At 38.8% G+C, this 121,641-nt stretch overlaps 6 protein-coding genes and 1 long non-coding RNA gene across 9 annotated transcripts; 3 read left to right on the forward strand and 4 right to left on the reverse strand.

Moving 5' to 3' along the window:
- Nucleotides 1–4,305: 4,305 nt before the first annotated feature.
- On the reverse strand, nt 4,306–11,000 carry LOC311305710. Its single transcript, XR_014630052.1, has 3 exons — nt 10,706–11,000; nt 4,465–4,558; nt 4,306–4,369 (listed from the first exon to the last, which is right to left on the reverse strand). It is a non-coding gene; the product is annotated as an uncharacterized lncRNA (long non-coding RNA).
- Nucleotides 11,001–17,499: 6,499 nt separating this feature from the next.
- LOC311299124 (von Willebrand factor A domain-containing protein 7-like) lies at nt 17,500–21,638 on the forward strand. Its single transcript, XM_084422524.1, has 6 exons — nt 17,500–17,729; nt 18,153–18,425; nt 18,558–18,651; nt 18,826–18,948; nt 19,181–19,370; nt 21,410–21,638. Exons 1-6 carry the CDS (start codon nt 17,574–17,576, stop codon nt 21,507–21,509), a joined length of 936 nt encoding a protein of 311 aa, XP_084278650.1. The 5' UTR covers nt 17,500–17,573; the 3' UTR covers nt 21,510–21,638.
- Nucleotides 21,639–31,587: 9,949 nt separating this feature from the next.
- LOC311288755 (CCN family member 1) lies at nt 31,588–45,564 on the forward strand. Its single transcript, XM_084406337.1, has 5 exons — nt 31,588–31,807; nt 34,826–35,039; nt 39,701–40,105; nt 41,006–41,184; nt 43,405–45,564. The coding sequence occupies exons 1-5, from the start codon at nt 31,757–31,759 to the stop codon at nt 43,708–43,710; spliced, it is 1,155 nt and encodes a 384-aa protein (XP_084262463.1). The 5' UTR covers nt 31,588–31,756; the 3' UTR covers nt 43,711–45,564.
- Nucleotides 45,565–46,739: 1,175 nt separating this feature from the next.
- Nucleotides 46,740–54,132, reverse strand: ddx39ab (DEAD (Asp-Glu-Ala-Asp) box polypeptide 39Ab). Its single transcript, XM_084420952.1, has 10 exons — nt 53,908–54,132; nt 52,629–52,837; nt 52,205–52,332; nt 49,916–50,192; nt 49,716–49,834; nt 48,854–48,985; nt 48,489–48,598; nt 47,537–47,681; nt 47,312–47,459; nt 46,740–46,938 (listed from the first exon to the last, which is right to left on the reverse strand). Exons 2-10 carry the CDS (start codon nt 52,834–52,836, stop codon nt 46,922–46,924), a joined length of 1,284 nt encoding a protein of 427 aa, XP_084277078.1. The 5' UTR covers nt 52,837; nt 53,908–54,132; the 3' UTR covers nt 46,740–46,921.
- Nucleotides 54,133–54,980: 848 nt separating this feature from the next.
- LOC311290454 (volume-regulated anion channel subunit LRRC8D) lies at nt 54,981–65,620 on the reverse strand. The gene is made up of 5 exons (XM_084408930.1): nt 65,571–65,620; nt 62,629–63,495; nt 60,940–61,190; nt 59,728–60,105; nt 54,981–58,595 (listed from the first exon to the last, which is right to left on the reverse strand). The coding sequence occupies exons 2-5, from the start codon at nt 63,493–63,495 to the stop codon at nt 57,488–57,490; spliced, it is 2,604 nt and encodes an 867-aa protein (XP_084265056.1). The 5' UTR covers nt 65,571–65,620; the 3' UTR covers nt 54,981–57,487.
- Nucleotides 65,621–70,358: 4,738 nt separating this feature from the next.
- On the forward strand, nt 70,359–84,626 carry LOC311298221 (uncharacterized protein). Of its 3 annotated transcripts, XM_084420964.1 has the most exons (10): nt 70,359–70,508; nt 74,203–74,389; nt 74,499–74,584; nt 75,694–75,771; nt 76,686–76,840; nt 79,295–79,527; nt 80,926–81,083; nt 82,000–82,131; nt 82,628–82,793; nt 83,960–84,626. In XM_084420964.1, exons 6-10 carry the CDS (start codon nt 79,341–79,343, stop codon nt 84,157–84,159), a joined length of 843 nt encoding a protein of 280 aa, XP_084277090.1. In that variant the 5' UTR covers nt 70,359–70,508; nt 74,203–74,389; nt 74,499–74,584; nt 75,694–75,771; nt 76,686–76,840; nt 79,295–79,340; the 3' UTR covers nt 84,160–84,626. The 3 variants fall into 3 exon arrangements, with proteins under 3 accessions (XP_084277090.1, XP_084277089.1, XP_084277091.1); XM_084420963.1 differs by lacking the exons at nt 70,359–70,508; nt 74,203–74,389; nt 74,499–74,584 and having other exon boundaries at nt 75,568–75,771; XM_084420965.1 differs by lacking the exons at nt 70,359–70,508; nt 74,203–74,389; nt 74,499–74,584 and having other exon boundaries at nt 75,713–75,771; nt 76,587–76,840.
- A 362-nt stretch (nt 84,627–84,988) lies between these two features.
- On the reverse strand, nt 84,989–109,877 carry engl (endoglin, like; the record flags this gene model as incomplete). The annotated part of the gene is made up of 16 exons (XM_084431467.1): nt 84,989–85,178; nt 85,271–85,366; nt 87,000–87,041; nt 87,132–87,201; nt 87,754–88,293; nt 91,318–91,524; nt 94,408–94,497; nt 94,963–95,112; nt 95,851–95,972; nt 97,110–97,305; nt 97,384–97,528; nt 98,084–98,252; nt 98,448–98,622; nt 107,651–107,788; nt 107,863–108,023; nt 109,817–109,877. 16 exons carry the CDS (start codon nt 109,875–109,877, stop codon nt 85,099–85,101), a joined length of 2,442 nt encoding a protein of 813 aa, XP_084287593.1. The 3' UTR covers nt 84,989–85,098.
- Nucleotides 109,878–121,641: the final 11,764 nt, after the last annotated feature.

Raw genomic sequence — 121,641 nt, forward strand, 5'->3', positions numbered from 1 at the left:
ACATTCTGTTTATAGTAACAGCCATCTGTATATATATTCATAGTACATATCTATCTGTAAAATTCTGTTTATAGTAACAGCCATCTGTATATTATATTCAGTACATATCTATCTGTAAACATTCTGTTTATAGTAATAGCCATCTGTATATTATTATATTCAGTACATATCTAGCTGTAAACTCTGTTCACAGTAATAGTTATCTGTATATTATATTCATAGGACAATCTATCTGTAAATTTTTGTTTATAATAGTATTCAACTCTATATTTATTCAGTACATATCCATGTTCTGCACTTATGGAACCACTGTATATCCTGCACTTGCTGCTATTGCACTTCTGGTTAGACCTAAACTGCATTTCGTTACCTTGTACCTGTACTTGTGTAATGACAATAAAGTTGAATCTAATCTAATCTAATCTAAAACAAAATATCATTTTCTAATATAATTATTAATAAAATAGAATATCATGACATGCTGATATGTAAAAAAGGAAGGTTGGTGACATGACAAAAATATAAAATAAATGTTTAAAAGGCTTCAGCATATTGATATGAAACTTTGTAGCATATTTATATGATAATAGCGCCACCTAGTGGTTTGATTGTCACCAACTATGATTTCAAACATTTGTTTGCTTATTGCTTTTAAACCACTTTTTAAACCAGATTTTTTTTTTTTTTTTTTTTTTTTTTGCTTTGGTCGCTCGGTAATCAAAGTTGCTCCTATTATGCTATTTTAAAGGTTCCTAATTTTGCTTAATGTGCCCCTATTAGAACTATGCTATTCTATACTTGATTATAATAATTCTATTGAGAAATCATGAGAAAAGGGTCAATGTTCAGAAACGATTAATTATTATGTTTTGAACTATGTTGTATAGCTGTGTTTTCCAGTGTGTTTGTTGCAAGCGGCAACATTCTAATCTGAAAAATGAAGCCTACCGGGAAGTGCGAAAAACTGCAATACATCGAAAATCCGCTAGGGGCAGGTCCCAAAAGGGAGCAAATGTCCATAGACCCCCATGTTAAAATGTCCGTTTTCACAGCATAAATTCATGTTTTTACAGGTTGGTCCCATGGACTTTTATTGTATTTTTCGATAGGTTCCGAGTGCCTGACAACTGTGAGGGGGGTTAATTTTTTTCTAACTCGTTAGTTTAGATCGTATTTAGATATAAAATGTATGACAAATAAGGGCGCGATTCACAGCTTGATTGACAGCTGACAACGAGCATAGGCTGCGCCGAGTGGAATTCCTGAAATTTGACGTCTCGGCCATGATCTGACACAACACATCATACCTGTAAGTTATCCTTTCTGAACATTTGTATTGCAATATGGCGCCGCCCATACCCCCCATAAACGGCCTCAAAACCGTTCTTCAGAAGTCTATGGGTGACGTCACAGACGCTTTGTCCATATTTTTTACAGTCTATGGTTTGTTGTCAAACTCAAAAATGTTTTAATTTTCTATATTAAAAAGTTAATAATTGTATTTTATTGAGAACATATTTTAGTTTGTCTTGTATATATATATATATATATATATATTTATTAGATCAGATAACATTTTAAGCTGTAATATGGTCATGTTACAATGTTCCCCACCTATGGGGCATGTTGTCACACTTCACTTCCATTCTTTCAAGAAAAAAGTATACACTGTATTAATGAAACAAAACCACATAGAGTAGAGTAGGTTTACACAAACTGAGAAAGTAAAAAAACGTTATGTTGTGCCCCGCTCTCCCCTATGTATGAGTAGTCGTGTGTTTGACAGCTCATTTCAGGTGTGTTGGTGTACAGAGAGGCAGACAACAGGAATGCAGGTAATCTATGTTTATTAAACAGATTAAGTAGATGGTAGACAGAATGACAGATTTAACTTAGAGAGTCTTGGTCTTTGCAGGTATAGGCTAAAGGCTTGAGGAGAATGAAGGCCGGTTACACAGATGAAGGGAGTCAGAGAGTGAATGATGAGACGTGACGTTTACATGTGCACCAATAATGAGATTATTTCTCATAATCAGAGTAAGCTCTTTACATGACACGAGCAGAACTCTTCACTCCAGTTTACATGCAATTTTCATTATTCCGATTATTCGCTGATAAGTATGGTAGTTCCACACTCAGATATGATTTTTTATCTACTCATATTAAATTCAAAATACATTTTTATGGATGTGTTCTTTGCGCCGTCTGCATGAAGATACAGAGCAGAGACTGCGCAGTGAGTCGTGTTGATAGAGTTTAGCGATTTGGAGAAGAGAAAACTTCTGAATAATGTCACAGAGTTCATGAAGTTGTGTGAAAAATACACGGCATCCATGTAGAAACGAGCACATGCACACCGTCAGAGTGGTAATGATGCGAATAAAGTGTTTATATGCCTGTTAATTGCGATTAAAATCAGCGTACACCACATAGTTTAATGTGATTATGGTAACTATGATTATGAGCTTAATCGCATTAATGTGATCGAAGTATTGTGTCTACATGAGTTAAAGTTGAATCCCAATATTGCTAAAAAAATTCCCTTCTATCGCATTATGAGGTTGTAATGTAAACCTATGAGGGTCGGTGAGGTGTGTGCATATGAGTGTCTTGATGAGGTGATGATCAGTGGCAGGTGCAGGTGAGCTGACTGGGTGCAGGTGAAAACCAAGAGGCATGCTGGGAAATGGTGTCCAGGGTGTGTGTGAGGGAAAGAGGACCATGCACTCGTGACAGTTTGAGCATACATAGCAGAACATTTCAGCTGGGCCCGGATTTTTAAAAAAAGATTCATAAAAGGAAGCGATAGATATTTGAAAACATTATTTTTAAATTTCTACGTTTGAATCAACCTTTGCATCAGGATATCTTGTATTGAAGCTAATGAAAGGAATATAAGTTTTCCATTCCCCTTTTGGCGTTTCTGTTTGAAGCCCCATCAGTCTGCAAAAAAAAAGAAAAGAAAAAGAGGAACAAACAGTAACTAATAGATCAGTCCTGATTGGCCATGGTCAGCAGAAAAAAAAAAAAAAAAAACATATTAAATGCGTCTCAATGGCTGTGTACATAGATAGGATAAATAGGCTCATCAGATTTTGAAAACATTGGTGATTTATTGGCTGCAGATAACTTGAAACCACTGAAAGTCAAGCGACCTTTAGGATCCAAAATGGTAGTTTCATATGTTAATACTTTTGTATATTATTTGGCAAGTTCATCATATTGTTGATACATTTGACTTTTAAGGCCGTTTTTGTTTAGTTTTGTACAAGAAACAACTATAGTGCTGTATTAGGTCACCACTTGAAGTTTTAAGTAAAAATTTCAAGCAAAACTGCTTGACAACCCAGTCAACAATTTACTAACAAACAGACATCACCTGGATGCAGATTCTTTTGGCTTTTCCTGCCACTACAAATGTGTCCTACAAACACAGATACAGCAACCAATAAAAATATAATGTCTAAAAGTCAAGGGTCACGAGCCCAACTAAAGCAAACATTGATCACCATCACGGTAATGTCAAACAAAATAAAACATCAACATCTAAACCTCTGTTAATTCTCAATAAAACTTGTGTAGACGTCTGACAGAAATAAAGTCAGTCTGGTTAGTAATAAGTGAAGCTGGTAATGCTGTTTGTGGAGTTGTTTAATCCTCCTCTGCTGAGATCTTCACAGATTTAATGTCTTTATCTTCAGTTGATTTCATCTAAGGCTGTGACTGAAGTCAGTTGTATGTTTTGGAGAACGTTCTTATAAGAAACATCTGTTATCTGGGTGTGCACACATACTGAGACCATTGTGATATCACTGTGATAGTGTTGAGTGATAACTGGACCCTAAACTAAAGTGTTTCACAAAATTTCCTATCAAGATTTGGGCAAAAATCCTCTAGGACGTCTTTAGATCAAGTTATGTCGCCTCTCTGTACCTGAGAAAGTTGTTTCCACCTTCTTTGCCTATACTCGTCCAGATGTTCTCCAGCAGCTGCACACTGGCATCAATGGCAAGGTTTGCAGCATCATTATGTTGCCCACCGTGGCTGGATTTACTGTAGTCTTTGTTGATACCATCCCAGCCTTTCCCAATGCCAGTTGTTGAATCGAAAAAACCTCCATGGCTACATTTACCTATCAAGAAAAAATAATAAAAATAAACATGATGATTTGAAGTGCATGTTGTTTACAAATATTTTTTTCTCTGTTTGTATGTGAATGAGTTTCTATCTGTGGATGAAAAAATAATACCTTTTGGTTTAGTTCCTCCGAAGTATCCTGATGTCAGTATCTTTTTGTCAATAATGTCCTTCAGAATTTTTGCCCCACATTTTTCTTCTGAACATTCACCACATGTTTTAGTATCCTTACCTGGACAATTGAAAACAATTAAATTATATATACATAGACACACACACACACACACACACACACACACACACACACACACACACACACACACTTACCTGCAGGGTTGGGTATGGGCTCATTTGGATCTATCAGGGCAGTGCAGGGTTTAGTGTTTTTCAGCTCAACCCAGTTACTGTGACTGTAGAAATCCTTTCATTTACCAGATAAAACAGGTTTGAGTTAGTAGATGCAATTTTTTTTTAATTTGCCTTTTTGTATCACATATTTAAATAATCATCATAAATTAGGTATCAATCGAAATCTTTTGAACTCAAAATTCATCCTGTGAATTATTTTAGCATGGCTCTTCCCTTAGGGGACGTCAGGTTTAATATTACTAAATATATTGTAATTACTTTATAATCAAAACCTCTTCTAATCTTGACAAAATACATATAGTCAGAAAGGTCTGAGTGTCAGTGTTCCACATTTGTGACACACTACTTTGTAATATAAGTGATATTTCAACAATAATTTATCACCATTGCTGAGATTCATACGCTGATTCTTGATGTCTGTGTGTGCCTAAATTAAAGATTTTTTTTTTTTTTTTTATCAGAATAACTTAAGAAATCCTTTGGCTAACATTTAAAATGCTAAAACTGCACAGCAGTTACAGCAACCAAACTAAATCTAAAGTTAAAAATATAAGGGTCAAGAGTCCAACTAAAGTAAACACCAATCTCCATAATGGTGACTTAACCTTTGTGATTTTCTCCTTCAGTGATTCTGCTTGTTAAAGGGATAGTTCACTTTGAAATTAAATTTTGGTATGTTTTAGCTTACCTCAAGGGCATCCAAGATGTAGGTGTCTTTGTTTCCGCAGTAGATTCAATTTTTATATTTTTAGGTCAAACCGTTCTTGTCTGTCAGTCAAATAATGCAGGTCGATGGTCACTGTCTCAAAACACAAGCACAGAGTCCAAATTAAAACAATTCCCCATCGTCCAAATTAAACAATTCCCCATCGTAAGTACACATTGATGGCCTAAGATACGAAACGAGCGGTTTGTGTGAGAAAATGAACAGTATTTATATAGTTTTTACCTCTTATACACAGCCACGTCCAAGTGATCTGATCTGACGTGTACGCAGACTGGTGCATAGATATATACACTAGATGTCGCCTTAAACACATTTGTTCCAATGAACTGCCGTAGACAAGGCGACATCTAGTGTATATATATATGCACCAGTCTGCGTACACATCAGATCAGATCGCAAACCACTCGTTTCGTGTCTTAGGCCATCAATGTGTACTTACGATGGGGAATTGTTTAATTTGGACGATGGGGAATTGTTTAATTTGTACTCTGTGCATGCTCTTTGAGACAGTGACCATAGACCTGCATTATATGACTGACAGACAAGAACGGTTTGACCTAAAAATATCAAAATTGAAACTACTGCGGAAAAAAAGACACCTACATCTTGGATGCCCTTGAGGTAAGCTAAAACATACCAAAATTTAATTTCAAAGTGAACTATCCCTTTAACATCAGATGTTTTCAATAATGTTCAATCATCACTAAATTAATCACTTAATTATCTCATTAACTTGAACATTGCTTCAGTGTTACTTATAACACTCTGAGGCCCCGTTTACACGTACATGGTTATTTTGAAAAACGGAGACATTTCCCTTCGTTTGTGCCCTTCGTTTACACGCAAACGGAGGATTCGCCAATGAAACCGATTCTTTCTAAAAACTCCGGCCAGAGTGGAGATTTTGAAAATCTTCGTTTGCACGTTTGCATGTAAACAGAGAAAAACTGAGTTTTAGCAGAGAATGTCTGGTTTTAGACAGCGACATCAAAGAATGTGACTATTTTCAGGATTCTCATTGGCTAAGGTGGGCTTGATCTTCTCGTTACACTGCCACCTACAGGTTTGGCATGCTCTTGACATCATATACACAGGTTTGTCCGCACGATGTTATTTTTGAAAACGAAGAGGGGTGAAATGTCCGTTTATGAAAATAGCCATCCACGTGTAAACGTAGCCTGAGTGTGGATTATATAAACACTGAGTAGTGTTAATTTAACACTGGGGGTTTTACTGTGAATAGAGGTGTATAGTCCAGGGGTCAGAAAGTAGAAGTCCTGCCTTATGTTTATTCCACCCATGAACTCAGTCAGCTGATTTCTATCTCCTGGCTGAAAAAAACGCTACTTATCAAATCCAGGTGATTGGAACAAAATACTGAGGAGGACTTTTACTTTCTGAACCTGCACTTTACACTTCTGCTGAAAAGACATGAAATCTCTCTTATTATAAACCAGTTTGACCTTATTTCTGTCATTCATCTACAGAAGTTCTTTTTGAGAATGAACAGAGTTTTAGATGTTGATGTTTAAATAATAATAATAAACAACTTTATTTTATATAGTGCCTTAAAGCTAGGGTAGGTAATCCTATTCAGAAGCACTTTTTTATACTGGGTGAAATGGTCCTTCCATCCTGAGAGTAGTCAAAGTCCTTTTAGGCAAGTCGTGCCACTCGGCCGCCATCTTGGCAACGCCTTCGGGCAGCTATTTCGGACTAACAAGACCAGGCTCCTATCTAAATGAATGGGCAGAGAGTCAGAACTGCACTTTCACTGGTCACTGGGACATAAAAACTGCATGTATAGAAACAGCAGTAAAATATGATAAAAATCGCTGAAAAAGTTTGATGACTTTGCCCCAAAATAAGGTTTAAAATGCCTTTTCCCCCACAGGTTATACTTTGACTACGCATGCGCAAGGGTTCACGCTCACGACACCAACTTCATTGACGTCTCTATCCAGATGCCGGTGTTGTGCCAAGCACTTAAACAATTATATGCATTTAAATGTCTGAAACCTAAAATAAACATTATGTGGTTAAAAACACTGAACAGTTGTGATATAGCCTATGACAAGCGCTGAGCGCGTCCGTCTTTGGCTCAGCGCCAGCCACAGCGCGAAAGCACAGGTTGAATATGGCAGTTATGTCACGTCACTGTACATTCGCTCCTTAGTGGTCAGCTGCTGCTGACTGTTAAAAGCAGATGATTGGCTTTCCAGCGGGAGGGGCGGGACATATGCATACAACCGCCATCTTTGCCGTTACGGGTTTTCCTTATATAGTTGTATTGAGGATTGAGGAAGTGGCATGTCTCTTATATAAATTGTCTCTGGAGTAGTCAATACATTATGTGTTCAGAAAAAGGAATGAAAACAATCAGACCTCTGTAGCAGCTGCAGGACAGTAAAAACTCTGACCAATCACTGCCACTCGGTCCGAGTGTAAATAACCAATCAGATGACTTCAGAGCCAGGAGGAGTGTCTTAGCAGTGTCAATCAAGTTCGCGTACGCGCTTATCGCCCCTCTCTTGCACAGCGCGTACCATCATTCAAAATCAAGATTGCCGGTGTGCCGAGCAGCTGTGCTAATGGCGGACAAACAACCAAAACTACCAATTTCTTGAGTGGAACCTGCTCATACAACAAAGACAGGTAAACGGAAAAAGACCGATGACGATAAACAAGCCCGTCGGAGCCCATTGACTCAGTGTTAAAACTCTAGCCGCATAACATACAGATAAAATGTCACGCACTGTGCAAAGCAACAATTGAAACCTGCTAATTCACTGGCTTGTCATGTTGCTAAAATAATGTACTAGCAAACCTTATTTAGCATTACATATCGCTAGAATAATTATTTACATAGCCTACTGCAACGTTAGTTACCGGTATATTATCTTACTAGCTATTTATAACTCATAGAAAGTGCGCGTTATAAAGTTACATTACATGTATTGCATAATACGTAATGATTTGAGGACCAAGTTTGTAGTCAAAGTATGGGCAGGCCAGTCAATGTAAAGCATTTCGTCCCTACCAGTGAATGTGCCATAACTGTTTATCGTCGTCATCGGTGACCCTGCATGTTTACTAGACTGCGCGCTCACGGCAGGCTCCGCTGTGGGGGGAACTTTACATAACAAAATACATGTTTAAAGGGTAACTAAACCCTAAACCAACTTTTTTTAGTTAATGATCTGTAAGAATGGGGCTTTATTAGTGCTGTTCATTGATTCGAGTAACTTTTTTGACATTTGGGTATAAAGTGTTTTAATTCTACAATATGGTGTAAAAACGTCTGAGTGCTGCCCTCTTAAGGTTAAACGGTGGCTACTGCAGTTGAATTTTCCTATTGGATGTTGCGGTACTGCGTGACGTAAACGGTACTGCGTGATGTAAGCAGGTTCCAGCTCACCACGCCCTCCCTGGTACGAGCTCACCACGCCCTTGGATGAGGTAGCGTAGATTTATCTGTATTTAGTACAGTGGTAGGTGTAGTGTTGCTAGTGGCAACAGCACTGCTGGACTGCATAGCTTTCCAGCAGACTTGGAAATTAGGCGCCAGTGTTTGCATGTACTTGGCCTGGAAGACCGTGAGTGTGAAACCTGCATTTTACGCGGAATTGCTTTTCCAACGCAATAGAGGTGGAAATGGGCTTCTCCACACAGCTCGCGCTGAAAAGCGCCGCAGTGCCAAACACTGCTCCTCCTGCATGGACTCCACCACTGCAGCGGCGTCTTGATGTGAGTGATCATATATATTTTAATCACAATTTATGGTTAGGCTAAAGTTAATCCTCTGGGGTCGACAAACGCGGCAGCGCATTTTGCTGGATTTTTTCACATAGCGGCAAAATATGAAAATGCCTATAGAGAGCGCGCGCTATTGACATCAACTCGATAAAACCAGAGAATGACGGGCTCTGATAAAACTCATCAGATGCATGTACTTTATGTCGTCTTGCGACCCTGTGAGTCACTCTCCATTTTAGAGAGTCTGACAGTGGGTCTCAGGTGCACGCCCCCTCCCGCTCACGGTTCGTCCCCTCTATCTCCGCTGGGGTCTGCCCACTTTTCTAGCATTTTTCAAATATTGCCAGTGGGTGGAGTCAGGCTCTCACCAGGGGTTTAGTTACCCTTTAACAGCTAACAGTTAGTAGGCCTAACATTATATGTTATGAATCTTACACGAAATTCATCTTCATCACAGTGCAACTAATGGAAATGGAAAAACGTGTATCAATGCAACCTGTTTTTAGCTTTGCCTTATAGTAATAACTAGCTCGTTAGCGAATCAAAAAATATATATTTTAAACTTTACCAATATCGATATGATAGCTTGATAGTGAGTACTAAAATACATCTTATTTGTTTATATTCATAATGATAAAGTTAGATTTTTTTATTACATGTGATTCTGACATGATGCTACATGCACTGCGCTCCTTCCTCTCCGCTCGTCTCAGGTAAATAATGTGTCTTCCAGCTCAGCTGTAGGAGTCGCGCGTTCATGTGTTTTGGGGGCGTGGCTTTGAAAGGACCCCAGAAGGGAGAGGGTGGACTGAATGGAAATAATGAGCTGTCTTTAAAACAGTCGTTAGAGGTCTACATACACTCGATTTTTATACTTTCTTTTTCAGAATACTTACATTTTAATTATGTATTGATATATACATAAAGTTTAAACAAATTTGAAAAATACGTTTTTTAGACAATTCTTACCTACCCCAGCTTTAAAAGCAGCTTCTCACTTTACAATAAAAATACAAACAGAAAAAAAAAAATTAAAACACAAATAATTAAAACCATTAGGAAAGATTTGATTCTGCTTGTTATCATCAGGTGTCTTCAATAATTGAACAATCATCACTCAATTAATCACTTAATTATCTCATTAACTCTAACACTGCTTCAGTGTTACTTATAACACCCTGCTGGTGGTTCCCATATAAACACTAAATATAAACACTGGTGGTTCCCATAAATTGAACACCCGGTAATTTACTGTGGAACAATGTAATGTCAAAGTTCAAGTTAAAAGAAGTTAAATTTTAAAAAAAACGTGTTTCTAGACCTTGCACTTTTTTTCTTTTCTTTTTTTCAGTGATCTGCAGCTCAAGTTTTTAACAACAAAAATGTGTTCTGTGTGAACCAGCCCCTTAAACCAAGGGCCATATTTTAATGATCTAAGCGCATGGTCTAAAGCCCAGGTTGTGTCTGAATCCACTTTTGCTAGTTTAACAACGGGAAAAATGGTCGGCACTCCAAAATAAGCTAATAATGTTGTGAACCCGCCTATAGGTTATCTAGTGGAGAAAAAATCTTGAGACTCTAGAGACTCTCCTCTGGCATTAAATCAAACTTAATCTCTGTGGTTGAACTGGAATCTCCATGTCCTGCATAATGTTTCAATCACATTTGCATCACACTTACATTAACTGCAATAATGTAGGTTTACTCGTAACTCACCTGTAAAGTGTGCAGGATTTCCCCAAGTGTCTCTCTTGCATCATCAAATTTATTTGATTTAATGGAATTTATGACATTCTGCTTTCCATTGATTATGAGTGCTTTCCCATCTAGAAATGTCTCACTGTCAAAATGGTGTTTTTCACTGCCTGGATGTGTAAGGTCTGTCATCACATTGTAGTAGGAGATAATTTTTATGCCAGTTTCAAAGTTATTTGTAAATGCCTCTTTTTTGCAGGCCTTTGCCAGTGTCTTTACATCCAAAGAATCTGGCTGTAAAAAAAAAAAAAAAAAAAAAAAAAAAAACATTTGTAATATACATATATATTTTGTGATCAAATAATTTTAACTCCAGCCCATTCTAAAAAATTAGTACAAACATAGAAATATTCAGCGTATTATGAATGTTTAAAATAAGATTAAAATTAAAAGTAAATCTCAAATCTCACAATTTGTTTTAATGATTTTTGATTATTGCTGCTGAACACAGTGTCTAATATATTAATTCTTAATTATATATATTCATACCATTTTGAAGCCTTCAACAACACTCTTGCAGACGTTTGCAGTAGCGCGTAAAATGGCCGTTCTTGTGATCTCTTGATGATTTTTTGATTTTTCTTCTTTCAGAATGTGAAAGGTGTGAACACCAATCAGAAGAGCCAGCAGGAGAAATGCGATCCTCATTCTCAGATGATTATGAATATGAAGAACGACTCAAAGAGTTCTTGAAAGATCAGTTGCTCTCGATCAATCTCCTATAAGCTTAAGCTAGTGTGCTGTAAAATATATATACATCATCATTTAAATTGATATGAAGAAAATTTGCATCATTACCTAAAGATATGAACATTTGTATAGATATCACATCATGACTTGCTAAGAAGCCTATCTAGTATAGGCTACGTTATGAAATGCAACCTTCATCATTTGATAAAGTTTTAATCATCAAAGATGTATATTGCACTTACAAACACCATGTGCTGTTACAAATTCTTTATTGAGTTGTGCAGAAGTTCACAAATCATCTTTCAATGAACAAATGCTTCTCCATCTTAAATACTCATTGATCACCAACACTTCTGGCTGTACAATCAGTCATTTAATTATTTTAATATTTCTCAACACTAAAATATTATAGAGATGTGCAGGTGCACTCTGTTGGCAGTGTATTGAGGGTCCCTGAGACCCCTGCGAGTCGCCATATATCCACCAACTATATAGAGACACGGGCCTAGGCCAAATACTTTAGATATACAAACAGTGCTGTCACGAGAACAGACACGATGAATGAATGAACACTGGACTTTATTGACCATCACAGAATCGTGTGAGATTCAACAGAGAAACCTAGCTTGGTCTAATAGTCTTATGGCTTCTTTGCAGGATGCCGAGCTGAAGATGACAAGTAGTCATGTGAGGAGACTGAGACTGAGGAGGATGAAGAGGGTCAGAGGATGATGACAACAGGCAAACACACACACACACAAAGAGAGAGAGAGAGAGAGAGAGAGAGAGAGAGAGAGAGGACTTTCAGTATTATCAAATTTCAGTCTTTTGATTTTAATTAAAAAGTATTTTGTTGTTCAAATGTGGTAATAATTAACCTAAACGTTGTTACTTGAAATTGTTTATTGTGTTTCATTTAAAATGTGTTACCCTGTGTTTCAATTACCCTGTCTCTGCACAAACAAAATTGCGAAAAAATATGTTAAAGAATTATTTTATTACATTTAAATGTTTAATACATTTTACAACTGTCCCTGTGGACTTTAGCAACCGTCCCCTGTTGTGGGTTCAGTTGCAAAATTTGACTTTGTCTATTCATGTAGAAATTGTTTGTACACATGTTACAGCAGTTACCAGGGTGGGTAGCTGACAGATGTGGGTTTATCGTATTAAATTATTGGCTTTCCAATACAAACAGTCACATAACCTGCTTTCTGGAATACACCCCAGGTACTGAACACACAAAAAAAAAAAAAAAAAAAAAAAAAAGCATAACTGTGACAATGTGTAAAAAAATTAAATAAAATAAAAACTTTATTTAGAAAAATAAAATTTTTCATAATTAGTAATACGTTGGTGATAATAAATGTGTAATGATGAAGGCTTAAACGTTAAACCGCATAGCGGTTTTACCCTCTGATATGAGGTTTTGCATAGTTATCCTATCAGGTTTTGTTCATATTGAAATAAGAACAGGAGATACAACAGGTCATGGCTTCTTATTCAAACTGCTCTTATGCAAACTGCTCTTTAATAACCTGGAGCTTAAAGTTCATTCTGAAAACTTAATTTACTACGTAATACAATAGGTAGCTATTCACACCTTTGGAGAAAGTACTCTAATAAACACAGCAGCAGCACTGTAAACCCTAACGCTCAAAATAATTAATTGTTTTGAGTAGGGCCAAATTAAATTATACAAATGAGTTCAATCAGATACATTTTTATTTTTTTAGAGTATTTAGAACTTTCTTTTTTCTTTTGAGTTGACAAAACTGATACATTTTAAGTTGAAATGAATTGTTTTGAGTTCTATGAACTTGTTTCTTTTCATTTAGACAAACCTAAATGTAACTAAAACTGGGCTGGGATGTCTATTTCCCAGCATGATTTGCCATGACACGTAAAAGGGAGAGTAAATGCTAAAATTAACCCTCAGAAGGTCTTCGTTTCTGAGTCACACCCTGGGCCTTCCCGGTCAGAAGTGACCGGAGGCCTAAAAATGAAACTTCCTCCATCCCAGTAAAACCAATGCAATTTACTTTTGTTCTATAATATTTATTCTTTTTAATTTTGTATTTTGAGATAATTTTATTGAATTTATTAATATTTATGCAATATTTATGGTCTATTTTTGCCATTGAAAATAATTAAAAAATGTATAAAAATATAAGTATTTTAAAAAAAAAAATTATACAGTATTTTAGTTTAATACAGAGTCTAGGCCAGGGATAGGCAACTCCGGTCCTGGAGGGCCACTGTCCTGCAGAGTTTAGCTTCAGCCCTGATAAAAACTCACCTGCCTGTATCTATCTAGTAATCCTGAAAACATTGATTGCCTTGTTCAGGTGTGTTTAATTAGGGTTGGAGCTAAACTCTGCAGGACAGTGGCCCTCCAGGACCGGAGTTGCCTATCCCTGGTCTAGGCCTTCAAAAAAAAATGTTTTAAAGGGGTCATATAATGGTACATGCACTTTTACAAGTTGATTGTACTGAAATGTGTGTTGGCAGTGCCTGTACACAACCATCATAAAATGATAAAAATCCATCCAGTGGTTTTTTTAAAATCTCCTTATATGTTTGACCCTCTCTGAAATCAAGCCGTTCGATTTTGTGATGTCACAAAATCGACGCCCCTCCCACGATTGGTGATTGACAGCAGCGTTTCAACACAGACCCGCCCTCGCTCGTGAGCGAGCTGTCTGACTCTGTCATCATAGTCCGCACGTCATTGTTGATACCCTCACTGGAGCACTGTCTATGAGCAGAATGGCATCTGCGATTGTGGTGTTCTGTTCTTCGGTGTAATAAGGAACACAGCAGTCATTTGGATGTTCCTAAATCCGAACTGTTGAAGACGCAGTGGCTGAGTTGTTTTTGAAGGGATATGCCCAAATGATTGACGCGGGGATTCCCTCACGGGGATTCCCCACGATCAACACGCATTCATGTTTGCGCGAATCATTTCACACCAGACAGCTTTACAAACGAATAAAAACGGATCGGTATCAACGTGTTCCTGCTGAACCTCTAGAAGAAGTGAGTGTAATGTTTTATTAACCTTTATATTAATATTTATATTAATCTCTGCAAATTTGCAAACCTTGCTGCATGCTTCACAATGGATGCATCTAAGGTTTACACTCAGGGTACATTACAGCATGTTTTCTATGTATGACATTCTCAATATACTTCATAATTATCATTTAAAGACACATGCACTAAAACGGCGTGCTGAAAACAGAGCTGTTTTTGACCAGGTAAAATTAGTGTTTTCTTACAATACTAATGAGAATTTTTAATTAAAGTATATTACAAACTTTTAATTTAGACCCTAAAGAATCATATTAGCTTGTACAAAAATGGCTTTATATGACCCCTTTAAGCAGATTAGCACCATCTGGTGAGAGTATGGAGAGAAAGCGTAGAACCATTGTGTAACCACTAGATGGCATCTACAGCTCTCTATATGGAGAGGCATGTGAATTCCCCATAGACAGTAAAAGAAATGGACACAGCGACCCCATTGGATTTAACGGAGACAAAGTGAAGCCCATTAGAAACTCTTACTTCCTGGGGGTCCAGCGTACTGCGCAGACTCAAACTGAGCTTGACGACGTAGATGTGACGTGAGCAAACCGTCTGTCTTCTAGTAGCTGTGCCAAGAGAAATCTGAATCATTCCCTTCCGAAACTTGCAGAGACGGAGAGCGTGAGTAGGAGCTGTACATGAGCGAGGAGCAGGAAAAACTTTTGCTATGTATTCTGATTAATTACTTTGTCATTTTGCCTCCAGGTCCTCCCGATTGCGCGCGAGCTTCTCCTCCTGTCCATACGGTAATCTCTCTACTGTGCGACAAAGAGTCGATTGGCTGTGACGCAATCGTTAGCCTATTTTTACAAAAATTGCTTCTACGGGGCCATAACGTAAGCTACAAGGTAATGAAGCCTTTTATACCTTTTCGTGTTTCTTTAGAAATAAATAATGGACAAATGGAGTCTTTAAACGCCTCAGATGTGAAGTTATTCGCTGTCAAAGTGACGCCAAAATGAATGGGAGTCAATGGGATGCTAACTGCAGGTGGGGTTCCGTTAGCCAATGGCGGCGTCCGGGGGTACCTTCAAAATAATACAAATCCCTGCCCCCTTGGAATTCCCTAGCTGTTTATGGACACGTTTACTTTTTTTTTTTTTTTTTTTTTGGTGTATTTTAATATATATTTAAACAATCTCAAAAACTATTTCTTATCAAGTTTTAGATATTTATTTTTTAGAAATAGTGATTTAAAGTGTTAGTTTTTGCATTATGATTAGTCAAACCTAATCATTGTGTTAGAAAGAAAAGCTTGTGTTGCTAAACAAATTTTATACCCATTTTTTAAATTTAATTTAATCAGAATTAAGAACATCTGTGTACATAAAAAAAAAAAAAAATTGTGAAAAAAAATTAAGTGAATTTTTGTGTTTTTGTCAATTTCCCATTCATTTCCTATATGGGGGTCATTTTTGACCGAAGACCACAAGTGTGTCTATTTTTTTTACGACCACTTAGCATGCTCATCATAAACTTAATTTTTTTTGTGTGCGCACATACCTAATGCCATAAAGTCACCAAGTTTCGTAACATTCCGATGAAGCTGTGATTTTTAAAAATTCAAAACAGATTTTTTGTAATCAAAATGTATTGGTGTGTATGTGTATAAAAGTGTGTTTGTATATGTGTGTGTGGGTGGGTGTGTCTGTTTTGCACTCTTGATGTTGTAGAGTGTCACCCCTTTACAGCGGTGTACTTTTTTTTTAGCATTGTGGCCGATTTGTAGATTGTACAAATTGTTTTTGTCAATTTCCCATTCATTTCCTATGGGGGTCATTTTTGACCGAAGACCACAAGTGTGACTATTTTTTTTACGACCACTTAGCATGCTCAAATCATGACCTACATTTTTTTGTGTGTGCACATACCTAATGCCATAAAAGTCACCAAGTTTCGTAACATTCCGATGAAGCTGTGATTTTTAAAAATTCAAAACAGAAAAATTTTCGGTCAGAAATGACCGAGGACCTTCTGAGGGTTAAGTGTTATGTAATGTTTTTTTTCTTAGATTAATGTTAAGTGGGAGATTTAGTAGTGTTTATTGTTTGTTATGCTAGTTTAGAAGAATTTCTGTTAATGTTGTTTTTAGGAGAGTTACAATTATGATCACATGTGGTGCATGCGGCTTGGTTGCCACAAGGCAATCAGTTGCCACAAAATATTTAAGTAACATTGCTACTACAAATTATAAAATATACAAATTATTATTGCTACTATAAATTTAAAGTGACTTAAAAAAAAGTTTAAAGTAAAACTTTGATATACATAAAAGGGATATTTTAAGTTACATAAGTGAAGTTTAAAGTTGTCAGTACTTAAAGTTTGATGAACTTTGAGGTGCATAAAATAAAGATGAACAAAACTTTTGTTAATTTTTTATTAAAATTTATATATATATATATATATATATATATATATATATATATATGTTGATTTAAATTCATGTTTATTTGTAATTTACAGTTATTCGGAAAAAAAAAACTAGCTGCTTACTGATGATATTTCATTTTGCAAACTTAAAAAAAATAGAGGCGATAATGTTTTTGAGTTAGTAGAACTTATCCGGGTTTACAGTGAGCACAGAATGCAGCCAAATCAATGTTCAATGCCAAGGCTGAAAAAAAAAAAAAAAAAAAAAAACGCTATTGGAACATTATTTCATGCTTCATTTTCTTGTGTATTAGACATTAAAATAAAGACAATGTTGTGAATTCTCTCCCTTTAAGTTTTAAGTTGGCTAAGTGTGGGATGTATTAAGTTGTGTTGCATGCAAATAACGTAGTGGTTTTTCTTTTTTTTTGGTCGCCTCAAGGGTTGTATTTCGTAACGTAGCCTATACTAGATAGGCTTCTTAGCAAGTCATGATGTGATATCTATACAAATGTTCATATCTTTAGGTAATGATGCAAATTTTCTTCATATCAATTTAAATGATGATGTATATATATTTTACAGCACACTAGCTTAAGCTTATAGGAGATCGATCGAGAGCAACTGATCTTTCAAGAACTCTTGAGTCGTTCTTCATATTCATAATCATCTGAGAATGTGGAGCACATTTCTCCTGCTGGCTCTTCTGATTGGTGTTCACACCTTTCACATTAAGGAAAAACAAAATTCAAAAAATCATCAAGATATCACATATATAGCCATTTTACGTGCTACTGCAAAGGTCTGCCAGAGCGTCGAAGGCTTCGAAAAGGTAAGAATATATGATCTGTGTGTGAGAGAGAAGAATTAATATATTATACACTGTTTTGAGCTGCAATTATTTACATTAATATATTATATTACATAATATACTGCATTAATAACACACTTTTAATATTAATGTATCTTATTGTCAGGCATTACTGATCCCAAGAGAGAAAATAAATAAAAAAATCAACCAAATGTTGAGTATAAAATACACAAGCATTCTGTGGTTGCAACAAACAACCCGTGATAATTAAGTAAATAAAAAAATCTACTAAAAAAAATCAATACCAGACACTGACCATGATGATGACCGATGTATTTTTAAAAAGGTGTGCAATTTGTCAAACAAAGTAGTGCACTTATTTAAAATGAATCTGATGTTCACATCAATCTGACACCTAACGAGACATTTTGTCTTTTTATCTAGCCAAAACCACTGAATACAGAGACACTGGCAAGGTCCTGCAAAAAAGATGCATTTGCTAGTAACTTTGAAACAGGCATAAAAATCATCTCCTATTACAATCAACAAACAGACACTGACCATCCTTTGAGTGCGAAACATCATTTTGACAGCGAGACATTTCGGGATGGCAAATTACTCATAATTAAGGGACAGGAGGCAATCGCAACTTATATGAAAAGTGGGAATTTTGAAGATGCACAAAAGACGCTTGGTCAAATCCTGCACACTTTACAGGTGAGTCATTAATATAAGATCATTATGACTGACAGATTTCAGTTACACCTCAAAAGTTTGATTTATACTAAATTGATCATATGAACTGAAAGTTTGAACATCTATTAACTCACACATGTGCTGTGATGAAAGGATTTCTACAGCCACAGTAACTGGATTGAAATGGGAGAAACAGAACCCTGCACTGCCCTGATCAATTTAGAAGAGAACATACCCAAACCTGCAGGTACGCGCGTGTGTGTGTGTGTGTGTGTGTGTGTGTGTGTGTGTGTTCTGTTAGATCAGGGTAAGGTGTAGTATTTATAACTATAAAACAATACAATTTATTTAGCCTAGCGTGTGCAGCTGTGCGCCTATGAAGCATGTAAAATACAATAAAATGAGTTTGTCTTCCATCCAGATGAGAAAACTGAAACCTGTGAAACTGACACTAAAGATACAAACACTGGGGCAACAATTAAGGATAACATTTTAAAAGATAAGATTCTGACATCAGGATACTTTGGATTAACCAAAAAAAAAGGTAATAATCTTTATTCTTTATTTATATTACTTTATAGGGTTAAAATCATCAGATAGGCTACAAACAGGAACAATTATAAGCTAGCATCAGCAATATACCCCAGACAGCAACATAGTGTCGGCCCAGATCCGGCCCACATCTGGTACGTGTGGAATCCTTGTGATCGTCGGATCTGGGCAGACACTATATTGCTGTCTAGGACATCATACTGAATATTATTATTTTCTGACAGGAAAGTGCAGCCATGGAGGTACTCTAGACTTCACAACAGGCTTTAGGAGAAGCTGGGATGGTATAAATAAGGATGGCATTGATTCCAGTCACGGTTCACTGCATAATAAAGCTGCAGATGTGGCCATCGCTGCCAGTGTGCAGCTGCTGGAGAAGATCTGGAAGAGTAATGATGATCCCACCTTCTACAGGTACACATGGGGCATTAACTAACTTGAGTTAAAGTCTGAGTTAGTAAACGCCGACTTTTTGGGACTTTAGCTAATTCACCATATTCCCCAGAGTTACATAAGTCCATACATACTGTTTTCATTCCGTTTTCATTTCAGCGCCAGGATTCCAGTTTTGGATGGGCCAGACCAATTGTGTTTAACCTAATAAAAATTACTGACTAATATACTGTTATATTATCCATGCTTAAATAATAGAGATTTTAATAGCTTGATGCTCTTTAAATATTTTGTTGCATTGTAAAAAGTTTCGGTGCATAGGACGGACCTATCCGCGATTGCTCTCCATGGTTCTGACCAAAGACGAGCGCTTTGGAATCTCCATTACGCATCAGCCCTGGCTGCGCTTTACCGCATCTCTCTATAGACCTAAGGCCTATAGACTGTAAAAGTGATTTTATTTCCCCAAAACATAGTTTAGCTCGTATAACATGAGGCCGAATATTTCACAATTCTGTTTAATTGTTTTAAGTTTTCAACAATACAGATCAACAACACTGCCCGACAGTTTCCATCAAATCCGGTCATAAGTGGCAATAGACCTGTTTGATGATTTCATACAACATTCATTTCTTTCGATTTCATTTACAACAGACTGAGCTTGGCTTATTATACAGTGAACATGCATTCAAATGTAGCCTATAGGTTACTACGAGATAATAATACAATAGGCTACCGCCAATTCACGGTCATCCATGAAGATTAACAGCTATATCCGAACCTCACTGTCTGCTGAACTTGCTCAGAAACATCAAAATAGACATAACCAGCTTTTTAAAATTGTTTTGAAAACTCGACTAGCGCTAGGTGGCGTCACCTCGCCCCATAGGATCCATAACGAGCCGTATTTAGAGCTTTTGTTAAATAAATGCTTCGTTTATAATAGGAAGGGCGTCTTAAGCTATGAAACTTTGAAAACTAAACATTTAGACTATTTTAGCACAAATTATGAGCTTATTTGCATAAATTAAAATATAATAAAAGTTTCTTTTTTTCTGGTTTTTTTTTTGAAGAAAAGTTTTGGGTGGGTCTGTTGAAAAATGGGTGGTCCTAGGCCCGTCAGGCCCACCCATAATGCCGTGTCTGGTCTGACGCACCCACCGCTAGCCTAACATAACACAAAACATAACATGTAGGCTACACAGGAAAATGTCGGTGTTATTTTGGCACTTATTGGGAGCAGTATGCTACCTGGAGCCATTTACCTCCAGTCTTTGTGCTAAGCTAGGCTAGCAGTGGGTGCGTCAGACAGAGTTACGGCACGCACGGAGATGAAAAAGGTATGTATGGACTTATATAACTCTGGGGGATACGGAGTGTTCCTTTAAGAATACAGTAATAATGCTGTGAAAACGACAAAATCTACAATAACATACTGTGAACAGCTTATACTGTAGGGAATTGTTGAGAATACAGTAATATTACTGTGAAAACAACAAAAATAATTTACAGTGTATGGTAGCAATCAAAATAGACTAAATCACATTTTGAAAGTAACTTGACGCTTCAAAGAACTGTATCAGGTTGGCGATAAGTGAATGTTAAAAATATATATTTTTCATTGAATTATTCAAGAGATTCATTCAAAAATTCGGATTCATTCAGTAATGCAACAATTACATTTATATTTAATAATTTAAATGTACCACAAAACCACCTGTTGTTGCTTGACTGCTTCTTCCTAAAGTCTTTATGAGTCATTGAATCATTTAAAAAAAAAAAAATTAAATATCTTTTTTAAATACTCTGCAGCAATTCACATTTTGTCAGAACCTCTGATAAATAATTTTTTATTTAGTTGTCTAGATTTCAGAGAATTTAATTAACTCTTAAAGTTCAGCTCTTAGGAACACTGCCAAAATGAGTCTGTTCTTAGACACAGATGTTGGCTACGCTAAAGGAAGCTCGCAGGGCGATTTCTCTGCTGCTAAAATCAAGAAGCATTGAAAGAGAATCAAATTACCATGAACTAACTAACCTTTTTTTTATCTCCTTCTCAGACTGATGGGGCTTCATCAGGACAAGCCAAAGGGAAATTTGAAAACTATCCTTTCTTTCTTTAAATCCACATCAAGAGTTCCAGATGCAAGTGAGGATTAAAATTGCATTATTGGAGTTTAATGCCATTGCATGGGCAAAACATTAAATTATATTTTCAAATCTCTATGTCACTTCTTGTATTTCCTCATATGAAAATTTGTCAAATAAAATCTGCTTAATTATCACAGCAAAATGAGTGGCAAATGTGTTTTGGTTACAATAGTACCACACAGAGGTCAGAGGTTATTTGAACGCAGAGGAATATACCAGTGGTTGCGGTAAATGGCCGAGATCCAAATAAATAAAATGGCATCAATAACTGTTATATCTCATGGTAAGCCTAAATATATATCATTTGAAAGCTATATTAGTGAATATAAAGATGAATAAGGGCTTTCAAAAAAGAATCAATGGTGATAGACAAAATTTTAGTGTCACACCATTGTTGAGATTCATAAGCTGAATCTTGATGTCTGTGTGAGTCTACATGATCTTGTCAAAACTTTTCTGTATAACAACTTCATAAAATCTTTTAGAGTATCACCGTACTGCAGAAAATTATGCTGTCGTCTTGGCATGAGAAATTAACAGCTTATATTAAATTATTTAATCAGAGACTATAATGTTGGTGAATCAGGCCACTGAATGGTGACTACATCATCACTTACAAGTGACCAACGTCACCTTATCAGAGTTTGTCTTGCATGTCTTGCCATAACAAACATGTATCAAAGACACAACTAAAACAGCCAAAGAAAAACGAATATTAAAAAGTCAAGGGTCAAGAGCCCAACTTAAAATATATAAATATAAAATATCGTCGATAAATCATCAACATCTAAACTTCTGTTAATTCTCATTTAGTATGAAAGAAATAAAGTCTGGATTGTAAAGGTGAAGATGCTGAGATCCTGAGAGATCTGCTAGTGTTTAATGTTCTGATGGGGTTTAAAGTGTTCCTGTATGGTGTGTTTTGTGGGTCACCATTGTGTTGAAGAGTAGAGCCTGAGCTTCAGTCCAGGATGAGCAGAGAAGCACTGACGAAATGCTGTGTGTTGCTTTATTTAAGAGGCAGTAACTGTGTATTTAAATGTATATGTATATGTACACACACACACACACACATATAGGCTATATATAAATTATAGTCAACACATTTTTTTGCAGTTTATTTAAATTAGGATAGTTTAATTGTACAGGTTTCGTTTGGTAGCTGCAGCTTTTTCTTTTCTTTTTTCTCAGGTGTGGCTCTGTTTTAAGTTTTCTGGTTTTCTTAAGGCTGAGAATCGGTACCAACACTAACCTATTTAGGCCCAGTGCAGACCCAGTTATGGGTCAGTTCACGAGTTCACATGTTAATGAAATCTGATGTAATATTATAATGCGTATTTGGCTTGCTGTCCGGGGGGAGGGCTCCGAGCTCGGAATTCGGCCCGACCCCAGAGTACTCCCCCCTATGAATGTATAGATCATAGGTATCTATGAGCAGGCCCATCTGAATGTGAGGTGATGGGGTGGTGGCGGGATGCTGAGAAATTTGTCATGAGACAGGAGGTAAGGGAAGGCTTTATTTATACTGGCTTCTTCTTGTGCTGATTGGATGATTACCTGAACATGCTCCTCCCGAACTTTGTTACATAAAACTTCATTTCACGAGTTCACATGTTAATGAAATCTGATGTAATATTATAATGCGTATTTGGCTTGCTGTCCGGGGGGAGGGCTCCGAGCTCGGAATTCGGCCCGACCCCAGAGTACTCCCCCCAAAAAGCCAGATGAACGCAGGACAGCGAGCGTAGAATTAATCCCCCCAAAATGTGAAGGGTATGTATTTACCAAGGAACGAGCTTGCCTATTCGACTGGGAAGGCTCTCGCGACGTCCGACGGGAACTTGGATGCTCACGGCATCGGACGGATGAGCCCGTTCTGCAGTTGAACTGACAGCTCGATGACGCAAGAATTATGCGAGCGTAAATTTGAGAACGAGTTTAACCGTTCACCCAGGAGGGCTCTCGCAGCATCCGACGGGAACTTATATGCTCACGGCATCGGACGGGTAAGCCTCGCTAGGTTGAACGGAGGGCGCCCGCTGGACTCGGTCGGGAGGGTTCGACCGGCGCTTCGACGGGGCTGGGGCACGGGAATAGACCCCTCGCGGCCCGACGAATGGGGAGCCCACCTAGCGACACGAGCGCGGCCGTCCGGCGACGACTAAGACAGGCAGGCTCTCACTGCAATTCGAACAGGAGGGCTCGACCGGCGCTTCGGAAGGGGGACTGAGCCCGGCCCACGAGCGGGGAGCCGTCACTGCGTGCGAACGGGGGAGCCTGCAATTGATTGTAAAAAGTTATAATTATTGAAGCGAGTGTAAATACGGCGAGCAAAATAGATTCGGAAAGTGGGTTTGAACTGATATCGGTGCGGAAGGTGACGAAGGATGTGATGTTGCAGGTGATGGAAATGAATGATCTAATTAGTTAGGGCTTGGTGGGCGTTTCTGATGTGGAAGCGGCTGGATCTAATGTAAGTTTTGAAAGCTTCAGATGACCAGCGACCGAGGGTCTGGATTTGTTGATGGGAGAGACCTTTTTGTGCGGCTGTGGTAGCTGCTCCGATGCGGAATGAGTGGCTAGAGAAATGATCTGCTGTGACGCCAGCTTTGATGAGGACTGCTTTAAGGTGTTTTTGGAACCAAAATCTCGTAGCTGGATGATTGGAGTCGTTAGTGAAGAGTGGGTCGAGTGGGGATTTGGACGTGGAACGTTTGTACTGCAGGTAGTTAAAAAGAGCATGGTACGGTTGGATGGGAGTTTGTAAATTAAAAATGTATACGAAGTGACCTTTTTTTGCTTTGTCAGTTTTACTTTGTTTGATGAAAAATGATATGGTTTCATGATCTACGATCTGTAGATCTGAAATTGTAGGATGAATGTTTGGGTCGAATAAGGAAGTGATGGTCAATTCGGAGCAGCGGAGGAAACCGAAGAATGCCAGGATGAACATAGCTTCTAATGTATAGGCGGTGTTGGTGGAGTGGTATCCTAGACGGAGTGATGAAATGCATCTGGTGAGTATATCAATTGTGATTGGTTGTCTGGTGTCTGGGCGAGTGGGGCGGGTTCTTTGGATTCCCTTAATTAGAAGGGACGTTTGGGAGTTATTAATTGCAGGTGCAGGTTTACCGTGGATTAATTTATGGAAGAATTGAATGCCGCTTAGATAGCTTTTGATGGATCCTGCTTGGAGACCTTTAACTGAATTAAGGTGCGATATGAACGAAGTAACTGTTAGAAGAGAGAATTCGGGAAACGGCAGGTTGTGAGAGAGGTGGAATGACTTGAACGATTTCCACGCGGTGTAATATGTTTGCAGGGTTCTGGGAGAAACTGCTTGGAGGATGGAATCGATGGACGTGTCCAGGAGGGATTTTAGCGGATGATTTATGGGAAGATCAGCTGAGAATAAGGAGGTACTGGGGTTGGAGTGGGGTCTGCTTCTGGTGCCAGCATCCTGAATTTCTGAAAAGAGAAACGGGAGAGAGAGTCAGCGATTTTGTTTTGAGCCCCTGGAACGTGTTTTGCAGTTATTAAGAACTGGTCACATGCGGAGATCCAGATAAGGCGTCTGAGGAGTGGCATTAACGCAGGAGAGCGAGAACGACCTTTGTTAATGCAATGAACGGTTGCTTCGTTGTCGCAATGGATTTGGATGCTTTTTGATGACCACTCTTTCCCCCATAGGGAAGCTGCGACAACGATCGGGTAGAGCTCGAAAAGGGCCGAGGAGGCTGAGGACTGGGGTGTGTCTAGGAGCTGAGGGGGCCAGGGAGACGCGAACCAGCGTCCTTGGTAATAGCCGCCGAAGCCGGTCGAGGGAGCTGCGTCTGTAAACAATTTGATGTCGAGGGGGAGAGAGATAAAGTCGTCGTAAAAAAAAGTTAAGCCGTTCCACTGGTTAAGGAAATTCATCCATAGTTTTAGCTCGTTTTGGGACTCGTCAGAAAGGAAGATCCGATCTTCCAGCGCGTGAACGGATGAAGTGAGGGCGAGAAGATGCGCGATAAAGGGGCGGCCCTGAGGAATAATGCGTATAGCATAATTTAGGTGGCCCAGCAGCGAGAGAAGTTCGCGTTTTGAACAATCTGAGCTGTCTGTAAAATTGGATGCGATTAAGATGATACGATCTATTTTTTCCTTAGGCAGTGAGGCCTGGAATTTTACTGAGTCCAGATTGATGCCTAGGAACTCGATGAACGTAGTTGGACCCGATGTTTTCTCCTGGGCTAACGGAATCCCTAGTTCGGCGAAAACTTTTTGCACTGTGAGGAGGTGAGCCTCGGGGATGGCGTTGTATGGTGAAATTATTAGGAAATCGTCGAGCAGATGGAGAAGATGAGGAATTGCGTAATTGTTGGAAAGGATCCAACATATAGCTTCAGAGAGAGTGTCAAAGATTTTCGGGCTGCTTTTGCAGCCGAAAGTTAAGCGCACGGCGAAATAATACTTGTTCCGCCAGTTTACACCGAACAAGTGCCACGAGTCAGGGTGAATTGGCATTACTTTGAAAGCAGAGGAGATATCTACTTTTGCAAGCCATGCGCCTCGTCCGGCTATTTTAATCATGGTTATGGCTTGCTCGATATCATGGTAGTTGAGAGAATATTCTTCGAGAGGGATGAGACTATTGATGCTCGGATATGGAGAATTATGGGGGGCTGAAAGGTCTATTATCAACCGCTTTTTTCCCGAGAATTTCCTGGTAGCCACGCCTATAGGGCTGATGCGAAATTTGTCGAACGGGGGAGCCTCGAAAGGGCCTATCATAAACCCGGATTCAATTTCTTTTTTAATTAGTTTATCTACTACTTCAGGCTCCGCTAAGGAGGACTGAAGATTAGCGCAGATAATGTTTTGTGTGGGATGACTTTCTACGCCGGGTTTAAAGCCTTGGTTGAGACCTGTCAGCAAATAATTTGTGAAGTTAACATCTGGGTGGTGTGATAATTCCTTCGCCAGGCGGAAAACATTCACAGGAGTCGAGAGATAGTTTTTTGCATTTTTATTTACAGATTTTTTGACTGGGCAAACCACGCGGGCGTGTGCGCCGCCACAGTAATCACATACGTGGAGAAAACGACAACGTTGTCTTGGGCATCTCCCTTCATTGAAGTTTCTGCAAACTTGTCTGTCGGGTGCCGTGTATGGTGCTCTGATCGAACAATCTTCTCTTGCGGGTCGCGGAACGTAACTTGTGGATTTTATGGCATTTTGCTCTGGGCAGGGAGGGATCGATGGATTGATTTGGGGGCATGCCGTGGTGACATGGCTTGTGGATCTGCAGATTGCGCAGGAAATGTTTCTGCACCCGAGGAAGACTCGGTTATGGAGATCAGTGTCCAACGCTCCCCAATAGGGACACTGATTCCACTGGGAAACGCGGACGGCGCATTTTGGGGAAAACAATTTATGGTAAGTATAAAAATGACTACCCCCATAAGACAACGCGAGCTCCGCTATGATGGCAAGATAATCATTTAGCTCGCGCCGTCTATGGGGGAAAGTCGAGCATATAATTTCTGTGTAGCGGCTGAAAGCGATACAGAATTCGGCCAGTGATAATGTGCGTGATGTAACCCGCGAATTATTTTTTAGAGTGACTGAGATATCGCCACAGTCCACTTGGCGATTGGACTCGACTGGGGGAAACAAGGACAGGAGAGAACCCAAATCTACGTCTGCACCTGCGAGGATTTGGGCTCTGATGTTGTTCGTCACGGGAGGAGGTTCTGCGGCAACTGCATTCGGAGGGGCTGGCTGAGGAGTGGCTGAGAAGAGAGAGAAAGGAGAGCGCACTTGGAGTGGGTTAAAGGGAGGAAAAGTCGGGGCTATGGCCGATTGCGGAGGCATCCTCGCGCAGAGATCGGCCCCCGGGATAGAAGGAGGAGGAATGGGAAGAGCATAGTGAGGAAGAGGAAGGGGAAGGAAATGCGCCGGCGATTGACCAGCTAACGGAGGCATCCTCACGTTAGGGTGAGCACCTGGCGCTTGGGAAGGAGGAAAACTGAAAGAAGTAGAAGGGACGAAAAACATTTGGGGATCTTGTGTCAAAGTAGAATTGCTGAGATCTGGAGCATGAGGTACCACGGTGGGAGGGGCAGAGGAGAGGAGTTGACCCGGAAAGGTTTGGCGCCCTTCCGCGACTGGATCCGGGGCGCGGCCCAGGCTAGCGGAAGGTCTGCGACGACGTGGCGCGGGGGCGGGGCCCGGCGCTGCGGGTGAGGAAGGTGTAGACGCTGCGGGACGAGCGATCGGGGCCCGGCGGGCCTTGCTCGTCCTAGCCGATGAGTTTGGAGCTGAAACAGAAGGGTGAGAAGATTGTAAGGTGACATATAAATCAAACAACTCTGCTTTTTTCATCCTGCGGGAAAAATTTGCATCTGAATTAATTAAGGCTTGTCTCAGCCCCTTAACTGTCCACTTCCCTATGGGAGGGATGTTTGGGGGCGCTGAAAGGTGGGAAGGCGCAGAGGAGGACGATGAGGAAGAAGATGAGTTCCTCGCTGGTGGTGGTGAGGGAAGTTTTCGGCGTCTCGGAGTGTGCGGAGAGGATCTAGAAGGCCGGCGACCCCTGTTAGAGGATGGAGGCTCGATGTTGTTAGCTGCTGGAGAGGAAAGGGCCGCTGGATCAGCGGTTTGCGACAGAGACATCTCCGTGCTGAACGAATCATCGTCGGAGGGGAAGAGCTCTAACTCGGACATGACGGCACGAAGGCGGAGTCCGATGCTGAGAAATTTGTCATGAGACAGGAGGTAAGGGAAGGCTTTATTTATACTGGCTTCTTCTTGTGCTGATTGGATGATTACCTGAACATGCTCCTCCCGAACTTTGTTACATAAAACTTCATTAATTGGCTGAGACTTACGGCTCATGTGTGGCCCATGTGTAGTTCTTCAAGTATTGAGTCAAGCATCTAAGCTGATTGGTCAAGGCATGTGCAAAGTTCATAACGTGAAAATCGTAATACTTGCCGAATTTCGACTCCCTTTGATTCCAAATTATTATTATTTTGGGCATGTCAGATTACTCTCTCAAACCTGTGTGCAGGATCTCTGAGCAGATGGTGCTGTGATGTTCTCCTCCATCTCTCGGTGAGTGTGTGTGTTAACAGAGCTGAGGTCTGTCCGCCGAACACACACACTGCTTCAGTTCTGAGGCGTTTCTTGTGTTTACGCGGCTCTCTGACGCGCGCACGCGCCTGCCAAACAAACACAGGTGCGGAAATAACAGGGATTTCTGGGATTTTTGCGGGCTACCGGTGGAAAGACGGGAACAAGGCGGCTCTCTGTGACACCATCAGCCGCAGTGTGTGTGTGTGTGTGACGGGATAAATAGATGCAGTGAGCGAGCGATCGGTCACTGCTGAGGGTGTGACTGTTTTAAGATGGAGGGTTTTACCTGTAAACCGTTAAAGACAGCGCTATCAACATGACCTTTGAACTGTAGCGATCTGGATATCAGCCATTAGTTACTCAATTATCCTGCCAGCACTAAATGCTATATATATATATATATATATATATATATATATATATATATATATATATATATATATATATATATATATATATATTGTTAATAAAGTTGTAAAAAAAATAATGTTGTAAATAAAGATTATTGTAGCCTATGTTTTACAAGAAAATAGTACCCTATTGAAGACTTTCTTAGCAATTTCTATGTGAACATTGTTTCTTATTTCTCTGCATATCTCTTAAAAAATATCAGATTATATTATTTGACATCCAGCCTGGCATGAAATGTATGATTAAAAAATCCCTAAAATACTTTTTAGATTAAAACAGTTTTATAAATAATGATTCAGATGTGTGCACTGATACATTCAAGAAAAAATATGTTTGTAGCATAATAAAAATATAATAGAAAGTGGTTAGTCTTAAAATAAAACTTTATGCAAATGTACTTAAATGTTTTAAACCATATAGAAGCACAGAGCATAAAGATTAAGTGTCTAATAACATAATTTTCAAAATGTTTTCCTCTTCATCTTCTTGGATCTTCGTATTTGGCATTGACCCCTGAAGGGAGTCGCAATAATAATCATCAGACCCTCGCAGGTCATGTGACTGTCTCTGCAGAAACTGTGTGTGTGTGTGTGTGTATTAGGGTGTTTCCGGCACTGTCAGGTGTGTGAGTGTGTGTGTTTAGGGAGTCAACACAGCAGTTCCTGTTCTGGGTTAAAAATAACCTCAGAGACTAAAATTCCTCTCTCTCTCTCTCTCTCTCTCTCTCTCTCTCTCTCTCTCTCTCTCTCTCTCTCTCTCTCTCTCTCTCTCTCTCTCTCTTCCTCCCTCCCTCCCTCTCTCTCTCTCTCTCTCTCTCCCTCCCTCCCTCTCTCTCTCTCTCTCGGTCCAGCAGTGTGTTACACAACCTCCATAATAAACCCTCTTCATTTTAATAATAGTATTTGGTTTCATAGCATTCTTGAGTTGTGATATGAAGTGGATATTTCATTTCATACTCTTCAGATCAGTGTTTTTATTAACTCTGCATTACCTGTGTCTCTCTTACAAAGTTAAATGCTCAAACCAACATATAATCCTCATAGGCAAACGTCAGCCGTTAAGCGACTGAACGCCAGTGGGCGGGGCCTTTGGTGTGATGATGTATAACTATTGGTCAATGTCTTGCTCTGGAGGCGGGCATATGCAAATGTCTTTGCCAGTGTGACATCACAGATCCCACAGAATCAAAACAAGCTGTTTTTGGAGTTTGAAAACCTCATTATGTCAAAAGATCAAGACAAATTAGATTTCTAATGTCATTTAAGAAAAAAATAGATTAATAAGATTAATAAATGCTGAAGGTTCTTTCTTAGTTCATGTCAACTAACGTAGTTAACTAATGAACCTTATTGTTAAGTGTTACCAAATATGTCTTTACACATTAAGTATCTATTGCATAAGTATCAATAATGACATCAGATAGTAAAATATTTGTTGGTTCTAATTAAGTGTATTTGAAGTGTTATGTGATGAATACCTGTATGGAAACATTTCACACACTTTCTTTCCCGTTAATGACCTTCGAAAAGTCTGAATGTACTTCTTTCTGTCGCTCTGTGTTTGTACCTTTGCTCAGTCTTTCCCTCAGGTCATCTGCCCTCCATCTCTCTCTCTCTCTCTCTCTCTCTCTCTCTCTCTCTCTCTCTCTCCGTCTGTTTGATCTGGTCCTCACATTCCTCCACCCACACCTTTTTCCACATCACTCCATCCATCTCTCTCTCCATGTGCAGCGTGTTGGACATGCTGAGCTTTTCCACTCCTGAGGAAACGACTCAAAACACCACCTGACCTGAAATATCTCAAATACAGCCTAGTATGGTTTATTTCTATGCAAATGTCTATTTAAAAATTCTAGTCCAAGTATCTGTTGAAAACATCAGCAAGGGATATTGTCCTTATGACAACACAAGAGAAAGAAATATATAGGCTATATATATTTTAAATGTACTATTTTAATGTTTATTGTTCTTTGTTGTTGTTATATTGTATATTTTATTCTTGCCAAGACTTGTTTTGTGCATATATAATGCTTTGGCAGTATTGAAACACAATCACAATCAATCAAGTACTTTTAAAGTCAAATTAAAAATTGATAAAACTCACAAAAACATTGAAAAAATGAAGTGAACATGAGGAGGCGAAGGAAATAATGTGATGAATCAGGCTTCGCTGTGACTTCTGTTTAATTCATCTGATCCATCTCTCCATCAGTCTTCTCATGCAGGAAATCTGCTCTATTAATGCTGCAAACATCACACAGCTGAGTATATTTATCTTGCCTTGCACAAAGCACACAGCGGACAGAGCTGTGCGTGTGAAAGAGACTTTAAAGCATCCATAATATTTTTATTAAAACTTAAGTCAATAAACAGCAGACAGCAGCTCTTCTCTGGAATGCAGTCGTTTTTATGAATGACTGCATTCATCGCTGGCCACGCCTACAATCTGCCAGGATGGCTAAGCCACGCCCATTTATAAACGTATCCGCTCAGCCGCGTTCTGATTGGCCGAGAGGGCGGGACTGCGATGATATCAAAGCACAGCCGTATAAAGACTCACTGCAGTGTGAAAACAAGTGTTAGAAACTTCTGTGCTCGACTCACTTTCTCGTGCTGGAATAAACGCGCCTGTCTGGATTATTAACGCTCGTCTGTGAGAGTTGACCTGTTTTATTTTATTACAGTTTCACTACACCGTCCGTGGACATTGAATGGTTTATTGTGAAGATGAGGGATTTAATGTGTCTGTTGGTGTTTGGACTGATCATCTGCACGTCGGTAAGTCGCAAGAGTTTAATGTAAACAATGTGTTCCGCAACAGTTCGTTTCATCAAAAAAATAAAATAAAATGAAGCATATATATATATGCGTGTGTGTGATAGTAATAAATTGTTTGTTTTTTATAAAACTTTATCAATTTGCATTATCATATATCGATTAATTGCATTTAACAAAAGTTTTTGTTTATATATTATGTGTTTGTGTGTGTACACGTACACACACCCACATATGTTTGCATATGTATACACACACACACACACACACACACATATATATATATATATATATATATATATGTATGTATAATTTACACACATATATTAGCCTATATAAACAAAAACTTTTATGTTTGATGCGATTCATCGTTTTGACAGCACAAATATATATATATATATATATATATATATATATACATACAATATTTATTCACACAATATTGTTCAAATGCCGGTATAATAATAATATATATATATATATATATATATATATATATATATACACACACACACACACACACACACACACACACACACACACACACACAAACTAACACAAACAAACACAAACAATTCACACAATACTGCATAATAAGATTAATCATATTTATAATGTCATTTACTATCAATATATAGATGGATATCTATTTTTAGTTCCCTTGTCATTTCTTTATTTCTTTAGCCCATTTTAGAGTGCAAAATCAACTCAGCTTAAAAGTCCCACTGAAGTCCCAGTCTGTGATCCATCATAATTAGAAAACATTTGGACTTGGATAAGTCTAGTCGTGTGCGTTTGAGGCTGGAGATGTTGCCTACGATCTGTCTGTAATCTGTACAGTTATTCTCTTTACGGAGTATGAAAGCAGCACGATGTTCAGTTTATTTATAAAGCACATATTAATAATTAATATTAACAGTTGACCACAGTGCTGTAAAACAAAGCAAAATAATCATAAAATCACATTAAAATTCTATATCATTACAACACACAGTCACAGATAAAACCAGAAAATCAGCACGATGACACCCAGGAGCCGCTCAGAGGTTCTGGCCCTGTTAATGAGACTCAGATCTGCACACCTGAGAGACTCAACCTATCCTCATGGCTCCTGTGGATCAGAAATAGACCAGCACAGGCTCAAAATAACCCAGGCACAACAACCCAGCCCCACATCCCGCTCCATTGACCCCTGCTCCAGAACCGGCCCCGACTTATGCTTTGATCTCAGATCCACATATGGGTCTCGAGTGACTCAAGAGCTCGTCTCCTCCGGTTTTAAGATGCCGGGCGTTCTCAGAGGACTCGGCTGGGTATTTCATAGAGCCATCAGGATGCCGGGGAAACAGGTGCAGCGCTTTAGGAAGTGATCCAATGGAAATTGGCTTCAATGGTAAAACCCTTCGGAATGACGTGGATCCCGGACAGGGAAACACTCCTTTGAACCCGATTCACCTTGACTTTATGAGAGCCGATCGAATTTCTAGCAGCCGGCCATATCACTGTGTATGCTAATGCAAATTAATTATTCATGTAAATTCACTTTCATTGGTATATTCAAATGTATAAAATCACTTTAAAAATGCTAATGAAATTTTTTTTTAAATTACATATTGGTGTTTTTATATCAATATTATGTTAATGCAAATTAATAAAAACATTTTTACTGAAATACTTTAATATCTAGAAATCATACATTTTAAATATGCTACTGAAAATTTAGCATATTAAAGTTAAATGTAAAAAATAAATCCTATATTTAAATAAATGTTTATATATAAAGAAAATGTATTTAATTTAATTTTAAAGGTATATTTTTATCAAAGTTAAGTCAATTTGCAATATCCTATATTGTGATATACATATGTAACACATATATACTAATGCATTCTTTTAAGAACTCAAACATTTTATAACTATATTTAAAATAACAGGCAGGGAAACACTCCTTTGACCCCGATTCATCTTCAGTTTATGAGAGGCGATATATGTACACAATATATGCTAATACAAATTAGGGTTGGGCAACGATTAATCGTGATTAATCGCATCCATAATAAAAGTTTGTGTTTACATAATATATGTGTGTCTACTGTGTATAATTATTTAGTCTATATAAATACACACATACTGTATGTATGTGTATATTTAAGAAAAATTTGGTATTTATATATAAAATATTCATATATAATATAAATTATGTATAAATATATCTACAGTATATACATGCAAATTTTTCTTAAATATACACATACATATGTGTGTATTTATATATACAAAATAATTATACGCAGTACACACACATATATTATGTAAACACAAACTTTTATTTCGGATGCGATTAATCGCAATTAATCGTTGCCCAACCCTAATACAAATAAATGATGCATTTAAATTAGTGCTGTCGAATCGATTAATTGTGACTAATCGCATCTAACATAAGGGTCTGATATATATATATATATATATACTATATATTTACAAACTTTTACGTTAGATGCGATTAATCGATTTGACAGCAATAATTTAAATACATTTTCATTTAGATTTTCAACAAATACATTTTACATACTTAAATTAATTTTATATTATAGTATTTGCTTATGCAAATTAATTTAAATGTATAAAAATTTGCATTATCATACGTTGTGACATACGCTAATCCAAATTTATAAGAAATCAAACGTTTTCTACATTTAAATGAACCGGCATCTTAACTTTACGAGAGGCGATTTCATGTCCAGCTGTCAGCCATCCTGATGCATTTAATTCAGATTAACCACAATTATATTCATGTATATATATTAAAAAAAGTAAAGTTATTAAAACCGACCATTAGACGTATGCAGAAGTTTTATGTCGCAATTCATTTTCGCCGAACCTGATTAACCACAATTATATTAATGTATTTTTTTTTTATTAAGTGAAGTTATAAGAACAACCATTAGATGTATGTTTAATGTGGTTGCAACATTCAGTTGCACCGAGCTCAATCTGAACCCCCTGTGTGTGTGTGTGCAGGTTTGCGCGAGGTGTCCTAAGGTGTGCCGGTGTCCGGGTGAGCGTGCCGTGTGCCCGCCGGGTGTGAGCGCGGTGCCCGACGCCTGCGGCTGCTGTACGGTCTGTGCCGCTCAGCTGAACGACGACTGTCACGACCACAGACCCTGCGACCATCACAAGGGCTTGCACTGTAACTATGGCAACGATGTGGCCAGTCTCCACGGAATCTGCCGGGGTGAGTCAACAAAACAACACACACACAAAACAATATTTGATTTCTGGGGATTTCTTTAAAAATCATACATTTAATACGTGTAAAAAATCACAATATATGCTAATATAAACTCACGATATATGCTAATACAAACTGTTTCTATTTTATACATTTAAATACATTTTCATTTTAATATAATATATATATATATATATATATATATATATATATTAGTAAAGCTTTCAATGTGTAAAATGTATGATTTTATATAGATTTTCATTAACGTATTTAGATGTATAAAATGTATACATTTTATAGATTGAAATAATGTAAAGAAAATCAATTTATATGCAATTTCATAGGCACATATATAACGTAGGCTATATAACACACTTATATTTATTTACTGAAAATTCATTTAAATTAAAACACTCTATTCTAATTTTATGTTAATCAAATGTATTATTCTTGAATATATTTATTGAAAATGTATACATTTATTCAAAGGTTTGAATGCATTCACGTAATGTCCAAACCTTTCAATAATTATCATGAATAATTAATTTAAAGACACATTTTTGAATAATTTCACAGAGGACTGGTATAGTCTGGCCGCCCTCTGCTTGGGGTTTTATCTTTATTAAGACATGCACATTCATTTCCTCACATACAGAGGATATTTTGTGCGCTGGGGTAGTTGCTATATTAAGGCAGGTATTTGGGTTGGACTAAAGGGGGGTTTAAGGGGGCGTCTCAACACACCCAAAGACCATCTGACGCTCGACAACATTGTAAACAAGTCAAAATTCCACTCGGCCCTAAACATAGAGCCTCTCTCATAAAAGCAGAGGATAGAGTGTCAACCTCTGTTTAACCCCTGACTGTCACTCTGTGCAGGTCATCTTCCTTCAGGATAATAACTCAAATCATTCAAGCTTGAACCCTCTGTAGGAGGTCAAAACAAATGCCAGTTGATCTAAAGGATGTTTAGATAAGCCCCGGGACACACCAAGCCGACGGTCGGCCGAAATTGGTCCTCGTCTGCGTTTTTTTCGGCCGATTCGACATGTTGAATCGGCGTCTGTGAAAGAGAGAACACTGATTGGCTGTTCAGCTTAGTTAACGAGTCACTGCTCAAGAATAATAGCAAAACAGCGAGCAAAGAAGTCAAAACGGTACAGATAGAAAGCTGCTCTAATGTTAAGTTATCTTATGTGTTCCTTGGCGAATATTTCAATATCAACACGAGCGGAATGGAATAAAGAAAGTGTTTAGAAGGATTGATATTCAAAACAGTGAGCATGCGCTGCTTTGTTTACGGTTTGTGTCTCAGGAGCCTGCAGCGTCGGTTTCCCTCTTTGAATGACGAATATAGATGAATATATCTGCAGAAATAGACAGTTGTCTCATTCACACGCAGGCGCAGAACGCGCATTCTAGCTGACAGTCGTCTGTGGTTCTCTCGGTGTGTTCAAGTGCAGCCTTTTCCCTGACGCAGACGACGCGAGGCGAGGCTTTCATCAGCGCTAGTTCTTTGGCGTTGGTTTGGTGTGTCCCAGGCTTAAGATATTTTTACTGGAAAACAACACACAAAACTCCAGCTAACCAGCTAACCTGGAATGCCCTAAGAATGTTTTGCTTATGTTCCCATTAAGTTAACAACAAAAAACCCAACGACAACAACGTTATTTCTGAATATTCTCTGAATGTTCAAAATGTCGAGTATTTTTAATGTTTTTTGTTCCTTGGTTATGCGAACTTTAGGCCAACATTCCATTTTATCATTCTTCCGTCTCCATTGGAAGATATTTTTTCTTGTTTAAAGCAAAACATTTTTTTTTCAGAAATCAAGACGTGGGGCCAGATTTACTAACAGCTTGCTCCAACGCAAACCCTCTTTAGCCGTTTAAAAACGAGCGCTGAAAAGATGTGGAGACAATTATTTTTTAGCTGACCTTATTGCATATTATGCATTTGTGGGAGTTTCCATTTCAGATGTTAAATTTATGGGAGGAGAGTATTTAAATGAATCATGCAAGCTGATTTACTAAGGTTTGTGCTAGTCAATTTACTAGTATTTGTGGCATTATTTACAGCCCCCAAAAAAGCATGTCTTAAACCAGACGCTAATTTTGGTAGATTGTGTTAGTTATTATGGAAATGATCCGGTTGCATCTGTGTTCTTCAATTTGAGTAGATCAGGCGCTGAACTTTCCACTCCCATCGGCGCTTTTATGGGGTCGCTCTCTCACGCTAATTGTCTCTGTTTAGTAAATCTGGCCCTTAACATTTTATGTAATTTTGCATCTCAAGTAAATGTATCTGTTTAAGAAAGTTTACATATTTGTACTCGAACAACAAACAAGATAAAAATGTAACACATTCCTTTTTTGCAGTGTACTAATAATGGTAGGACTTTATAATAAGGTGTAATTTGTTAAAGGGGTCATCGGATGCAAAATTCACTTTCATAGGGTGTTTGCATATACAGTGGGTACGGAAAGTATTCAGACCCCCTTAAATTTTTCACTCTTTGTTATATTGCAGCCATTTGCTAAAATCATTTAAGTTCATTTTTTTTCCTCATTATTGTACACACAGCACCCCATATTGACAGAAAAACACAGAATTGTTGACATTTTTGCACATTTATTAAAAAAGAAAAACTGAAATATCACATTGTCCTAAGTATTCAGACCCTTTGCTCAGTATTTAGTAGAAGCACCCTTTTGATCTAATACAGCCATGAGTCTTTTTGGGAAAGATGCAACAAGTTTTTCACACCGGGATTTGGGTATCCTCTGCCATTCCTCCTTGCAGATCCTCTCCAGTTCTGTCAGGTTGGATGGTAAATGTTGGTGGACAGCCATTTTCAGGTCTCTCTAGAGATGTTCAATTGGGTTTAAGTCAGGGCTCTGGCTGGGCCATTCAAGAACAGTCACGGAGTTGTTGTGAAGCCACTCCTTCGTTATTTTAGCTGTGTGCTTAGGGTCATTGTCTTGTTGGAAGGTGAACCTTCAGCCCAGTCTGAGGTCCAGAGCACTCTGGAGAAGGTTTTCGTCCAGGATATCCCTGTGCTTGGCCGCATTCATCTTTCCCTCGATTGCAACCAGTCGTCCTGTCCCTGCAGCTGAAAAACACCCCCACAGCATGATGCTGCCACCACCATGCTTCACTGTTGAGACTGTATTGGACAGGTGATGAGCAGTGCCTGGTTTTCTCCACACATACCGCTTAGAATTAAGCCCAAAAAGTTCTATCCTGGTCTCATCAGACCAGAGAATCTTATTTATCACCATCTTGGAGTCCATCAGGTGTGCTTTCATGTGTCTTGCACTGAGGAGAGGCTTCCGTCGGGTCACTCTGCCATAAAGCCCCGACTGGTGGATGGCTGCAGTGATGGTTGACTTACTACAACTTTCTCCCATCTCCCGACTGCATCTCTGGAGCTCAGCCACAGTGATCTTTGGGTTCTTCTTTACCTCTCTCACCAAGGCTCTTCTCCCCCGATAGCTCAGTTTGGCCGACAGCCAACTCTAGGAAGGGTTCTGGTCGTCCCAAACGTCTTCCATTTAAGGATTATGGAGGCCACTGTGCTCTTAGGAACCTTAAGTGCAGCAGAAATGTTTTTGTAACCTTGGCCAGATCTGTGCCTTGCCACAATTCTGTCTCTGAGCTCTTCAGGCAGTTCCTTTGACCTCATGATTCTCATTTGCTCTGACATGCACTGTTAGCTGTAAGGTCTTATATAGACAGGTGTGTGGCTTTCCTAATCAAGTCCAATCAGTATAATCAAACACAGCTGGACTCAACTGAAGGTGTAGAACCATCTCAAGGATGATCAGAAGAAATGGACAGCACCTGAGTTAAATATATGAGTGTCACAGCAAAGGGTCTGAATACTTAGGACCATGTGATATTTCAGTTTTTCTTTTTTAATAAATGTGCAAAAATGTCAACAATTCTGTGTTTTTCTGTCAATGTGGGGTGCTGTGTGTACAATAATGAGGAAAACAAATGAACTTAAATGATTTTAGCAAATGGCTGCAATATAACAAAGAGTGAAAAATTTAAGGGGGTCTGAATACTTTCCGTACCCACTGTAAATGTCTTTGCAGGGTGTGTACACAACCACTATACAATGAAAAAAATCCATTCACTCCTTTTTTTAACCCTCAAAAAGCCTAAACACTCTCAATAATCAGGCCGTTTGGATTTTCTGAGCATCAGAAAACAGAAAATATGATGTTATAATGCTCATGCTCCGCGACCACTGACGGACTGTCCCTATTAGCATATTTACGCACATTAGCATATTTCTGCCCTCAGCCATTTGTATACTGTCCACCAAGGCATCACTTTACGTGTCTTGTGTCGACACCCCAATGGAAGAGAGGGGTGGGGTGAGCAGTTGCTCATTATCATTTAAAGAGACATGCACCGAAACGGGTCGCTGTGAACAGAGCTGTTTTTGAGGAGGTAAAAAGGGTTATAGGAATTTTAACCAAAGTATGTTACAAACTTTACATGAAGACCCTAAAGAACCGTACCAACTTGTGGAAAATTGGCGTCCGATGACCCCTTTAACATTAGTTACATTAGAACTAACAATACTTCTTGTTTTGGAGAGATTGAATGTAATTGTAATTTTCAGTTCCCTACTTTCCTTTCCCGTCTTTCAGCTAAACTGGAAGGTCGCTCTTGTGAATATAACGGCCGGATGTATCAGAATGGAGAGAACTTCCACGCAGGCTGCAAACACCAGTGCACCTGTATCGATGGGGCGGTGGGCTGCGTGCCCCTTTGCCCCACAGACATTCCCCTGGCGTCGCCGTCCTGTCCCGCACCTCGACTGGTCAAAGTCCCGGGCCAGTGCTGCCTCAGTGTGGACTGTCACGGCGAGTCCTCGGTCCTGCCGCCCGTGTTCAGGCGCCCACGGCCGCCCCCATACCTGTTCCCTGACCTGCACACCTTCAAGAAGCCCCGGCCCAAGCCGTACCCCTACAAGCCCAAAGACCCCCTGAGCAACGAGCTCACAGAGGTGGAGCACAAGTGGGACAAACCACGCAGTCGAAAACACCTGCCAGGTGAGGGCGCTATTCTGGTCTGTGTCCCCAAGTTTTGTAGTTTCCTTGGTCAACAAATGTCAACCATGTCAAAGTCATGCTAGACTTGCACCAAACCAGCATAACACAGTGTGGACCAGCATGTAAATGCATGCATATTTAAGAGGCCAATCTGTTAAGACGAGACATTACAGGTAAAACCATTGTTTGTTTTTCATGCACTGGTCAGTTTTGAGATTTGGCTTCCATAACTTCTTTCAGACTAGTGAAAAGAAAACACATTCAAGTGTTTATTTTCATCACTTTATCTATTTGTGTCTGTAGATTTCAATTACAATACATATCTTTAAAGTTTGTGTAAAGTTTATCTTTAAAGTTTATTGTTTTTTTTTAACTGTTTATAGTTCTTCATATTTTTATTTCAGTTTTATTTTTATTTTATTATTTATTTTATTATTATTGGTGTTATTTTAATACATCAATTTAATCTAAATGAAAAATGAAATAAGTTTTTTTTTTTTTTTTTTTTTTACATATATATTTTATTTATTTTAATAGGCCTATAATAACCCTGGCTCAGGATGTGAGATGTATTGCTGCCGTCATAGACGTCTGATTAGCATATGTTTACATAAACCAACAATTAAGAGTATTGCAGCAGAGTGCAAGAATGTGTCCTGTGTGGGTTTCGGTTCAATTAACAATCAGTCCCAATGTGAGCTGTGGCGGTTTCTTCTGCATGCACTTCTGTGTGAGTGTTTGTGTTTAGCAGCCCGCCACTTCTTTCCCAGTAGATCCTTGTGAACCAGTCCCACACATGCTCCGTAATCACTTTCTCTGTGCGTCAGTGTTCCCTGTTGGGTGAATGGTGCCTGTGTACTAACTTACCCTCTCTCTCTCTCTCTCTCTCTCTCTCCCTAGCGTGGAAGCAAGCGGGACGGCAATGTGTCGCTCAGACGACAAGCTGGACACCTTGTTCCCGCAGCTGTGGGATGGGCGTCTCGTCTCGGGTCACCAATGAGAACGCTCAGTGCAAACTGCTGAAGGAAACCAGACTCTGCAACATTCGTCCCTGTAGTTCTGTGGCTGTGCCTATAAAGGTAAAGATCTCAGAAAGCATCTGCACATTTACCACACGATCCCGCTAAACAGACCACTATATCTCTGCATGAAGACCTTGAGAAATCTTCATTGCTTCACAAAAAGAGAAAATCAGCCTCTGAACAGGTTTGAAGTACTCTGTACTTCTCGGAAGTATTTTGTCTTGTTTTCCAGTACAAATATCTAAAAATTATTACATTAAGATACAAAATGACGCTGTTTTCTACATTTTTATCATTTTTTCAGAAAACAAGACTTAATATCTTAAGTAATTTTGCTTCTCAAGTAAATGTATCTTGGTGTAAGAATGTTCAGATATTTGTACTGGAACACAAGAGAACAATACTGAGAAAGAAAATATTTTTTTGCAGTGTATCTTGATCCACCACCTACAGCAGCACCAAACCTGTACCAACCAACTAAAAACATTAATTAAATTAAATCCATAAATTTAAACCATGCAATCATTATTTGGCCTTTGGCTCTTTCTTGCCAAAATCATAAACATCAGCTTAAAGTAGAAAAGGAAGCCCAATAGTTGTTTACTGTCTTGAGTACTTCTTTTTCTAGTTATAGTATTCGTAACTAGCACAGTCTCACAATGCAAATGTTGTTCTTGCAACGTTTCCCAGTGTGTAAGCAAAATGTAAAATGTAAGCAAAATGTTTCTCCACGATTGTTTTAAAAGCCTTACTTGTCTTTGGAAATGATTAGGAATCCGGTATTAGAAGCAAGCAAAATGCAACAATAGTCACATTAGCAGTACTTTAGCCCTAAAGTAAATAAACTGACTAGAGAAGCAACACTGCATAAGAAATTGGGACTTGTTTTAATCTACGAAAGTGTATTTTGTCTTTCTGCACTGGATGCTTTTTCACGTGCTCAGGACTGTCCCAGGTCTGAAAAATGACAAAGCGCTAATATCTCTATTAGCGCTATTCAGAGCACAACTTGAGGCTAAGGCCCTGTTTACACAAGTGTGTTTTTCTCAGCAAAGCTTGCAGATCTGTGTCCATGTTATTGTTTACACGGTCGTCGAGGCTGGTCTGTTATTGTTGTGTTCTGGTATAGCGTAATGTGGGCAGCCATGCCTTCGTTTTCAAAAGTATCCGTTTTGGTCCATTTACACTAAAACACAACCCTGGAGTTTTCAAACTAAAGCATTTCTTAAAGTCTCTGTTTTCGAGGTTCAAAAACCACGGAGTAGTGTAGACACTAAGTGTAACTGTCGCAAAAATTATGCGTTTTAAAACGAAAAGGAACCAGTGTAAACCCGTGTAAACTAAGTGTATCCCGTTATTCCCCAGACAGCAATATAGAGCAATATATATTTCACGTGGATTCCACACGGCCCAGATCTGGGCAGACACTGTGTTGCTTTCTGGGTCATTCTTTCGTTCAGGAACTTGCGTACACTGATTTTGCGTCATGACTCATGTCTAGGACAACTTTCCAGTGCAAGTTAAATTAATTAGATGTTACATATTGGTGCAGAGACTGCAGAGATTATATGAATTTTGTAAAATGTTTGCAAATGAATCACCACAGTCACACGCTGAAGTGAGGTGCTTAAAGGATTAGTTCACTTCAGAATTCAAATTTCCTGATAATTTACTCACCCCCACGTCATCCAAGATGTTCATGTCTTTCTGTCTTCAGTCGAAAATAAATTCCAGGAAATAAACATTCCAGGATTTTTCTCCATATAGTGACTTTAATGCAGTCCAACGGTTTGAAGGCCCTAATTGCAGTTTCAGTGCAGCTTCAAAGTCTCGACACGATCCCAGCCGAGGAATAAAAGTCTTATCTAGCCAAACCATCGACCATCCTGGAATGTTTTCCTCAAAAACCTTCATTTCTTTTCGACTGAAAAAAGAAAGACATGAACATCTTGGATGACGTGGGGGTGAGTAAATAATCAGGAAATGTTAATTCTGAAGTAAACTAATCCTTTAAGCTAGTCCCATTGAGTAAACAAAAGTCTTAAAACTCTTGCTGTCTTCACGGCCACGGTATTCTGCAAATACATAATTTAAGTAGAGAAGTGGTCAAGTGCAATGACCACAAGTGTGGGTATTGGGACAGGCCCTTAGTGTTTCAAAAAACAAGGTGCACGCTGCTAAACTGATGTTTCCTCATGAAGCCCATTGAAATCATCACTGCACACTTGCTTTCCAGTGCAGATGTGAGTGTAACAGTGCCTTGTGTTTGTCCAACAGAAGGGTAGGAAGTGTTCCCGTACCCAGAAGTCTCCCGAGCCTCTGCGTCTACGCTACGCCGGCTGTCGCAGCACGCGCCTCTATCGGCCCAACTACTGCGGGATGTGTCTGGACGGGCGATGCTGCTCCCCCCGCCGCACCCGAACGGCCCCCGTGCTCTTCGCCTGTCCCGACGGCGAGCGCTTCGAGAGGGCCGTCATGTTCGTGCAGTCCTGCAAGTGCAACGACGAATGCGGGCACCTGAACGACGCTGCGCTCCCGCCCCAGCGCTGGCTCTACGGGGACATGCACAAGTTCGTCGATTAACCACAAGTTCCTCTGAAGACCTGACCCTTTTGTCCTTCCCCGTCCAATAGAGTAGCGTTTCGAAGTGTAGACGCCAGGCCGAGGCCTCATTATAACGCAAATCCACGTGGAAAAGAAAGGGCCGTTTTGGTTTCCGATCCCTTGTACCAAGACCCTTAGAGTAGATGCGCTTTCCCTGAGGATCTGGGACGGGACGTGTCCCTTGTCGTGAATATATACAAATACAAATGGATTTTCTGGTCCTCACCGTGAACAGTGATGCATTACGGAGCACCTGCACAATCTAAATGAGACTTTAAGCAGGTTTGGAGAATAAAAGAAAACAAGATTAGACACTTAAAACATGGTGGGACAGACTCTCAGCTTCACAAGGGCTGGTCTTTACTTCTTTTTGTAGTGATTGCTTTGCCTTGACGTTCAAAGAACCACCGGCAAATACAAGGGGAAACTCAACGGGGAGTCGTTTTAAGCTTTGGCTCGGCTGCCTGTGGACTCGACGCTGAGCCATTTTGTGAGCGCATGACTCCATCAACTCTCCGAGGGATACATGCCAAGCGCCGCAGCTCCCTGGCGTCAAAACGTCGGCTCCTCTGCTCCCAGCTAATTACAATCCTCTTCTATTGGGGCAGAAAGAAACCCAGTAACCCTCTGGTTTGCAATAAAAATATGTTTAAAACACCAGCATCTGATGTAAACATGTAATTTGAAAGTAATGGGTGGGACGGTTCTCTCAAACGCTGCTCCAGTCTGGTCTTTAATCTACCACGTGATGGCAGAGCCTCGTGCAAATGGCACTGTTGTCGGTGTGTTTTATGATGCAGCGCTCTCTATTTTTGCCTGGCATTGGCGCATGAACTGACGGAGGTGATGTCGTGCCATCTGCCCTGAAGAACAAGGGTTTGAACAGGCTTTGAGACACAAATAACCAAACTTCTGAGGAAAAGAGAAGCCATGTTGTCATAGAATGATTGTGATCTTTTTTGCTAAGTTATGTTTCTCAATCATAAACATGTACCTCAATTAAGTAAAAAAAAAATAATAATTTACATTTTTACGTCTACCATGTTCGTTTCAGCAGCGTTTCGTTGAATGAAGTTGTGGAGAAATCTGCTGACTGAATGAACTGCATAACATTGGACTACAACAATATAGCCTACCACATGTAAAGTGATGAAATTGAACGGCTTTCTGTTGTTTCGTGTAAATTAACTATATGAATTGCCTCCTCGGATCAATTAATGTGCACAAGTTATTAAGGTGCGTAACATTTACCGTTCAGCGAATTTTCGCGGGCAAAATCCAGTCAGGAAACTACGCGTTCATGGATTTATTCACGGGCAAAATATTTCCACGCAGATTTCGCATAAGGTAAAGTTAATCACATGTTAACCCCTTGTTTTATACAGTCTATGGTTAACCCACAGAAATATTGAACATAGTTCAAATTACGGAGGTGCAACTAGTTAAGCATCGTACGGTTAAGCAGCGAGTTTTTAAAATGTGTTATTGTCTAGCAGGAGAAAGTTGTAAGACGATTACAAACCAAGCATCATTGCAATCGATCTGATTTAATTTTAGCTGATGTTTGTATGCTTTTATTAAAACGTATTTTTGTACAACAACAAAAAACAGTCTTTATGATTTATATAATCAAACATACTGACAGAGTAGCCAATATGTGATTAAATGCTTCCTAAGTACCACATCCATCATGCTACACACTTCGATACTATTGAAAACAAGACTTACCAAGGTTTGGTTCTGGTCTAGGAAGTTCCTCTCGTTTGTGTTTTACCTCTGAAGACTGAGGACAACCACTCACCATGTATCAAATAAACTGGCTTGTAAAAATTCACTGCAGGCATGTGATTATTTGTTCTAATTTGTTATATTGCAGATCAAGTATAATTTTAATAGTATAGTTTGTTAGATTGCATAATAGCCTGAATTAACATTTTTTTAATTTTAAAAATAGCAGTTTCTAAGTGAACAAGACATTAAATAAAACTATTTAATGTGAAAAAAGCAAAAAGTTGCATCTTATGGTCACCATAATAAATATGAATATATGTAAATATTATATAGAAATTACAAGTATTCTTCAGTAAAAAAAAAAAAAAAAAATCCTTTTAAGAGTAGTCCATTCAACTAATGATTGGATGGACATTGAAATCATCCTGTTGTAGTCCAGGCATTTTAAGCCAAAATGGGTCAACCTTGAACAAATTGCAACAGAAGCAAACTCAACTGATTTTGTATCCTCAATATGTCCTGAGTAAGGAAAAAAAAGCCCAGAAGAATCCCATTAGGGGAAAGTTTTGAAAAAGACCCAAATATAGCCTATTCATTCTTTTTCTCACGTGAATAGGGTTAACATTAACCTTTAGATATCACCATGAAAATTACTGAGTTGATTACTTATATCAAGACAAACAAATGTATTAAGTTTTTAAATTGTTAAAATGGACAAACAGGTGCATAATCTAATTCCAGATGTGCTAATTTGCATAAATACCACAACAGATCTAAACATTGGGTATAGACAGGTGAAAATGTCTTGTTGACAATGGTAAATACTTAATGTTAAGGTCTGAATGGAACCCATTTAGGCTACCCATGAGCATTAATACAGAGGCAGGAAGAAGTACTTTAGAAACTAAGGATATAGGATACACATCAGTCGAGTTTGCTTCTGTTGCAATTTGTTCAACCTTTTCATTAAATGACTGGACTATTAGGCCACTTTACAAAGATGACTGTTTGGAAATAAGAAAGGTTCATTTTCTTTGCAAAAATGTTGTTTTTATTTTGGGTTGACATGACCCAGATACAATTAACAGGAGTAAAACAATCAGTTAACCTCAAATAAAATGGAGGTTATGACACTGGCCTGCAAGTTTCACAACATCCAGATGAAATATTTTAAAGCAAGGCATTACTAGAAACATGTACTTAAAGAAATTTGGAAACCCAATAAAAACCACTTTCAAAAATGACACTCGAGAAGACAAACCCAGCCAGCCAAGGTGTGGTATATAAAAAGTTTTAATTTCATTAAAACCCAAAACAAAAACATGATTATGACAAAATCAAAACAGACATCTAGCCCGATCCTCCAACGAGAAGCGGTAAAAACAACTGGGTTTGAGGTAAAAAGGAGGCTTTAAAAACAGGTGTGTCAACAGCTGCGGTTCTGGAAACGCCAAGACCTTCATCTGGACTGTTCAACTGCACAGAGAAAGAGAAAACACTTTAAATTCACATTCTCTGGGTTTGACAAATTCAGAAGCACTTGCTAACGATGGGACGCATCAAACTGGGAAAGATAATCCAGTGACCCCAATATCTGGGATAACTTTTAATTAGTTTAACACTTAAATTTGACCAATCCACTGAAGAAGAAAATCATTATATTCTTGGAAACCAACAATGCCAATAACCTCAAAATATCCAATAACCTAGCCTCGCTTTAGCGACCGCATCAGCGTCCGCCAATATTACAGTTATCAATTCATCACACCGCTCGGGTTGCATTCAATTTGGAAGCAGATATTATCAGGGTTCATTCCTTCATGCTCAAAACACAAGACCGAAGACTCACTGTAAGTGGAAATGTCGATCTCCTCGGGTAACTCGGCCACGTTGACCTCAAATCGGTCCTGCACGTCGTTCAGGATTTTGGCATCGGTTTCATCTGACACGAATGTGACGGCCAAACCCTTGGTGCCAAAGCGCCCGGCACGAGCCACCTGAGAACGAGACGAGACAGTGTGAGACACGGGTCCTCAGAAATCTGGAGCATTCACGCACGCGGTTGCACTCATACCCTGTGGAGATACGTGTCTGAATCCTCTGGCATGTCGTAGTTGAAGACGATGTTGACCCTCTCGATATCCATTCCTCGACCGAACAGATTCGTGGCCACTAGGATCCTCCGCTGGAAGTCTTTGAACTGCTGATACCGGGACAACCTGCGAGCAGAGATTCAAACAGAAGCATTAAAACATCCCGTCCCGAAAGAGTCCCAGCAGACCCTCGTGTTTACAAGCTCTAAGCAAAGTGGTTAATCTCATTTTCTGAGCTCTTAAAGAACATTAAGAGTCATTTTCATTGCAACACTCATAATTAACCTCACTGAAGGAGGGTGGATCACAAACGTATGAGGAATTGTTGCTGAAAAAACCTTGTATAAATACAGATTTCAGTAATAATAGCAAGAATGCAATACTTATATAGAGACGTAACAAGCAATTAAACAATTAGAGGCATTAATTCCATGTTTTGTGTCTTTCAGGACTGACTTTAAAACAAGGATTTCATAAAACTGGGGTTCATGAGTTCATAAAGCTAAATTAAAAAACGAAATAAGTCTGCCATGAAGTAAAAGAGACTGACAATGAGGATCTGAGGACTCTAACCATGGACATTTGATAATTAGCCATTAAAGCAATTTATATAGAATATATAAATGTTACTGTAAATATTCTACAAATGTCACTACTTACCTTTTGTCTCAAGTTTAAAAAAAAAAGTAGAACTGTTATTCAATAAATACAATGTAAATGTAATTTGTCAATGTCATACCAATAATTGAATACAGTTTATTGTAACCCACAAAAATCAAACTACAAGTTTTAAAATTATACTATAAAAAATAAGTTACCTGTTACTGGTTAAACTGAAATATCAACTTTTAAAAATGTTTGGGCTGACAAACGCTTGGGAACTTCTTGTTTCATGTGTCAATAACCGCAGTGAATCAAAGCGCACACACACACCTCTCTTCCTGAGCCATTCCTCTGTGGATGGCGATGGCAGGGAAGTTCTGCTCCACCAGTAACTGTGAGAGAGCCACACAGCGCTGAACAGACTTCACGAAGATCACCACCTGCAGGACAAACACAGAATCACCCTCAAGAACACAGTCTCAAGCACTTCTGACAGAAACCATAATCTACATGAACATGGAAGAGTCTCGGAGGGAAAGGCAATGCATTTAGATGGACATCATAAAAAAAATAAAAATTCCTTTGGAACAAAGAATCACAACAAGACTGGAGTAAACTGGTTTTGCGTTTGAGCAGAAGCATCTGCTAAAAGAATAAATGTGAAGACTGGAATGAGCATCAAGTCAAGCGCTCACCTGGTTGAATTCCAGGACGTCGAGCAGGTCGAAGAGTTTGCGGTTCTTCTCGCTGTCCTTCAGTTTGCAGTAGTACTGCTGCAGACCGTGAAGAGTCAGCTTCGTCTCGTCGTCCACAAACACCTCCATCGGCTGAAAACACCACAACACTTCAGACTATGACGAGCATCCGGTCTCAACCAATAACAATCATCACGGCTAATGCAGCGACAAATACAGTCCGACAGCGCTACATTTAATAAACCTGCCACTGCACCCAAAAAGACTCAAAATACAAGAAACCAAATTGTAGTTAGTGGCATTTTAACTAGTGTTATTTTAGCATCAGTAATATACTAGTTTAATATTTTGAATTTAATTTAAATACACCAACACTACACTACACATGATGAATGTTTGTAAAATTTGCTTCCTTGATTCAGTTAAAGTGATTTGTTTTTGTTTTTTTATCATAAAATGGATCGTTCCAGTCCCTGATTCTGATTGGTTGAGCCGCATTCAAAGCTATTGTAAATTAAATTACTCTACAAACATACAACTGTGACCTCGTTACATAAAATATTAAAATATTTTTATGGACTAACCATTTTACAACAGCAAAAAACCCTGTGAAGCCATGGCTCACAGTGAATCCCATATTGCTTTATTAAAGCGTCTATATAGTTTTAAGTTTGTTATATTAGTACTTAAACGAAAAAAAGGTTGCCTTGGAAACGAGCTGAAATAAGTACTAATATAACATACTTAACTATATGGACACAAAAACAACACTTGAACCATTTCAAGGAAGAGAACTGAGCAAATGTTCACCATGCGATCACAAAAACAAGGTAATCTCACTAAACGGACAGACGTCACTCACGTCCTGCATGAACTTGCGGCAGACGGGGCGTATCTCTTTGCTGAGGGTGGCGCTGAACATCATGCACTGCTTCTCATGAGGCGTCAGTCTGAAGATGTCCTGAACGTCACGCCTCATATCTGACACAGAAACACACATGAATCGTCAAAGACTCGGTTCGACACAAACGCACATCAAGCGCACTTCCTCCAGACGCTCACCGAGCTGCTCCAGCATCTTGTCACACTCGTCCAGGACAAAGTGCTTGACGTTCTTCAGGTTGAGGGTTTTGTTGCGCACCAGCGCGAGGATTCGGCCCGGCGTCCCCACCACGATGTGAGGGCAGCTCTTCTTCAGGACGTCCTCGTCCTTCTTGATGGACATGCCGCCGAAGAACACGGCCACCTTGACCGTGGGCATGTACTTGGAGAAGCGCTCGTACTCCTTGCTGATCTGAAAGGCCAGCTCACGCGTGTGACACATGACCAGCACCGACACCTGCGCCACAGGAACACAACCGGCTCAGAGTTAAATTAAAGTTTGGCACGTTACACACCTGTAAAGCTGTAATTGGGGCCACTTGAACACCACCATTAATAACTTTCGCAACTGTTCAGCCACACAATAATTTAACACCTGCATGTTAACAGGTCTGTTTATCTGCATGTCACATGATCAATAACTAAAAAAAAAAAAAACAACCTAAGACTTACATTTTGATGGTTTTGTCTTCAATATTAAAGTTATTTATTTTTTTAATTTTACATTATGATTCAAGCAATTTAACACTAGAAAAAATATGGTCACATGACATGCAAAAAAAAAAAAACACTTCACATTTTTTCCTTAAAAAAAAAAACGATTTACACCAGTGAATATTTTAATTATTGAACACCACAAATAACACCACAAATAACATGGTCCGTTTGTTGATTGGTCACATGAAATTCATATGAACATAAAACCAAAATTTTATATTTAAAAGGACCTAAATCAAAGTAAAGTTAAAAAGACTGCTTCAGTTATTAAACATTTTCAAGGTTCTTTTTAATGCACTTTAATGAATAAATTACATTTTTTTTAATCTAAATTTAATTGACATTGACTGAATATTTCAATAATTAACTCGCACAAGATGCAGGCAGACAAAAACTTTTCATATGTAATATTTTAAAACTAATCTATCTAAAACTATTTAGCATTTATAGGCCTTTTCAGAATGTTTGTAAACAATAGGCACCGAGTAACTTCCGGGTGGCAGAACGCGAGCGGCTTCCACTGACTAACTGAAGAGATCCAGCCGGCGACTGCAACAGTTACATAGTTAAAAACATTGTTGTTGATCAAAGTTGAAACGATGATGAAAACGTGTTGTGTTTGGGGTTGCGCTGCCAGATATACAGCAAAAGGTGTAGGGGTTTCATCGATTTCCTGTGGGTGAGGAGGTTATAGCGAGTGGACGTCGTGTCGTCAAAAGTAGGGAATCTTAAACGATCCCCTAAATTATATGATTCATCCAACATTTCTGCTGCCATCCCTGCTTGCCCTTCAACTCTGCTTCGTGTATTCTCAAAACGGTCCATCTACAAAATCACAGCAGAGCATTTATCTTCCGCTGGGGAAATTCGAGACTAATATTAGTAAACTTGTCTCTTTTGATGAAGACACTCATTGCCAGTCACTGCCTGAAGTAAAAGAGGGTTGCCCACTCTCACGCATTCACCGTGAGACTCACGCAATTGTCACTTTTCACACTCTCTCACGCCACACATCCATTTTCTCACGCAACTTACCGAAATGTATATTCCTCATACATAATATCGACCAATCAGAGTTTTTCAACCGCGCAAAGTTCAATATAACAGCTGGAGAACAATTGTCACATAACATTTACCTCAAGAAAGCCATTTAATGACTATGATAGGCTATATAGCACGTTATTTTGGCTAGAAAAACGAGCTATATAGAGTATTTTGCTAATTATGTGTAGGCCTACTATATTACATATTTATTATATTTTTTACTTATATCATTAACCACAGTTGTTATGATAAAAAATGCATTATATTTAATTAAATGTTTTATTTTTATAACATTTTTACTGTCGACGGTGGGCCTCCCTTCCAAGCAATTTACTAGCGTTGCCATAGGAACGCTTCAGCTTTTGCCACCCAGAAGAACGTCTAATACTGATGTGACGTCATGGTGAATTGTCGTATACAATCACCACATTTAATTTTAAAATGATTAACTGATGTTGCATTATTTAAATATGAAAATCAAAGTTAGTCACATGTCCACAGCTATATGATGTCAATTAAAGTTCATGTTTATGTAGGAAAACATTGTGAGTCTTAAATGCTGAAAATTGCTTTTTTTTTATAATTATGAGTATTTTAATTTAAATGTTTTGTGATTTAATTATTAATCTGCTCCCTGAGTTAGTGATTTCAAACTCGTACCTCCGAGTCCTAATGTTTCATCCCTAAACAGAAGCGTCACACACTAACCTGTCCCTCCACCGGCTCGATCTGCTGTAGAGTTGCGAGCACAAACACGGCCGTCTTCCCCATACCGGACTTGGCCTGACACAAGATATCCATGCCGAGGATGGCCTGCGGGATGCACTCGTGCTGCACTACAAACACAAACACCATGTTTACCCTCCGGAATAATCAACATACACATCCATGCCAACAGAAGCAGTAGGGCTGGGCAAACAAAGTGATTTTTCAATGAACCTAATCCAAGTGTACCTAAAATAAAAAGTTAAATATACAGGTTTGTGGCTCTTAATTTTTTATTAATAAACCAATTGTAAACTTATGTTCACTGTTCTTTTTTTAGAAATATAGGACTTGTATAAATCTATATTCAATAAGTCAAATCAGGAATCGAAACATCTGAATCGATAGCCCTAAGAAGCACTCTGACCTTCAGACGGATGCTCGAACCCGCAGTCCACGATGGCCCTCAGCAGCTCCGGCTTGAGCAGGAAGTCCCTGAATCCCGAGCTGTGGATGGAGACGTACGAGCCCTTCACCTCCTTCTTGCCCACCGGAGCGACGCTCTCCGGGGCTCCTTGAGGCTCCTCGTCCTCTTCGTAATCCAACAGCTCGTTTTCAACATCATTCTCAGCCATTCTGGAGACAAAAGTAGTGAGAAGACTGATCATAAAGCAGCAGGGCATTTAAGTCACACCTTCACAAGATTCACACTTTCACGGTTCAAAAGCAGCAAGCCATGAGGGAACACACACAGAGAAAAGTTAGAAAGTCCCACATAAACCCACACAGGACAGAAACCACGTAAACAAACCAGCCTGATCACTATTGAGTGACGAAAGTACACAACTGGACATTATAAACATTCACAAATGATTTCATAACTTAATAGGACCAAGCGCTGTTGGAACATATTTTGAGGAAACAATTACTACATGTAATAATTCTGCATAATTAAATGTAACGAACCATAAACAGTAACTCCATAGTAAGTACATGTAGTTAATTATCAAATGGTACTTATTTTAGCAAGTACAATGTAACTACGTCACATCAAAATAAAGTGTAACGTATATTTTTGTTAACCGAGTACATGGTTCATAGACAGATTCAAAAAGCCAAAGCAGAGAAAAATAAACATCGTAATATCGCGGTATCTATTGTTACTACGCAGCGAGTTCAGCGAAACTGGACCGGGCCCCGGTTACAAACCATACGGCCATACACGCCAATGTTATGAAGATTTAATATGAAATTATACGTTAATATTCAAAACAATCACGGTTCTCGCTTTTGTGTTGCTGAGCAAAAGAGAAATTCAAATTAGTCTAGATGTGAAACTCATGTAAGGAGCGTTTAGTCGCGAACGCGCGGCGGACAATAAAGCGGCGTTTACTAGCGTATATCAATGACGGAGACGCTTAAAAATGAACTAAATCTCACACACGGGCTTATGTTTAATGCGGTGTACCAGTACAAATGCCGCGAAACACTGAAATATCTTAAAACAACGGAAAATAAACTCTAGCGCGTGCTCTCTTCCTATCGTGCGCTGTTGTTAGCACGCACAGCTAACATGCTAATGACATCGCGCTTCGCTTTCATAATAAACTTCACTGTTAAATACAACACACCGATGTATATGTATCATAAATAAAGCTATGAGGGGAAACCATGCTAGGTTTAATTGAGAAATCAGCTTACATTACCTGTATGTGACGGTGCGCGAGGAGTACGTATGAAGAAGCACTGCTGTCTCAAACCACACGCGACGACAGGCCGCAGTTTATACTACCGCCCGGAAATCCCGCCTCCCGAAGAACAAGCGCGCCCATTGGCTGGCGAACGCGTCAGTTTCATACGCGTTAAATGAAACCGTGTCGTGATTGGATGTTGGAACTTGAACTTTGGGGCGTTGAAGTCGTGCTCGCGTTGGGCGCGTTTGAGGTAGGCGGGATTTTTGTAGCTCTCTTCTGAAGTTTCTGAAGGTGATTGAAACGTTTGATTATATTTGCAAGTAGTTTAGGAAGGAATATTAATATAAATGACTTAAACCAGTAAATTTATGCTATTAAATGATTTATATCTTGCGCCATATTATGGAAGCCCATTTCCGCTACATAAAAAAATCATAACTGTGATATAAAAGTCGAAATTATGGCATACTAAACAAAAATTATGACTTAAAAGTCTTGATTAGGACTTCAAAAAATAAAATAAAATTCGAGATTATGGCTAAAAAAGTCACAAATATTACATATTGATGTAATAACATAATGATGTAATTGTAGAAATTATAGGCCTATGACATTTCTACTTTTTAATCTCATACGACTTAGTATGTCATAATAATGACTTGGTATGTAATAATTTCGCCCTTTTATGCCATTATTTAGATTTTTAATCATAATTATCATGTAGTTTTTTAATAATTATGATTTACCAAAACAATGTTTTTCTTTTGTGGCTTCCATAAGTAAACCAAATCAAATCAAGACTAAAGAAAGACTATCATAGACATAGGTACATTTCCAAAAAATACATGGTAATACCATGGTACGTTTTAGTTACGGTAGAACAAGAGTTTTGTGTGTTTTGACTACCTTTATCAATTTTCTAAAGTGTTGAAGAAGTATTTTAGTATGAGAGACAAAATAAAATGTTAGGTTGTAGACTATACTGTACTTAAAACCTCATCAGATGCTTAGAGTATTAATTGATAGTGTAAGGATGAAAACAAACAGCATCTTCATTTTTTATTTAGCAAAGACGCTATAGGAAACTAGCCAATTTTTCTACATCATGACTAACCTGTTAACCATGAGTCTCACTTGAGCATAGACCTGGTTTGAGTGATCTTAGCCATATATTACCAATACTGTTCACATACTACTATTTATGAAGGAGACATTGCATTTTATGCTTGAATTCAACATCTAACAAACACGTAAAAAGGACATGTGGAAAGCAACCAGACATGCATTATAGTTTGCGTTGAAGACATAATGCATCATATCTGTCAATAGTTCTTTATATTTTAAACATTTTTAGACACAAAACTAGAATGTTTCACCATTTCATAAAAAAAAAGGTCTGAAATCGCCTTATGACTCCGATTAGTTATCACAAATTAATAAAAAACAGTCACCATATGAAAACTTGAGTCGTAAGAGTTTTAAAATGATAGCTAGTTTGTCAAGATTAGAAAAGTTTACAAGGGGTTAATTGGGCCTTACACATTGGGTCAGTGACATCAACCTGTTAATTAAGGTAAAATTTTTTAATTTTGTCAGTCGTCACATCAGCTTATCCATAGATTGGCTCTTCCAGACTTAGTTTAGTAATATAATAATAATAATAATAATAATATAGGAATAATATCATCTTAAAGGTGTATTTAAAAAAAAAAATAATATACTATATATATACACTTTCAGATAATATAATGTTAATGAAAAAAAGCCACTTTAGTGAGTGAAAGTAACTTTTCTTTACGTACAGTTTTAAAAAAAGTTCTGTAATAAAACTTAGTAATAATGCCAAATTAAAAGTTTAAGTTCAAAGTACATTTTAAACCATTATGTTTTGATGATCTTGTCATGCTTTAACAAAGTACACTTATGTACTACACTTCAATTGGTTTCTCTATAGAACTTTAGGGTTCTTGACCCAATTTTAAAGAAGCCTTTATGCCAAAAAGGTTCTATAGGGAGAAATGATTGCATAATTCTTTCATGTTTACAGGTTATTTAAATTTTGCCTAGTGATAAAGTATGTGTAAGAACTGTTTAATTCATAAAATTGAATTACAATTAAAAATGAATAAACAAATTAAAACTTAATCCATAAAATGATCTCATGATAGGAACACATAAAAGGTTCCAAAAATGATGTGCCTGGCATAATCCTTCAAAGTTCCATACAGAACCTTTTCTTCTGAGTGCACACTCATTTCACACTTAAGTATATTCTTTTAAAGAATATACTTGTTTAATAATATATTTGTTTTCTTAAAAGGTACACTATGTAATTTTTCGCCACTAGAGGTCGTTTATTCAAAACAAAGGTGTAGCTTGATGAAGCATTGATTTCATGGAATCATAGGAGTTGTTGTCTTCACCTCTACAGAAATCATATTTATGGATGACCAGTAATGTATTAAAGATTTATTAGCGTTATGAAAGCCGTTCGAGCGAAGGCCGCTGTAGCGATTGCTAATGAGAGACAAGTGCAACACACGACCGCTTCTGCTTCTTCTGGTCAATCGTATGTGGAGTAACGCAGCGCTGTTTTATCATATTAGATACATTTGAGTGTGTTGAAAGTTGTTATAATGCTACTTTGTGCATTCGCTCGACGGCTACTATATGAGACACTTGTTGCACACTGCAGTGAGCTAAATCGATATTAGGCATGGTAAATATGGCGCTCGCGGTAAATCACGAAAACGAGATTTAAACAAAAAGACTAGGCTAACCGTGTTGAGCTGTATAACAATGATTCGTTTTCTGTCGATGAATGTATCCAAATAGTTGCTCACCTGTCTAATAAACACATATTATATTAAAGCGTCTTTGGTGTTTCCATGGTTTCTACGAAATAAAACTGGAAATCGAGCGTCACGCGGGTATGATGTCATTGATAGGCGATGCACGGACACAGTCCGTGCCTTGGTTAAAACTGCTAATTTCTCTGTATTTAAACATTCTTAGAAACATTTGGAATAATGTAAGTAGGCCTACACAAATCAACAAAATATGTAACATTGGTCTAGTGGTTTTTGAATATTTTGACCCAAAAATCTTACATAGTGTGCCTTTAAGTACTCTTTTTAAAGGTATACTAAAGTGTAAGTGAATCATCAGCGCTTGGATTCACTTCCATGGTGCTGTCAAGTACGACTTGCAGTCTGTGAGGTAAACTAAACACTACTGGCTATTTGAAAAGCTTCCTGTTTCAGTGGAAATTACGTTTATAAAATAATATACTTAAAGTGCGTTGACTTAATCCATAAAATTATCTCATAAAAGAAACAAATGAAAGGTTCCAAAAATGAAAAGGTTCCAAAAATGATCCACCTGACATAATCCTTCAAAGTTCCATTTAGAACCTTTTCTTCTGAGTGCACACACATTTCACACTTAAGTATATTCTTTTAAAGTAAATAGTTTCCTTAAGTACTCTTTTTAAAGGTATACCAAAGTGTACTACTTTTCCCACAAGGGTTGTTAAATATTGTTTATGAAAAACAAACCCCAGAGTCCGTAAGTTCACTTTGAAGCTATCGTTTTATATCCGAGATTCTAGTGCGGAGTGAAAGCTCCACTGCGCCGTCGAAAAGTTAGGAAAACAATCCGAATTGGGTCGTGACGGAGGTTCAGAAGAGCCGGTCTGCTGCAGGACGTCCCTGACCTGTCGAGGTAAGGTGTGCATCAGCCAGTTTTCCGCAAGGAACCCGCCTCCACGGAGCCCAAAACAGCACCCCAGCTCGACAGGAAGCTCCTCCAGACTGTTTCCCCGCACATCCAGACGAGACAGCTGAGTCAAGCCGCCCAGACCCACTGGCAAAGATCCCAGCGAGTTATTCGCGACGTTCAAGCTACGAAGTTCTACACAGCTTCCAAACAGCTCTTTGGGAAGGCGTTCGAGCCGATTAGCGCTGAGGTCCAGTTCGCTAAGCAGCGTCAGAGCGCCGACCTCCGCTGGAAGCTCTTCCAGAAGGTTCCCGGCCAGCAGGAGGCGTCGCAGTCTGCGTAGCGTAAAGAGAGCCGACGGTAAGTTTCGCAGCTGATTATGCGCTAAATCCAAGAGCTCTAGCGAACGCAGCACTCCTACACTAGCCGGAAGAGCCAAGACATGATTACAAGCAAGTCGTAAACAAGACAAACGGCGCAGATGCTGCAATCCCAACAGCTCCTCTAAGGTACGCAGGCTATTGTGTTGCAAGTCCAAAATACGCAGACCTGTAAGCGCTAGCAGCGCTGATGGCAACCTTTCCAACTGGCATCCATTCAGCTGCACCTCTGCTAATCCGGTTAAGCGCCTCAGTCCCGTAAGAACCAACAACCTAGTGCCCTCATTGTATATCTCCAGTTTTAGCAGACTCCCGGCTAATTCGCTGAGCTCCCCCGGGATTTTCTGGAGCGCGCCGCGCAGCACCAGGACGCGGAGGTGCCGCAGCTGTCGGAGGCTAACGAGGGCCCAGCCGCGCCCCATCCCGCCCTCGCTGCTCAACCTCCCGCTCAGGTGCAGCTCCTGCAGGCCGCGGAGGGAATAGACCCAGGTCGGGATCTCGGAGGCGAGGGTGAAGGTGAGATGCAGAGTCTCCAGGTGTTCCTGAAGGTGTTGCAGAGCTCCAGACTCCACTGAGGCAGTGCAGTGGTAGAGGTGCAGCTCCCTGAGGAGAAGACAGGCCTCATCAACTCATACAGCAACCTCTGATCTTCAGTACATCTCAGAAATAGTCTGTGTCACAGTCTTTAGTGCTCATGTCACATTATGTGGAGTCTGTCTATGTCTGTCCATCTATCTGTCTGTCTTGTCTGTCTGTCTGTTTGTCTGTCTATATATCTGTCTGTGTATCTATCTATCTATCTATCTATCTATCTATCTATCTATCTATCTATCTATCTATCTATCTACCTGTCTGTCTGTCTGTCTGTCTGTCTGTCTATCTATCTGTCTACCTGTCTGTCTGTCTGTCTGTCTATCTATCTGTCTGTCTTTGTCTGTGTCTATCTATCTACCTGTCTGTCTGTCTGTCTGTCTGTCTATCTATCTATCTATCTATCTATCTATCTATCTATCTATCTATCTATCTATCTATCTATCTATCTATCTATCTGTCTGTCTGTCTGTCTGTCTGTCTATCTATCTACCTGTCTGTCTGTCTGTCTGTCTATCTGTCTGTATGTCTGTATGTCTGTCTATCTGTCTATCTATCTGTCTGTCTGTCTGTCTGTCTGTCTATCTATCTACCTGTCTGTCTGTCTGTCTGTCTATCTATCTGTCTGTCTGTCTGTCTATCTGTCTATTTATCTATCTATCCATCTGTCTGTCTGTCTGTCTATCTATCTACCTGTCTGTCTGTCTATCTGTCTGTCTGTCTATCTATCTGTCTGTCTATCTATCTACCTGTCTGTCTGTCTGTCTGTCTGTCTGTCTATCTATCTGTCTGTCTGTCTGTCTATCTATCTACCTGTCTGTCTGTCTGTCTGTCTGTCTGTCTATCTATCTGTCTATCTGTCTGTCTGTCTGTCGTTCTTGCTCTGTCCGTAAGGCCTATAAACTCCTTCTTTTCTAGTTAAACTGTTTACTAAAAAAGTTTCATTCTAAATTAATTTAATTCCAGTTAATTTGAATTCTACTTCCTTACGTTCAAATTTGAAATGCAACTAGAATTTGAAAAGCATTCTCAATTCAATCAAGCAAACCCTAATATCAGCTTATGTATATGTGCACTTTTCTACCTTGACATTGTTCTGTGCCTAAAGCTAAAGGCAGTCTTGTGTATCGGTGTGAATACCCACCTGAGTGCGGTCATGTTAGATATCTGTGCTGTGAGTTTGGCGTCTCCGATCAGTTCCAGCTTCAACACCTGTAACTGGCTGAGGGTGAAGAGGGCTGGTGGCAGGCGAGGAAGAGCCACGAGCTGCAGCAGAGATTGGCCCTGCGTGTCACTCGTGATCATCGACCGCAAGCGCTCGGCTCCCCAGCGCCGCTCCAGGCTTTCCTCCAGCAGGCGAGTCTCGCTGACCGGAGACAGGAACACAGACAGACGCTGGGACAGCAGAGGGTCGTACTGGTCGGCCATGTGCAAGAGGAACGCCAGGTCATTGTGAAGGTCAGGTGCGTCTAGCATGGGTCCTTTCTCACGTAGACTCTGGAAAGAGTACTGCCTCAAAGACCTGAGGATTAGGCATATTCAATAAGATTTCATCATAGTTTCATCTCAAACCATTATAGATTGCAACAGTCGGGTTCCGGAAGTTACCTGTGAGTTAACCGATGGTAAATGCTTCTGTTGAAGCCCTATTTTAAAACTTACTTTTTAAACTTTTTTAACTTGTTTAACAGTGGAATTCCTGGTGAAAAACTGTACATTACCCATAATGCTGTACAGAAAATTCCACCAATCAGAGAGTCGCTGTGAGCAAATTACGCCAAAAGAACTCTTTATATTTTGCAATGAGCTTAAAATATGTTGTTTCTACAGATATAATAAACTATTTTAACCTCAAATATATTTTTGATAAAAGTTTGTAATGTTGTGATTCACCTTGTGGCTGGTTGGTTTTGTTAATGGCTTATAACTTAAACTAAAGAGTCTGAAATTTTTGTAGGCGTTTTTTCGTATTCTACATTGTCAAAACACCGGATGCAAAAAACGCAGAAAATCGAACCCGATCCAATTTTTTTTAGGACGGACGAAAGTTTCGGAGGCAGTGTTTAAACGTGATTGATACAACGTGAGGTCGTATTTATTTTTTTATTGGTGAAAATTTCGGACGAGAACTTCAAACTTTTTTAAATTTCTATGGAAAAAAAGGAATGGAAAAAATATTTTCGGAACCAATGCCGCTGAAAAGTGGGCGGGGCTAATGCACTCCATTTGCATTTAGAATTTCTTAGAACACAAACAGACACGTTGGTTCAGTCACCAGAATCTCTCGACACTCACACATGGAGACAGACTACAGACTACATGGACACAGTCCTCTCCTGTCTCGGGACACCCGTACTTGTGGAAGATCCAGAAGAGGGCGTAGACGCCCAGCAGACCGAACAGAAACAGCAGCGAGATGTAGGCCTGCATCAGCTTGCGCAGGACGGAGGACAGCGAGTGACTGCACTGGAAGAGGCTGTAGCCGGTCAGAGCGTGAGAGTGAAGCTGGCAGATGTGACTGAAAGAGATGGAGCTCAGGAGAGGAGTAGCGTAGCTCACGATCAGGATGAACTTCAGGACCTTGAACACCGTCTGAGCAGTGTACACCTACAGGAGGAGCAGTGAAAACACATGTGAAGATACTTGTTGTTAAAGGGATAGTTCTACTCTATTATATTCTACTCTGTTCTATTCCACTCTACTCTATTCCACACTACTCTACTCTTATATTCTACTCTGTTCTATTCCACTCTACTCTATTCCACACTACTCTACTCTTATATTCTACTCTGTTCTATTCCACTCTACTCTATTCTCTACTCTATTGTATTCTACTCTGTTCTATTCTATTCAGTATATAACAGTATTTTTTTTTCCACAATATGTCAGTCATTGGGGACCAGCAACTGTCTGAATACCCACATTCTTCAAAATATCTTCTTTTGTGTTCAACAGAACAAAGAAACCACATTTGTGGCCGGTAACCAAAGGTTGCTGTTTTGAGTTTAACAATGTCATGAAACTGAAACTAATTCCACTAGTGGTGATAAAGAAAGATTTTATTTTGTACTCTGTTCTGTTCTGTTCTACTCAACTATATTCTATTCCACTCTATTATAATATATTCTATTCTGCTATATTACACTCTATTATGTTCTTCTCTGTTCTGTTCTATTCTATTTCACTCTATTCCTCAATACTCTATTCACTCTCCTTTATTATATTCTACTCTGTTCTATTCCACTCTATTCTATTCTACTCTATTATATTCTAATCTTTTATAATACAGGTTTAGAACAATTTAAGGGTGAGTAAATGATGACAGAATTTTTACTTTTGGGTGAACTATCCCTTTAATGCAGTTTTTGTATTATTTAATTTTATTTTTATATCTAAACTCACAATTGCAAGGAAAAAAGTCAGAATGAAATATATATTCATATATACTCTAAAACGAGATATAAACTCGCAATTTACGTTGTAGAACACAACGTCTAAGTATCGTCAAGTTATGTTTACCACAGGTCTTATTTTACTCATAAATTTAGAAATCCATAGGAAAATCTTGAGGGAAACATTAGCGAATTAGGGTCTGTTTACACGACACCATGTGCACCATGTGTGTTTTGGTCGTTCATTTGCATGACAACAGTGTTTTGGTTGTCTGAAAGCGCAAACTTTTGAAACGGGTTTCAAAGTGCAAGTTTTTGAAAATCTTTTTGAAAGTCTCCTTGTAAACAACAAAAACACGAATCTCTGAAGACGATGACGTCATGCACATGCGTACTACGTGTTCAGTCTATAGTGTTTCATCGCCATCTAATGGCCTGACAGCAGAATACAGCTTTTTAATCGTTTTCGCGGATCTGTGTAAATGGGAATCATTTTGACAACAGTGTCGTCTGTACGCGGAAAACTCAAAGGAAAAACTTAACTGTTTTAAGCATATTGTTGTCGTGTAAATGTATTAATTTTCCTTGTTTTGCCATTACCTCTTTAATAATAAGACAAAACTGTAAACGTGATGAACTGACTTATAGGTTACCTTATAGATAACATCCGAACTCTCACAGTGGGTGCGAAACCTGCGCACTCTCTCGAACAGCGCTCTGGCCTGCTCCCTGTCGCTGCGGTCCAACGTGGCTCCCGGTCTGGACCCGTCCGGGACGACTTGTGCCGGCAGAAGCGGCTCCTTGAGCGACCGAGCGGAGAGCGTGGAGCAGTGGGATAAAGTGGAGGGACATGGAGACGGTTGCGTTGTAGTGGATGCACTATCCGTCCCTGCCAGCAGAGGGCTGTCCGTCCCCGAGTCCAAACTCGAATTGCGCGTTTTGTATGAAGATGTTACCTGAACTTTGGGTCGCATTACTTGCTCCGCCTCCGAAAAGCGAGTGTCCAGTTTGGCCGTGTGCGAAAGCGCTCTAGTCGTCCAGGGTGATTCGCAACACTTGGCGAGGAGCGACAGGAAGTGCTCGATACGAGCGGACGTGAGCGGGAAGTGGAACCAGAAGCAGCCGCTAGCCAACAGAACCAGCGTGTGGAGCAGCGTCACGTACGGTAGAAAGCGCGAGAACCAGGGCAGCGCCTCGTGATAGCAAACCTGGCTGATGTAGACGTACTGCTGGAAGTCCAAGTTGGTACGTCGCCCCTTTGCCGGACTCCCGAGAGACTGTTTTGTGTCTGTGTAAACAAAATCAGACATGGGCTCCATAGGAGAGCTGTAGTTGGTAGAGAAGGGGTGTACGGGGACGCACACGACTCCGTCCCGGGACAGCAGAAGAGTCCCGGCGAGGATGGACACCATTAGCATTAGCACCAGCAGGTAGTCCATGAAGACTTCCCACCATGGCTTCAGCAGCTTATAACTGCCCTGACGCTCGTTGCCCGACCACAGCTCAGACAGCGTGAACATCTACAGTCGGAGAGAGAGGAGAAACCACATTCAATCAATTCAACACTGCATCAGCAACTGTTTGTTTAAAATGTCACATTCAAAAATCACTCTATCGATGCTCAGGTTTTGTTAGTGGTTGCCGGGGGATTGCAATTCAGTGGTTCTGAGTGTTTGGTAGGCGCTGCTATGCGGTTGGCAGGGTATTCTGATTGGTTGTTGGTGTGTTGCTATGTAGTTACTAGGCTGTTAATGTGTTTCTTTGCAGTTGCTTTGATGTTCTGGGTGTTTTTAGTGTGTTGCTATGTGATTACTAGGGTGTTAGTGCGTTGCTATGCAGTTGCTTCAATGTTCTGGGTGGTTGTTAGATCATTGTTTTGCGGTTACTAGGGTGTTAGTGCATTGCTATGTGGTTACCAGGGAGTTAGTGTGTTGCTGTGTAGTTGCCAGGGTGTTCCGATTGGTTGTTATTACATTGCTATGCGTTTGCCAGGGTGTTCTGATTGGTTGTTGGTGTGTTGCTATGTGGTTACTAGGGTGTTAATGTGTTTCTTTGCAGTTGCTTTGATGTTCTGGGTGTTTTTAGTGTGTTGCTATGTGCTTACTAGGGTGTTAGTGCGTTGCTATGCAGTTGCTTCAATGTTCTGGGTGGTTGTTAGATCATTGTTTTGCGGTTACTAGGGTGTTAGTGCATTGCTATGTGGTTACCAGGGAGTTAGTGTGTTGCTATGTAGTTGCCAGGGTGTTCCGATTGGTTGTTATTACATTGCTATGCGTTTGCCAGGGTGTTCTGATTGGTTGATGGTGTGTTGCTGTGTAGTTACTAGGCTATTAATGTGTTTCTTTGCAGTTGCTTTGATGTTCTGGGTGTTTTTAGTGTGTTGCTATGTGATTACTAGGGTGTTAGTGCGTTGCTATGCAGTTGCTTCAATGTTCTGGGTGGTTGTTAAATCATTGTTTTGCGGTTACTAGGGTGTTAGTGCGTTACTATGTGGTTACTAGGGTGTTGGTGTGTTACTATGTAGTTAGTAGGGTGTTAAAGGGATAGTTCACCCAAAAATAAAAATTCGAGAATACTTTTTGTTCAAAAAAAAAAGAAGGAAATGAATAGTGGAATAAAGTGGGGGGTTTTTTCTTTCTTTTTTCGCACAAAAAGTATTCTCGTCGCTTGATAAACTTAAGATTGAGCCACTGTAGTCACTTGGACTATTTTAACGATCTCTTTAATAACTTTTCTGGGCCAGCAAGTTTCAATCCCTTAGAAGCCTATGGAGGAGTGATCCAGCTCTCAGATTTAATCAAAAATATCTTAATTTGTGTTCCGAAGATGAACAAAGGTCTTACGGGGTTGGAACAACATGAGGGTGAGTAATTACTGACAGAATTTTCATTTTTGGGTGAACTATCCCTTTAATGTGTTGCTATGTAGTTTATTCAGTGTTTTGGGTAATTGTTAGTGCGTTGCTATGTGGTTTTCTAGGATGTTAGTGTGTTGCTATTAAGTTGCTTTGATGTTCTGGGTGGTTGTTGGTGCGTTGCTATGTGGTTACTAGGGTGTTAGTGTGTTTGCTATGCGGTTGCCAGGGTGTTCCGATTGGTTGTTGGTGCGTTGCTATGCGGTTACTAGGGTGTTAGTGTGTTACTATGCGGTTGCTTCAATGTTTTGGGTGGTTAGTGTCCTGCAATGTGGTTACTAGGGTGTTAATGGGATTTTATGTTCTTGGTCTCTAGTAATGAGTCCCTCCTTTGATGTGCATCTGTGGGTTTTTTCAGCTGTTTTCTGGTCCAGCAGGTGAAAATACAGCGTCTGATCACTCAGTAAAGTAACAGCAGGACACTCAGTGTGATAATATTAATGATATAACTCCGTAAACACCTCTAAAGGAGCTTCTAAAGTTACGTTTAGTTATGTAACGTTAGTTTGCTGTAGACTATTGAAATGAAAAAGTTTTCTGCTAATGCATTTATAATGAGATCTGATTCGGCACATAAAGCTGAGCGCATGATTCTAGAAACCCAAATCCTGCAGAATCTCATCACACTACATCATCTAACCTATATGCCAAAAATACAAAAAGTTAGAGAAATGCACTTACTATAACGTCGTCAGAACCGAAGCCACACTTCACGGAGTCTTGAAAGGCCCGGTCCGGTGCAGGCTGGTTTGTTCTCGCACACTAACTTTCCCCTGTTCTCACACACACACACACACACACACGGGCCCCAAAGCAGCTTTCAGGTCTCCACGGCAACCTGCACACAATGGGCTCATTCACATAACAACACGACAGAGAGCCGCTGGATTCACAAGCAATACACAGAAATAACAACATGAAATATATATGTAAATGTCAGGTTTTCTGTATTTACTCAGGACTCTTCTTCAGACCTTTGAGAACTATCTTGTACCTCTCAAAGCAGTGCAGCAAATGTGAACAGCAGGCGGCGCTCACGAGTCACTTTACACTTTACATGAGTTTGGACACATCAAAGCTTTGAGAAATTAATTTACTGTAGTTTTATGAGTCACAGGCTTTTGTTTGGAAAGCTAAAATTATGTCCTGAATTACGTTCAGTCAAATTGACCTAAAATGATAGATCTTCGTGTATAATTTCAATCACAAGGCCACTTTTTGAAAGTTAAACTTACATGTTTGTAGAAGCAACTTGAAAACTTAAATAAAAAAGAACTAAATAAAAATATAGAATTGAATACATTTAATTAAATAATATATTTAATTAAAATGTATATGCAAATAATGTAGTTGTGCAGGAAACCCCCGATTCCCCGAATATCATCTTGTCACACATTTTTTGTTATCTTGCACTGGGGATTTACAAAAAGCCCACACATCAGATTGAGATGCACGCTGAAAGATTTGTGTGAAAACTAAAAGGATTTTCAGATAATATTTCAGAAAAAGAATGATGCCGTTTTAACCAGTCAGTAATCAGGAACATACTTTTCAATTAACATTTTTAGAAGATAATGCAAACATTTTTTGTATGTTTTAACGTTTGAAAGATACAAAAAAAAGGCTGGTTTTGGGTGGATGCTGCAGAACACGGTGTCATATTTCATAAATAGAACAAACAGACTTATATATATATACACACACACACACACACACACACGCTGATTTTATCATTTTTATATATATATATATATATATATATATAGATAGATAGATAGATAGATAGTGTATGCATGTATGTATGCGACTTATAGTGTTCACATACATATATATATATATATATATATATATATATATATATATATATATATATTAGACTTAAACTAGAGGACTTTTTTATATTTGATGAGCTCACGTGAATGATGGAAACACTTGTGAATTGTTAGAGTTTTTTCTATTTAGTTCTTAAACTCTTTGAAGAAAAGGTTCTATATGGAACCTTAAGCATTTCGTCAGACACATCATATAGAACCTTGGGGGTTCCATCATGGGATCATTTTATGGATTCATTTATTTAAATTAATTAATTAATATTACGTTTTAACTTATTCATTTTGTTTGAGCTATTTTTTTTTTTTTTTTTTACATTTTATGAATTAAGTATAGCTCATAACACTTTATAGCTAGAAACATTTAAATAACCTTTTAAACATGAAAGAATTGTGCAATCCCTTAAGAAATTTTTTGCTTATATAGAACCTTTTTGACATAAAGTGTTCTTTAAAATTTAGCATTTTTCTAGAGGTTATATATGGGCTTTCTGGAGGTTCTGTTCAGTGTTTTCACACACATCTGCAAGTTTTCATGTTAAATCAAAGTGATAATGAATGGAAAAACTCTTAATTCTTTCTGCATCACTCCAAATGTCAGACAGGTCAAACATGTTTGGAAAGACATGAAGGTGATATATTTTTGGGTGCACACCCTATTTAATATTCAAATTCATGCAGTTGAACATTGCTGTTTGCATTTTTTTAATATGCTGCCACAGAAACATAATTTTCTTTTTCACTTGTTTGTTTTTTTGAAGTTGACTCTCTAAACTTAAGCACTACAATTTCAATTTTCTTAATGCTTTATCAATTTAGACTCATTACAGATACATCACTTCACATTTAGTTATGTTCTGATTACAAATCTATCATGCAATCTGATCGCCATAACTTGAAACGGTTGTGCCAAAGGCCAGAGTTGACAAGCCGTTGAGTTCGGTGATTGTTCAACTTTTTCACCTTTGTTGCCATTGGCTTGGCTTGCTTAGTTGGGGACATTCAATTTAACATTAAATTTAATATTCAACAATATTATTGATCTGCCTGCATTGACACCATTATATGAGCACTGAACTGAGCTGGACGATGACTTTAGCTTATTCACCGTATCCCCCAGAGTTAGATAAGTCCATACATACCCTTTTCATCTCCGTGCGTGCTGTAACTCTGTCTGACGCACCCACCGCTAGCCTAGCTTAGCACAAAGACTGGAGGTAAATGGCTCCAGCTAGCATACTGCTCCCAATAAGTGACAAAATAACACCAACATTTTCCTATTTACATGTTGTGATTTGTATAGTCACAGCGTGTACGAATAACAAGGTCACATGAGACACAGCCATCTTCTAACCGTATACACACTGGGAACTATATTCTCAGAAGGTGAAGCACTGCTACTTGGGCGGAGTGATTTGCTCACAGCACCTGAGAAGCCCCGTGGTGAGCAGAGAGGCCCTGTCCCAAATGGCACACTTCATATGCACTGTCTTGTGGACTTACAATGGCTGCCGCGTGCGCATGTCCGTTAAGTCCGTGAGACCGTAGGGTGTCCCATTTGTCATTTTAGGCCTCTGAAGGGTGCTCGCGAGCGCCCCCTTTGCGGTCGATATGCGCCCTCGATGCGCACTTTTGCCGAGCCGGCACTGATACGAGCTCCGCAGCAGACTTCTTCCCCACAGTCAAAGCGGCATTACGACACGGAAGTGCGGACTCAGAGGAAGACCGCGAGTACTTAGGGTGCCATTTGGGACAGGGCTGCGGAGTAAATCACTCCGCAGAAGTAGCAGTGCTTCGCCTTCTGAGAATATAGTTCCCAGTATGTATACGGTTGGAAGATGGCTGTGTCTCATGTGACCTTGTTATTTGTACACGCTGTGACTATACAAATCACAACATGTAGATAGGAAAATGTTGGTGTTATTTTGTCACTTATTGGGAGCAGTATGCTAGCTGGAGCCATTTACCTCCAGTCTTTGTGCTAAGCTAGGCTAGCGGTGGGTGCGTCAGACAGAGTTACGGCACGCACAGAGATGAAAAGGGTATGTATGGACTTATCTAACTCTGGGGGATACGTAGAATAAGCTAAAGTCCCAAAAAGTTGGCATGTTCCTTTAAGCTGGACTGTGATGCTATTTTCTTCTAGAAAAAAAACTTTGTTGCATTATTTTCCTGTTATCTCTGTAAAGCTGCTTTGAAACAATCTGTATTGTAAAAAGCGCTATATAAATAAAGGTGACTTGACTTGACTTCAGCACAGATTCATGAAGCCTGAAATATATGATCAGTCAGTCACACACATGAATGTTTCAGCATTAATGTTCTCATGTTTGTATAAACATCTGTGAGAAATGATCTGCTGTGCACGCGCGTGTTCATTTCGAGCAGCAAGTGTTTGTGTGACAGAAAAGCGTCCATCTCCATGCCTCTCGGACGTGTGGTTTGACACCTCTCGACTCTGTGAACCAGCAGGGTGTGTGTGTGTGAATGGGCAGGACTGCACACACCCTGCCCTGCTTCAGGCCTCTGGGGCTTTTAGAAGAAACCCCTGGTATTAATAGAGCAGGTCTGCGGTTTCCCACGCAAAACCTGCGTCCAAACGCCCCGCCTGAGATTCACATCAATCCTGCATGGATATATAGAGGTTCTGTAAGAAACTATTGAGATGCTTGTGTCTCCAGACCATCTTTGGCTGTGACGCTTTGAAGAACGTAAACTCACAATCACACACAGCAAGACTCATGAATCCACCAACAATCGTTTTGTGTTCATTGTTCATTCAGCTCGTGATTTCATTGTGTTTGATACTTTGATCTGTTTTCTGAATGTTTTCTATACTTTCAATTGCCTGAAATTTATTTAAAAGAAATAAAATGTAATTAAAACGTGTGATACATTTAGATTTTTATCACTAGAAATTACATATTTTAATTTAAAGGGCTTTATTTTATTTTATATTTTTATTATATTTATACTTTCTTTTATTTCTTTATTGGTTGGATTTAAGTTGCGAGAGAAGATATGCAAAACATTTTAATAAATATCAAACTAGAACCATAACCATTTTTGTTAGGCTGCTTGAAATAAAACAAATATTAAATTATATATAATATAACAAAAAATAAACATTTTATTTCAGATAGTTGCCAAAGCAACATTTATTATTTTCATTTAGTTTTCATCTTTATGTAAAATAACTAAAACTACAACTGAAATAAAAATTATAAGATTAGTGTGCGTGTGTGTGTGTATATTCAGTGTATATATACACACACACACTAATTTTATAATTTTTATTCATATTCATGTATAGTATATATATGTAGAGACTTACTATAGTGTTCACACACACACACACACACACACATATATATATATATATATATATATATATATATATATATATATATATATTAGCATCTATATATATAGTGTATATGCATGTGTATATGTATACATAAAAAAAAAAATATATATATATATATATATATATATATATATATGAGAACACTAAAATAAGTCTTTATCTTGATGGTAAAATAAAACACTGTTACAGTTAATTTTTTCAGCTTATCATATATAAATAAAATGTCTAGTAAAGAGCTTTAAACTTAATTCTGTTTTTGTTTGGTTTCATCAGGCAACATGATCACACCAGTATGAAGTGGTTATGTCCCAGCTGAAACTGTCTGATGTGACTCTCTGCAAACACAGTGCCAGATTTCCCTCTTAGATGGCAGAGAGTGTGTGAGGCACGATTATGTCATCGCCCGGTGCCTGCAGTGAAACTGTGAGTATCTTGAGTACAGTCGAGCAGTGCGATTCACACACCTCCATACACACCTACTCTAGTGCACTCGACAGACAACAGAAAGCCCAAAAGAGCGAGGTGGAATGAAGTGATGCCAGGCCGAGGAGGTCGTGGGTCACGGAAAGGCCATTCAGTTCCAGTCATTCTGACTCCATGACGCGCCGAAAACACGTGTGGGGGGTTTTCAGACGGTCTTATGAAAGTGTTCTCATGCTATATGTCATCTTTCATTATATTCACCAAGGTATCATCTGATTGTCTGCTTTTAATTGTTCAAAATAAATGTTTTATGCGTCATACGTACAGCACTGACTGAAATCCCATCTGAACTGATCAGATCAGGCGTCTCTATCTGCACAAGTCAGTGTAGAGAATCACTATCAACACCACAAACACAACACTGACTGTCTTCATGTTTAATATCTATGTTGTTAGCACTTTAAACCAACAAATATTTTGCTTGTAAAGTGTGTCTGTGCTTCTTTCTTCATTACAAATGACACTTTCAGTAATAAAATGTGCCATTTTCAGACTATCATCTGATTATCATCTTCTCTGTATCTGTATTTAAAGGCTGATGTTTAGTCAACACACACTATAGGCCACCGACAGTTTTTGAGAGAGGTGGGTCGTGAGAAAGTTACACATTTGTTTGTCACCCTTCCTCTTCATTTTCTCACTGAAACCACAAACAGGTTGTAATGCAGAGCAAGAGAGACATTGAGGGAATGATATTAAACAGTCCAGAAGGGTTACGTTTTTGGACGAATTTCTATCTGTAACTTTCGCAGTTTGGTGAGGTTAAACATGATTTGATTTTGTGCTAATGAAAATTGCGGTTCACTTTAATTCCTTTGCTGCTGCAAATGTGTTTGACAAACACACAGCAGCCAGAAAAGACAAACATAAAGTAAGCGTTATGATCCTACCAATGGAAACACTGATCATTGTTATGGTGACTTCAAATGAAACCCGTTAATTCTCAATAACAACAGACGTCTGACAGACATAAAGTCAGTCTGGTTAGTAATAAGTGAAGCTGGTAATGCAGTTTGTGGAGTTGTTTAATCCTCCTCTGCTGAGATCTTAACAGATTTAATGTCTTCTTTTCTCTTCAGTTGATTTTATCTAAGACTGTGGCTGAAGTCAGTTGTAGTTCTTGTGTTTCTGCTCGTCTCTTTTTCTGTTCTCTTCTTTCCTTCAGTGATTCTGCTTGTTAACAGGCTTATTAAAGGAGAACTCCGGTCAATTTTAACATTGAGCTCATTTTTTTGTACATTTGGAGTGCTGTCAGTACAGAGAACAACGACAAAAATCGGTGTTGCCTACACCGTGTTATCCTCGTTTTAAAATTTGCACCCTGTTGACTTCAATGGGGCAAGTTTTAAACCTGCTTTTAGGCTCTTAACATCCTTGATGTGTCATTACAAGTGCACAGGTCATGTGAGTGATTCCTTCAGAGTGAACACGGGTGAATCTGACTGCAGTAGATATGAAAGATATTAATAAAAATGTGCGCTGGCTGAATAAACATCATTTTTTATATATTTCTTTCACATCTACTGCAGTCAGATTCACCCGCGTTCACTCCGAAGGAATCACTCACATGACCTGTGCACTTGTAATGACACATCAAGGATGTTAAGAGGCTAAAAGCAGGTTTAAAACTTGCCCCATTGAAGTCAACAGGGTGCAAATTTTAAAACGAGGATAACGGTGTAGGCAACACCGATTTTTGTCGTTGTTCTCTGTATTGACAGCACTCCAAATGTACAAAAAAATTACCTCAATGTTAAAATTGACCGGAGTTCTCCTTTAAGGCTGAAATGACTCCATATTTAATATACACAGACTTTGTGGATCAGATCAGGTCCAGTTCTGGTTTATTTCTTTGCTCTTGGCTGACATGTGGCATTGCTATGGCCTGCTTGTGGCCCAGATCTGGCAAACAGGAGTGAGCCACCCAAGGGCCAGATCATCATTCCACATGTGCCAGATGTGGGCCGGATCTGGGGCGACACAATGTTGATATCTGGGATGTTTATATGCATGCTCATAATAAAAATGACGATAATTATAGGATGATAACAATAACTATAAATAGGCTATATTAGCGTCCACCACACCGGCAGACAATAACTATGATGATAACAATAACTATAAGGCTATAGCATCCGCAACTGAGATTTCTTTACTAAATCTGCCGGTTTAAATGTTTGCTCTCTTTCAAGTCAGATTGATTTTGATTGGCTGTCAATGTTGTCAAAGTATGCATTGATCACTTGACTGTAAAAAATTTCTAACCCTCCCAAATCAAAAATTTCAAGTGACCGATAACATCAAAATTTTTCAATTGGCCCAAGTGAAATTCTGTAAATTATAAAATAAACTTTACAGATTTTCACTTGGGCCAATTGAAATTTACAGAATTTCACTTGGGCCAATTGAAAAATTTAGATGTTATCGGTCACTTGAAATTTTTGATTTGGGAGGGTTAGAAATTTTTTACAGTGTTGTTTTTTATTTAAAAGCCTGTTTTTCATGCAATAAACCCTTTAAAATGTGATTTTGAGCTCGTTTTTATTTTTATTACTGTTAATAATAATAATAATAATTTTGCATGCAGCTGCAAAAATATATTTCAATAGCAATTGCAATATTTGATGATTTTATTGATTTATTTATTGCAAAACTGTGCAGCCCTTTCATATATCTCTATCCATGATATTGATCCATAATAGAAGGATGATTGGATGAGGGATGGATGTATGGATATATATCTCTAAGGATGTATGGATATCTATCTCTACAGATGTACAAACAATTTCAAACTATACAGATAAAATAGTACTGAATTATGTGTTTTACACACAAGTGTTACAACTAACCCCTCTGTCTGTTACAATTAACCCCGCATATGGGGTAAGTTGTAACATTTGCGAAATGGTTGGTCCTAGAAAAAAACTTTGTTCATTTGTAGTAGAGATGTGTATGTTGCTTGTGTAAAAAAAAAAAAAAAATTGATGAATTAGCATAGCAAACCATCTCCCACTTACCATTAATCTTGCACACACACACACACACACACACACACACACAGGCAAATCATGCTCGGAAATAGAAATCCCAGCCCAGTTTCAGTTAAATTTAAGTATGTCTAAATTAAAAGAAACAAGTTCATAAAACTCAAAACAATGAAACAATGTTAGTTTTGTGAACTCAAAATCAAAAGTTTATCCAACTCAAACCAATTAATTATTTGTAGCATTATGATTTAGGCTACTATTGTTATAGGCCTAGTGATGTGATTCTCTTTAGGTCACTTTTACCGATGTTCAGCAAATTTCAATGGGAATCCAAGCGATCGACATTTCAAGTGAGGGCGGGAGATTCATCCCCCCACAGATTTTGCGCATATTCAAGTTCACACTGATTCTCTCTCTAGTGTTAATGGACCTTAAGCCCGCGAAATTTGACGGTAGGCTACACTTTAACGATTAACAAAACTTTATCGTTATTTATTATTGTAGTTATAGTCATTGATGTGGCGACCTCAATGCAAGTTTATACAAGTAGGCCATTTTAATGTGTATTTTACACAGGTGTTTCAAAATCATTTAAGATCACAAATGACTTGTTAAGCACTGTGTGTTTTCTTTCCTGACCCGCACAGCTGGTGAATCTCACTCAGAAGAAGCTGAACTAGATGAATTTCCAGTGTTCAAATCCCCCGAGCCACAAACCCTCAGAGACTCGCGATGCTTATCGCGACTCGTTCCCTCGGCGGGCGCGTCAGGAGCGTCGCTCTGCGGTGAGCGCGGCACGTCTGCAGACGCAGCAGGTGAAGCGGTGGGCTTGTGGTGGGTAAAGACGAGCAGGAGCTCCAGGGGGAGATGGAGGGACTGGTGGGCTTCTTTGTGCGCATTGATCTCTTCGTTTTTCAACCTTGTCTTCTTTGCATCTTTCTAGGAACTCGACAGAACGCGCTTTGTGCACTTTCTTGAAAGTGGCTTTGGTAGGAAAGTGTCTGCAAGTGAAAACGAATGTAAAGTGAGGTGAAGGAACATCTTTACAGTGTATTATGATGGTTTAATGTTCCCCTCTCGCTCTTTGCTTTACATTAGGCCTTTATGAAATTGGTTTTAAACGCCATTTTGAAAGGTGCGAGTTAAGGCATGTTTTGGTTTAATCAAAGTAGTAACACTTTACAATAAGGTTCATTAGTTAACTACCTTAACATGAACTAAGAATGAACAATACTTCTACAGCATTTATTAATCTTCATATTAATTCCAACATTTACTAATGAACCTTATATATAGTTAAGTGTTTCCGTGCTTTACATAAAAATGTTCACAACATGCAATTCAATGGATTAAGAATAATATATAAAAACAAGAATAAAAGAGAAAAATGCATAAAAAAGATTTTACAGTAAAGATTAATATTTAGCCCATTATTATTATTATTAATAAAACGCTGAGTTGTTTCAACTCATGTTTGGGTCAAATATGGACAAACCCAACCATTGGTTTATTTAATTTATTAAACTAAAATTTTAAACCCAACTGTTGGGTTTGTCCATACTTGACCCAAACATGAGTTGAAACAACCCAGTACTGTTTAATGCAGTCTAAAGTCTAACAAAAAAAATCTGATAGTTTCTGCACTGTAAAAGATCATATGATCTATAAGTTATGATATGGTTTTACGTTGCTTTAACTCATCAAACTTTTTTTTACAAGTTATACGAGATTCAACTATTTTTTTAAGTCATTTTAATGCAATTTAAGTTGAAATGATTTAAACATCCAAGTTGATTGAGGTTAAAAATTGAAGGCAGCAACATTTTTTTGTACAGTGTGCTGTTCTTCAATTTTCTTCCTGTTTGGTAGTTTGTCTTCCCTTGTTCTGCTGAAGATGTTGTTCTAAAATCTGCAAAAAAGTACAACTATACAATGGCTTTGTCCCTCGGCATGCTGGGTAATGTCCCTCAGTCCTCTGTACACACAAACTCTGAAATCACAAACCAAATCACACAGTGGGTCGGTCGTTGTGGGTGCAGCGTTTCACATCTCTGTGGTCTCAAGAAGTTTCTTTAACCCAGCGTCTCTCACAGCTGCTATATTCATTGTTTTTTTTATCATCTGATCGGTCATATAAGAACAGAGAGGAGTTGATGCTCGTATGAAGTTCTGGAGAAGTCAAATGATCTCCCAGAAGAACACTGTATTGATCAGAGGTTAGTCTTTCATCTCAATGGTGTTTTAGTGTCAGATGTTTGTTTCTTCCTTCCTCAAAATGACCCAAATAGTGTCTGTAAAGAGCTGTAAAATAAACGTGGAGAGCAGGTTTGAACTCATATTCACTGCTAAAAGTAGTTTTTTGTTTAGTTTTTTTGTCTTGTTTGCGTGTAAAATGACAAGATAAGAAGTCTTGTTTTCTGAGAAATTGATCAACATGATGTGAGTTTATGCTTAAAACCAGAACAAATATCTGCTAGTGGAGTCAGAAAAAGAAGCTTAATTCAAAGGGATAACACATTTTTTTTCTTTCTGACCAATTTGGTAAGATATTTTTCCACATTTTACGCATTCAATTTGGATAGTATTTTCTTATAATTTGTCATGTTGCATCTCATGTAAATGTACACTCTGGAAAAATAAAGGTTCTTTATTGGCATTGAAGCTTCCATTTGGAACCTGTACAGTACATGGAATCTTTCCATTCCACAAAAGGTTCTTTATAGTGGAAAAAAGTTCTTTAGATTTTTATGTAAATGTTCTTCACAATAAGAAGAAAAGGTTATTTTAAGAACTGTTCACTGAAAGGTTCTAAAAATGGTTCTTCTATAGCATCGCTGTGAAAACCACCTTTTGGAACCTTTATTTTTAAGAGCGTATCTTGATTTAAGGATGTTTCAACAAGAAACCAAGACAACAAAACTGAGAAAGAACATCACTTGATGATCTGAGCTGCTCTTCACATTCATTTTACAGCTGTATAGACTCTTAGTGGCTCGTTTGAGTCCATTTTATTTCTCCTGATGAATTGTAGGAGAAAACCTCTGATACTTTAAAATGTAACAGAGAACATCTATGAGACGTAATCAGTTGACATGGATTGGCTCTTTTATCCTGGATGGCCGTGATGCAGAACGAGCAGATTTACCAGGCGTCCTGATTTGAAGTCTCGTGAGGACACACGTTCACACTTCCTGTGTGGCCGTTCCTCCCGCCTGAGTTTGGAGAAGCTTCACCGAATCACAACTCAATCAAGCAGACGCGTCTTCACCGCCCGGACGCCCACCGGTGAGTCTGACGCCGACACATACACAGCTAAATACTCACAGAAAGACGAAAAGAAATTTAACATGGTCGCACATCTAAATTCTTTTGATTTTAAAGAGTTTTTTCTTGTCATTCTCGGTTTTTGCAATTAATGCCAGCGGTGTCGCATGCATTAGTGCATCAAAGACAACTTTTAATTAGTGCTGTCAATCGATTAAGAAAGTTAACTAGACTAATCACACGTTTTTTTCTGTGATTAGTCATGATTAATCGTAATTAAAACACGTTTTTTTATATATTTTATAATGTAATAATTTCACAGTTAATCTCCAAATGAATGTAGAAACAAAAAAAAAAAAATTTTTATATACTCTTGTCATTCTCGTTGTTTGCGATTAAGGTGTCGCATGCATTAGTGTATCAAAAACAACTTTTAATATGTGCTGTCAATCGATTAAGAAAATTAACTAGACTAATCACACGTTTTTTTCTGTGATTAGTCATGATTAATCGTAATTAAAACACGTTTTTAATATATTTTATAATGTAATAATTTCACAGTTAATCTCCAAATGAATGTAGAAACAACAAAAAATTATATTTTATATACTCTTGTCGTTCTCGTTGTTTGCGATTAAGGTGTCGCATGCATTAGTGCATCAAAAACAACTTTTAATATGTGCTTATTGGTTTAGTTTAGTTATCATGAATATAATCATATTTTTTTTGTCACACTGTCTGTGAGTTTCTTTGCAATTACAGATGGAAATTACATTGAAATAAACATGAGTTTTAATTCAATGCATCCTGAAAGTGTTTATGTGGTCCAGAAACAGTATAAATTATATCTAAATGAGACCTTAAATTATGTTGAAAATATGTCCACAATGGCCACATTTGAACTAGTTTTTAACCTTGAACGGAGGATCCATGAACGTCTATATCAGGCGTGCAGAACAAAAAAAAAAGACGTCATGAAAGCTTTCATTCTGGCTCCTCAGTGGACGTCTTTTCAACGTAAGACCTTGAAAAGACGTCTTTTGAACATAATATCGCTTAGTTGGTAAGATTCAATTTATGCATTTAAACACTATGTAAGGCACCTGTTCAGAGCAAACTTGTCAAAGTGTAGTGAGTTTTAGTTATTAATGAGATGAAAGTTAAATAAATTCTACGGAGGAGTTTCAATAAGTCAGAGAGCGTATGATATTGAGCTGCAGGTGAGCGAGCCAGCGCAGGTGTTTCACGTCTCTAAACCTCAGATTCTGTGGTCTTTAACTGAATTCACTCTTTGACAGCTGCAACACACTCAACCACACACACTGAACACTCAATCTGTTTCGCTAGATTATACCTGTTACTGCAAAAACAAGACTCGCATACATCTATATCAGGATCACATGTGTATATTCTCACAATAATTCACCATTTCTTCTCGTTTATTGGTTCATCCTTATTATGATTTGGAGAATTGATCAAAATAATATGCTGATACTAATTATTATATTATGAATAAATGTGTATATTATATTCTGACAGTTTCTACATAATCATACTTTTTGTACTGATACTTATATATTATTACTTACATGAAATATTTACTTTCATTTATTGGATCATTTATCTATGATTTAGAGAATTTCGCAAAATAAAAATACTGATTCTAATTATTATATTTTTTATACATGTATTTTGGATTATGTTCATTAGGATATTTTCTATATATTCAAATATTATCTATAAATATTTTTCTATAGTCATATTATATAAACATTCTATATTTCATAATATGGATTATTAAGCAAAATAACAATACTAATTATTATATGAAATACATTTATTTTGTTTATTATGATGAATAATTTCTATTTAATGATAATTTATATTCATATATTAACATTTTTATCTGCATTATATTATACTATATTTTTATAGTATTTACCTTCATTTATTGGTTCGTTTATCTTCTGATGTGGAGAATTAATAAAAAAACATTAATTTAATTACTAACATTACATTAATTAATGGATTATATTTTGAATAAATGTATATTATATGTTTATAATATGTTTAATATTATGATAATGTGATAATATGTTTAATATTATGAATAATACCTGTATATTCATATTTGTCCTATGATATAAGTATTTACCTTCATTTACCTCTTGACAATATAACAATACAAAAAATAACAATATTATATTATATTATATTATATAATATTATATTATATTATAGCCTATTATATTATAGCCTATTATATTATATTATATTCACCATTATTAAAATAGCGCTTTTTAACAATACAGATTGTTTCAAAGCAGCTTTACAGTGATAACAGGGAAATAATGCAATTAAGTTTGTTTTTGGCTGTAGAGTATAATTATCTTATATTATTATTGAACTAATTAACTTATTAATAATGTATTCATAGTAATACAACTTTTAGAATTTGTTGTGCCTTCATTTCAGATTGTAATCTGACCTCGCCCATCCTGGATTCATTCCCTCTGATGAAATGCCTCGCTCGTTTTTAGTGAGAAGCAAGAGGGCGGGGCATCACTCCACACGCCCCGCCCACTCTCAACCTCCTGACCAATCACAGGATCTGGAGCTGCTGCCCGGTTCCTCCTCCGCCAGCAGCCAGCCGCCGGTGTGCTGGACCGATAACAGCACTGATGGAGCTGAAGCCGAACACACACCAGGTACACAAACACCAGATCAAAACCAGCAGTGACTGCAGTACTGGGGCAGATACATCAAGATATGAAACACTTCCATTGTGGGAGTTTCTAAAGTATCTAAAGACACTCATAATGAAAATAGGATCTGAATTACAACTTTTAATCATGACAAAATTAGCACTCGCGGCTCATGAGAACTTATCATGAACAAATCTCCCATAAATGACTGCCATGAATTGATACAATCATGACAACTTGAATGAGTCATTATGATCTTTTTTTCATTAGCCTGACAAAATACCTCACCACTAACTATTCTTTTCTATTGTGAATAAATTACACTATGTCTCAGCGTGACGCCTTGATATTATGCCATTCATCTTTAAAAGTACATCTCCCATAATGCCTTGCGGAGAGAATTAATAGGGAAGAGGACTGAGTGAGTGATTCAATAAATGCGCTGCAGAAATGATTAAAGGCACACTATGCAAGATTTGTACCTTAATATAACAGCTTCGAAGTCATTGCGATGGTAAACAAACTCGTAGTAGGGCGAATCCTCCCGATAGCAAAGCGGGAAAAACCAGCAATGCAAGTTTGAGAGGTGGTGCCCCGAAAATATCTCGCGAGAATCACGACTTGCTTCACGGCACGACGTCACATACATCAACAACATATGAAGCAGCCACTATGGAAGACACTCGCACGCATTTCAGACGTGAATCACGGCAGAGTCGATGAAGAAAGCGCGGTCGGAAGAGTGCAGAGACGGCTCTGCGTGAGTGGTATTTACGACAGTTACGTTAAACACAAGTACTCCACAGCGACTCTAGGGGGCGCTGTTTGAGAAAAACGGAAACTGCAATAGTAAATCCTTGTCTAATACTGCTCAAAGGTTTGGCAAACAGTGGTGAGGGGTGAAACAAAGCTTTTCGAAACTCTGGATTAATTGAACTGCTGTTTCCAAGCGCTCTAACCACCACAGGCTGGCGCCACCTGCTGGTCAAAACAGTGTAAATGCAACAAAAACATGGATCATCACACCTCTTACAAACCAATCACATTTTCATGAAAGTGTAATCTATTAAATGTAATACAACTAATTAAATATGATGGTTCTGTAACATTATTATTATTTTGTAGTGCTTGTTTTGTCTGTTATAAGGCGGGGCTTGGCAAACTAGGTCAAATCAAGGTTCGGACCAAATGACGTAACAAAGCCCTGTTTGATGAAATCATGTGACTTGGCGAGTTTGAAACAAGCTCTGAAACGCAGATTTCTAAATGTTTAGAAGCTTCATGAAGCACTGTTTCGAAAGCACCCATCACCTGGCTAGTAACATTGTTTTATTTTAAGTCATCCTAATTGCATACTAAGAAGAAAACACAACACCTTCTATTCTGTTGTGTGTGTGATAGCGGTGAAGCAGCCTGATGTTTTTTCGACTGACCTGTCGTTGTCTTCTGCTGCTGTGGAGAGACCGAGCGATCTTGAGCGTCTGATTCAGGCTTTACTCAGTCACCATCAGATGACCAACGTCCAGACGCCGCTGTGCGAGTGTCCGCTCTGTGAGAAGGTGAGGAACTCAGTCCTGCTCCTGCACATGTGTGTGTGTCCTTTATTGAACACACCTGACTGAAATCATCAGCTCTTCAGCAGAGAACAAATGAACAAATACATTCAGGGAACATTTACACGACAGTGATATGCTTAAAACTGAGAAGTTTATCCTTTGAGTTTTCCGCGCACAGACGACAACATTGTCAAAACGATCCCCATTATTCACACGGATTTGCGAAAACGACTAAAAACGCTGTATTCTGCTGCCACGCCAGTAGATGGCGATGAAGCACTATAGACTGAACATGTAATATGCATGTGCATGATGTCATCGTCTTCAGAGATTCACGTTTTTTGTCGTTTACACAGAGACCGTTTCAAAAACTTGCACTTTGAAACCCGGTTTCAAAAGTTTGTATTTTCACAAACACAACTGTTGTGTAAATGAACAGCCAAAACGTATAAAAAGTTTTCTGTTTTTAGCTGCAAAGTGTGTCGTGTAAACGGCCACTTATTTATTCAGCAGATCGAGTGGGTCACGAATGGAAAAGATACAAGCCGAAGGGGATTTAAGAGAGGAATAAAGTATTTCTAGAACACTAAATTATATTTTATAAAGCAAAAAATTAAAGAATAATAGAGTAAAATATAAAGATTATGTATAATTGATTAAACTGATTTTCCCATAAGATAGTTCAGATTTGATAATGCTCTAGTCCTGATCTGATCACCTGTCATGATTTTCACACATTTACAACTTATTCAAAATCACATATGGTTTTTGAACATTTCATGTGCACATGCACGTTTTAAACCTCAAATGGGATTTGCATACGATCACATGAGATTGTGTCGCATTGTTCTGATTGCCATTTCCATCACTGGTGATATTGTGTGATTTATTAATATTACTATTACTGTGTCTTCTGTAGGTCCTTTCCTCTGCTGTAGGTTTGACATCTCGCTTGTGCAAGTCACATGTCAACAGGGCTGCTCACCCATTGGCCGGCTCCACGAGCCACGTCCAGCAGCATTATGGGTACAGACATCCAGGACCCCTCAGGGTGAGTAGACGTACTAAAGAAACTTATTTTAAAACTTATTTTACTTCAGCTAGTTACCCAGGAAACATTTGTGTAATTTTATGTACTTAAATAACTATAACTATATATATATGTATAGGCTAAATTTTAAAGTTTAAAGTTAAAAAACTAATACAAATGACAAAAACACAACAAAATTACTAAAACTGTAACTAAATTTAAAATGAAAATATATACTACTTACTATTTTTTTTTAAGTACATGAAGTAGTATGCAGCATATGTTTAATTCAGCGAGTGGCATCTGGTTATCATCTCTGAAATAAAAAATAATAGGCTAGTTATTTATTTTTAATCAGATTTTGTGTAAAACGTCAGAAATCTTAGAAGTCTGATTGAATAATACTGAGTACTTATCAGGTCATCCAGATATCATTCATCCAGAAAATATACACAGTGTACTGCATAAATGAATATAAGGGCAGAATGTAAGCTGTGTGTTTGTGTGTGTGTTTCAGGAGAGGAGTTTTGGCTGTAAGGTTTGTGGGAAGGTGTTCAAGAGGTCGTCGACTCTGTCCACACACCTGCTCATTCACTCGGACACGCGACCGTACCCGTGTCCCTTCTGCGGGAAGAGGTTCCACCAGAAATCTGACATGAAGAAACACACCTTCATACACACTGGTAAAATACACACATAATGAGCTTTCCATTGACTTGTAATGCTTTTAAAGAAAATATCATTAGCTTATTGTTCACACCATGTCCCAACCAGACGCGACCCAGCGACACAATAAAGAGCATCTTTAATCAGTTTTTTCAATACGTGCGACTATTTTATTTTAGAAACGGTTATTTCTGCGACGTCACACTGAAACAATAACAACAACATATGACGTAGGCAGGCTACGACAGTTATCTAAAGGTACGATTATGTGCTTTACTTAATGGTCAAAAGAATATATTTTGTGAATATAATTTTGTGTGAACTAGGCTATTAACTTTTCCTTTAAAATAAATTAAAGGAAACAAAAACGTTCAAACTGTGAGCACAATGTTAACAAACAAGTGTATTCTACGACAGAGATCGTTTCAGACACTCAGTAATAATGTTAAAATGGTGTAATGGTGTAATATTTGATTTTTTTTTTTTTTTGCATTTTCAGGCCCACAAAACAAAAAAAAAGTTTTCTGTTTTTAGTTGTCGTGTAAAGGGCCCCTTAGAGTGGACTGAAACCTTTATTTATTCAGCAGATCGAGTGGCTCACAAATGAAAAACCTATACAAGCCGAAGGGATTTAACAGAGGAATAAAGTACAATTATATTTTATTAAGCAAAAATGACAGAATAATAGATTAAAATATAAAGATTAAGCATAATTGATGAAAGTGATTTTCCCATTGGATAATTCAGATTTGATGATGTAGCCTAGCCTATGGATAACTCACCTCAGATCTCGAAAATAAATTAAAGGAAACAAAAACGTTCAAACTGTGAGCGCAATGTTAACAAACAAGTGTATTCTACCTCAGAGATTGTTTCAGACACTCAGTAATAATGTTAAAACGATGTAATAATTATATATTTTATGTAGGCCTACTTGTCTATTTCGTTGCGAGTGTAGTAAATGTTTGCAGAGAGGCCCCGCCCACACTCACTTCTGATTGGCTGTGATTTTTTTTTTTTCAAATATTTCGTTGCTCTGTTGTAGAGATGATCTTGTCGCTGGCTGGATTTTATCGCATCGCGTCTGGTTATGTCACGGATGTTATCAATTAGCTGCCTGTGTAGAAAGTAGACAGTAAGGCAGAGCTAATGTGTGTGTGTGTGTGTGTGTGTGATCTCTCAGGTGAGAAGCCTCATGTGTGCGTGGTGTGCGGTAAAGCGTTCAGTCAGAGCTCTAATCTGATCACACACAGCAGAAAACACAGCAGCTTCCAGCCGTTCAGCTGCCCGCACTGCTCACACACCTTCCAGAGGAGAATGGACCTACAGCGCCACCTACAGACTCACTCAGAGAACCACACCAGACTGTATCACGGGACCTGAGCAGCAGACACACACACACACACCTGGTGTTGCTAAAGTTCTCTGTCTAATGTTGTAGCCTACAAAACATTTGCTTTTGTGTAACTGCACACGTTATTGCATTGTGAAATGAGTCTGAATAATTTGTTCACATCACATACTGAATAGCTTTGAGGCCTGTTATAATTGGCTCTTCGTGTGTCATGTGGTGTGTTCATGGTTGTGACCTCATAATCATGAGGAAGAACCTCAAACTCTGATTTCAAAATGATCAAGAATCATCCCGATATCCATGATATGACTTTTAATAACAAATACAGAAATGCAACTAGGCTTATAAGAACATCAACTGTAAAATTTCAGCTTTGTGACAGTACTCAAGGTGTTTCTGTATTCTCATGCTCTCAGCAGAAGTTTATATTTAGTTTTGTAAGTGATGTACAGAACTGCCCAAGTACAAATGATAATTAAGATCCTTCCCAACCCTTACTGTCTGAGTTTATTTCTTTAATAGTGACACTTAAATACATATGTTAGGACTACAACACTACACAATACACTACAATAAAAACAATTAAAGGAGTGAAAATTAAATAAAGAACATTTAAGGGGCACAAGATCGTTTCACATAATGTGTTACTTTAGCAGCAAAACAAAAGCAGCAAGTAAAATCATTACGCCTACATATGAAACTTGTTCCCGCCACAAAATAAACAAAAAGGTGATTGCGATTTCATATCTCTCAATTCCGAGTTTATTTATCAACAGAACTGTGAGATAAAAAGTCACAATTGCCTTTTCATTGTTTTATTCCATGGCAGAAACAAGGATCCATCGTTAGGCTACAAGCACCTCAGAACAGTGATACACAAATTCAGCTGTAAACAAAAGCAGAAATCACATGATAGCTCTTTATTTCACATTGACGGTCGTTGGCCTGGTGGAAACTGGTTTGCTCCATCAGTGTCGGCGGGTTTCTGAAGCCGTGTTCTGTCCCGATGTCTCTACAAAACCGGCTCTCTGGGTCAAATCACGCCTCCCTGACAGTGACAACCAACAAGCGTGTTTTTAATGGCCAGCCGTCATGTAGAAAAGCGTTAGATGATCATTTTGTGTGAGGTAGGGGGGGTACCAGTCTGAGTGTAGATGCACCACAGCGCCCCCATCAGGAACAAACCCAGCACAAACGCAGCGAACACGACCGCCAGCACAGGACCCTCGTCTGCATCTGAACACAAAGCGCAAGACATTCTCTGTAAAATACAATTGAACGAGACATTTTCCATCTATGTATTTTAAAAATCAAAATTCAGAAAGTCTGATCTGTTGCCATAAGTATTGTAGGTGAATATAATCCATTAATAGCAAATAGCCACTTTTGGTCAGGTTTAAGATTAGTGAATTATTATGATTAATTATTATTTTTATGATTATGATTATCACCTGATCATCTTTGTTTCTGGCTTTCTTTGCAACAAATTATGCATTTTAGTGAACAGTGTTACAAAGACCATAAACTCCAATTAAAAGCTAAGAGTCACACTGTCCAACTAAAGGAAACACTGATCACCATAATGATGACCACATATTTTCACCAAAACATCAACATATAAACCTCTGTTAATTCTCAAAAAGAACTTCTGTAGATGAATCACATAAATAAAGTCAGTCTGGTTAAAGGGATAGTTCACTTTGAAATAAAATTTTGGTATGTTTTAGCTTACCTCAAGGGCATCCAAGATGTAGGTGTCTTTTTTTCCGCAGTAGTTTCAATTTTGATATTTTTAGGTCAAACCGTTCTTGTCTGTCAGTCATATAATGCAGGTCGATGGTCACTGTCTCAAAACACAAGCACAGAGTCCAAATTAAAACAATTCCCCATCGTCCAAATTAAACAATTCCCCATCGTAAGTACACATTGATGGCCTAAGACACGAAACGAGCGGTTTGTGTGAGAAAACGAACAGTATTTATATCGTTGTTATCTCTTGAACACAGCACACGTCCAAATGATCTGATGGCGCGGGCGGGTATAGATATATAAATAGATGTCACCTTGGCTACTGCAGTTCATTGGAACGAAACCGTAGCCAAGCGACATCTAGTGTATATATATATACCCGCCCGCGGGCGGGTATAGATGTATACACTAGATATCGCCTTCGCTACTGCAGTTCATTGGAACGAAACCGTAGCCAAGGCGACATCTATGTATATATCTATACCCGCCCGCGCCGTCAGATCATTTGGACGTGTGCTGTGTTCAAGAGATAACAACGATATAAATACTGTTCGTTTTCTCACACAAACCGCTCGTTTCGTGTCTTAGGCCATCAATGTGTACTTATGATGGGGAATTGTTTAATTTGGACTCTGTGCTTGTGTTTTGAGACAGTGACCATCGACCTGCATTATATGACTGACAGACAAGAAAGGTTTGACCTAAAAATATCAAAATTGAAACTACTGCGGAAACAAAGACACCTACATCTTGGATGCCCTTGAGGTAAGCTAAACATATCAAAAATTTATTTCAAAGTGAACTATCCCTTTAAGTAATAAGTGAAGCTGGTAATGCTGTTTGCTTATGTAACATTGATTCAATACCATTACCATTGATTTTTTTCTGAAATTTCAACATTAATTGCGGGCGCAGAAGTGATGTTAATTCAATGCATTCAATTCAATTCAATTCTATATATATATATATATATCTAAAGAACCCTTTTCCAATATAAAGAACCTTTTGTGCGTTTAAAAAAGACTCCATTGATGTCAAAAGGTCTTCATGGAACAAAAGATGCCAATACAGAGCCTTATTTTAAGAGTGCAAATAACAGAATAAAGGAGGTGTAACGCACCGCTGTGTGTGGGAGCCTGTCTTGACATCTCAGTGAGTTTACCTGAAACACACACACAGAACAAACACAAGTGTTAGTAATGCAAAACGTTTGTGTGAATGAAATTTCAACGCTGCATTGATGTGTACACACCAGCAGGGGGAGCCAGAAACCCTACAGGATACGTCACCAACACGGGCCGAGACAGATTTCTGTCCTCACACTGTAAGAGAAAGGTGAAAGATAAGAATCATAAAAATTTTAATAGTTCTGGTTCCAGTGTCATTCCATACTTTTAGTAGATTTTACATATATTTGATATACTATATATATATATATAGTCAACCCAAAATTCATTCTGTTCAGTCTGTGGTGTAAAAAGGTCGCATTAGCTATTAAAGAAAAAACACTTAAGCAAAACATGGTCAGGTCAAAGTGTCTGAATCATTTTTGGTCCCAAATGTTTATAATTTTACAGATAGTAAAAAAATTAACAAAATTATATCTGGTGTCTGAATAATTTTTGGTTTGACTATTTATATTGATGTGATACACCTTTACACTCAAGGTATTTAAAGTTTCTGGAACTCATTACTAACACGTTATGTTTTAATATATCAGATAATAATGTTTAATCTAGTAATTCATATTATATGAACTATATTATCATCTATACAGTATGATAGTTAATATAGTTGAGGTTGACAGTTATCAAAAATATGACAAAGAGCTTGCAGCCATCACAGTTTTCTATGGGTAATGAAACCAACAGTACCTGTTGAGAAGCAGGAGTGTGTGTGAGAGCAGGAATCCGAGGCCCCTGAGCACAGACCCGAGCATCAGTCACTGAGGGCTCCTCGTCCGCCGCACACAGGCGCAGCCGGCAGTGCAGGAACTGAATGGAGTTATTATAGACCGGCCGCAGGATGAAGCTGAAGTGCAGTGTGTGTGCGCCGTCGCGCCCATCATCCCTCCTCCTCCGCCTGCGCTCCTCAGGCTTCCTGGCTCTGACTCTGTCGGGTCTCTTGTCTTTAAACCGTCTGGCCCTCTCGTCTCCGCTGCGGGCCCCTGTGTGTCTCCAGCGAGGGGTCGGCCGTCTCTCAGGCTTCTCCTCGTCCTCCTCGTCTCCGTCGCTCTCACTCTCTGGGCTGTCTGTTGGTTCCTGGGCTTCTCCCTGGAGAAGTGTGAAGGACGGGTCTGACGGGCAGGAGTCTCTGATGATGGACCAGCCGCTGTGAGCCTGTGGGTCTGAGAGAGGAGAAACCATACACAACTGGAGCTCCACGGCCTCCGCAGTGCCAGACGCCACCGAGATCTGGCAGACACACAGAGAACTTCTGTTAATCAAACACTGCACCCTATAAACCATCCGGAACACCCCGGCAACCACACATCAACAGCCTAGCAACCACACAGAACACCCCAATAACCACATAGCAACAGCCTAGCAACCACACAGAACACTCCAATAACCACATAGCAACAGCCTAGCAACCACACAGAACACCCCAGTAACCACATATCAACAGCTTAGCAACCACCCCAGAAACCACATAGCAACAGCTTAGCGAACACACACCCCACTAGCAATCACATAGCAACCACTCTAGCAACCACATAGCAACAGCCTAGCAACCCCCCAGAAACCCGCATAGATGCTAAAATTCACTTTTTCTTAGGGGTGTAAATATATAACCTTTATTTAAACAGGAAAAGTCCCATTGAGACACAGTCTCTTTTACAAGGGAGTCCTGTAAATCGGAGCCTACATGACGATTCGATACGATACCGATTTCTTAAGCCAACGATTCGATTATTTTCGATACTTCAGAATTCCCCGCGATACGATTCGATACGATTCAATACTAGATTTTTACATGATATCTAAGTTTCATATAAATCAACAAAAATAATAAATAATTTGCCTTTTATTGAGAATGCAGAATACAATTGCATGTCGCAAAGAAATTGTTTTTCCACCTCCATGAATGAGACAAGTGTTGTTCATTATGTCGCCTTGTTCAGGTAAATTGTAGTTTTCCTTGCTTTACCCCGGTCTTAAAGTAAAAAAGATGACTGGAAAATAGTACAATTAAATTAAATACATTTATGGTGAGATTACAACAATTTATTTAATTAAACGCATTTATGGTGAAATTACTACATTTTCATGTCAATCTGTGTTCATTTTGACCACGAAACATGCGCTGTCACTTTAATTCAGCGCGTGCAGCACAGCACAAATAGACTCGGTGCGGAAACGATCTCTGCACTTCTGTATAGCCAAATGCACCGCAACTGGAACGGATAAACGGACCGCAACCGCGTGCAGTGTGAAAACTCTAACCTGTTAACATGGGTATGGAAAAAAATACGCACTACAAACGGAGTATGTGTGAAACGGGCGCAATCAGACAAACGGCAACTCTTACCACAGCTCCGTCTGTTTTCCTGAAGCCAAAATACATCCACACCCATGACTTGACGCCGACTGGAGTGTGTAACATTTCACTGTCATTGCCAGCTCGCTCTGACGGTTCCATCGCTCTTGAAAGTCAGACTCAACAATATGTGTGTGAACATAGATAGACTGTGAAACGTAAGTAACGCGTGTGAAGTAGAAGACAATAATGAGGTTAGCGCGTTTATATACTGTCTATGGGTTAGCGCCACCCGCAGCTTAGTAGATTGTACGCATATGTCGGAGCAGATGCTGAAAATAGACAGGCGGCAAAATTAACACATTAATCGATACTCTTGCGGACGCATCGATGCATCGAATCGTCGGCTGTATAATCGATGCATCGATACGAATCGATTAATATTTACACCCCTACTTTTTCTTAGAATTATTTTTGAGAAATTATAGAATACAGCATTGTAACCACCCAAACAAATCACATAGCAACAGCCCAGCAACCTTCCACAACACCCTAGCAACCCCATCATGGCAACACTCTAAACCCCACCTTTGCAATTTTATGTTTTCTTCAGAAGATCACTAATATTATAAAATTGAACACTAATATTTGTATATGTTTAGGTTTAGTTTTCTTAATTACTCATATTTAATAATAGTATGTCACTGAATTAGTTATTTTCAGTTGAATTCTTGTTGCTAGGTGTCGGTGGTCTGCAAATTCAGCCGATGTTGAACGATCATTTTTGATTTGTTGGCATTATTTGTATATTTGACTTCACATGAGTTTCCTCATATAAACTCAGCTGCACACACACAGTCAGTGGAGTGTGTCCATTAGTGGCCTTGACTGTAAGCTCCACATGGCGACAGGAGTCTGGGGCCCTTGAGCGGGTGTAATCCCGTTATCGACTCCAGCGCCATCTATCAGCAGCTCTGGCCTTCAGGAGGCGCCCAGCCGACAGCACCATAGACTGGGAAAAAAGATGGACACTACCCCTTCACTCTCTTCCATTGGTGAAAAGTGAAGCCGCCAAAGTCTTAACATGGCGCTGACATCTTGCGCAGATTTGGGACCTGCTTCTGCGCAGTAGTGACCGCGGGACCCGAGTCTGCGCAGTAGTGAGCGTGAAGTGGAGCCACGATATCAAGGTCCCGCCCTCACTCCCGCAGAATCGGTTAATACAAAGTTTACTGCAGAGCAACTCATTGTGTCAGTGTGAAATAAACAGTTATGGACATGTAGAAGTTAAAGTTGAAGCTCCAATCTCCTCCCGAAAATCCCCCCCAAAAGTCTGTTGGTGCCTCAGTGACACTTTGTTTAGAGAAGCTGTCAATCATGACGTCACATTTCCCTTTTTATAGCATCAAATAACTAAGACCAAACTTATTTTAAAAAACAAACGCTTAAACTTACATCAGCGTGATAAAACTACCTAAAATGACAGAAAACATCTTTGAAAAAACTGTATTTGAAGTGTAATTTGATTGTTTAGTTTCCCTTGCGTCCATTAGACTTCATGAGGAGGGCGTGGTTTATGAGCTGTACTGGGACCAGCCACCGGGGGGCGATCGAGACTCAGGGTTTATGAGCTGTACTGGGACCAGCCACCGGGGGGCGATCGAGCCTCAGGGTTTATGAGCTGTACTGGGACCAGCCACCGGGGGGTGATCAAGACTCAGGGTTTAAGAGCTGTACTGGGACCAGCCACCGGGGGGTGATCGAGACTCAGGGTTTATGAGCTGTACTGGGACCAGCCACCGGGGGGCGATCGAGACTCAGGGTTTATGAGCTGTACTGGGACCAGCCACCGGGGGGCGATCGAGACTCAGGGTTTATGAGCTGTACTGGGACCAGCCACCGGGGGGCGATCGAGAGTCACTTTCAGCACTTGTGCGGCACGCTTGGACAGCACTGACCTGCACATAGAGCCGGTCGTACGCGCTGATCACGCAGGGCCCCACGGGTCTCCTCTCGAGGGCCTCGGTCACGAACAGCTTCATGGACAGCAGTGGGACCCAGGGAGGAGCCGCTGCCGGACTGAGACGCAGAGCTTCCTCGGGACGGGCCGACGGTGTCATGTCTGATGGACTCACCAGAGTCGACAGAGACGAATCACAGCTGATCTGAGCACAAACACACCAGAGGAAACCGTATCATACACACATTTACAGCAGCATTCAACCGATCAAAAGTGAGAGCAGACAGTGAAATCACAATTTTTGTTATTCAGTACAAATATCAAAACATTCTTGAATCAAGATACATTTACTTAAAAAGCAAAATAACATAAGTCTTTCTTTCTGAAGAAAAAAATGAGTTTAAGGGTACAATAAGGTTAATTAGTTAACATTAGTAAACTATAGATTTAACCCTTTCATGCATGAATTATGAAAACCTCAGTCAGGATTATTTTCCTCGATGGATGTGTTTTATTGCTCTTATTTTAACTATTAAAACAAGGTCAACTATTTTCCAAAGAGATTTTCAGATGGACGGTATGCATTTTTGGTTTTAACTGAAGATACACTGTATTAAACATAATACAGTAAAAACACATTAATACTGTATGTATTTATCAAACCAATGAATACAATTATATAAAATTATGTGAAAACTATAAAATATATAATTAAAATATAATACAGCTTCAATTATTACAAACGCAATTGAGTTTGATCCTGTTCAACCAGCAGACAAAAGAACTTCACACAAAGCTGAACTTCGCCTGTCTTTGAGATCAGAACATGAGGACGGGATTCCACCAAAGATCTGGTGAAGGAACATCTCTGAGGAAACCCGACTCAGACTAAGTAGAAAACGTTCATGTTCCCTCCAGTCTACCAGAGTGTTGATGTAGGCTACACTCAAACTGAAATCAACATTGATCAATTGATGTTTTCAGACGGTGAAAAAAAACAACTAGTTTTTAAAGGATAATTCCGGAATTAGCACTTTGAGTCTCTTTTCTGGCTTGTTTTGGATGAAATAGAGTGGTGGACACAGACATTTTGACGATGGGTCCTGTCTCGACTTTTTGACTCGTTTAGAATCACCTTTGACCGCTTCAGAGTGGCTGGCTATGGGCATGCACAAACATGTCCTTAAAACAACCCTTAACCTTCGTTTCAAAACTGTGCAACTCACCGAGTGGTTAGTGGTGTTCGTTGATGTTCCAATACAAGTAACTTAGCATAGCGAAATACAGTTTCTGTCGTGTTTTATTTGGCATTTTAATCCCATTGATTTCTGTTGGAGGACTCATTGCTCGTTGATATTACTGCGCTTCAGACTCAAATATCGAGCGGAAGTTTATACGCGGTTGTGAGGTATCTGAAAAAATAGTTCCACTATAGCAAATAACACGGATTGAAATCATACATTGCGCCGATATATTTGTTTTCAATCATCAACGAACACCACTAACCACTCGGTGAGTTGCACAGTTTTGAAAACGAACGTTAAGGGTTGTTTCAAGGACATGTTCGTGAATGCCCATAGCCAGCCACTCTGAAGCGGTCAAAGGTGATTCTAAACGAGTCAAAAAGTCGAGACAGGACCCATCGTCAAAATGTCTGTGTCCACCACTCTAGTTCATCCAAAACAAGCCAGAAAAGAGACTCAAAGTGCTAAATACCGGAATTATCCTTTAATTTCATCTGAAATGAGCAGTGTTGGGGGGTAATGCATTACGTAATCAGATTACTTTTTCAATATAACAATAATGCATAACCAGTAACATGAATTACGTAATCAGATTACATTTCAATGTAAACGAGTAAAGTAACGCATTACATGTAATGTGCATTTTTGATGTAACGACTAAAGTAACGTTTTACAAATAACATGAATTACGTAATCAGATTTCTTTTTTGATGTAACGAGTAAAGCAACGCATTACAAGTAACATGCATTACATAATCAGATTGTTTTTTCGATTTTACAAGTAACGCATTACAAGTAATGTGCATTACATAATCAGACAATTTTTTTTATGTAACGAGTAAAGTAAGGCATTAAAAGTAACATGCATTACATAATCAGATTACTTTTTTGAACTACAAATTACATTAATAACACAAATACATTTATTTACAGCCAAAAAAGATACGGCATATGAAGTATTTTAAAGAACAACAGTCACAGTAATAGAGTGAAATGAAGCTGAAATATAGCTAGTGATGCATGATGTCCAATTTAGAATGATTAGAATTAATCAGAATTTCCTCCCAATCTAAAATCAATACTTGGAAAATGTATCAATGATATGACTCCTTACATGTTACTTGATGTTACAACTTTGTTTGTTTTTTTAGCCTCGAAGAGCCTCCTAGGATAGAAGGAATGGATGGATATTTCGGAGTAACTTGGCATTTCTGACTGGTGGTCGGCCAAAAAAAAAAAAAAATCCACATTAAAGGCTTACCACTTGGTGGCAGTGTATATGATGCACTAGTGTCTGCTAGTGGCTGATGTGCAGTTGTGCAATCAAAACCCATGCATACGCAAGAAATAGCTTTTTTGAATAGCTGGTCACTGTAAGGACCTCCGAGCGTGAAAGGGTTAAAATAAGAAGTTATTTTGAACTTTGTATTCATCAAAAAATCTAGAAAGTTAATATGTTTGTGAAAACCGTGATACATTTTAAACAGCACAACGTATGCATTTATATATTTACTTAACCTGATTTCTTCACTATTTAATGTATGCTTGACTAAATCTGTCATTAAAAAATGAAGTTACTACAGCCATCGTTTAAATGAGATATATAAAAAAAAAAAATCGGCGCATCAATAGAATTCATGAAATAAATCATTTAATAGAAGTTTTTGACCCAGAACTTCGATGCATCACTAATCATAAGAAATGTTTTTTGAGCAAATCATCTCAGTGACCCAAACCATTGGATAAAAATAATTCTGTCCTCATAAAATCAATTATGAGGTTCCAGTTTCCATCACCGTTTGAATGCTCCCCATTTAGTGCACTAGGGTTTGAAACACACTCACATGAACGGCCAGCAGACTCGTCCCATCCGAACCCTCCCAGTCCGTCTCATTGTTCAAACCCTCCGATGGTTTTTGTTTCCACAGGAACACCTTCAAAACACAATTAAAGTATATTCAGGTAAGAAATGGACCATTCTTCCCTTTTTTCTTTTGAAGATGTTCCCATCTCCACACCTGATAATGCTTTGCTCTGCTGGATTGGGTGCAGTGTGACCCGGGTCATCTGTTTTTGTGTGTGGTTACAGCTTACACGGTTATGCCTTCATATACAACCACACAAACAAGCCGAGTGACAGCGAGACAACGTGACCCAGGTCAGATTTAATTGTTGCACTTCAGAAATAATCATAACGAAATGCTATTTTATGATAATAATTTGATGAATGAACTGACGCTGCATTAAACTGAATTACACTTTTTTTGTTGTATACAGAATTTTGTGCTGAAAACATATGGAATTACATCAGCTATATTAATATTACAATCATTTTAAAATTCATTTAATCATATTATAATTATGTTTATTATTTACGTGTCTTTCTCTCTCTCTCTCACCGTGTTTGTGTAATGAACTCTTCCATTCGCTCCATCCATTTCTCCCTCCGTCCCGCAGGAAATGACTGGGAAAACCAACAGGAAATGGCTTCCGTTGAATTCGGCCTTGCAGTCGCGATCCCGCAGGGTCACTGTCGTCACTGGCGAAATCTGTGTGTGTTCAAACAACCCAATCAGTCAAACTTGGTGATATATTTGAATATTTTTGAAAGAAATCTCTTCAGCTCACCAAGGCTGAATTTATTTGATCAAAAATACAGTAAAAACAGTAATATTGGATTACAAGTTAAAATAGCTGTTTTCTATATGAATATATGTTCAAATATAATTTATTCCTGTGATCAAAGCTGAATCATTACTCCAGTCTTCAGTGTCACCTGATCCTTCAGAAATCATTCTAATATGATGATTTGATGCTCAAGAAACATTTATGATTATTATCAGTGTTGAAAACAGTTGTGCTACTTACAGTGATATATTTTATATATTTTTTATAAAATTATATATATATTTAAATATTTAGATGAATAGAAAGTTCAAAAGAACAGCATTTATACGGCATTATAAAGGTCTTTATAGGAAGAATAATCATAAAGAGCATTCTAAAGGAAGCTTGTTTCCACCATGGAATAAATAAAATTGTAATTTACTTTTTCCAGAATTTGCAGATATAAACTTAGAATTGCAAGATATAAACTACGAAATTACGAAGCAGCATCACGTAAATAAGTTATTTGTTTTTGATAAATATAGATTTATTTTATTATTATTGCATGGCGGAAACAGGCTTCCATAGTTTCCTGTCACTTTTGATCAATTTAATGCATCCTTGATGAATAAAAGTATAAAAAGAAAGAAAGAATATGTTGGCGAGTGTGTGTTGTTCACCTGCAGCATGTGTGTATCCACAGAAACAGAAAGAGCTCCACCGTCACACTGCCATCTGAACGCCTCTCTGCTTCTGTCCGTCACGATGACCTGTTCCTCGTCTGAAGGCCTCGTCTCAGAGCCTGAGCATCACGACGAAACCTCAGTCACAAACCTCGCTGTCTACAGGCAGCTGAACACTTTTAGCAATATAGTCTGTGAATGTGTTGGCAATATGTGATGATAAATGTTTAAAACAGTAGTATGCCACATTAATGTCACATGAGCTCATTTTTGCGAGTGATGTCCAGTTATCATGTCAGAAATAGTTATTTTACATTTGAATATGACTTTTTCTTTAGAAACTCTGATCACTGAGTCAGTGTTTCATGCATCACACTGGAAATAAAATAACAAATTAAAGACATTTCAGGTGAATAAGGTTACAAAATTAGCTAATATACATCACTATACATCTGCAGTTGATTGATTATATTAAGAATTGCAAAAAAGAAATATTTTAAGTTTTCTGATAAATTATGTTTAAATATGCAAATGAGCCACTTTCTAATTACCTATGCACTAATTTGCATACATTTCCAGAAGATAAATCTGAACATTGGATAAAGCCAGGATCAAAATTCTTGTTTGATTTTGTTGAGTGAAAGATTTTTATAGAAGGGATTTTGAATATCTCTTTTCATTACTCAGAAAATACCATCAACCGACAAAAAAAAAGTTTTTAGGAATAAAATGTTAAAAGCCTTCGGAATATAGACAGGAATAAAACTGTAAAGTTTGGTGTGTGTAAGAGCTGCTGAAGTGCTGGAAAAAAACTCATAACCTTTAAAAACAATAATAAAATCTACTAAAATAAACACTTTTGAAATAACAACACGTTATGAAATGCCAAATAACACGAAATCTCAAAATTGACCAGTGCCTAAATGCATTGCATTGTGGGATACAGTCTCATAAAGTGTGATTTCAAGGAAAGTCTGTTCAATCCTGACTTCTCAAAAACTGCTTGCTAAACTCACAAATAAATAACATATCAAATCAGCAACAAAATCTGACATGAACTGTCCCATAAAGGTTGTTTCTTATGCTCAAAGCGTTAAAAAAGTGTATTGCACGTTGCAGTTTCCCCCGTTCATAGGTAATGGGAGGGAACGGTCTTTCTTTATCTATATTCTTTGACTATACTGCACATTTTTTAACATTTTGTGTTCATATGATCAGACAATACACATGTTGCACACATTAAAAATGTCACTCACCTTTCTCACCTTCTCTTAACTTGATCATGAAGCGATTGGCCAGATCAGCCTCGGTGTATGAGGTCACTTTGGGAAAGCCGTTCTGATAGGCCCATTCTAGAAGGTCGGGGGTGCTGTGGAGGTCAGAGGTCACGGTGCTGGTCACGCTGAGGTCCGGGGCCTGAGTTCTGTACGGTAGACTAACGCTGTTGGACGACTGAAAGAAACACAACTTTAGCAAGTGTTTGGACAAGCGTACAGGTTAGACATACAGATTGATGAAGTTCTGCCTTACATAGACCCTGACGTGACCTCTGACCTCTGGAGCCACCAGAGCCCAGTTGACTGAAACCGCACTGCTGAGGATCAGAACAATCCTGTGGTAACCTGAACGAGCCACAGGGGGCAGCAGAGAGACCGACACCTCCACCTGCAGAGACCTGAGACAGAGATGACGTTACTTTCATGATGTTTTCATTACTGTATTTTCCACAGCATCTGTGATGGGTTGTCAATTATGACAGAAAGACATTGCGAGTTTGTTAAATAATAACGCAAAACAGCAATGCTGTTATGATGGAGCACTGATAGGGAATTAAACAGTTTAAATGCTTGCTTTTTATTCAAATTAATAGAAATGCAATGCATTATTTGGGTTATTATTACAATAAAACATTTATTTGATTATAATTGTCATTTTTATGTATGCCTTTTATTTTCATTTCAATACATTTATCCATTTTTTAAATTTTTATTTCTTACTTTTTGTTATTTATTTATTTCTAATGTACCTTTTAAAAAATAAATGGTTATGTAATTTTACATTAAATATTTATATCATTACATAACATAATTTTGTCAATTTACTTGAAATTTACAATTTACTTTACATTGAATTGAATTACCCTCATGTTAAATGTGTTAAGTTAATGTGTTAAATATATATATATCTATATATATATATATATAATTTGGGGTTGGGGAGCTGAACTGACCCGCACAGGCCGGAGCCCGAGGACCACAGTCGGATGATGTGCACCTCCGTCTCCACCGGCTCGTCAGTCGGCGTGCAGCCGTGAACCTCCTGATCCTGAATCTCTGAGGACAGATAGTTCTGCGACAGAAACAGAGACTGCAGGCGGCACTCGCTCGGCATGCTGGGATCTGCAGGCGGATTGGGAAATGCATTAGGATGCCTCACATGAAAAAATACTGTTGTATATTATAGTAAAAATACTCTATACTATAGTGTTTTTGAACCATATGGTAAACTATGGTAATTTTACTATAGTATTTTTTCCTGTGGGTGGGTGAAAACCATCATAAAACACCATCCTGCATGTCTGTGTTTGTTCTCACCCTCTCCCAGATGAAGATACACGCGGTTTGCGCGGACAGTGTGTGTGAGCGACGAGAGGGTGGCGTGTCTCTGGAGGATCCAGCGCAGCAGGACTCGAGGACGCCGCGGCAGAGACCGAACCTGAGCCACGCGGATCGACAGACTTGAAGACTCGACCGTGGAGTTCAGAGACACCTGGGACAGCAGTGTTGGGGAAAGTTACTTTTAAAAGTAATGTATTTCAATATTACGTTACTCCCTAAATAAATGGAAAGGAATTCGAGAAGTTACTTTTGCGTTGCTTTCTCTCACCTGGGCTGCGCTTGCTTGTTTGTTAGTGAATAACAGAAAAAAACAAAAGTTTTTGGCAAATGTAAAGGCCTTTCACACTGAAGGCCCTATCACACACCCGGTGCAATGCAGCTCCAGACTCGACGCAAGTGTTTTTTGCTAGTTTCAGCCTGACGCAGTTATCATTTTCACATCCATCGTTTTAATAGCAAATGCATTTGCGCCCATTTGTGCACCCACGGGCTGCTGGTCTGAAAACCAGGTGTGTTCAGGCGCATTGTTGGCGTGTTGCTATATTTAGAGGCAACCGAAATAGACTGCGAAATTACTTATTTGAGAAACTCAGATATTTTGTTGTAAATGTAAGATTAATGCATTACTTGATTCTCTACTTGAAAAAAATATTCAGTGTTTGGTTTAATGTGTTGTGAACACCTAAATGTATTTTTTTTCATGAATCCATCAAGTTTTCTAAACAGTCAAGCGGCGCCCTCTTGACAGAAATCCAGTGTCAAATGGCTTACATTTCTGTCCACTTGAAAAGCAAAATGACACTTGATGAAGTTGGCATCATTTTTACTGTTTATTACTGTGAAGCTGCTTTGAAACAATCTGTATTGTATAAAGCGCTGTAGAAATCAACGTGACTTGACCTGACAGTAATAAACAGGAAAATACCATCAATTGCAAAATCCATCAACTATGAAATGACCTGAATTTCAGCTGTTCAGTTCAGTTCAGTTCAATAACAGTGTACAATCATGAATTCGATTTCAGATATAAAGCAGCTCTATCTCTGTTGTAGAAACAATCTGCACTCAGAAATACCTAGCAAATGATACAATTAACTACTACTAAGAAATGCAAAAACACATTAAATTAAACGTGAAGTTTTGTAGAAAGTAGAAAGACTTAAATAGTATTTTCTTGCAAATCGTACTCCAATAGTGTCATCATTCAGCTCAGTTTCCTATTAACCAATTGTTTCAGTTTAGTTCAAAAACAGTCAATGTCACAAAGTTGCGCATCAAATACGCAACAAATTCGATTCAGCTGTAAACCAGACAAGACAATAGAGTCCTTATTGAGTTTCAATTCTGTGTCAGAGCAGTCATATTATTAACTGTCTTTTAAGCAGTAACTGAGCAAGCCAAACTGTCAAAATTACATCCAATCAAAACATTTAATAAACTACAAATAATTAATACAAATAGCATAAATAATAAATAGTATTAGCAAAATATTATTAGTGTCAATACTGAGTTTCAATCTTTTTCTCTTCCGATAGTGTCAGTGCAGTAAAATCAACAATTTATAAAATGACACCCAATCAAAACATATTTATGTAATAATACAATAAAAGGCACAATAGGTAACTTTTTTGCTTTAAAAATAGCAAAAATCACTGTTGCGTCAAAGAACAGAACACACAAAATTAGTACAATGGCAGCTTTTCCTTTTAAAAAACTCCAGGCCTGAAGAGGGCAGAATTTTCCAAACACACGAGTGGAACTGACAGTTGAGCCAGCATTTCTGGAGGGACTGCTTTTACCTGCGCACCTGGCAGATAAGCATGGGTATAAAATGTTTGGGGTTAGCTTTTACTTCAGTCCTCAACCTACAAACAAGAAAGAACAGCTCATTGTTCAACACTAGAGACGCAACTGGTATGTAATATTTGGAATAATTTACTGTTGCATTCAGTGCTTAGCACAAATTCCATGTTTAATTCTGGTAGGAGTGGTGACTCCTTTTGTTGTGAATATTTCCTGACTGCAGATAATGTGGCAGTGATGTGCGCTAGATTAAGTTGAGATGTTTAAACATTTACTTTATTCAAAGGCATACTTTGTTGCTGTGTCATGCATTGTTTATTGTGTAAAGTAATGCATGTTTGTTTTCTGTTTAAGGTTATCAACCTATTCCTCATTCCTTAGTCCTTAATTCTATGTCATTCAATTCATTTCAACTACTTAATTCAACTGTTTCAACATAATCAACCAATTGCATCAAAACCATCTGGAAGAAAAATAAAGCATTAAAAGGAATTGAGTTGTCCCTTTGCATCCTTCATGTGTTGAGCAAGCCGTTTTCAAGTTTGGGCAGAGCTGGACTTATTATAACACCTAGACAACTTGACAGTTGATAACCATCGTGGCAGTGAAGACAAAAGGATTAACGGCCTGAAGTCAGGAAAGCTGTCGTCGTAAAGAGGAGGAATAATGTCACACCGAACAATCACTTTGAGAACCTTCTTAAATTCCTGAAAACACAGGAGGAAATTCTTGAAAAATTAGAGCAGCTGTCGGTGAGTGAAAAACCAGAAAAGAAATATGCTTGTATGGAAAGAAGATATGCGTCCACACGTTCCACAAGGAAAGGCGGCTGTGTTGTCTGTGGAGATGAAAAGCATAGAGAAAAGATCTTCTTTTGCAAGCGTTTTAAAGAACTGAAGCCTGTGGAAAAGTTGGATGCTGTAGAAAAGCTGGGGGCCTGCAAGAGGTGTTTGGTCTGTCATGGAGAAGATGATGAATGTAAAGACACTTACCTGTGCAGGAACAGAGACTGTAAAAAAGACCATCATTTCTTTCTTTGCCTGAAGGGAGGTTTCAGGAGGAGTGACACAGACAGAAGACAATCCAATGTGAGAAGACATAAGCTTACAGAGGAGCAGGAGGAATTTGTATCTAAGCTCTCCCCAGAGATGGTGGAGAAATTCAAGAAAGCATTCACCAACATTACTGGGAAAACAAACTGTGTTGGAAAGAATCAGCTTACATCACTCACAAAGCTGCCAGGAGACTAAATCTTCGAAGTGAAAACATCACTTTAGTCGTTCATGGAGTCGGAGGAATGGCCATGAAGGTTAAAACCAAAAGATATCTCCTCAGAGTGAGGGTCAAAACGCCCATAGGCACGGAAAGAGCTCATGAGCTTATCTGCTATGGTTTGAATGAAATTGCCAACATCCACAGAGTCATCAAACCTGAGCAACTCAAGAAGTTCTTCCCAGAAGTCAATCTAGGAGATCTGAGGAGACCGGAGAGTATTGAGCTACTGATAAGCCACCGTGAAGGAAGACTTGCTCCTCAAAGAGTGAAGGTGATTGGAGATCTTGTCTTATGGGAAGGACCACTAGGAAAGACTGTTGGTGGAGCACATCCAGATCTGTTTGAAGAAGTGGATATAGCCGCACACAGGTCTGAGACACACTTTGCTCGATCCATGAGAGTAACCGCTGTCAAGTATCAAGAGATAACTAAGCTGGTCACAGCTGAAACCAAAAGCACAGTCGCTCGCAGAGAGTTCTTGGATTGGTGGAAATGGGACAGCATTGGAGTAGCTTGCGAACCAAAGTGTGGAGGATGCCGGTGTGGCAACTGTCAACCAGGAGGTAAGGAAATGACTCTGAGTGAGGAAAGAGAGCTGGAGATCATAAGGAAAGGCCTCACCTACATCAAAGCTGATACTCACAGTGATGAACCCCACTGGGACACAAAATACCCCTGGATTCAAGATCCAAGTTCCCTTCCCAACAACAGGAGTGGGGTGGAAGCCACCTTTTTGAGAACAGAAAAACAACTCAAAAAAGAGCCAGAGTGGAAGGTAGCATATACAGCTCAAGTCCATGAGATGGTGGAGAGACGAGCAGCGAAGAAACTCACCAAAGAGATCATTGCCAGTTGGAAAGGGCCAGTATGGTATGTCAGCCACTTGGTGGCGCCAAACCCGCACTCTCTCACAACACCTGTGCGATTGGTATGGAACAGCAGCCAGAAGTTTAAAGGGGTCAGCATGAATGACCTTCTGCTGAAAGGGCCTGATGTCCTCAATCCCATCAGAGCAGTACTACTCAGGTTCAGGAGAGGCGTCCATGCTGCCCTTGGCGACATCAAGAAAATGTACAATTCTGTGTGGTTGGAAGACCTGGAGATGCACCTCCACAGATTTCTCTGGAGAGACACTGAGGAGGAAGAGATTGAAGAGTATGTGGTCACAAGGGTCAACATTGGCGATCGACCAGCAGGGTGCATTGCACAATTGGCTATGAGAGAGACAGCCAAACTGCCCATGTTCGCTCGCCTGGAGGAGGAACGTAGGATTCTTGAAGAGGATACCTATGTCGATGACATCCTGACTTTCCATAATGACTTGCAAAAGCTGGATCAGAACATCAAAAGAGTTGAAGAGATCCTAAAGACGGGTGGGTTCTTCCTCAAGCCCTGGGTCCGGTCAAGTCAAAGCAGGAGGCAGGAGATCGTACCAGGAGAAAAAGGAGCGGAGTCAAGCGCAGTACTCATTCTCCCAAACCAAATGAGGGAAGGAGACAATAAGGCCCTTGGAGTGGGATACCTTGTTGAAGAGGATAAACTGTACCTCATGACTTCAATCAATTTCTCAAAGAGGAAAAAGAAAATGAGAGTCGGCCAAAATCTTTTTGATGAAGAGGTGAGAGGGAAAACTCCAAACCCACTGACGAGAAGAGTACTACTAAGCCAAGTAGCTAGCCTGTATGGCCCAATAGGCCTCGTCACACCTGCCAAACAAAAGGGTGCCATTCTTGTCAGAAAGGCGTTCCAGGAAGCTGGAGTCAAAACTCTCACCCGAGATACTTGGGATGAACCTTTGTCTGAAAAATTGAGGGAAGAAGCCATCCGATTCTTTGAGGAATACACACGTCTTGGCCAAATCACTTTCCATAGAAGCCTCACACCAGTCAACTGGATTGGAAAACCTTGGGGAATAACATTCTCTGATGGAAGTGACAAAAGCTATGGAGCCGTAGTGTACTTCAGATGGGAGACCGAGCAAGGCATCCAAGTCAGATTGGTTGAGTCTAAAGCAAAGCTCACACCATTGGACCAAAAAGGAGAACCAGTAAAAGCTGAAATCTGCGGTGCTGTCTATGCAGCACGACTTCGAAAGTATGTCGAAAAGCACAGTCGAATAGAAATGGAACGATGGCTTCATCTACTAGACAGCCAAACTGTGTTGGGAGCAATCCAGAGAGACAGCTATGGATATCAAACTTTCTTCGCAAATAGAGTTGGAGAGATCCAGAAATCCACATCCGTTGAAGATTGGTGGTGGATCCCGGGAGGCCTGAACAGTGCTGACATTATAACAAGAGGGGCAGCCCCAGAAGACCTCCAGGAAGATTCCATGTGGCAGGATGGACCAGCGTTCCTGCGGCAACCTGTGGAAGAGTGGCCACATAAGTCAGCCAAAGAAGTCGCCGCGTATGCCAAGGAAGGCATAAATAAACTTCAAAGGAAAGCTTTTTCGGCAGCACTGACTAGAGCGCAGGCAAAGAGAAACAGGAGTGATGCACGGCAAAATAACCCAGATGAACCTAAGACTCAGATCCGAAGATCGCCAGCCTGCTCTGCGGTAACCAAACTGATTGACATCAGGAAATTCAGCAGCCTGACCAGGCTGATCAGGGTCATTGCCTGGGTGTGGAGAGCTGCAACGAGATGGAAAAAGGTGTTGGCCAAGAATTCAGTCTCAAATAAACCAAAGTGGGAGGAAGCTCTTTCAACAAACTGGAGGTCCAGAGCCAAACAAGCTGTACTCACTGTCGGGGAGTGTGAAGATGCACTAAGAGACCTGTTCCTTGCAGCTCAAGAAGGTATAACCTTTCAAGACACCACTCTCAACAGACTTGCTGTTTACAGAGAGCAAGAGACTGGGCTCTTAGTTTGTGGAGGGAGGTTCCAGATCTTTGATGAGGACGAGACTGCTGTACCAATTCTACCATATGAGGCATGGATATCCACTCTCCTAGCTCAAGAGGCCCACGATGCAAACCATGAAGAAATAGCAGGCACACTCCTCCGGATGAGGAAGAAAGCCTGGGTGATTAAAGGCCAGAAGCTGGCTAAAAAGAGAGTTGATAACTGTGTGGTGTGCAGAAAGGCCAGGGCCAGAAAGTGCCAACAGATCATGAGTGACCTTCCGTCCGAGCGGATAACACCAGCCAGACCATTTGAGTACATATCAGTGGACTTATTTGGACCATATGAAGTCAAGGACGAGGTGAAAAAGAGATCCAAGCTCAAGGTGTGGGGAATTGTTTTCTGCTGTATGGCATCCAGAGCTATACACACAGATGTTGTCAGTGACCAGTCAACTGAAGGCTTCCTCCTGGCTTACCAAAGATTCACGGCACTGAGAGGGCACCCAAAGAAACTTTGGTCAGATCCTGGAAAGAATTTTGTGGGTGCTAGACCTGCCCTCAAAGAACTCTACCTCTTCCTGGATCAACTGAATAAATCTGAGCTTGAAAATGAAGCTTCCAAGCATGGGACAGAATGGAGCTGGAAAATCCACCCAGCAGACTCCCCTCACAGGAATGGAGCTGCAGAAGCAGCTGTTCGCACTGTGAAGCGGGCTTTGCACAACCTGGGAGGAGAAGGACTCTTCACATGGAGTGAGTTTCAAACATTTCTCTACACGGCTGCTAACCTTGCCAATGAGAGGCCCATAGATGCCAGAACTCAAAGCCGGGAGGACTGCGTAGAATACATCAGCCCAAATTCCCTTCTGCTTGGACGGTCTGGACCCAGAGGAGATCTTGGATACTTTGATTTTGAAAGCTACCCATACAAAAGATTGAGAGTTATCCAAACAGAAGTTAACCGGTTTTGGAGGAAGTGGAGTCAGTTAGCTGGGCCCAATCTATTCGTGAGGAGTAAATGGCACACTACACATAGGAATGTGGCTGTTGGAGATGTAGTCTGGCTTGCTGATCAAAATGCCTGGAGGGGTCAGTACAGACTTGCCAGAGTCATCAGTGTCAACATTGACAAGAAGGGCATCGTCAGAGATGTGCAGGTCAGAACTTTTCCCAGCTACCCAGTCCCAACTGTGAAGCCTGCTCAAGAGAAGTCAAAGAAACTCTCAAACAAAATACCTAGTACAGTTCTTCATAGGGATGTCAGACGCATCATTGTTTTACTTCCTGTTGAAGAAGGAAAAAAAACCTGACAACTGAAATCTAACCAGCTCTAACGGAGAGGTTCATGTGACCTCCTTGGGTTCAAGAACCAGGAGGTCAAGTGGGAGGTGTTGCGTCAAAGAACAGAACACACAAAATTAGTACAATGGCAGCTTTTCCTTTTAAAAAACTCCAGGCCTGAAGAGGGCAGAATTTTCCAAACACACGAGTGGAACTGACAGTTGAGCCAGCATTTCTGGAGGGACTGCTTTTACCTGCGCACCTGGCAGATAAGCATGGGTATAAAATGTTTGGGGTTAGCTTTTACTTCAGTCCTCAACCTACAAACAAGAAAGAACAGCTCATTGTTCAACACTAGAGACGCAACTGGTATGTAATATTTGGAATAATTTACTGTTGCATTCAGTGCTTAGCACAAATTCCATGTTTAATTCTGGTAGGAGTGGTGACTCCTTTTGTTGTGAATATTTCCTGACTGCAGATAATGTGGCAGTGATGTGTGCTAGATTAAGTTGAGATGTTTAAACATTTACTTTATTCAAAGGCATACTTTGTTGCTGTGTCATGCATTGTTTATTGTGTAAAGTAATGCATGTTTGTTTTCTGTTTAAGGTTATCAACCTATTCCTCATTCCTTAGTCCTTAATTCTATGTCATTCAATTCATTTCAACTACTTAATTCAACTGTTTCAACATAATCAACCAATTGCATCAAAACCATCTGGAAGAAAAATAAAGCATTAAAAGGAATTGAGTTGTCCCTTTGCATCCTTCATGTGTTGAGCAAGCCGTTTTCAAGTTTGGGCAGAGCTGGACTTATTATAACACCTAGACAACTTGACAATCACTATATCTATGTTATATATATTTTTTTAAGTTGTGTACTTACATTATCCCGACTTTTTCCAACAACTTTCAAACCAGGAGAAATTTGTAATTTAATTCGAAGACACGTCCCGTTTCTTTATTTCCGTTTTGTCGCCGTCAATGGCGTCATATCCGCGTTGTCCCTGGTTTCTGCTTGTACTGCCATAGTAACCAGAGCCCTCTGATAGTAACCAAGGCGACAGACATGGACAACTGTGTAGTTCGCAATGTCTATTTGCATGCTGTTGTTGTTTCGTTCAAACATTATGGACCATGGCAAGCAGACTCTGGATAAAAAAGGAGAACTAAAACGAGAATCAATATCAGCGCGGTGTTTTCGAGATGCCGAGAGCTCCCATAGACGGTAACTTATATAAACGAGAGCTCCACGTCCGAGACTTCGACCGCTCCTACATGTACTTTATTAAACAGGTGAGCACATTTACATAAAACTAATCAATGTTATATAGTTCAACAATGATAAAATGTTAGAATATGATCTGTATGTTATTCTAATGTTGATCTAGCTCACTGCTAGTCTCATACAGACAAACTAACACATACATTTCAACACATTCAAATGCAGTTTAGTGTGATAGTGTAATGTTAGACCAAGTGAAACAGCGCTGCGTTGCCTCACAAGTTTAATTTGTCTAATAAACTGACCTGTGAGTTGTAATTCTGCACTCGCGTGTAGTCCGGTAAGTTAGAATGAAATGTCTATATTCCTTTTATATCCGCGGGACTCGCGTCGCGTGTGGAGCTGATAGCTGTCTCTTAGCAATCCCGACCTGCTTCATATCACAGTCATGATAAAAACATAGATGTATTCAGTCATCCATAAACATTATTAGATCGGTCGGCTTGACGTTGACGACAAGATCCATAATTCTTAGCAAATGTTGCGTCATCAAACTACGCCTTTGTTATTGTAAAGAGGCTAGCGACCCCAAGCGGCGAAAAATTCCATACTGTACATTTAATAAACAGTAAAACTTAAACTATTAATACAAATAGCATAAATAATAAATAGTAGTAGAAATAAATATTAATAAAAAAACTCTAATAAACAGTTATGTGATCGAGTGAATCACACACACACACCTGCACCAGTACGTTGATGTTCTGCGGGAGTCCCTCGTTCTCCAACAGCCAGCGCACGGCATGCTGGGAGCTCAGCACCAGAATCACCGGGCGGCTGACGGGCCGCGAGGGGGTCAAAGGTCTCAACACCACCGTCACCTGTGAACAGGACACCTGAGCGGGACGTGTGCACATCAACGGGACCAACGAGCGGACAGACAGAGGTCTCCTACCTGTGTATTGGAGGCTTTGCCTACAGAAATCACATGGGTCTCTTTAGCTCCGCCCTCTCTGGCGGCACAGCCCGTTCCCGCCTCAAAGCGCTCCAGCTGAGCCTGTACGGGATGCAGCGCCTCCACAGGCCACATGGAGCACTGCAGCTCCCTGCTGGACACTGACACACCGATCAAGGCAAGTTTATTTATATAGCGAATTTCATACACTATGGCAAATCAAAGTGCTTTACACAGAAAGGAATTGAAATAATCACAAAATAAAAGCAAGGAATTAAAAGAGATATATGATACAGTTATAAAAGGAATTAAAAGAGTAAAAAGATGGTACATATAAACTTCTCATCAGGCAAAACACTGGTGTATCACATTTTTCACCGCTCACAGTTTTACTCTGAGATTTTATGGTCTGTGGTGTTGTTTCGGCACGCCTAAGAAATCTATTGGACGTCTCTGATAGACCAGATTTTCCCCTAAAATCACACTTCAGGAACAGAGCACTGACCCACGGGTTCACACACGAGGCTTAAGCTAGTCCCAGACTAACATGCATGTTGGAGCTGAACGCAACTTGCAGTGACATTTCTTAAAATATTTCACTGCCATTGTTTTGTGTCAAGATGCACATCAGTAATGTTTTTTTTTCTGAGGCATGTTTATCAAAGTTATTTGACCCGAAACTCAATTTTTAAACATTTAAAAAAATTGGGTGTTCATCAGAGGGGTCCAAGACCCTAGGACTTTTGTCACACCTGAACAACGAATACACAAAAAAACTCACCACACCAGTTCAGTGGATGGTGATTATTAGGAGGTCAATTTGACCCCCATAGTAATGAATGGAATGCGTCAATACACATAGAAAAACCTAAACATGCTCAAAATTCAAACTAAAAATGCTAAAACTTTGTACATTTTTTTTTTTATTTTCTAATGTCTACATGTGTATCTGAATGCATACTGAAAGAAAACATGACTTTAGGACCCAGAGGAACAGCTCATTTGCTTCATATAGAGCTATAAGGCCTTCAAGAGTCATGAAACATCATTATTATTATTCCACAAGAGATCGGCAAAGACACCCAGTGTAAGATATTTTGAGCTGAATTAAAGGAGTTATGCATGAAATTGTGAGTTATTTTGAATTTAAGTAGAAATAATGTGAGAAATGTGCTTAAATTACTATTTATTTATGATTTATTGATCAAATCTAGTAAAAATAACAAAAAATCTCCAAGAAATTACATTAAAATAGAGAAAAAAACATGATCAAAATGAAATTAAATAAGCTTTAAAAAAAAAAAAGAAAAAAGAAAAAAGTATAATTTTAGGGCTTCAGGTCATTTTGACCGGTGAGGGAAAGATGTGTTACGAAGTGCGAGGGAAGGATGAAGGTTTAATATCCTATTTGAAAGCCTAATCCTGGTTTAATAAGTTTGTGAAACCAAGCCTGAATTAATTAAAAACACAAAACATTTCTGGTGCTGTATTTTCTTTCACTGAAACAGAGAATTTGCTATCATTGGTAATATGGCATTCTTACAATATCTTAGAGTACAATGATACGTAATTATTAATACGATAATTCATGGTACCACCACTGTACTCCAAAACACACACGTGCTAATAGTCACTCACACTTATTTAACATAACGGCTTACGTCCAACTCAGAGACGCAAATGAAACTCACAGTCCCGTCATACACAGCGCAGGACACTGTTAATGCATTCACTCTCTCTCTCACACACACACACACACACACACACACACACACACACACACACACACACACACACACACACACAATCACCACACGTCTGCTCAAGCTTTCACATGCACCCTTGAGAAATGTGTCTGGCTGCTCTCTCTTTCACCTGCATCACAGAAATAATCTCATCTTTATAATCTCTTGTTCTCTGTGTTACCCAGAGGCCGTTTTAAAGTGTGTTTTACCTGCAGTTCCCACCACCGCCTGAAGGAGGCAGAGTAGAGCACAGACCGTCCAGGGCATCATCCTTCAGCACTTCACAGACTTCAGACACAGAAGAGTCTTACATCAACGTACTAAGAGATAAATGAAGAGAGAGAGAGAGAGAGAGAGAGAGCAAACGCAAAAAATTATTAAAGCCCACAGCGCAATATTCAGATTTAGGTTTTTTAACTACTTCAATTTCTTTCTTTTTTAAAAATCATAAGCTCATAATAGTCATAAATTAGCCTAAAGCGTTTTCAGTATAGCAAAACTAGGCTAAGTGAAACAGATGCAAAAACAAGAAATTATTAAAACCTGCAATTTTTAATGACTTAAAGGGCCAGTTCACCCAAAAATTCTGTCATCATTTCCTCAGCCTCATGTTGGTCCAAACCTGTGTGAGTTTCCTTCTTTCCTTCTTTCCTGCTTAACACAAAATATATTTTGAAGAATGTTGGAGACCAGAAAGTTGATAGGCCGCATTGACTTCCATGGTATTTTTTTCCAGAAACCGTTTGGTTATCAGCATTTTTCAAAATATCTTCTTTTGTGGTCAGCAGAAGAGAGCAACTCGTGCAGGTTTGGAACTACTTAAGGGCGAGTAAATGATGACAGTAAATGATGACAGTAAATGATGACAGAATAAATTTTTTTTGGTGAACTATGCCTTTAAGCCATTTTTCCCCAATCATGAGCTCATAATAATAGTTTAGGTAAAGGTAATAGGTAATAGTGTTTTTCAGTGTAGTAAGTAACACATTGCCCCCTATTCTGTGCCCACCACCTGTTATGCTGATGTATCCCATACAGAACAATAATATAGGCCTATATATATATAATTTGTTTAAAAAACAACTCTAAGCACAACGAAATAAATAACACAACTGAATATTCATCAGCAAAATACATTTACATGAAACCTTTCTGATTCATAGTTTCATATAGGCTAGTTTTATATAAGATAAGATAAAATTGTTTTATTTAATGCCATCTCAGCATCTAAGGCTTTTTCCATGGCAAAAATGAAATGACAAAAATACAAATATCACATAAATACAATAAAACCAAGCAAACAAACACAACAAATCATATTACACAATTTTATTTAAATTACATATGATTAAAAAAAAAAATCTAAAACCTTTTCAGGCATAATCTTACTAAATAAGTCCTTAAGTGAAATAACTTCATAAAAGAGCATTCTACCTGTATTATACCCAGGACAGTCCAATAAAATACGTTTCTAGTTTTAGAGCCTACGTTTTCGCCAATAAATGCATTAGTAAATAAACGCCTAATAAGTGCGAAAGCTCACCTGCAGCAAGTCCGGGACCTGAAGGACATCACCGAGGCGCTCACCCGTGGGACCCCCAGCAGAGGACAGGACAAGGCAGGACAGCGAACGCTTGAATGGACCGTCAAGCCCCGCAGAAGAGCTCGTATAGGTGGATCCGTGTCTTCTGATCGGGTGAGAAAAGTTCGGGTCAGCTGATGTAGTGCGGAGGGGGCGGGGCCGAGACGCGGGAGGCGCGAGGAGGAGAGAGAGTTGGAGATGAACATCTGAGTGACAGATTAAGAAGATACGAGCGTCGAACAACAGGTAGACGAAGACACAGAACGATTCAATTTGGCGAGATTTTAAACAAATTATAAGTTTTTGTCCGTGGGGCAACTTAGAAACCAAAAGTGAGAGACTTGACGTAAAACAATAGCAAAACAGTTAGCAGTCCTGACAATAGCAACAGACTGTGAATGATGACGCGTTTTAAATCCTACGCCAGCATCGTAAATCCTGCAAAGTTTTTATATTTTCATTTAAAATAACATACTTTGCATTGTGTGAAGTCTTCTCTCTTCTGACTGCCGTTATCAATCTCTCTATTTTTTTCATCTCTTTGAAATTTGGGAGTTTTTTCTTTTGCTGTTATTTTGAGTAAATTGTAACACACACACAAATATAGATCTTAATGTATGTAACAATGGTGTTAACTATACCAACCATTATTTTAGCTAATTGTTACAGTTAATTCTGCACATACTGTGATTAATAAACACAAATTTTACAAATTAATTCATAATTAAATTGGTTTCAAGGCATTCATAATAATTCACCTAAACACTTAGGCTCAATCATCTTGTTTGGTTTCTGACAGGAAGAAATAAATTAACTTCTAAATAAATAAATCCAGCAATGGACTTTTCTAATTGTTGTTTTTAGTTATTTTGTTTTTGGTCATAGTGACCTGTCTTTGGATTATATGTCATTTGCTTCACAGAAGATCAGGTGAGGTTCGGGCGCCACTAAAGTTTCCTAAAGTGAACCTTTTACCAAAATATTGCCTGCCCTTGTCTCCATGGTAACTGTATAAAACTGAAGCACTGCCTTAGCAATAACTCAATGTTGGTTCCACATTCGGTTTCCAAAAAGCACTATAAAAGCCTTTGCCAAATAAATGTAATCACAATCCGTCCGTCACAATAAATGTAACTGTTAATCACAATAATGTCCGTCATGAAACATTACAGTAACACCAAAAGTCTGTTCTGTTTGAACCCTTTCAAGGCCCATTTTAGTTACTTAAAACATATACAGTATGATCAGTGTATAAGATTAATGCTTCTTGATTTTTCCTAATCATATGGCAACAGATTATTTAAAAAAGTGTTTAACTTGATAACATGCATTAAATCTCCTCCATGAAAATGTTTAATTCTGTTTGGGGTTTCAGATACCACTATAAAACATAAATATAATGCATTGTATTTCCTTTTTTTTTTTTTTTATGCTAAGATTGATTGATTCAAACACTGTCGAAATTCACAAAACCACATTACTAAACAGAATAATCACCTGTTAAAGTTTTAATAATATCTGCCTACTTGGGTTTGATCAGAGGAACAAATTAAATGAATCTGAGAGGTTTAGGCCTATATAAAATTACTATTGCTATTTTCACTTGCACATTCTCTGAGATTTTGGGACTCAGCTTATTTTAAAGTAGAACTAAAGGGAATTCTTTGTCCCTGGGAGTCTCTCCAAAATGAAAATAGTGAGAAAATGCCACCAGACGAGGAAATTCCATCTTATCCCACTAAGTTGTGGCAAGTTATTAGACAATACTGAATATAGAAGCAGAAATATGACTTTTGTATAACATGGTTTCCTAAGAACAGAAATGGTAATTCTGAACTAATACTCATTTTGAACGGGTAAAGCTTTGTGAAGAAAGTCTTCTCTGTTTTCACTTACAGACATAAACAAAGACTGGTTTTCATGTTACACACACACATCTTTGTGATGTTTAAGAAAAGCTGGATGTTTTCAAATTTGGAGATTTTTCACATCTCTTTCTGTCTCTCTGTTATTTTTCTCTGGATGCAGAAAATACATTACTATGGGTTTCATTCTGGAAAAGCATCAGGACGTCATGAAAATATAAGGTAGGCTACTGTCAGTGTTTTATGTGTCAAGAGTTTACACAACACAAGAAAGCCTGGTTTCAATCTTTGAATTAAATTGAAAAAAGTAGCACAAATAAATACAATAGAATAAAGATATAAAGAGAAATAAAGAGTCAAGTTTTTTGAGTAGGTCTAACACAACAGTATTCAGGTACAGAAATACTACAGAAACGGAATAAAAAGTAATCAAATGTAAAATAGCCTAACACTGGATAGTCTTTTAGTCCTGTATAAATGAAATACATAAGCTAATAAATCCTGATTCCTTACACTTAAAGCTCTTTTGTTGTTTTATCAACATTAATGGCAGACACATATTAGGCTGCTGTCACTTTAAGAGCTAGTGCACGGATCCATTATACTGTAACACATGCGTTTTCTTTCTCAACTGTTTGTTTGTTTTAGACATAACCGACTGTTTACGAGGATACTCGCCGAGACAGGAATTTTGACATCGTTTTGTGTGTTTTTGTCCATGAAATCGCTACAATCTGCGAAAAATAACTCTTATTTTTGTTATTTGCGAGGTGTTTGTGAGGCGGCGGGAACAGCATCTCTCAGAGAGCGTGCAAGTACTGAACAGTTTAAAATCGCTTGAATGTTTAAATTAGTAAGACCTAAAAAGACATGCAAATGATAAACTTTAGTGACGATGCAACGCTGGCCCGACTGTACAAGTGACAATTTCCATCAACTGTCCCGACTCCCAAAACGCCAGAGTCTAGTATCGCCGTCTTGACACTTGAATCACTCACTGTTTGTAAAATTACTTCTTGCAGAACGTTTTAAAATGACTGTTTTGATCTATAATATGTGTGGATTAATTTACTCATATAACCTACATGCTAAAGTGAATCAATGTTTGTGGGATTTTCCCGCATTATAAGCGTGAGACCTGCTGGAATGATTAAAATTATGCGCAATACCCACGCCGAAATTCGAGCCCTGGATTCTGATTGCCTGTGATTTGCGATCAATTGAATTTTATAACGCAGTATTTTGTCTCATTCAATGGAAAACGGCCATTGCTTGTCGCTGCACTCTTAAAAATAAAGGTTACATAAGGTGGGGATTTCATAGTGATGCAATAGAAGAACCATTTTTTTTGGTTTCCCAAAGAACCTTTTAACAATCTAAAGGAACTCTTTCCACCATAAAGAACTTTTCTGGATTTGAAAGGTTCCGTTGATGTTAAAAGTTCTTAATGGAACCATCATTGCCAATAAAGAACCTATATTTTTAACAAATGGAATACTGGATAAGACACTAAGAACTCAATCGACTTTAGTCTTATTCATTAACTAACTGAATTATAAACCCAGTGTTCTACTTACGCAGAATCACAGTGATTTTACAATGTAAAGAACATTTGTAATATTTTCCAGTGTTTTAGATTAGGCAGCAGTTATTTAGGATCATGGCCACAGTTTCTCCCTAAAGTCAACAGTCTGAGGGAATCTGATTGCTGATTGGCTTTGGAGAACTCAATCTACAAGTTAAAGACAAATGATGTAAACACACACACACACACACACACACACATACACACAAAAGCCACTAACAGAAAGAGATATTTTGAGGAGTGTAAACAAATATACCAGATATAATAAAAGTCAGGAGTCAGTGAAAGACAGACATATCTGTTACTTCACCTTGGGCAAGAAACAAGAGAATACATGATGGAACAGTAAGCTCCCGTCTGCAGATTAACAGATTATTCTACAGTTAAGAGACACTCAAATCAAACATCTTGATTGTCAAAAACTCAAACACACATTGTTTTGAAAAGCATCTCAAGGAAAAACAGTGTTTGCTAAAACAAGAAAACAACAACCCACTTACGAAGGTTAAAGAATATGAGCAAACCATTCATTCAATTCAATTCACATTTATTTGTATAGCACCTTTCACTATACACATCGTTTTAAAAGCAGCTTTACAGAAAATGAGTCCACATTACAATTTAGAGCGATCTGTTATCAGAGGAAACTGTCTAAGTTATGTATTTCAGAAATGACATATACAATATCACAATAGCTAATAATGTGTTAAAGGAGAACTCTGCAACTCTAGTGAACTCTACTCACTTCTTCGCTGATTTTCCCTTTTGTTGTCACATGTTTTCCCCACGAGCTCCCCCTACAGCTGTGGGGGGCGTATATTTCACAACACGGTCGTAAAAACCTCACTTGCGGCGGCCTCCTCCCCCTCTCTACCGCTGCTCATGTGCGTTTGTTTTGATCGGAGCAAGCCAACTGTATCGTGTGGAGCTATGTCTACCGAGGTGGGTAATCTGGTAATGCATCACACATGCGTGTGTGTTTATGTCGAATTGCCGTAAAGCAATTTGTGTTTCGCGCTCGTTCTCGTTCTCGCTTCTCACGAGACTTCCAATTTCTATCTTGCCGGGACGGTAGTCCCCAAGTTGCAAGGTTGGTTTTCCCCTGGGAACGCTGGGGGGGGAGCGGGGAAAGTCACCAATATCACCAGAACAGGTTGTTTAACCATCCAAATGATTTCTAGACAGTTTTATTACGTTAAAAAAGATACCAAGTTCTCCTTTAATTTAACCAATGCAATAATTTAAGGTAGAAACAATGGGCTCATTGAGGTAATGAAAACTTGTTTGTTAACAAACGATTATGACATTTAGAATAATGTAGCATTAAGCCTAATCTACACTCTTAAAAATTAAGATTCTTTATTGGCGTTGATGGTTCTATTAAGAAAATTTAGAATCCGTGGAACCTTTCAAATGCACAAAAAGCGCTTTATAGTGGAAAATGGTTCTTTAGATTATTAAAATGACGGAAAAAAATGGTGACCTTCACTGAAAAGTTCTTTGGGGAACCAAACATTGGTTATTCTATGGCATTGCTGCTAAAACCCCCTTATGAAACCTTTATTTTTAAGAGCGTAGTTCCAAACATTAAAGTACAAGAAGTTGTTCAGACAAAGAGTACAATACGTGTAACGAGTTCAGCGAAGATACTCTCGTTCAATCAGGCCTCAACAGTGTGGAAAAAAAGTTCAACTCTATAAAACATTTTATGAGATGAGAGCAGAACACACCTGAGCCTTGTGAATCACCGAGCCCGGCCCATGTGACCCGGCAAATCTGAACCAGCTGCTGCAATCAATGAGAGATGCTCTAAAAAAAGCATGCCATTTAATTACTTCAGCGGTAAAATAGTCTGGTCTGATGATGTTCAATGATTGCATGTCAGATGTTTTGGTTAGTCTGGAGCGAGATCATTTGAACTGTGCGTTTTTTTCCTTCTGTCTGAGTGGCTTTCTCTGGATTGATTCATTGTAAACTTCCTGGAAAAACACAGAGTGGAATGTTGAAAGATAAATGTTCCCTATATTACACGCATTCTCTACAAGGTTTCTCAAACTTTTTCCATAACCCCTTCTGTTCGTCATACTTCCAAAGGGACATGAAGTGAAAATCTATTTTCTAAATGCATGTAATTTGGACGTACGTCACAATATGGAAGAAAATATGTTCCGTTGTACAGTGACTTTAAAATGGTTTAAATTAAAAAATGTATTATTATTAATACAAATAATATTAAAATGTATTAAACCTTTTTTATAGTTCTTAGTATTTCTGGAATCACAAAAACGAATTGTGGTTAATTAACATATCAACCCTCCTAGGCCATGTCCGCACTAATACGTTTTCGTTTGAGAACTTCTCTCCGTTTTGGCCCTCCGTCCACACTGAGATGGCGTTTTTATTAATGAAAACAAAGCTTTTTGAAAACGCACTCCAAAGTGGATACATTTGAAAACGCCGTTTTCGCGTTGTAGTGTGGACGGTGAAACCGGTGGTATTTAAAAACGATGGCGTTAATTTAGTCATGTGACGCATATTGTACCAATAGATATTCTGCCTGTTATGTGCTATTCACTTTCACACTGTTGCTAAAAATATTCTACATTGCACATTCTTCATATCAGTCCTGCAAAGATGACAGAATTTACTCACATTTGCTGTCCTGAGGCAATACATGAGAGCAGTTTTAGCGTTTTAGACCAAACACATGGTGACTGCGTGTGACCCGGACCGCATCAGTGAATGGTGAGATGTTTTACTAAATAAAATGATCCTGTCAGAGGAAATGCGCGGTAACTTCATTATTTATTTTTCCATCTGAATCATTTGAGTGATCTTTTGTGGGGTTTTACGCATGCGCAGGAAGGTGGATTTAGCGTTTTCAGGCGTTTTTAAAAAGTTTCCACACTGACACGTCCGAAAACGCCTGAAAACGCTAGTGTGGACGGAGCGTTTATAAATAAAAAGGCCGTTTTCAAATGTATCCGGATTAATGTAGACGTAGCCCTAGTTTCTGTTGATAAAAAAGTTGGAAAACGTGCAGCCTCTAAAAACTCAAGAGGAAATGTCTTACCCCGTATAGTGGGGCCTTTTTATAATATTGTGTGAGACAAAAGTTGAGAACCACTGCTAAAAATAAAAAGTCTTTTCTTTCCTAAATGAATGGGGAAAATGCTCTTCCAGATGCAGGATGACTGTTTATTTGTTGGATGATCTTATCACAAGTGGTCAGTCGAGACTTGTTTATTAAGCAAACTCATTGTACTCTTTGTATTTCATAGAGATGTTCTAGGGAAGGGACTCTGAGTTTGTGACTACAAATAAACTTTTGAGACTGGTACGGTGATTGAAATAACCTCGGATAGCTTCACTGTTCAACTTTTGCCCCAACACATCCTGCAATTATGATGCATTAACACGAGCATCAGGATGCATTAGTTGTCAAATGAGACGTGGCCTTATGCATCACTGATTACCTGCATAGTTTGAGTAATCAAATCACAAATACCTTCAAGATGATGAACTGGAACCTGCTTTATATTTATCTTGTTAAAACATGGTTTAAAAGGCCATTGCACAAGACACTTAACCCCAAAGCAACTGAAATGAATGCACTGTTGGCCATAAAAATACATGTTACTAGAGTTTAGTGCAGTGTGACTTACTTGGAAAAGGCCAAATTATGGAAGTACGAAGCACAGGAGCAATATCAAGATCAGATTAACAATTAGTCATTTAGGCCATGTTCAGACTGACAGCAAAAATCTAGATGGGTTTTTGAAAGTCTGGAAAATACTTTTTCAAATATGATTTAACCTTCATCCTTCCCTCGCACTTTGTAACACATCTTTCCCTCGCCGGTCAAAATGACCTAAAGCCCTAAAGGTATACTTTTTTTTTTACTTATTTTATTTCATTTTGATAATTTTTCTATTTTTTAATACAATTTATTGGAGATTATTTTTTATTTTTTATACTATATTTGATCAATAAATAATTAATAAATAGTAATTTAAACACATTCCTCACATTATTTCTACTTAAATTCAAAACAATTCACAATTTCACGCGTACCCCTTTTAATTCAGCTCAAAATATCTTATATTGGCTGTCTTTGCCGACCTCTTGTGGAAAAATAACTAATATAACATGATATTTCATGACTCTTGCCACTAGATGGCCTTATAGCTCTATATGGAGCAAACAAGCTGTTCCTCTGGGTCCTAAAGTCTGGAAAATATGATTTAACCTTCATCCTTCCCTCGCACTTTGTAACACATCTTTCCCTCGCCGGTCAAAATGACCTGAAGCTTTTGTGTATACTCTTCAGATACACATGTAGACATTAGAAAAAAAATGTTTTGGCAATGTTTTTTTTTTGCATTTCTAGTTTGAATTTTGAGCATTTGTAGGTTTTTCTATGTGGACTGAAGCATTCCTCACATTCCATTCATTCCTAAGGGGGTCAAATTGACCCGCGAGCGAAGGATTTGTTACTTTTTTAAATGTCAACCACAAAACTTTTGTGTGTGTATTTGTGGTTCAAGTGCGACAAAAGTCCTGGGGTCTTGGACCCCTCTGATGAACACTCAATTAAATAAAAAAAAGAATTTCGGGTCAAAAGTACCAATTTCTGTCTCTCTTAAAGCGACACACAACGATAACGTTAAAACTGGTGACAGAAATGCCCGCAGTATTCATACAGTGTTCAAATGATATGTCCAAAGATCTGCACCACGACTAGACAGGCCGCTTTTTTGGAAAGAGAAAGATAATGCACCTCCATTTTTCCTGAAAGCCTACGTCATTACCAATGCAACCCGTGCTGATAGGTTTGTCATAAGACATAGAAGTGTAGTTTGTTCACAGGACATCATGACCTTTTTTTTTAGCAGCTCCATCTTTTGGTCTCCATGGATACTTTCTTCCTTGGGCAATAATGAGACATTATCTCAAGCCATCCCTCCATCATGTTTTAAGCTGTGAAGTTCGTCACACAACACTGTTTCAGCACTGTCTGGTTTACTCTTGTTTGTACTGCCATGACAGATCGTGAGCATGCGAGTGTTCACATCTCTTTAACATTTACATTTGTTTAACAGTCGTTTTTATCCAAAGTGACTTACAAATACTACAAGCGATTCATCTTAGAGAGGCAATAAACACAACAAGTGCTAGTAATACAAGGTTTCAGATCTTACCTTTCATGTGTGAGACTGATCTCTTAAACTTCTGTTCATTTTTATAATCATGAAAACGTCAACGCAATGTCATAATCATTCATTGCTTCAATGAGCTCATTGTTTCTGCCTTAAATTATTACATTGTTTAACCCTCTATGGTACGGTGTTGCCTCCAGGCAACATAGTCTATTTTAGCTTTTTTTTATAAAAACATAATAAAATGTAATTGTTCAATGCTCTCTAAGGGGAGGGGAACTCAAATACTAACCAAAGAAAATGCAAAAGAGTGGTCACATGACCCACAGGGGTACATTTAGTTCCCTCTTTCAACACACGTGCACATGTCACATGGCTCCATATTTTCTCCACTGAAAAGGGCATTTTTCACTAATTTCTGTCCAAATAATCAGCCACAAAAAATCAGAGTCACCTTCATTGGTAAGTAAAGAAGTATTTTCAAAAAACTTTACATTATATATCATCAAATTTATCATAGGAAATTACATAAAACTGCTTGTTGCCTCGAGGCAACATTGTACCATAATGGAATCACATAAGGCCATGCCAGGCATACTACATATGAATACAATTATATTTTATTTGTAAGGAAAAGAGTTTGAATTATCTAAATGTATCTGTATTTTTGCAAACTGAAAACTTGGCATGGTTCGACGGGTTATTTGGCCACTATAGTGGGTAATCGGACAAATAGTGGGTTCGTGGGAAAGGGGCGTGGCTTGGGAGTGGTAAGCGGGGGTCGATGGGGTATTTGGCCTCTATAGTGGGTAATCGGACAAATAGTGGGTTTGTGGGACAGGGGCGTGGCTTGGGACTGGTCAGGGGGGTCAGCGGGACATGTGCCTACTATAGTGGGCAATCGGACAAATGGGTTAGTGGGACAGGGGCATGGCTTGGAGCCGGTCAGGGTGAACAGGACATTTGGCCACTATAGTGGGCAATTGGACAAATAGCGGGTCCATGGGACGGGGGCATGGCTTGGGACAAGTCAGGGAGGGTCAACGGGACATTTGGCCACTACAGTGGGCAATCGGACAAATAGTGGGTTAGTGGGATGGGGGCGTGGCTTGGGACAAGTCAGGGAGGGTCAACGGGACATTTGGCCACTACAGTGGGCAATCGGACAAATAGTGGGTTAGTGGGACGGGGGCGTGGCTTGAGACCGGCGGTGGGGTCAACAGGACATTTGTCTACTATAGTGGGCAATCGGACAAATAGAGGGTTAGTGGGACTTGTAGGGGTCTCGTATTTCGGGGGGTTCCCGACGGGCCCCTGGAGGACCCCACACGGGTCATTAGGTCGGCCGGGGAGGTCTTCCAAATGTTTGATCTTGCTGTTGTTGAGTTCTGGCCTTCATATTAGGATAATGTTATAGTGATTGTAAATGTTTTACCTTGACACAGCATGTTTTGATGTTTTTTAATGTTTTGATATGATAACTTGATGATATAATGGTTTGTAGTACTTGCGTTCCACGATGGTACAATGTTGCCTGAGGGCAACAGCTGGATAATAAATGTTACTTTTTATTAAATATGAAATGTGTAATTTAATAAAAACTTGATAAATATGTTTGTTCAAGTGTTTAGTTAAATAAATTGATGTTTTCAATAAATATATAATTTTTTTTCTTCATGAAAATGTCAAATGTTTCAATTTGTCCATTGTGGTACAATGTTGCCTTGAGGCAACAAACTTATAATTAATAAAAAAATAAAAAAATAATGATAATATTTATTGATATTGCTATAGTGTCAAATTTTAAGCAGGAAAAACATAACAAATATTTTTTTTCTCACTG

The sequence above is a fragment of the Rutilus rutilus genome (genome assembly GCF_951802725.1).
Source record: "Rutilus rutilus genome assembly, chromosome: 1".
NCBI lineage: Eukaryota > Metazoa > Chordata > Actinopteri > Cypriniformes > Leuciscidae > Rutilus > Rutilus rutilus.

What these genes read in the sequence shown, in the direction of transcription:
- LOC311290454 (XM_084408930.1), bottom strand. Translation starts at nt 63,495, where the DNA reads ATGTTCACGCTGTCTGAGCTGTGGTCGGGCAACGAGCGTCAGGGCAGT. An exon ending in GTTCGGATGTTATCTATAAG is followed by an intron (nt 61,191 to 62,628) that starts GTAACCTATAAG and finishes CTCCTCCTGTAG; the next exon opens with GTGTACACTGCTCAGACGGT. An exon ending in TCTAACATGACCGCACTCAG is followed by an intron (nt 58,596 to 59,727) that starts GTGGGTATTCAC and finishes TCTTCTCCTCAG; the next exon opens with GGAGCTGCACCTCTACCACT.
- LOC311299124 (XM_084422524.1), top strand. Translation starts at nt 17,574, where the DNA reads ATGTGGAGCACATTTCTCCTGCTGGCTCTTCTGATTGGTGTTCACACC. An exon ending in AAATCCTGCACACTTTACAG is followed by an intron (nt 18,426 to 18,557) that starts GTGAGTCATTAA and finishes CTGTGATGAAAG; the next exon opens with GATTTCTACAGCCACAGTAA. An exon ending in GATGATCCCACCTTCTACAG is followed by an intron (nt 19,371 to 21,409) that starts GTACACATGGGG and finishes TCTCCTTCTCAG; the next exon opens with ACTGATGGGGCTTCATCAGG.
- LOC311288755 (XM_084406337.1), top strand. Translation starts at nt 31,757, where the DNA reads ATGAGGGATTTAATGTGTCTGTTGGTGTTTGGACTGATCATCTGCACG. An exon ending in GACTGATCATCTGCACGTCG is followed by an intron (nt 31,808 to 34,825) that starts GTAAGTCGCAAG and finishes GTGTGTGTGCAG; the next exon opens with GTTTGCGCGAGGTGTCCTAA. An exon ending in CTGTGGCTGTGCCTATAAAG is followed by an intron (nt 41,185 to 43,404) that starts GTAAAGATCTCA and finishes TTTGTCCAACAG; the next exon opens with AAGGGTAGGAAGTGTTCCCG.
- ddx39ab (XM_084420952.1), bottom strand. Translation starts at nt 52,836, where the DNA reads ATGGCTGAGAATGATGTTGAAAACGAGCTGTTGGATTACGAAGAGGAC. An exon ending in GTTCGAGCATCCGTCTGAAG is followed by an intron (nt 52,333 to 52,628) that starts GTCAGAGTGCTT and finishes TTGTGTTTGTAG; the next exon opens with TGCAGCACGAGTGCATCCCG. An exon ending in CAGACACGTATCTCCACAGG is followed by an intron (nt 47,460 to 47,536) that starts GTATGAGTGCAA and finishes TCTCGTTCTCAG; the next exon opens with GTGGCTCGTGCCGGGCGCTT.
- LOC311298221 (XM_084420964.1), top strand. Translation starts at nt 79,341, where the DNA reads ATGCCTCGCTCGTTTTTAGTGAGAAGCAAGAGGGCGGGGCATCACTCC. An exon ending in TGAAGCCGAACACACACCAG is followed by an intron (nt 79,528 to 80,925) that starts GTACACAAACAC and finishes TGTGTGTGATAG; the next exon opens with CGGTGAAGCAGCCTGATGTT. An exon ending in AGTGTCCGCTCTGTGAGAAG is followed by an intron (nt 81,084 to 81,999) that starts GTGAGGAACTCA and finishes TGTCTTCTGTAG; the next exon opens with GTCCTTTCCTCTGCTGTAGG.